The following is a 144,179-nucleotide window of genomic DNA, read 5'->3' as shown; positions in this document are numbered from 1 at the left end:
GTTTTGGTTGAACCAGTTTACATTATTTGTTAATGCCTCAGACAGTCTTGTTTGTAGTATCTCTGCAGTCTTCCCGCTGACTAATATGTTTGTGTCATCTGCAAACTGGATAGTGCTATGGTACTGGTTGGTTGATGTTAGGTCATTTATATATATCAAAAATAGGATGGGGCCCAGTACCGAGCCCTGCGGTACTGCATATTTTACTGCTTTATAATCAGAATAGTGTCTTGTTGATTTATTTTCTTTGTGAAAATGTATTTCTACTACTTGCTTGCGGTCAGTAAGATATGATCTAAGCCAGCTGTTAGGCATACCTCTGATACCAATTCTTTCAAGCTTCTGCAGCAATAGTGTGTGGTCTATGATGTCAAAAGCCTTAGACAGATCAAGGCATATGCCAGTTACTTTTTGTCCACTATCAATTTTTGTGAGTACTTCACCCAGAAATTCGTATATTGCTGTTTCTGTTGATCGGCCTTTCTGGAAGCCATGTTGGGTTGTGGATAATATTTTGCACTTTTCTAGAAAATCTAGCAACCTCTTATGAAAAATTTTTTCCTAGTATTTTCGAAAATGTAGATAGCAAGGCAATAGGTCTATAATTGGCTATGTCTTCTTTCTTACCCTTTTTGAACAGTGGTTTTGGTTTCACTGTCTTTAAGCAGGAAGGAAAGACTCCATTTGTTAATGAACTACTGAAAATGTGGGCTAATGGTATTGCAATGAGGTCCCCCACATTTTTAATGACATAATGTGGACTCTCATCCACACCTGTTGAAAATTTTGTTTTTAACTCTGTAATTGATAGTATAATTTCCTTAGGGTTGGTTGGAGTAAGAAATAGGGAGTTGCAGTTTCTATTTTGATTGAATGGTGTTGTAGCAGGATTTTTATTTGAAGATTTTATGTCAGATAGTAATTTTTTAGTAATATTTGCAAAGTATGTATTAAAAGCACTGGCTACTTCTTCTAGATTTGTAATTTTTTTTGCCATCTTGGATTACCTGGAGATTTACATTTTCGGAGGTCTCATTTCCTACTTGTTCTCTGACTATCTTCCACATGGCTTTCATTTTGTTCCTGGCCATTTTTATATGGTGATCATTTGTTGTTTTTTTAGATTTTTTTATGACTTTGTGAAGCACTCTCTTATAATTCTTGAAATGCACCTGAAATTCTTCTGTAACATTTTGTGTTTTTGAGATTTCATAAAGTCTCCTCTTTTCAGCACATGATATTTTAATGCCTTTAGTCAGCCATGTAACATTTCTTTTTTTAGTTTTTAATGTTTGGTTTTTAACTGGAAAAGAAATATTGAAATAATGGGAGAATATTTCCATGAACATGTCATTCTTTTTACATGTGTCCTCATAGTTGTCTATATCATTCCATGTTTCTTTTTTCAGTAAGTGCCTGAAGTGTTCTAGGTTGTGCTTGCTAAAATTTCTACGTTTTCTTGTCATTTGTTGTTCAGTATTTCCTGCAGTGTCTACTGGGAATTCAATAAACTGTGCATAATGATCACTGAATCCAGTATTCATATTTCCAGATTTGTATAAATATTTATCTGCGTTTATTAGTATCTGATCTATAGCACTGCTTGACGATTTGGTGACTCTGGTGGGGGATTTGATAGTTGTATGTATATTGTAGGTTTTTAATAAGGCCTCAAGGTTTAATCTGTCTTTTGAGTTCTTGTTGAAATCTATATTAAAGTCACCACATATGATGGTTGTTTTACTAACTATTTTTATACTGTTAAGTGCCTTCTCAAGATTTTCAATGAAAGTAGTTAAGTTTCCATCTGGGCTTCTATATATGCAAATAACAATTATATTTAAATTTGTCAGTTGTGTAGCAGAAATTTCAAAGTTTTGCTCTTCCCCTAGCTGGTTAGTGAACTTTAAATTTTCGTGTTTGACGTCCTCTCTAACATATATGCATGTTCCTCCATGCATGGAGGTTTTCCTACAAAAAAAAAGATGAAAGAGTAAAGCCCTCTATCCTTGTGTGATGAAACATATTTTCGGATAACCAGTGCTCACTAACACATATAACACACACTTCTTTTAGTTCATCTGATAACAATATTTCTATCTCACTAACTTTATTTGATAAGGATTGTACATTTTGGTGCAGGAGCATAAATTTCGACGATGACGTATTTACTAGGTTGTTTTGGCCTACCTTATGTTCGACAGCTGCACATGACATATCATTTTTAACACTTTTACAATTGAAGTTTTCTTTCCAGAGTGATGTTTTAGAAGATGAAATCAATATTTCTCTGGAATCACTTGCCATAAAAAACGTTGTGGTTCTTTCCTGTTTTGTGTTGGGCGAGTTGACTTGTAGTGTGATGGCGTTTCTGCTGTAATTTTTGGAGTTGTAATTTGAGGAACTGCAACTAGGCTAGATGGGGATCCTCTTCTTGCCGCTTCAACACTTCCTGAAGCCATTGGAGTAATATGCTCTTCATTTGAAATTGGTGATTCCATTGCTGCTGCTGCTGCTGCTGCTGCTGCTGCTGCTGCAATTGGAGGCTGCACTAAGCCTGGCTGATTTCGGTTCAATTGTTCCATGATTTCATCGCAGTGCTACTTTCCCTTTCATGTTTCTATGCAATTCATGGGTACTGAAATCTTCTCTTTTTTGACTGTCTGCATTAATATATGTCACATTGCTGAAGAGGTACATATTTTCTCGACCTTTCGGCTAGTTGCTTCGATTTCTGCATTCACACACGATATTATGATGAGATCATGTCTCATAGGGATGCTTATTACGAAAACTTTCATGTCCATAACTTTTGCCAATGTTTCCCTTAAAGATCGCAAAGCGAATTTTGCCTCGTTCTTGTAGACATCGTTTGCGCCAGCTAAAATAATGCAAGAGTTAAAACTTCCATGGTTACTGTGTGTGTCAATATGCTGAGTAACTTCTCGCAGTGGAGCACCTGGCTTCACAAATCCAATAACACTTTCATTTATTAGTTTTTCGTTCGTGATCTTTGCCAGTCCTTTTCCATGACTATCAGAAAATAAATAAATAATGCCAGCATCTTGTTTTTTACGTTGACTGTTTTCGGTTCCGAAACTTTCGTTTGTATATTTGCTACACTTTGTCTGTTCGTTTTTTCTGATAGCACACTGAATCTGTTTTTGCACACGATATTAGAATCAGTCAATAACTTTCTTTGAGAATTTGACAGTTTACTTTTCACTACCGGTATGTTTGGAAGTTCGTGATTTCGAGGAAAGTTTGATCTGTTTTCATGCTTTTCCGCTACCATGCTAGAGTTGTTTGTTTGCACACATTTTTGTTTACTTTCAGTTCCTTGCAACAGTTTTTCTTCAGATGGCTGTATTCCATGATTTACTACACTCGATTTTTACACACTATATTTTTGTATTAAAGTTACACTGCTTCTTTGAGATTTATCTTCCTGGATAGAGTTTTCGTTGGTCACTGATTCCCATTTTCCTGTGGAGGCCGTGTCGTCTTGCTTCCCATATTTTCCCAATTGAAGTTCTTTTATATCCTGTTTTAGAGTATCATTATGAATTGTAGACTTTTTATACGTTCATTTAGCTTTGATATCTCGTCCTTACAACTCATACACGATTTCTTTTTTCCATCGAATTTTACTTTTTTTGCGGAGATACACGATTTACTTTAACACTAGCCGCCATCTTGCTCTCACTCATTTAAGAGTACTCATGCTTCTTTCTATGCTTGCTATAATTGCAGGTAGGGTCAAAACCAAAAGCAGGAACTTTGTTGTTTCTTCATACACAGAGTTTAAATCATTGTTGACAATGTACTTTAAGAGGATTCTTGGAGATAAGTGTTTTTTCTCAGCAGCGTATATGTTACACAGTTCATGCTGAAGTTGCTCTTGTTCGTTAAAAGGATACTGTTCTAATAACTGAAGCAGTTTCAATTTTGGGAATTATTTTTGATAGTTTGGGAAACACTTTTCGTTCAGAAGTTCAACAAACTGAATTTGGGATAAAGTCTTTAAATCTTCTTTCCATTTGAACAATATGCAAATTCATTATCTCGTAATTTAATGTCCTGAGAGGTGTCTTTTGACTGTCACAGGATGATAAGATGCCATTCAAACACAAGCTGTATTTAATGCATTCATCAACAAATGTTTCTGTTCTTAATTGTCATAAGTTTCTGAAAACAGTTCTTATTTCATTGTGGCAAGCAATTATACTGACAGATTTTGACTGATGAACATTAGAGATGATCGACATAAACAAAGCACCCTCAGTAGAAGCAAAGCAAGTAGACAAGCGTAGGATCATATATTCGTCGTTTCTTTCCAGCAGCACAACTCAAAGATTCTGGGTCCCATTGAGTGCCTGTATCATCAAGTATATAATTAAAAGTACCATATAACTCTGAGAAATGACTAGATATTTTTGAAACTGCCCTGGAATGAAAGTTTCAGTGAGTGTTGCTCACGTATGACAGTTTAAATCCTTTCTCAGTTAGCAATACAGTTCATTTTGATGATTTGCTGAAAAACCGTGTGGAATGTAGTGCTATCACTTACAAACATGCGTACTTGTCATTTGATTTTGGAGGCATGTAACAGTACCAAGTTCAGGTGGTGTGTGTAACAATGAATAAACAGTGCATGGAGTCAGAACTACTTACCAATTGTTGTAGTCCTCTTTCTCCGCCCTCCATTACTGAAGCGCCATCACCTGTTTGACTAACCACTGTTCCTTCCACATTCCATTCTTTCAATACTGCATGAATAATGTTTGACACACCTTCAGCAGTTTTATCTCCAGAAACATTGTAAAATCCAACGAATCTTTCCTCAATTTTGTCTGCAATACGGTACCTGAATGTTATAATCATCTGACTCTTGCATGATGTGTCTAATGTTTCGTCACCCTGAATCAAAATGAAATTGCAGTTCTGAATTTCAGATTTTGTTTTCTCATTAACTGCCAAAGTTATCATTTCTATTACATCATTCTGTATATCTGGAGAAGTTCCTTTAAAGGATGTAGATGGTGAAAGATGGTCTCGGGTTAACTGCTCTCCTTAAGCTAGTAAATCCAACAATCCAGATAGTTACCATAGTTGCTAAAGGATTCATCTTCTCCATGGCTGCAGAAGCCTAGTTCTTGTTTACAAATAAATAAAATTGTCTGAATAAGACGAGCCAATACTCTCCTGTTGGATGCAAGCAGTTCATTTTATTTCATTGCCGGCAGATGAGCGGCTTCAGAAAGGGCGTGCTCTATTCTACTTTTGCCCAATAACTGAAATGATTCTTTGTTCTGCAGGTGACGTTTTGATATCTGATGCTTTTGTGCTCTCCTGTCAAAGTTCTTTTTTGTACAAATGCCCTCACTGCACCATTCCTTTTCACCACCGAGCAGAAGACATATTTAACAACATAATCTGTTACTAACTGCATTTGCAGTCAGCCAAGTATACTTTTCATACCAGGCTGTCTGAAAAGTACGTTTTTGTTTGGCTTCACTTAAAACTACACTGAGTATAGGAGGAGGTCGTTTGTCCTTCAATTCGCACTTTATTTCATACATTAATGTAGAAAAAGGCATTCTTAATAAAAATTCTGTAAGGTGTTCAGTTGCTGGCTCACTTATGTTGGTGACACAATGAAAATATGCACTAAAATCACACAAGAATGACTATGAACACAAACCGCGTGACTGTTCACTTCCATGTTAGAAGCCAGCATAGAAGCGGCAGAGACTAGTCTCAATACCTGCTAGCAAGTGCAGTGCACTTCTCTTCGTGGAAGAGGGGAAGAGGGGAAGTGGGGAAGTGGAGAAGTGGAGGGGAGCCGAGAATGCCACTACAGTGCGCAGGCGCACACAGCCAGGTAAGGGAAGGGATGTAGAGACTGGGAGCAGCCGAGTTTCAAGCAGGCAAATACACCAATACTCGGTGTGTGGCGCGGGCTACGAAACTGATGTCTTTGCACATTTAGAGCTCTTAGTAGAAAATTATTTATATTTTTGTTATGAATTACTATTGCATCTTTTTAAGCAGGAATACAGGGGAGACTAAGTCTCAGTCTCCCCTCACACTAAGCCACTGCACAGTTGTAAATGTTGTAAACCAGTTAAATATTCCTAAAACTGTCGTTTGATAGATGCTGACGGGAAGGAACCTATTGTAATGGAAAGGAGAGAAACTGTCATTGTACTAACATTTCATTTCACCAAAGAGCCAGAGATCTCAAAGAGACAAGACATGTTTATGAAGTTGGTCAATAATAAATTGTTGCCAAAATGTTGTAAGCTTTGTTACAATGGTTTGAGTTGTACGGATACAGTAATATCATTGAAAATTATTTTTTGTTCAATATTATTACAGTGATAGGGTCTTGTAATAACAACACTTTGTATAGTACCTACATTGAAACAGGTCTCATTGATTAAAAGATAGTCATACAAGCAATGGTCAGCAAACTACAAAGGGTGACAAAAACAGATAGAAAAAATTTTTAGACAGTGGAAATCCAGGACTGGGTAATGACTATATTATGAAAAATATAAATTGCTAGTCACCATACAGTTGTGATGTTGAGTCACAGTAATGCACAATAAAAAACTACAAAAGCCATATGCTTCTGGCCAGAAGGCCATCTTATGAAGTAGCGTGCGCACATGCATGCGTGCACGTGCACGCATACATGCATTAAAGTGTATGTGCTGTCTCTCTCACATGTAGCAGGGCTCCCTGAGAAAATACGGAAGTGACTGCCAGAGTCAATAATACCATGCTGGGATGGCTATGGCAAGAATTAGATTATTGTATTGACATCTGCTCAGTCACTTGTGGTTTGCGTATCGAATATCTGTAAAAAAATTAAAAAGAAAAATCATAGTTTCTCTTCAAAATGCAATATGTATGACAACTGTGCAATGTTTAGTTCTTCTGCAATAAATAATTGAAAGTGTTCCCGGATGTTACGTACACCTTGTAAGGTGGTTACATGGCCGCTGACACCACATGTTGTCAATAGTCACTCCGATGGCAACATTTTTGGCCTGGATACTTTGTTGCTGTTTGGATTCTCCATTGCAAATGAAGTTCAGATTTTCTCTGACATGACCACCATTTTTTCCAAATTTTCCCAAAGAGTAAGCCAATTGGAGAAGGGCGACTTATCTGGTGCATCGTGTTCATCATGCACGGGTGCTTTCATCATTCCTTATCATCACAGCTTTGCAGTTCTGCTCACACTACGTCTTTTGGGTGAGGATACCTTCCTGTGTGCGATTTCCTCCATCCACTATGCAATGTCGGTTTCTGTACTGACAACGACGGTGGACTTCTTGGCACCTCATAGAGCAAGGTAGCCAGTCCATTGTGGTGGGGCCGCCATGTACCCTGTTGGTTGTAGCCTCCTGACTACACAGGGATTGCTCTGCTGACACCTGTGCTGTTAACCCCCCATGTATACCAAGAAGTAGATGCACCTCTCCCTGGGGCATTATCGGGACTCCCGACAATGGCCATCCTGCAGCTGGGTGGAGCCCGTGGGGAGGGTCCTGGTCGGAATGGGTGGTGTCAGGGCAGATGACGTGCCGTGAAGTGTGCCACGTCATCGCTTCCTGGTGATGAAACACCAGCAATCTCTAAGCACTCCAGGTCCCAATTCAATGCGAGGAAGTGTGACCCAAAATTGTTCCCCTCCCTGGACACACCATGGGAGGAATGCCAGGCTAAGGATGGTAGTGAACCTAATTCACACTGGTTCCTCATATGTATGAGATCTGATGGGGAATCCTTCATGTTGACAAAGCTTGATTTTTGTAGAACATTTAGAGAACAATTTTAGGGAGGTAGAGGGATTGTCCAAAATGCGATCTGGGTCAGTCTCGATAAAACCAGCATCATCTTCCCAGGCACAAGCATTACTCACCTGTGACAAGCTGGGGATGTTTCTATTAACATTGGGCCCCATAAGAGCTTAAATATGGTGCAGGGTATTACATTGCTCAGGGACTTTCTTTCACAGTCTGATGTCGGGCTGTGCACCAATTTAGAGAAGTGAAGTGTCAGTTTCATGTGGCGTGTCCATCAGGGTCTGAGGGATAATCAGGTTGCCACCGGTGCCTTCACCTCGACCTTCGAGGGTGACACATTACCTGAGAAGGTAGAGGCGATGGTCTACCACTATGATGTCGAGCCACATACCTACCCCAATGCAGTGCTCTAAGTGCAGGAAGTTCGAGCATGTCTTCCCACTGTACTTTCCACATCACCTGTCGAGAATGTGGACATCCTTCACATCCCTACACTCTATGTTCCCCACCTTCGATTTGTGTCAGCTGAAGAGAGCACCGTGCTCCTAGCTCGCCAGACTGGTGAATTTTACAGAAAGAAAGGAAAATTGTGGAATATAAGGCACTGGACCAATTGACCTACACTGAGGCTAAGACAAAATTTGAATGCCTGCATTCTGTGCATATGACATCCCCTTACGCCACTGCTATGAGAACAGTTCTAGCCCCATTAGTTCTGCCAATTCCTGTTTGCTCCCAGAGCCATAAGGCTACACCTGCTCCCTTGCTGGTGGGGGGGCTTGGGGTCCCTGGCATTAACATGAATGGCGTGTTATCTACTGACGCAAATGTCATTGCCGAGCACCTTTCTGTGCACTATGCCTGAGCCTCTGCGACAGAGAACTACCCCCCAGCCTTTCGCACCCTCAAACGATAGATGGAGGGGAATGTCCTGTCATTCACTGAACATCACAGTGAACTCTATAATGCTCCATTTACAGAGTGGAAGCTTCTCAGTGCCCTTGCACATTGCCCTGACTCAGCTGCTGGGCCAGATTGGATCCACAGTCAGATGATTACACCTCTCTCGTTGGACTGCAAGGGACATTTCCTAGTCATTTTCAACCAGATCTGGTGCGATGGCGTCTTTCCATCACAATGGCGGGAGAGGACCATCATTCCGGTGCTCATATTGGGTAAAAACCCTTTAGACGTGTATAGCTATCTGCCTCACCAATGTTTTTTTGTATGCTGTTAGAATGTATGGTAAGTCGGCACTTGTTGGCTCCTGGAGTCACGGGGCCTACTGGCTCCATTCCAGGGCGGTTCTCACCAGGGTCACTCTACCACTGATAATCTTGTGTCGCTAGTCTGCCATCTGAACAGCCTTTTCCAGATGGCAACACCTGATTGCTGTCTTTTTTTTTTTTTTTTTTATTTACGAGAAGCATACGGCATGACCTGGCAACATCATATCTTTGCCACTTTACGCGAGTGGGGTCTCCAGGGCCCACTCCAGATTTTTATCCAAAACTTCCTGTCACTCCGTGCATTTACGTGTCCAAATCGGTGCCTTCAATAGATCCCCCCCCCTTCCCCCCACCCCTCCCCCTCCACGCATGTCGAGGAACAGGTCTTTGTATTGAGTGTGTTTCTATTTTTAGTGGTCACTAACAGTCTAGCAACAGCTTTAGGTTCATCAGTCTCACCTTCTCTGCATGCAGACCACTTCTGCATTTTGTACTGCTCCTCCAGTACTGGTGCTGCTGAGTAGCATCTACAGGGAGCCATCCAAAAGGCGCAGTCATGGGTTCTAGACCAAAGCTTGTAGTTTTGAGCCATGAAGTCGTATGTCCTGCACATCTGTTGGCATCGTACCATTCATCCGGAACCAGAACTTTTCCTAAATGATGATCCGCTCACAGTAGTGGAGGCATATCGATTCTTAGGACTGGTTTTCGACACCCAGTTGACTTGGCTTCCTCTTCTTCATCAACTCAAGTGGAAATGCTGGCAGCATCTCAATGCCCTCCACTGCCTGAGCAACACCAACTGAGGTGCAGATCGCTCTATGCTGCTGCAGCTCTATAGAGCCCTTGTTCAATCCCGCCTTGACTATGGGAGTGTGGTTTACACTTTGGCGGCACCCTTAGCATTGTGTTTACTTGACCCGGTGCAGCGCTGTGGAATTAGACTAGCGACAGTAGCTTTTAGGAGGAGTCCAGTGACCAGTGTACTGGTGGAGACTGGACTCCCTCCATTTCGGATCAGACATGCACAACTGCTCGCCATTTACATTTCACATATTTCTAGCTCTCGTGAGCATCGGAATTACCGTCTCCTTTTCCCAACCACATCTCCCACATCAGCAGCCCAGGTTGGGGCTTAAGATTGCTGTTCATGTCCAATCACTTCTCTCTGAATTGGAGTCCTTCCTCTCACTACCTCTACTCGCGGTCCATTCGTGTACATTTCCACGATGTAAACCTAGGCCAAAACTTCATCTGGACCTTCTGCATGGCCCTAAGGACTCAGTTAACCTCATGGCTCTCTGCTGTAACTTCCTTTTGATTCTTGACATGTCCTGGGGCTATGAAGTGGTTTACAGAGACAGCTTAATGGTGACGGTCATGTTGCCTTCGCCTGTGTTCACTGAGAACATATTGAACAGCACTCATTGCCAGATGGCTGCAGTGTTTTCACTGCAAAGCTGATGGCCATATCTCATCCTCTTGAGCACATCCGCTCTGGTCACAGTGAGTCATTTCCTCTTCATACTGACTCCCTGTACAGCCCACAAGCTATCAACCAGTGCTAGCCTTGCCATCGTTTGGTAGCAACCATCCAGGTGTCCACGTATGCCCTGGAAAAGTCCGGTCATTCAGCGGTGTGTGTCTGGACCCCGGGACATGACGGAATCCGAGGTGACAAACTTGTCGACAGGCTGGCCAAATGGGCTGGCCAAGCAGGCTATGTGGAAACTGCTTCTGGAGAAGGGCATCTGTGAAACTGACTTGTGTTCAGTATTACACCACGAGGTTGTTCGGCTTTCAGAGACGAAATGACACAACCTCAGTACACACGACAAACTGTGTGCCACTAAGTAGACTACAAACGTGGGGAAGTCCTCCGCGCGGTCCTCTTGCAGGGACTCCATGGTTCTCTGTGGCTCCTCATTGGCCATCATCGGGTGATCCACAGCTATATCCTGTGCCACACAGACCCACCTCAGTGTCAGTGTGGCGCCCAGTTAATAGTGACCCATATGCTGTTGAGCTATCCTGCTTTGGCTGCTTGCATCGTAATCTTTGTTTACCAGACTGGTTGTAGCTAATTTTAGCAGACAACGCCTCATCAGCTGATTTAGCTTTAAGTTTTATAAGTGAGGGGGGTTTTATTGTTCTAAGTTTCATCACATGTCCTTTGTCCCTCTGTGTCCTCCACCCTGGTGCTCTTAGGCCGGAGGTCTTTCTGTGGTTCTTTTGATTTTTCCTTCCTTGCGGTATTGTGCTGTACATCTCATTTGTTTTATTCTTTCCCTTGTGGGATTGTTTTAACAGGAACAAGGGACCAATGACCGAGCAGTTCCATCCCTTTCCCACTTTTAAACCAACCGACTAACCCTTCCAGGAACTTCATGACCTTTGTGCTTTCACACCTGTTTGAGCCTGGCTTGGGGTGTGCCACAGATTTCTTTACATCCAGACGTAGTGCCCCGGTCCTGTCGTGCACATCGTCTTCCAGTCTCCTAATGGATGGCCATCAACCTAGAACTCCATCACCTTAAAGATGATGGGATCCTAGAATTGGTCAAATCTAGTGCTTTGGCCACTCCTCTGGTTGTAGTCCAGAAGCCAAATGGTTCCCTCTGGCTGTGTGAAGATTTTACTCTGATAAACAATGCCTAAGATCTGATGGAAACCAACCCCATACTATGTCAAGTGGACCTCCTCTCAAAGCTTGTTGAAAGTAATTTTTTTTCTAAAATAGACCTTGCTGATCCTTGTTTACAGATTCTACTCGATGAGGAATCACAATACATTGTCATCAGTATGCCTTTTGGCTTATACGAATACAAGAGTTTGCCTATTGGTATCTCTTCTGCTCAAGTGATCTTTCAGAGATACCTGGTACAGTTTACTGTGTCTATCCCAGCTTGTTTCAGTTACCTGGATAACTTATTTTGTTATGGGTGCTATGCACCAAGACCACCTGCATAACCTGTTTTCTACATTGCATGATGCAGGGGTCAACTGATGTTTACACAAATGCCAGTTTTTCCAGGAACACTTTCTCAGCAAGGACAGGATTCAGCATGCTGATTCTAATGTTTCTGCTACTGATTCTGTCCTGTGTCCACAAAACTGCCAACAGTTGCAGGCTTTTTTTGGGAAAGTGAATTATTACTCAAAGTTCCTTCTGCAAGCAGCATACATCATTCATCCTCCCAACCAGTTGTGGAAGAAAAGGCATTCTGTTTCACTGTCAGCATCCTGTGGGCAGGCCTTAACACAGCTGAAGCATATGTTAAGTTGGGCACCCTCCATTACAGTCTTCTCTCTGTCATGCCCCCTACTTTTGGCTGTGGACATTTCTCACTATGGAATTGGTGCAGTGCAGGCACACCATAATGATGACGATACAGAGCAATCCATCCCTTATGTATCCAAAACACTGATGCCTGCATAACGTAATTATTCCCGTACCTTAGAAACAGATGTTGGCAATCATCTTTGCTATGAGGAAATTCCATTTTTATCTCTTTGGGTCCCAATTTGCACTCGTTACAGACCATAAACTGCTCGTAGCACTATTTGGGCCATGCTCTCGGCTTACCGAGTAGATGGCCCCGAGGCTTCAGTGCTGGGCTCTTTTCCTTAGCTCCTACAACTACACCATCAGCTAGAAGCATACTGAACAACACACAAATGCAGATGCCCTTCCCTGCTTGCCCTCAGGACGAGACCCAGTGTTTGACCAACTGGTGCTCTCATGTTTTCACATTGATATGGAATGACAACATACCTTGGGAGTGTTTCCACAATCCTATCTTGCAGCATGTCATACATTATGTCCTTCATAGGTAGCCAACTTATTTTTCCAAGTCTGCTGCTTACAAGCTCTGGGCCTGGGCTCACCTCTCTGTTTTCCCATAATCTCTGATGTGCTCCTGGAGAGGCTCGGTACCCCTCGTGTTGTCATCCCGACTACCTTACACACTTACGTCTGGGAACTCCTCCATCATGGACACTGAGGTATGTCCCGGATGAAAGCCTGTGCCGGGTGACGTGTCTGTTGGTCAGGTCTGACAGAGGATGTGGAGGTTGTGGTGCACTGCTGTTCTGCCTCTGCTAACCATCTGGCTGCTCTACTCCAGTCTTTCACCTCTGGCCGACTCTGTCACCTGTAGGATGGCATTCGTTTAGATTTTGCTGGCCCCTTCCTCAGCTTGATTCTGACTACCCCTACACGGCCAGCACGGTGTCCACCACCACTGCGGCCATGCCCAGTACCCTTCAACAGATTCTCTGCACCATTGTCACTGACAATGGGCCCCAATTTACTTCTACAGCATGGGAACAGTTCTGTACCACTAATTGCATCAAACACCTGTGTAACCCTCCATTTCACACTTCCTCCAATGGCAAAGCAGAGCAGATGGCATGCACACTTAAGCAGCAAATGTTGAAGGCAGTGGTTGCATCTAGGAAAATAGCATCTCTCACAATGTTCCTGAGCACCAGCAGGTCCACCCCTACGCGTGACCACAGCCTAGCAGAACTCCTTAACGATCGCCAGCTGTATACTCTCTTCCATCTCCTGGCACCCCAAACCAAAGAACCCCAGACCTTACACATTGGATGACACGCTCCTAGTTCAGCTTTTATGGCATGTTCCTATGGGACAAATCCCTCCTGGATGCCAGCTGTGGTGGTGGCAGCTCACGGGAGGCCCCTTAAAATGGTCAATACCCCAAGAGGTTTGGTATGTCAGTGCATTGACCGACTCCAGCCTCTCCTCCACCCTACACCTTCAGCAGAGGATCACACTGAGTTGGTGTCCCTGCCCTCACACTTCCCTCCTCCTCACATGTGCTATTTCCACTCGAGGACAGCAGCTGCCGTACGCCCAGGTACGGAGGTCGGAACATCACCATTGCTTCAGTCTGTGCCTCGGTCATCCATCATACTACCATTCCCCAGTGCAGTGCCCAATTTCCCACGTTCTTCCTCCCAGCTGGTGGCATCCACTGACAGCATAGAACCTGAGCACCTCACAAGGCATCGACCGGGGCCCTTTGGATCCCTGTGTGCCCATTTTGGGAGGGGGCATGTGGTGTCTGATTTGACAATTTGGATAGCCTGCCAGAAGGCAAGGACATGGATGGGAGCTACTACATGGCACCCCTGTAACTAGTGAGTGCTGCCGTTGGCACGACAGAACTGTGTGCTAGCCACACCTGCTGCACCAGTCTGTCGGTACTCGGTACTCGTAGGGACCCTCTAAAGCTGGCAGTGCAGGGGCTCTGTGTCAGTCGAGTTCTGACTGAGCACTTACATTGTATACATTACACATTATTGTCGGTTCAGGAGTCTTACCACGTATTGGCCTTCGATCCAGTTTACTCTGTGGACTTGTCTAGTGTCATATCCTTTCATAGTTTTTGTTACTATTGTCGTCATTTTCTGCATCTGCTTGTGGTTGCTGTTCTTGTCCTTGTTGTCCATAGCTGTGTTACTATGGGTTTGGGGGACTCACTGTCAGTGCCCTCAGCTAATCGGCCTCTGGCTACTGATCTGATTGCAGTTCCTAGAGTTGGTAGGAAGTATATGGCAAATGCTGTGATGAAGGACATAGTGTTGGGCAGCATGCTCAACAACTAAGTGATCCAGTCGTTTTTTCGGCATAGTTGGATGGTGACTATTCCTGCAGAAAGCTTTTCAGTTGTCATGCCCAAGTAGAGCACGGCACATTTATTGCAGCTTAGCTTGTATATCACATGACATGGTCCACAATTAGCCTTGCCTTCGGTTGTTTATGTGATGCTTCTGACAGGACTATAGTAGGTGGTGGTGGGAGTATGTACAGCACAGGTCTTGCATCCAGTTATATTACAGGTATATGGACCATTAGACAATGAGTTGGGAGCAGGGGTTGCCTAGGGATGGTTTGGTGGGAGGAAGAATGCCACTGTTTGAGGGGTGGGAAGGAGAGTGGGTAGGACATAGCTCATCTCAAGTCATGACGAGAGGTCCTGGTGGAGAATACGATTCAGTTGTTGCACGGTACTGAGTCACAAGTGGAATGCTCCTGGGACTTATGGAGGTGGTGGGCGACTGGAGGTATTTATTTATTTATTTATTGTTCTGTGGGACCACATTAAGGAGAAGTCTCCATGGTCATGGAACAAGTCAATACATGAAATTACAACACAATTGTAGGAACAGATAAAATGAAATATAAGAAACATATTCAGTTGTAGATTGTAGAAACAGATAAAATGAAATATAAGAAACATATTCAGGTGACACATAGTTAGTTTAAATAAAGAAAATCAAGAATGTAACACTGGAATTTGCTTAATTTTTTAGCTCTTCCAGGAGCTCCTTGACAGAGTAGAAGGAGTGAGCCATGAGGAAACTCTTCAGTTTGGACTTAAAAGCGTTTGGGCTACTGCTAAGATTTTTGAGTTCTTGTGGTAGCTTATTGAAAATGGATGCAGCAGAATACTGCAGTCCTTTCTGCACAAGAGTCACGGAAGTGCATTCCACATGCAGATTTGATTTCTGCCTAGTATTAACTGAGTGAAAGCTGATAACTCTTGGGAATAAGCTAATATTGCTAACAACAAATGACATTAAAGAAAATATATACTGTGAGGGCAATGTCAAAATTCCCAGACTATTGAATAGGGGTCGACAAGAGGTTTTCGAACTTACACCACACACAACTCGAACAGCCCATTTTTGAGCCAAAAATACCCTTTTTGAATCAGAAGAATTGCCCCAAAAATAATACCACATGACATAAGCATATGAAAATATGCGAAGCAGACTACTTTTCGTGTTGAAATGTCACTTATTTCAGATACTGTTCTAATGGTAAATAAAGTGGCATTTAGTTTCTGAACAAGATCCTGAACATGGGCTTTCCACAACAGCTTACTATCTATCCGTACGCCTAGGAACTTGAACTGTTCCGTCTCACTTATAACATGCCCATTCTGTCTGATTAAAATATCAGTTCTTGTTGAATTGTGAGTTAGAAACTGTAAAAACTGAGCCTTACTGTGATTTAGCATCAAATTATTTTCCACAAGCCACGAACTTATTTCATGAACTACATTATTTGATAATGTTTCAATATAACACACAAGATCCTTCACTACCAAACTGGTGTCATCAGCAAACAGAAATATTTTTGAATCACCTGTAATACTAGAAGGCATATCATTTATATAAATAAGAAACAGCAGTAGCCGCAGCACCAATCCTTAGGGAACGCTCCATTTAACAGTGCCCCATTGGGACTGAACATCATTACCACTCACAATATTGCGAAGAATTACCTTTCTGCTTTTTGTTCTTAAAGTAAGAGGTGAACCAATTGTAAGCTACTCCCCTTACTCCATAGTGTTCCAACTTCTGCAGTAATATTTTGTGGTCAACACAGTCAAAAGCCTTCGTTAAATCAAACAAAACGCCTAACGTTCGCAACCTTTTATTTAATCCATCCAAAACCTCACAGAGAAAAGAGACTATAGCATTTTCAGTTGTTAAGCCATTTCTAAAACCAAACTGTACATTTTACAGCAAATTACGTGAATCTAAATGCTGCAGTAACCTTGTATATACAACCCTCTCGATAACTTTAGTAAACACTGATGGCATAGAAATAGGTCTATAATTATTAACAGTATCCCTGTCTCTCTTTTTATAAAGTGGCTTCACTACCGAGTACTTTAATCGGTCAGGAAACCGACCACTCCTAAAGGAAAAGTTACAGATATGGCTAAGTACTGGGCTAACATACATGGAACAATACTTCAGTATTCTGCTAGATACCCCGTCATATCCATGAGAGTTCTTGGTCTTTAGTGATTTAATTATTAACTCAATCTCCCTCTTGTCAGTATCATGGAGGAGCATTTCAGGTAACAGTCTCGGAACACTTTTTTCTACGAGCGCTATATGATTCCCTGTTGGGACTAGGTTTCTATTTAGTTCACCTGCTATATTCAGAAAGTGATTATTAAATACTGTACATATATGCGACTTATCAGTAACACGGACATTCCCACTACGCACTGATTCTATATCATCGACCTGTCTCTGCAGACCAGCCACTTCCTTTACGACTGACCATGTGGTTTTAATTTTATCCTGAGACTTAGCTATTCTATCTGCATACCACATACTTTTTGCCTTCCTAATAACTTTTTTAAGTACCTTACAATACTGTTTGTAATGGGCTATTGCATTTAGATTGTGACTATTTCTAATATTTTGATATAATTGCCACTTTGTTCTACAAGATATTCTTATACCTTTATCCAGCCACCCAGGCTGCCTGTTTGTGCTAGTACCCTGTCTTGAACATTCTAACGGAAAGCAACTTTCAAAGAGCACAAGAAAAGTATTGAGGAAAGCATTATATTTGTCATCTACTGTATCAGCACTATAAACATCTTGCCACTCTTGTTCCTTGATAAGGTTTACAAAAGTCTCTACAGCAACTGGATCAGCTTTCCTAAAAAGTGGGTAACCTTATTTAACATGTGTTGCAGCACAAAAATCTTTTAGACTTAAAATTTGTGCATCATGATCTGAAAGGCCATTCACCACATTGCTAACAGAATGCCCTTCTCGTAATGACGAATGAACAAAAATATTGTCTATGGTTGTTCTTCTGTTCCCTTGCACTCTCGTTGGAAAGAATACAGTTTGCATAAGATTATATGAATTAAGGAGGTCTACCAGCATCCTTTTCCTTGCACAATCACTTACACAATTTATATTGAAGTCACCACATATAACTAACTTTTTGTATTTCCTATAAAGTGAACCAAGAACCTCCTCTAGCTTTAGCAAAAATGTTGTGAAATTGGAGTCTGGGGATCTATAAATAACAACGGTAAGAAGTTTAGCTCCACTAAATTTAACCACATCTGCACAACATTCAAACACCTTTTCAGTGCAGTACTTTGAAACATCAATTGACTCAAATGGGATACCGTTTTTCACATACATGACTACTCCGCCACACCGCGAAGAGCTCCTAAAAAAGCTGCCAGCCAACCTGTATCCTGGTAAAGGAAGTCTCTGAATTATCTCTTTATTTAAGAAGTGTTCAGATATACCAATAATTTCAGAGTCAACATCTATAAGCAGTTCACTAACTTTATCTCTAATGCCTTGTATGTTTTGATGAAATATACTAATTCCCTCATTAATAGGATACCTAAGCTTTGTCAAAAGTGGTTTCTTCGTTAGAGACACTTCCCTTAAGCAGGAATACCTGTCAGCTGACTTCAATCTAAAAAAGGTACAGCTGTAACACCCACAACTACCGGAATTTTCCCATGAGTGATCCCATCACCCCCGCCTATGCTGTCACCTATAAGCTTTGCCAACCTCCCCTTTCCATACCTGTTGAGGTGCAGGCCATGTCTAGTGAAACCCGTCCTGCTGATAGGCTCCACCAACACCACTGAAATGTGACTCGTGCCTTCTGTCATTAGCGCACCCCCAAGTCTCAGGTTATTATGCCTGACGGCTGTATTAAAATGAGGCCGATGATGACGCTGAAACAGTTCCACGAAATGCACATTCGTGTTGCTAGTCTGAGTGGCTATCTTTTCCAGGTCACCATCTATGTCATACTCCCCATCCCTACCAATACTATTACCAGCCCCACCCACAATCACTACCTGATCCTCTTTTGTAAAATCCCTACATAACCCCCCTATGTTAAGTCACCTGAGCCAATCCTGCATTAGGCTTCACAATGCTGGTGACCTGGTACTCACTCCCCAAAACTTCCTGCAACTGCTGGCCTACACCTCTACCATGAGAACTACCTAACAGCAGAACCTTCTTCTTTCTCTTAGACTTTGCAACTGTCCTAGCCACCGTAACTGCTGAGGTCTGCTGCATACTTCCTACATCTACAGCTACTAGAGATGTGGCACAGGAGAGGTCTCCAGTTGCTCACCATCTCCTTAAGTCCCACTGTACAGCCGCAGAGGCTCTGTACCATCCAGGACTGGAACAACTGAATCACATTCTCTGCTGTGGTTTCAACATCATCTCATTATGGCCTAAAATGAGGAATGTCCCAACCACTATCCTACAAACTCCTCAAACAGTGGTATTTTGACATTCACCAAATCCACACAATATCTTCATCCATCCCTACACAACCACTTCTCCCAACCCCTTGCTGATGGCTCATATGCCTGATGAAACACCTGTCCAATATATCCTACGACCACCACCATCACTGCCGCCACCACCGACACCGCCTACTCCATTCCGTTCAGGAGCACCACCTACCCCATCCAAATGCAGGGCTTCCTGTGAAAAAAGTCGTGTGATGAACAAAGTAAGCTGCACCCACTCGTTGCTTGTTTTGGGTAACACTTTTGGTTTCCTCTCTTGATATATTACATGTGATGCTCATATTTCTGGCTTCTGTGTTGTTTTGGTCAGTTCAATTCTTCAAATGTTAAAACTCTTGGTGTTGGCAACATGGTACAGCCTAGATAGAGAATGGTGTTTTCCCCCAGTCTGTGACTTAAAGCGTCTGAACCCTTACTCTGAAAATGAGTGTGTCCCACGCATGCATTGATTAAGTTGCATCACTGTGTACAGACAGTTTATGGAGTTACAGTGGTGGCGGTGGCGGCGGCAGCAGCAGCAGCAGCAGCAGCAGCAGCAGCAGCAGCAACTACAATAATGATGTAGTGAAATGTTGTCCTCCTGCAAGTGCTATCTTGAGAGCAACTGCAGAAACAGGTGTCACTGACAGCAGGCACCCTCCCTGTCTCAACATAGGTGTGGAGAGCTCAGACAAAAACATGAAATGTAAGAACAGTTAGTGACCCTGCAGATGTGAGTGCAGACCTTCTTCCTTCTTGTTCCTTTCTTTATAATTTGGTGCAAAAGTTTTGTCTGCACTCAGACCCTACTTCATTGAAATTTGGTGATTGGTATATGGCAGTGACTGCTAATTTTGAGTGTAAATTGAAAGGTCTGGCAGTGCGACTAAAGTTAAATTGGCAACAAAAGCATGTTAAAAAATTGTATGTGAGTCGATAAGACTTACGGGGTTTGCCCAGAGATTGAATATTTGAATATCATCAGTATGGTGTATGTTGTGCAGATTCCATTAGCTAGGATATATTTACAAGATACACTTTGGACCAGTTGTCGGAAGTGAAGTCTTCAGATTAGTTATCTATCTGTACGTGATGTGGCACAGTTAGTATGGTCATATGAACTGTCTGCACCATCCAGGAAGCCTTCATCAAAGGTGCCACATAGCATAAGAAGATTTTAGTTTCTCTCATAGTGCCTCATCAGACTACACAGCAGGGACTTATTCCCTAGGAGCTGACGTACGTACGTGCCACCATTAGTTGTCGGAAAGCAGTCTTGCTGCTGCTCTGTTAAGCAATCTAATAAGGTAGACAATAGGAATAAGCTTTCCCCATGAATGGATGTGCCTCCAAATGAAAGGTGCAGTGGTTATCACAATTTGTGGTCCAGTGCAGGAGAAGATAATCTGCCACCTCCATGTCAGTGGGAAGTTTGTTAGATTGTAGCACAGGCCGCAGTTGCCAAACCCAACATAAGTGATGGAAATGTCTGCATTTAAATAAAGTTGGTTTCAGTTGCAACCACAGGGGCCACATCATTGCTGTCAATGCTATGGAGTGTAATGTTCACAATGTTGACTACTTGTCAGTTAATGCATTTTCCACACCTAGCTCACAACTCGGGCAAACAGTGCATAATCCCGCAGCTCGTGGTCTTGCTGTCGCATTCTCGCTTCCCAAGCATGGGGTCCCGGGTTCAATTCCTGGCAAGTTCAGGGATTTTCACTTGCCTCGTTTGAGTTTTCATCATCATTTCATCATCATTCCCAAAAGTGGCAAGATTGGACTGAGCAAAGGTCAGGAATTTGTACGGGCGCCGTAATCGTGCAGTTGGGCACCCCACAAACCAAACATCATCATCCCAGTGCACAATCCTGTGATACAGTTGTATATTTTTTGATGCTCAGATGTTTCAGCTTGATACTGGAGCTTTGGCCTCATTGTTAAAAGTGGCATACGTATCGCGAGCTGTGTAACAGTTAACAGAAACTGTATTAGATTCTTGTTTTGTTAAGATGTCAACTGGTTGTGGCAGCAAAATATGAGAATTGGGAGCACCAAGTAACAATGTTAGTGGTTTATTCCTCTTTGGTGTCAAATATTATTGGATTGGATGCTTTTACAGCATTCTGATACCTAAGTTGTTGATCATGTTACTTCAGTGGCACCAGTCATTCCTTTTCTTAACATTGAGTCAGTTTTGCAGTCGCATAAACAGTTGTTTGAGCAAACACTGGGTGAAGAAAGGAATTTTCTGGCCCACATTCAGCTGAAGTCATCTGTGAACCATAAATATTCTTGTGCTTGTGCTTTGCCACTTGGTAGGAGAGGTGTATTTGACACTGAATTACCTAAATTACAGGAATTGATGGTTATTCTGCATCATAGTCAATGGGCAATGCCATTAGTAACTCAATTGTGGCTTTAAAACTGTCACAAAACCCAACTAATAGACATACTGAAGTGTAAGTTCATTCAACACTGGCAAGTGGGATGGTGGACATTATTTTTCAGACATTGATTTGAGAGGCCCATACCTGCAGTTACCCCTCAATGCTGAGTCATAACAGTTGCTTGTTATTAATATGTTGATTGACCTCTGTAAGTTTACCAGATTGCCTTTTGGTGTTTCATCAGCTCCAGAAATCTTTCAGTGTTTCATTGAGCAGAGTGTCTGTTGTACCCTGAAGTGTGAAAATTATATAGGTGCTTTAATTTTGAGAGTGTAACAGAACCTACTAAAGGCTTTACTTTACCGAAGTATGTGATACCCTCCAAATTCAAACAGTTTAATGAGTCTTCTATGATTATAGAAGAGTTATTGTGTATCATAACAATGATTGCATAACATGTCTCCATAAATAGTCAACCCATTAAATTATACTGAATAACTGACCCACACAAAAGTTTATATCACTTGATCACTGATACAGCAAATGTCATCATGTAAAAACACTAAGTTCATCTTAAATAATTAATATGAAGTACGAACAATAGTGGCAAACTCAAGTATTTTGGATCTCCTTAAATAAAAATCACCCAGTGAAACCTATTTGTTCACTAGGACCGTTTTCACTCAGTATTCATGTAAACACTCCTATTTTAGACAAAAACCAATGTAATTCTTAATAATTCATGTTATTTACTTATTTATGCAAATTAGAGAAGTCAGTGGACAAACTTCTGAAAAATAGCCTTTTTGTAACAAAGAATTATTCTGTCAAGTCAAAAAAATCTGCCTGTCATTTTAATTACCTGTTAAATTATGTCACTTGATATAAATTAATAACTTTTCTGCACAAATTACGATAACAGATGTACATGTGATTTATAAACTATATCTCTTTTTAGTAGTTCTTTGACAAGGTTATAAATACAAGCAGGAAGAAGTGTCGGGAGCGCAGTCGGAATGTCACTTTGGTAAAGTGTGTTTGTGTGTTATTGTTTGAGGTGGATAAACAATGCAAAGAACATGTATAAGAAGTACTACATTGTTGTCATTGTCTTTGGTGGACAGTGGAATTAAGATGGCCACCAGAGTAATAAATAATTGAAGTTTAAATGTTTGTTGGTTTCGCTCATTATTTATCATCAAAAGCACATCAAAACACGGGACCTCATCTTTTTACCCCTAGAAGAACCAGATTTAGAGCCAGCATCAGCATCAGAACACAGCAGTGATCCAGCAAGCAGCAATGATTACCACAATGCATTTTAATGGCGCAAACCTAACATCAAGTGCTAACAAGCTCCATAAATTGGAGTGAAATAGTGTGATTATAGCAATATCTATGACCAGGCAACCATTACAAGAGGCACCAACAGGAAAGAACATTTGCAGATCTTACACATGGTGTTGCGGGAGTGGAGGACAGTGGTCTGCATTGTAGTTGGAAAATTTTAGGTTTCCTGCACCCAGTGTCCAGTACTAAGGGCACACCTCAAGTAAAGAGAGCATTAAACCACTTTGTATCTCAGAACATGAAGGGGCTGTTGTCATTCCTTGCTGATGGAAACTATTACAACAAATTCAAACCAGATGCATCTGTCATCTTGCACCCTCTCAGTGAGCTCCATAAGTGCAAAATTTATTTGGTCAGGCACATATTGGAATGATTTTTTGTGGTTAAAACATTATTTATGCTCTGCCCCTCACCTCACTACCATTCTTCTGAAGGAAACCTTAATACTGCCCACGGATGCATTGCAGCAGCCAATTTCTTTTGCGATTGATACCCTTTCACCCAGCCAAAAGAATTACTCCCAGATAGAGAAGGTGTCAAAAAGTTTCAAGTTTGGCTCCAAATTTCAGTTGGTCACAGATCATAAACTGTTGGTATAATTGTTGAAACATAAGGCCAGACTTCCTGACCGTATGGACCACATGACAGTGTTCAGAATATTTGTCAACAATTATTTTGATGATACCTGTTTTTGGCCCACCACCCAGCACGCTAAGGCCAATACATTGTCCTAGTTGCTCGTGGGTCCTGATATGGAGATCGATAGGGAAGAAATATTGGTTTTGTCATTGACAATACTTTAGAAACAACATTGAAATACTTATCACCAAAGAAGTATCAGTAGACACAAGTCATAGCTCAGTGTTGTGCAGTACCCTTGTAGCAGATCAATTGTGATGACCTGCTGACCTTCCTAAGGAAGCCCATTGCAGTTTCTTACCTTGTTGCAATATGAAACAGGGAATCAGTCTGTCAGGCAATATTGTTGCTTGCAATGGATGATGAATGTCACATTGCAGTTCCACCTTCACCTTGTCCACACGTCCTCCAGTTGCTGCACACTTATCACTGGAGTGTGACACGCATGAAAGCATTAGCTTACTGGCACATATATTTGCCCGAGATAAGCTGCCATATTGAATGTCGGGTTCGGCTGTGTCATACTTGTTCGTGGTACTCAGTGACCACTCCGAGGAAGTTTTCACCTTGCACTCAACTGGCTCACACACAAATTTTCTGGTCCCTTTCCTGGGAAAATGTGGTTGATACTGGTGGACCTCCAGTCCTACTTCCCCTATATAGCATGGATGTTCACAAGAACAGCACAAAACAGTGATACCCACCAGCAAGGAGAGGGTGCACCAGCCATGCTGCTCTGACATCTGAGGTTTGATGCATTCAGTCACTGCAGTGGTATATAGCCCCTGACCACCACTACCTTCCAACAAATATTGAACTCGGAGGTCGAGTGGAACGTCAGGATATTTGAGATGTAAATGTGGAATGATGTGCAAACATTGACAGTAAATGATGATTTTCCACAGTTCTTAGCCATGAACTGTGCCTATCGAGTAAACGAGTATAGTCAGATGGAATTTCTACACAGATGACGTGTGTGTGTGTGTGTGTGTGTGTGTGTGTGTGTGTGTGTGTGTGTGTGTGTGTGTATGTGTGTCTCTCTCTCTCTCTCTCTCTCTCTCTCTCTCTCTCTCTCTCTCTCTCTCTCTCTCTGCGGGTACCGGGCGCAGTTGGGCCACCCTCTCCCCAAGGTGAATGGTGGGTTCAGCAGCGTTCACGGCCCAAGAGGCGAAGGGTCAATGTGGAGGCTGGCCATGTGGCATTGCCCGCTCTGCCTGTGAGTGGACATGTGGCTGCTCATTCAGCAAGGTCCGAGCAGGCACACGGGGGGAGGGGTTTATTAGTTATTGGGAGCTCCAACGTTAGGCGGGTGATGGAGGCCCTTAGGGAAATAGCGGAAATGTCGGGGAAGAAGGCCAGTGTTCACTCTGTCTGCTTGCCGGAGGGGTCTCATCTGAGATGTGGAGAAGGCCATGCCGGGCGCGATAGAGAGCCCTGGGTGCACCCGACTGCAAATAGTTGCTCATGTCGGCACCAATGACTTCTGCCATCTGGGTTCAGAGGTCATCCTCAGTTTGTACAGGGGTTGGCGGAGTTGGTGAAGGTGGAAAGCCTTGCTCGCAGGGTGGAATCTAAGCTAACTATTTGTAGTATTGTTCCCAGAACTGATCGCAGTCCTCTGGTTTCGAGCCGAGTAGAAGGCTTAAACCAGAGGCTCAGACGATTCTGGGGACATCTGGGGATGCAAATTTCTCGACCTCCGCTACCGGGTGGAGAAATGTAGGGTCCCCCTGAATAGGTCAGGCATGCACTACACACCGAAAGTGGCTACAAGGGTAGTGGAGTACGTGTGGAGTGCACATGTGGGTTTTTTAGGTTAGAGAATTCTTTCCCTAGGCCCGACAAGATGACTCCTGAGATGTGGCAGGGTAGGAGTAAGCAAAATGCAACAGGAAATAACTACATTAATGTGCTAATAGTAAACTGCAGGAGCATCTATAGAAAGGTCCCAGAACTGCTCCATTAATAAACGGTCACAATGATCAAATAGTAGTAGGGACAGAATGTTGGCTGAAACCAGATGTAAACAGTAATGAAATTCTAAGCTCAGATTGGAATGTATACCACAGAGACAAGCTGGACAGTGAAGGGGGAGGCGTGTTTATAGCAATAAGAAGTGCAATAGTATCGAAGGAAATTGACAGAGATTCGAAATGTGTAATAATATGGGTGAAGTTCATGGTTAAAGCGGTCTCAGACATGGTAATTGGATGTCTCTATGGGCCCCCTGGCTCAGCAGCTGTTGTGGCTGAGCACCTGAAGGATAATTTGGAAAATATTTCGAGTAGATTTCCCCGCCTGGGTGGAGATTTTAATTAGCCAGATACAGACTGGGAGACTCAAATATTCATAATGGGTGGCAGGGCCAAAGAATCCAGTGAAATTTTATTTAAGTGCTTTATCTGAAAACTACCTTGAGCAGTTAAACAGAGAATCGACTCGTGGCGATAACATATTAGACCTTCTGGTGACAAACAGACCCAAACTATTTGAAACAGTAAACGCAGAACAGGGAATCAGCGATGATAAAGCGGTTACTGTATCAATGATTTCAGCTGTAAATAGAAATATTAAAAAAGGTAGGAAGATTTTTCTGTTTAGCAAAAGTGACAAAATGCAGATTTCAGAGTACCTGATGGCTCAACACAAAAGTTTTAAGTACAGATAGCATTGAGGATCAGTGGACAAAGTTCAAAACCATCGTACAATATATGTTAGATGAGTATGTGCCAAGCAAAATCGTAAGAGATGGGGAAAAGAGCCACCATGGTGCAACAACCATGTTAGAAAAGTGCTGCGGAAACAAAGGGAACTTCACAGCAAACATAAACATAGCCAGTGCCTTGCAGACAAACAAAAATTATGCGTAGCGAAATCTAATGTGAGGAGGGCCATGTTCAATGAATTTGAAAGTAAACTTCTATGTACTGACTTGGCAGAAAATCATAAGAAATTTTGTTCTTATGTCAAAACGGTAGGTGGATCAAAACAAAATGTCCAGACAATCTTACCAAAATGGTACTGAAACAGAGGATGACAGACTAAAGGCCGAAATACTAAGTCTTTTTCCAAAGCTGTTTCACAGAGGAAGACTGCACTGTAGTTCCTTATCTACATTGTCGCACAGATGACAAAATGGTAGATATCGAAATAGATGACAGAGGGATAGAGAAACGATTAAAATAGCTCAAAAGAGGAAAGGCCACTGGACCTGATGGAATACCAGTTTGATTTTATACAGAGTACACGAAGGAATTTGCTCCCCTACTTGCAGCGGTGTACCGTAGGTCTCTAGAAGAGCGTAGCATTCCAAAGGATTGGAAAAGGGCACAGGTCATCCCTGTTTTCAAGAAGGGAGGTCGAACAGATGTGCAGAACTATAGACCTATATCTCTTACGTCGATCAGTTGTACAATTTTGGAACACGTATTATGTTCGAGTATAATGACTTTTACAGAGTCTAGAAACTACTCTGTAGGAATCAGCATGGGATTCGAAAAAGGCAGTCGTGTGAAACCCAGCTCGTGCTATTCATCCACGAGACTCAGAGGGCCATAGACACGGGTTCCCAGGTAGATGCCATGTTTCTTGACTTCCGCAAGGTGTTAGATACAGTTCCCCACAGTCGTTTAATGAAAAAAAGTAAGAGCATATGGACTATTAGACCAACTGTGTGATTGGATTGAAGAGTTCCTAGGTAACAGAACGCAGCATGTCATTTTCAATGGAGAGAAGTCTTCTAAAGTAAGAGTGATTTCAGGTGTGCCACAGGGGAGTGTCGTAGGACCGTTGCTATTCACAATGTACATAAATGACCTCGTGGATGACATCAGATTCACTGAGGCTTTTTGCGGATGATGCTGTGGCGTACAATGGAAAACTGTACTGATATGCAGGAGGATCTGCAGAGAATTGACGCATGGTGCAGGGAATGGCAATTGAATCTCAATGTAGACAAGTGTAATGTGCTGCGAATACATAGAATGATAGATCCCTTATCATTTAGCTACAATATAGCAGGTCAGCAACTGGAAGTAGTTAATTCCATATATTATCTGGTAGTATGCGTTAGGAGTGATTTAAAATGGAATGATCATATAAAGTTGATCGTCGGTAAAGCAGATGCCAGACAGATTCATTGGAAAAATCCTAAGGAAATGCAATCCGGAAACAAATAAAGTAGGTTACAGTACACTTGTTCACCCACTGCTTGAATACTGCCCAGCAGTGTGGGATCCATACCAGCTAGGGTTAATAGATGAGATAGAAAAGATCCAATGGAGAGCAGCGCGCTTCATTACAGGATCATTCAGTAAACGTGAAAGCATTACGGACATGATAGATGAACTCCAGTGGAAGACCATGCAGGAGAGACGCTCAGTATTTCGGTATGGGCTTTTGTTGAAGTTTCGAGAACATACCTTCACCGAGGAGTCAAGCAGTATATTGCTCCCTCCTACGTATATCTTGCGATGACATCATGAGGATAAAATCAGAGAGATTAGAGTCAACACAGAGGCATACCGACAATCCTCCTGCCCACGAACAATACAAGACTGGAATAGAAGGGAGAACCAAAAGAGGTACTCAAGGTACCTCCCACCACACACTGTCGGGTGGCTTGCGGAGTATGGATGTGGATGTAGATGCAGATGTGGATGTAGATGAGCCTTCCCTTACCAACCGGAAAGGCTCCAATAAATCAAAGAAAGGCAAATGTTCTGCTTCTTTATCAGCTCCTTGATGGTGTCGGCACATGATATCCATTGCTGGCTGACCTCCTTGTTGCCGGTATGCACCTCCAGCCATTTCTCTGCTCTGGATTCCAAGGACGGACAGAATGGTAATGCTGACACCTCTGTAGATCTCATGGAGGCGGAATCTCGAGCCTATTTGCCCTTTAGCGGTGAGTTGCCACTCGATAGCCACTGAGGTGACACCCCTCCATTATTTCTCTTTTCCTCTTTCCTAATCATTGACTGATCTGGCCTTGTAACGTTAACCAAAACGGCCTTGCTGTGCTGGTACTGCGAACGGCTGAAAGCAAGGGGAAACTACAGGCGTAATTTTTCCCGAGGACATGCAGTTTTACTGTATGATTAAATGATGATGGCGTCCTATTGGGTAAAATATTCCGGAGGTAAAATAGTCCCCCATTAGGATCTCCGGGCAGGAACTACTCATGAGGACGTCGTTATCAGGAGAAAGAAAACTGGCATTCTATGGATCGGAGCGTGGAATGTCAGATTCCTTAATCAGGCACGTAGGTTAGAAAATTTAAAAAGGGAAATGGATAGGTTAAATTAGATATGGTGGGAATTAGGGAAGTTCAGTGGCGGGAGGGACAAGACTTTTGGCCAGGTGAATACAGGGTTATAAATACAAAATCAAATAGGGGTAATGCAGGAGTAGGTTTGATAATGAATAAAAAGATGGGAGTGTTGGTAAGCTACTACAAACAGCATAGTGAACGCATTATTGTGGCCAAGATAGACACAAAGCCCATGCCTACTGCAGTAGTACAAGTTTATATGCCAACTAGCTCTGCAGATGATGAAGAAATTGATGAAATGTATGAGGAGATAAAAGAAATTATCAGGTAGTGAAGGGAGAAAAAAATTTAATAGTCATGGGTGACTGGAATTCGTCAGTAGGGAAGGGGAGAGAAGGAAACATAGTAGGTGAATTTGGATTGGAGGGAAGAAATGAAAGAGGAAGCCGCCTTGTAGAATTTTGCACAGAGCATAACTTAATCATAGCTAACACTTGGCTCAAGAATCATAAAAGAAGGTTGTATACCTGGAAGAATCCTGGGGATACTAAAAGGTATCAGATTATATAATGGTAAGACAGAGATTTAGGAACCAGGTTTTAAATTGTAAGACATTTCCAGGGGCAGATGTGGATTCTGACCATAATCTATTGGTTATGAACTGCAGATTGAAACTGAAGAAACTGCAAAAATGTGGGAAATTAAGGAGATGGGACCTGGATAAACTGAAAGAACAAGAGGTTGTAGAGTGTTTCAGGGAGAGCGTAAGGGAACAATTGACAGGAATGTGGGAAAGAAATACAGTAGAAGAAGAATGGGTAGCTCTGAGGGATGAAGTAGTGAAGGCAGCAGAGGATCAAGTAGGTAAAAAGACGAGGGCTAATAGAAATCCTTGGGTAACAGAAGAAATATTGAATTTAATTGATGAAAGGATAAAATATAAAAATGCAGTAAATGAAGCAGGCAAAAAGGAATACAAACGTCTCAAAAATGAGATCGACAGGAAGTGCAAAATGGCTAAGCAGGGATGGCTAGAGGACAAATGTAAGGATGTAGAGGCTTGTCTCACTAGGGGTAAGGTAGATACTGCCTACAGGAAAATTAAAGAGACCTTTGGAGAGAAGAGAACCACTTGTACGAATATCAAGAGCTCAGATGGCAACCCAGTTCAACGCAAAGAAGGGAAGGCAGAAAGGTGGAAGGAGCATATAGAGGGTTTATACAAGGGCGATGTACTTGAGGACAACATTATGGAAATGGAAGAGGATGTAGATGAAGATGAAATGGGAGATAAGATACTGCGTGAAGAGTTTGACAGAGCACTGAAAGACCTGAGTCGAAACAAGGCCCTGGGAGTAGACAACATTCCATTAGAACTACTGATGGCCTTTGGAGAGCCAGTCATGACAAAACTCTACCATCTGGTGAGCAAGATGTATGAGACAGGCGAAATACCCACAGACTTCAAGAAGAATATAATAATTCCAATCCCAAAGAAAGCAGGTGTTGACAGATGTGAAAATTACCGAACTATCAGTTTAATAAGTTACAGCTGCAAAATTCTAACACGAATTCTCTACAGACGAATGGAAAAACTGGTAGAGGTGGACCTCGGGGAAGATCAGTTTGGATTCCGTAGAAATGTTGGAACACGTGAGGCAATACTTACCTTACGACTTATCTTAGAAGAAAGATTAAGAAAAGGCAAACCTACGTTTCTTGCATTTGTAGACTTGGAGAAAGCTTTTGACAACGTTAACTGGAATACTCTCTTTCAAATTCTGAAGGTGGCAGGGGTAAAATACAAGGAGCGAAAGGCTATTTACAATTTGTACAGAAACCAGATGGCAGTTATAAGAGTCGAGGGGCATGAAAGGGAAGCAGTAGTTGGGAAAGGAGTGAGACAGGGTTGTAGCCTCTCCCCGATGTCATTCAATCTGTATATTGAGCAAGCAGTAAAGGAAACAAAAGAAAAATTCGGAGTAGGTATTAAAATTCATAGAGAAGAAGTAAAAACTTTGAGGTTCGTCGATGACATTGTAATTCTGTCAGAGACAGCAAAGGACTTGGAAGAGCTGTTGAACGGAATGGACAGTGTCTTGAAAGGAGGATATAAGATGAACATCAACAAAAGCAAAACGAGGATAATGGAATGTAGTCAAATTAAATTGGGTGATGCTGAGGGAATTAGATTCGGAAATGAGACACTTAAAGTAGTAAAGGAGTTTTGCTATTTAGGGAGTAAAATAACTGATGATGGTCAAAGTAGAGAGGATATAAAATGTAGACTGGCAATGGCAAGGAAATCGTTTCTGAAGAACAGAAATTTTTTAACATCTAGTATAGATTTAAGTGTCAGGAGGTCGTGTCTGAAAGTATTTGTATGGAGTGTAGCCATGTATGGAAGTGAAACATGGACGATAACCAGTTTGGACAAGAAGACAATAGAAGCTTTTGAAATGTGGTGCTACAGAAAAATGCTGAAGATAAGGTGGGTAGATCACATAACTAATGAGGAGGTATTGAATAGGATTGGGGAGAAGAGAAGTTTGTGGCACAACTTGACTAGAAGAAGGGTTCGGTTGGCAGGACCTGTTTTGAGGCATCAAGGGATCACAAATTTAGCATTGGAGGGCAGCGTGGAGGGTAAAAATCGTAGAGGGAGACCAAGAGATGAATACACTAAGCAGATTCAGAAGGATGTAGGTTACAGCAGGTACTAAGAGATGAAGAAGCTTGCACAGGATAGAGTAGCAGGGAGAGCTGCTTCAAACCAGTCTCAGGACTGAAGACCACAACAACAACAACAACAATCATTGCACTCTTCCAGTGGAATGTTTGTGGCCTTTGATCCAACAAATAGGATTTATTGCTGCTCTTCGAATCACAGCCTCTACTTGTTTTCTGCTTTCAGGAAACAAAATTGCATGCTCACGACCTGGTTTGTACTTTCTCATTTATTTCCAGTCTGCTTTGACATGCCCCCAACCTCACACCATCACCAATTTTCAGATTCCACGTCATGCATTGGAGTTGTGCTGCTCATTAAGGATGACGTTCATAGTCTTCCTGACAACCCAGCTTTAAGCTATTCCTGCCTGCCTTTTACTTCCTCTCCTGTACTTTTTCATTTGTACTGTCTACATCCCTAAGTCACTGGACAGTCTACATCCATTTGCTATCCATTTACTGTCTCAACCCCACCTACATGCATACCCAAATGACAGCTTTCTAAGGATGACTAGAGATTTTATGCTCTGTGGCACCCTTCAAGAAACATTACTTCCCCAGTTAGAAATGTAATCATTACTGCCAACAATGTATCATTCTTTCACTTCACCTTTACCGTACCATGTCACAGTCACTCGATTGACTGAGACATGTTGTGACTCAAGTCACATGCAGAGATGTGCTCTCCATTGTTTTTAACCATAATTCTATGACAGCAAACAACATTCATTACAAACAGTTGCACACACAGTGTCGTTGCACCCTTCAGGATATCGAAGAACTGATCTGTGATTTTATAATTGTCTGTTATTCATTTCCCCTTCCGTGATCCTTTGGACTACTACACCAGCTTGTAGCTGAGGGGTGTTTGATCCAGCAAACTATGCTGTACTTTTATTTTGGTTACTGGCAGTATCCATATACCAGCCTTCAAACATCCAGCAGCTATGGTTGGCATTCCCACCCTGCTGACTTGCATTTTGCGGGCACCTTTGTCCTACTCTGAGACAGTGGCTGTATGTGGCAGCTGGCAGCTCTAGTGAATTCATACCGTTAAGCTCAATTAAATTTCAAATATTTTGTGATTCTTAACTTTTATCATTATGCTGTTTTCATCAGTCTCACATTAGTAAAATTCCATAACTCTCTACTTGTCTCTGCACATGATTCCTAATCGCTATCAATATTTAATTTACTAACTTATTAACACTTAGATGAGCATGTGCAGTGAGATGACATACCACTGCCACATTTCGAGGTGTTTGATTCACACTTAAATGAATTGACGCAAAATTATTCAGTTTTTTTAATTTTTTTGCAGGAGCCACAAAAGGTGCAGAGAGAGGAGGTAGCAGCAGGTGAGATTTTCACTTTCTTCAGTAGCTTAATTACGTGTTAAAGTTATCACTTTAATGTTGTCTTGTGTGGCACACATTTTTGCATCTTTTTCTTTGACATTAATTCTTCATTGGTGGTGTGCTAAAGTATATCAGTGAAACAGTTGTTCAGAATTTTTTTGCTTGAACCTGACACTGGATATTAATTACGTAGTACATAATTCACACTGAAAATTGGCAGTGCCTTTGTTACTACAAGAGATTGGTCACAAATGTGCAGTTGTGATTCAAATGTGTACTGTGGTAGATTGTGAGGGAAATGTGATAAAAAAGAAAGAAGACAAATTTTTAAGTACCAAATTAACATTTAAAAGTGAGTCATTGTAAAGGTTAGCTAACATTACAAATTGGAACACTGAAATCAGTACTAATGTTTAGATCAGTCACCGTATTTCATAGTCGTGGCTCATATTAAAAGCATCATCCTTCGATGAATATTGTAGTAACATGGTTCACGTTTTCCATCGCACTTCACATAGAGTAGACCGGGAACCGTCTCCTAGGCATGCCCAATGTGAACTGACTGGGCACGTCCCGTGCTGCCTGAGTTGTTGTTCTGCTGGCAGAGGTCGCTGACAAATTCTTGCATGCCCTCTGGTGGACGGGACTCTACTTATGGCAACTACCGTCCGTGACACGCTGTGCCGAAGTGCGCCTCCCGCGATCTTTCTGGTGGCTACTGCACTCCTTGTTTGGAGGGTGAAGCCACTGTGATCCACTGTGTCGGAAGGTGGAGTGTCGTGCAGGAGCGATGACCTCCACGTCCATTAGAATGCTGGAGTTGAGGGGATCTGCCAACCCTCGAGCCGGAACCTTCGAATACGGTTGGAAGTGACCCACACAAAGAGGCCCCCATTGTCCCACCACCAGAGCCCAGGACAGAACCGGAGACAAGCCATCGAAATCCGGATCCTGGTCCACCTCAGGAGGGGCAAGACACAGTGGTGGCAACGATGGGGAATGGACGACCACAGGTGATCAATCGTCCTGAGAAACCAGGCCTGTGACGGGGGCCGGCTCTCACTGGGGATCTCAAATGATGGCGATGCCGGTGCTGGAGCTACTGGAGGCTGCCAAGGCTGAGAACCATCAAAGTGCGGCAGAGTCGCAGGGGGGAGAGGCGGTAGCGTCCACTGAGAAACCAACACGGGTGCTGGCAATGGGGAAGCCAGTGCCCAAGGTGTTGGAGGGTGGGTGCCCAAACGTGGACCTAGCTGTTTTTTGTGACGACGTACCTCCCAGTCCCCTGCCTGCAAGGTATAGAGCTGGCGGCTATTTCGGCGCAGGACCATCCCCGGTATCCAATGTGGATTGCGAGCAAACCCACGTGCCCAGGCCAACATACCCGGTGGAAAGCCGGGTACTCCGGTTTGTGAAGACTGGTGAGGACCAGGCCAGAGGAGGTGCAGCAGAGACCTAGGTTTGCGCCCACGGAGGAGCTCTGCTGGGATGCATTCTCCCTTTCGTAGAACAAAATAATTACGAAGAGGGTCCGAGGCCCAGCCTGGAGGTTGGGATGACCAACCCCGCTGAATGAGGTGAACTACTTGCTGGAGAACTGGGTCAGCTGCCGTTTCCCTGGCAACTCTAGAACTAGCGATCTGGAAGCCATCAACCGCTTGGCGGGACACCACATCCAAATGAAAACACCTAATCTCCTCTCGATAGAACTTAGGATCCGGGCACACCGGAAGATGAGAAAGAGCGTCTGCGATGGCATGCTGCCCGGTAGGGCAAAAATGAATGTCCTAATGGTACTTAGAGAGGAACAAGGCCCAGTGCTGTAGTCCTTGGGCTGCCCCATCCGGAATCTGAGAGGCGGGGCCAAATAATGATATTAATGGCTTATGGTCAGTGATTCACTGAAACTTCGTGCCATACAAGAAAGGCTGAGACTTGGTAACAGCATAGACAGTGGCCAAAACATCTTTTTCCACCTGGGAGTAATTGGCCTGCATGGGACTAAGAGTTTTAGACACAAACGCCAGTGGCTGCTTGGAACCATCCGCATTGCGATGGGACAGGACCACCCTCACCCCATACTGCGAAGCATATGTAGCCAGGACCAAAGGTTTATGGGGGACAAATGTAGCCAAACACGGCGCTGACATGAGGAGGCCCTTCAATGACGTAAACGCTCACTCACATGCAGTCTACCGATCAAAATGAACACCTTTGCACAGAAGGCAGTACAGGCAGTGGGCTATGGTGGAGGCTCTGGGAATGAACCAGTGGTAATAGGCAATCTTGTCTAAAAATCTTGTAACTCCTTCAGCGAAGCACGCCCCCGAAGGTCAACGATATCTTGGACTAAAACTTCCTAGCAGCTAGACACCATGCCAAGAGATGGTGTAGACCACATACTCAATGGATGGTTGGAAGAAGTTTGACTTACGAAGGTTGAAACGCAAGCCCACGGACCGGAATTTGAGAAATAGGGTGGGGAGGTCGTGCAAGTGTTCCGTCGTGCTGCGGCCTGTGATAATTACATCGTCCAGGTAATTAATACAATGAGGGATTGTCGATGTGACTTGCTCAAGATAACGTTTGAATATCGCTGGGGCACTGGATATTCTGAAGGCCAACTGCTGGTATTGGTAAAGGCCAAACGGGGTGTTGACGATCGCCAGCCGTTTGGAGTCCTCATAAAGTGGTATCTGATGATAAGCCCGAAAGATTGATTTTCGAAAAATATTGGCCTCCGGCAATGGCGGAGAACAATTCATCAGCACAAGGTAAAGGATAGGTGTCCACCACCAATTGGGAATTAATGGTGGCCTTGAAATCGCCACAAAGGCGTAATTTTCTCGAGGGTTTCCTGACAATAACTAGGGGTGAAGCCCACTCACTAGAAGAAATGGGAAGAACAACCGCAAGGCTGTCAGCCGGTGTAGCTCTTCTTTTATCTGAGTGCGGAGAGCCAAGGGGATCTGCCTCGCGCCTAGAAAACGCAGGTGAGCCTACGCCTTCAATGTTAAGTGAGGTTCAAAGTCTGAAACACAACCCAGGCCCTCCTCAAAGATATCCTGAAAGTCCGAGATCAAAGATTCCAATGATTGATAGGGAAAGTCTTCGGAGACCAACTGTATGGTGTCAGCGATAGAGAAACCGAAAGCTTGAAAGGCATCCAAGCCAGAAAGGTTAGCGGAGCTCGCAACACTGACAAAATAAAAGTAAATGAATTGTAAGTCGGTAGTGAATTGACCCAGTAGGGGAATGAACTGTTTACCATAACCGCGTGGACGCCGGTAAACTGGCGCCAACGGGGGTGACCGAAGGTCAGAGAAAGTCTGTGCATTCAACAAAGAAACTGCCGCCCCCGTATCTACTTGCAGTTATAGTCGGCGAGATCGAACTGACACCTCGGTAAAGAGTTTGTGTTCCGATGCGTCCAGAGCCTGACCCAATGAAACTTCCTGAATGTCAACGTCCATGTCCGCTGTACCCGCTTCCTTTGATTCTTTTGAGGCTGAGCGGCAAACTTTAGCACTGTGTCCTTTTTTATTACATGTGTGACAAACGGCCCGACGCTGGGGGCACTCTGACCGATCATGATGTATATAGCACAACGCACAGGACGGTAACAGGGGCCGGCGGCCGGTTGTTGTTGTTGTTGTTGTTGTTGTTGTTGTTGATGGTGGTTGTTGTTGTTGTCAGTGTGGTTGTTGTCAGTGGCTGAAAAGGAGAAAAATGAAGACTGGGTGTGATGGTGGAATGGAGGCTGATCAGTGCTGGAAGAAGAAGGTATGGATGTATGAGAAAAGTGAAAAACTGAGGTGCAGGTCAGGAGGGTCTTACGAACATAGAATATGTTGCAGGGAGGGTTCCCACCTTCATATTTAGAAAAAGCTGGTGTTTGTGGGCATGATCTGTATGTCTCAGGCAGTGAAGATGTCATTGGAATGAAGGATGTCCTGTTGGGCAGCCTGCCCAGCAGCAGGGTATAAAAATTTTTTTTTTGCCCTGTTGGTAGGATGCCGATTATGTGGACAGCCAGCTTGTTTGTTGTCATGCCAACATAGAATGCAGCACAATGGTTGCATCTTAGCTTATATATCACATGACTGGTATCGCAGGTAGCCATGCCTTTGTTGGGATAGCTGGTGAATGGGACCGGACTGGAGCAGTTGGTGGTGGTGGTGGTGGTGGTGGTGGTGGTGGTGGTGGTGGTAGGATGTATGGGACAGGTCTTGCATCTAGGTCTGTTACATGGATATGAATGATGGGGTAATGGGTTGAGAATACTTCCTAAACACTCATCTCGTTCAGGTTCACTGAAGACATCTTTGTGATCCGTATCAAGATTGAAGACACCCTATTCACATCCCACCGAACCTCAACAGCTTCTCCCCCTTTGCTTCACCTGGATCTTCTCAAGCCAACAAGCCACCTTCATAGAAGTTGACATCCACCTCAAAGATGGCTTCTTCACTGCTTCTGCCCATATCAACCTACTAACCACAAGTGATGCCTCCATTTTGACTACTGCCATCCATTCCATACCAAGAAGTTCCTTCCATACAGCCTATCCACCCACAGTTCTCACATCTACAGTGATTAGCATTACGCTACGAAATATACTGCGGGTCTCAATAAAGCTTACAAAAACAAATCTCCTGTGCCTTGTATTTGCAGTCTCCCACAACCCCCAAGTCTCTCTGTCTGGCCACAGGGGAGCATTCCTTTCGTAACTCAGTACCACCCAGAACTGGAACAGCTGAATTAGTCGCCACCAAGGTTTTGGCTACCCATCATTGTGTTCTGAAATTTGACATGCCATGCCTGCTATCCTTCCCACCCCTCCCACAGTGGTTTTGCTCCATCCACCAAACCTACACTATATAATTGGCCATCTGAAAACAACTCCTGCTCCCAACACCTTACATCATGGTTCATATCCCTATAACAGAACTAAATGCAAGACCTGTCCCATACATTCTTCCACTGTCACCTACTCCAATCAGGTCACATACATCACCTACCCACCAAAGACAGGGGTTCCTGTGAAACCAGTCATGTGATTTACAAAGTAAACCGCAACCACTGTGCAGCTTTCTGCATGGGACTGACAAGCAACAAGCTGTCTGTCTGCAGGATTGACCACTGACAAACTGTGGCCAGTAAACAATGGGACCACCCTGTTGCTGAGCATGCTGCCCAACATGACATCATTCATTTCAATGACTGCTTGACAGCCTGTACCATTATGGATTCTTCTCACCAACACCAGATTTTCTGAACTGCACAAGTGGGAACCCGGCCTGCAGTATATTCTTTGTTCCCATAACCCTCCCGGCCTCAACCTTGCTTAGTCAGTTTCCTCATGCATTCTGAAACTTCCCTGTCTCCATAGAAGAAATGTTTTCACACATGTGGAGATAATGGCTGGTAATGAGTATCCAATGATAATGTATGTACAGTATCACTGTCCCTTTGTTCATAAAATATTTCCCATTAAGATTTTTGCTACAGTTTGTTCCCAGACCAATATCACTGTCCCTTTGTTCATAAAATATTTCCCATTAAGATTTTTGCTACAGTTTGTTCCCAGACCAATATGTTTTTGTTTTATTTATTTATTTATTCATTCTGTGTGATCTGATGGTACGCAGTGTGTTGCAGGTGTCAGAAAATGACAGTTAACATTGTTAAAATATATTAACATGACCCATAGTATCCTAATGTATTATATTGCTCAATGTTTTCAATTTAATTGAAATGGCAAGATTACTGTTCTAAGTATTCATATACAGAGTAAAAACAGTGACACAATAAATATGACTTCACAGCTTTGCTAAATTTTATGTTGTCCCCAATGGACTTAATATTTGTGGGAAGATTGTTGAACAGTTGGAGGCCCATGTGGAAGGCTCCCTTTTTACACAGTTGGGTGTTTGTACGTATAACATGCAGATTTGCATTTTTCCTGGTGTTGTGTTCATGAATTTCTTTATTTTTTATGACTCTGGGGTCAGCTGGCACTATGTGGTTTCTGAAAAATTTTAGAGGCTCGAGAATGTAGAGGCAAGGCAGTGTAAGGATGTCCACCTTTCTGAAGATGGGTCTGCAGGAGTCTCTGGGTTTGCTCCCAGTAATAATCCTCATTGCTCTCTTCGGGATTCTGAATGTGCTCAGAGCAGTTGGAGAATTTCCCCAGAATATTACACCATATTTTAGGTGGGCTTGTATGTAATTGTAGTACATGCTGGTTAATGTTTTCAGGCTTGCACGTTTTCAGTACACTCAATGCATAACAGCCAGTAATAATCCTGGCATTTACCTCTCCTGTATGTGTATTCCATTTCAGGTTATCTTCAACCCACAGACCCAGGAATTTGAAAGCATTGTTGGTATCTTTTGGCTGATTATTTACAGTGACAAATGACTGAGAGGAATTTGCATTTTGTGTTGTGTGAAAGTTCATGGAATCTGTCTTTTTGGTGTTAATAGTTAATATGTTGATTTTAGCCCATATGCTGAGGTGTTTAGTGGCCAAGTTCACAGCTTTTTGCACAGCCTCTGTATTCTCCCCTTTGAGAAGTACAGTTGTGTCCTCAGCAAATATTATTATTTTGTGTGCATCAACATTCAGGCTCAAGTCATTAATACACAGGAGGAAAAGTAAAGGTCCCTATACTGAGCCCTGTGGAACACCTTGCTTTACAGTTTTATTACTTGATAGTATTTCGGTTATTAAGTTGCTTTGTCTGTTAGTGTATTTCATGCTGACTCTCTGCATCCGATTGGTTAGGAATGTAGCAGTCGAGTTGTTTGCAATTCCTCTGATACCACAGTGATCTACTTTTTCCAGTAATATTTTGTGGTCAACAGTGTCAAAAGCCTTTGACAGATCCAGAAATATGCCTGTTATGGGTTGTTTTCTATCTAACAGTTCTAATAGCGTATTTATGCAATCATATACTGCAGTGTAAGTAGATTTGTTGCTTCAGAACCCATGTTGAGCCAAACGTAATGAATATAGATATTTTGTTCAATAAAGTTCGTTTCTTTGCACATTATTTTTTCAAAAACTTTAGAAAAGCAGGATGAGATTGAGATAGGCCTGCAGTTATTCATATCTTTATCATCACCTTTTTTGAAGACAGGAATTACTTTAGAAAGTTTCAGAGCTTTAGGGAAGATACGTGCCTGTAAAGAACAGTCACAGAGGCGAGTTAATGGTTCAGCAATTGTGTGTTCACAATTTTTGATTACAGCTGCTGGGATACCATCAATTCCACCTGAATATGAAGTTTTCAACTCTCTGAGGGCTTTTGCAACATCATTTTCAGTGACTTTGGTAATGAAAATTGACTCTGCGCATGTGTGATATTTTTGGTTTGCTGGTTGGTAATTTGTGTTAGGATTATTTTCGACCAATTTTTCAGCTATGCTCGTAAAGAAATTGTTGAAAGAGTTCACTACAACTTCGGGATTAGATATAGATTCATTGTTGAGTTTGATTTCTATGTTTGTGTGTGAAGCTTTCATTTCCCCTCTTTCCCATTTTATGATATTCCACATTGCTTTTACTTTATTGCTGGATTTGTCAATGTACTCATCATTTTGCATCTCTTTAGCTTGTCTTATCACTCTATTTAGGATACATGTGTAGTTTTTATAATATTCTGTTAGTTGGGGGAGTCGCTACTTCGTTTACATAACATATGGAGTATTCTTTTATGTTTGCAAGAGATTTTTATAGCTGGTGTAATCCAACTCTTATTTCTATTATTATTATCTTCACTTCCTCAGACGTTAAGTCCGGTTGAAAATGGAGTGACGCGGACCTTGATCAAGCGTCACTTCCTTTTAACTGTACGGTATGTGTTATATTGCATTAGGGAACTTTCGGGTAATTGAACATGTATCAATAATTACGGATTTCTGTAGTTGTATATATAAGTTTGGATGTAGCTGTATTGCATTGATGTACTGGTGGATATTGTGTGGTATGACTCCTGTAGTTGATGGTATAATTGGTATGATGTCAACTTTATCCTGATGCCACATGTCTTTGACTTCCTCAGCCAGTTGGATGTATTTTTCAATTTTTTCTCCTGTTTTCTTTTGTATATTTGTTGTATTGGGTATGGATATTTCGATTAGTTGTGTTAATTCCTTCTTTTTATTGGTGAGTATGATGTCAGGTTTGTTATGTGGCGTTGTTTTATCTGTTTTAATGGTTCTGTTCCAGTATAATTTGTATTCATCATTCTCCAGTATATTTTGTTGTGTCTACTTGTATGTAGGAACGTGTTGTTTTAAAAGTTTATGTTGTAGGGCAAGCTGTTGATGTATTATTTTTGCGGCATTGTCATGTCTTCTGGGGTATTCTGTATTTGCTAGTATTGTACATTCGCTTGTGATGTGATCAACTGTTTCTATTTGTTGTTTACAAAGTCTGCATTTATCCGTTGTGGTATTGGGATCTTTAATAATATGCTTGCTGTAATACCTGGTGTTTATTGTTTGATCCTGTATTGCAATCATGAATCCTTCCGTCTCACTGTATATATTGCCTTTTCTTAGCCATGTGTTGGATGCGTCTTGATCGATGTGTGGCTGTGTTAGATGATACGGGTGCTTGCCATGAAGTGTTTTCTTTTTCCAATTTACTTTCTTCGTATCTGTTGATGTTACGTGGTCTAATGGGTTGTAGAAGTGGTTATGAAATTGCAGTGGTGTAGCCGATGTATTTATATGAGTGATTGCCTTGTGTATTTTGCTAGTTTCTGCTCGTTCTAGAAAGAATTTTCTTAAATTGTCTACCTGTCCATAATGTAGGTTTTTTATGTCGATAAATCCCCTTCCTCCTTCCTTTCTGCTTAATGTGAATCTTTCTGTTGCTGAATGTATGTGATGTATTCTATATTTGTGGCATTGTGATCGTGTAAGTGTATTGAGTGCTTCTAGGTCTGTGTTACTCCATTTCACTACTCCAAATGAGTAGGTCAATATTGGTATGGCATAAGTATTTATAGCTTTTGTCTTGTTTCTTGCTGTCAATTCTGTTTTCAGTATTTTTGTTAGTCTTTGTCTATATTTTTCTTTTAGTTCTTCTTTAATATTTGTATTATCTATTCCTATTTTTTGTCTGTATCCTAGATATTTATAGGCATCCGTTTTTTCCATCGCTTCTATGCAGTCGCTGTGGTTATCCAATATGTAATCTTCTTGTTTAGTGTGTTTTCCCTTGACTATGCTATTTTTCTTACATTTGTCTGTTCCAAAAGCCATACTTATATCATTGCTGAATCCTTCTGTTATCTTTAGTAATTGGTTGAGTTGTTGATTTGTTGCTGCCAGTAGTTTTAGATCATCCATGTATAGCAAATGTGTGATTTTGTGTGGGTATGTTCCAGTAATATTGTATCCATAATTTTTATTATTTAGCATGTTGGATAGTGGGTTCAGAGCAAGGCAGAACCAGAAAGGACTTAATGAGTGTCCTTGGTATATTCCATGCTTAATCTGTATTGGCTGTGATGTGATATTATTTGAATTTGTTTGGATGTTAAATGTGGTTTTCCAATTTTTCTTTACTATGTTTAGGAACTGTATCAATTTACGATCTACTTTGTATATTTCCAATATCTGTAGTAACCATGAGTGGGGTACACTATCAAAGGCTTTTTGGTAATCAATGTATGCGTAGTGTAGTGACCTTTGTTTAGTTTTAGCTTGATATGTCACCTCTGTATCTATTATCAGTTGCTCTTTACATCCTCGTGCTCCTTTGCAACAGCCTTTTTGTTCTTCATTTATAATTTTGTTCTGTGTTGTATGTGTCATTAATTTCTGTTTAATGACTAAAGTTAATATTTTACATATTGTTGGTAGGCATGTTATGGGGCGATATTTAGCTGGGTTCGCTGTGTCTGCTTGATCTTTAGGTTTCAGATATGTTATTCCGTGTGTAAGTGTATCAGGGAATGTGTATGGGTCTGCAATGTAACTGTTAAATAATTTAGTTAGATGTGAATGTGTTGAGGTGAACTTCTTTAACCAGAAATTTGCTATTTTATCATTTCCAGGGGCTTTCCAATTGTGAGTAGAATTAATTGCTTGGGTGACTTCATGTTGCAAAATTATCACTCCAGGCATTTGTGGTATCATCTTGTATGTGTCTGTTTCTGCTTGCATCCATCGTGCATGCCTGTTATGTTGTACCGGGTTTGACCATATGTTGCTCCAGAAGTGTTCCATGTCTGTTATGTTTGGTGGATTGTCTATTTTAATGTGTGTGTTATCTATTGTCTGGTAAAATTTCTTTTGGTTTGTGTTGAATGTTTGGTTTTGTTTCCCTCTATTTTCACTTTTTCTGTATCTTCTGAGTCGTTTGGCTAATGCTTGTAATTTCTGCTTCTTTTCGTCTAATTGCTCTGTCGCTTCTTGTTGTGAGATTTTACCTAACCTTTTTCGTTTTTTTTCCGAGATTTCATTTCTTATAAATTGTGTTAGCTGTCCGATGTCTTTTCTCCGTTTTTCTATTTTGATCTGTAGCCTGTGTTGCCATGCTGGTTTTGTGGGTTTCTTCAGTGTGTTGGTTGGTTCTGATCTCTGCCTAGTGTGTATATTTAGTGTAGTGAGTGCTCCTATATAAACCAGTAGTTGTAACTCTTCCATAGTTGTGTTTTCATTTATTTTGTTGTGTATGATTGTGTTGATAGTTTTTATTGTTGTTTCGACTTGTGGGTTATTTGGTTTTCTATGCAAGAATGGTCTAATGTCTGTATTTGTGTCTTTGTATTCTATATATGTTAGCTGAAATTTTTCTTCTATATCTAACATCTGTGTCACTTAGTGTTCTATTTGTGCTTGTTCTGGTGGCTGTCTTAAGATTTCGTTTTCCTCTGATTGTTTAATTTGTGCGTGGTGTTCTTTGTTTGTTTGCTCTGGGATGTTTGAGTCCATTACTGTATTTTCTTCTTCTTCTGATTGCACATTATTTTGTTCCAGTATTTGTTGCACTTGTTGTTTGATGTTTTCTAATTCTGACTGGGGTATCCTGTTATTTTTTATTATTACACGGATCTGATCAGCTAGTCGTCGTTCTGTTAAAAATTTTAATTCTGGGTATCTGGTAATAAATGTTGTGTATACTTGTGATCTGTATCCAGTTGTGTTGGTTCCTAGGTTTGTTGCTTGGTAATAACAGAACATGAGGTGTCAATTAACTTCATCTGACCATCTCATCCTCTGTCTTTGTTTTCCTTCTAGGGTGGTTGCAGGAAGCATATCCTGCAAAACACCTCTATTTGGATTTAAATCATTTTCCAGTTGGCTAGCAGTGTCGTTACTATTGTGGGCGGGCATAAGGTTCAAGCGTCGTCCCCGACCATGACGGCGCTTGTCCGAGGCTTCTTTAGTTCTGTCCTGAACCAACTAATCACACTAAAAGGGGGGTTAGCCCTATTAGTGGTTTGTTCTTTTCATCGCCTTTTACGACTGGCAGAACATACCGGAGGCCTATTCTTTTATTATTGTTATTATCATTATTATTATTATTATTATTATTATTATTATTATTTATTCTTACTGGTTTTTGTGGAAAGACCTCTTCAAAGTGGTGGATCATTTTGTCAAGAAACATGTTGAAATTCATGTTGACATCATGACATCATTGGCTGTGTACATATCTGTCCACTTTTCTTTACTAAGTAGGGCATTTAGCTTGTTAAAGTTCTCTTGGGTGAAAAACCTTAAAGTTTTAGGTGCGATTGGGTTTGAGGTATCTTTGCTAACATCGACCTTTAGAATGACAGCTTGGTGGTTGCTGAATCGTGCATTGTATACTCGTAGTGTTGGGTTAAGTTTATTTCTATTAGCAAAAATTTAATCTAGAGCTGTCTTGGATGTGGGTGTTATTCTAGTGGGCTCATTTACAAGGTCATGCAGATTAAAAGTTTTTGCACAGTTAATCAATGTTTCCCTGTGTCTGTTGTGGGTGAGAAAGTCTATACCAAAGTCACCACACATAATCACAACTTGTTTCCACTGACTTATTTTGGATAGAAACAAATCCATTTGTAACAGAAAATGATTATTACTACTGGAAGGGGGATGGTAAATAGTAGCTACAATTAGATTTAGATCTGTAAGCTTTATGGCTGCACATTCAAAGATCTTGTCTGTTCCTATTTCCTTTAGGGTAGGAAGTGGGTTATATTCAATGTGTTGTTTGATGAAGATGGCAAACACACCATGTCCATCATCCGATCTGGAGTGGTGTTAACCCAATTTGAATTTGGTAGTGAGATTAATTTAACTACATCAGTGCAGAGCCAGTGCTCTGCTAGGCATACTACTGAGATATCACTGAGTTCACTGGTCAGCAAAATGCTTATGTCATCAGTTTTGTTGCTCAAGGATTAGACATTGTGATAACAGATATTCAGGTCTGAGTGGGGTTTACTCAGGGGGGCTTGAAGTCATATTTACTGTGTCACTGACCTTTAGTTTGAATTGTGCAGTATTCTAGGTATGTTGCCTTCCGAGCAGCTGTGCTGGTTCTGTTGTTTGTCCTTGGCAGCCGACTCATCTTCCAGGTGGGCCTGAAAAGTGTCCACATGCACTTCACACTGCTGAGGCATCACATTGACATTTTGGAGGGATGTCTTCATAATGTTCACCATCACATTATTGATCCTTTCCTGTTCCTGACCTTTTGAGTAGTCAGGGGGTTTGTGTTTCATCTCTGTGACTTTGTGACCCATTTGTCTAGTGTAGTTTGCACAGTATGACCACTATTAATCTTTTTATTTCCCATCTTGTTTGTCTTTATCCAATTGCTTATTAGCATCTGTTTATGGTTTCTGAATTTTGGTTTCTTATTGTCCCCCATAGTTGTCAGGAAGGCCAGTCTAATGCAGATAATCTCCTTGCCACATTTGTTGAGGTGTAAACCATGTGTTGTGAAGTGGTTTTTGGCTAGTCTCTCTATTTCAAAGTTCATAGCAATTCTTTTTTTGAATGCATGTTTTGCTAAATTCCGTGCCTGTATCAGGTGGAGGTTTGCAGTATTAATTTTACTATTTAAATTTTGAACATCATATCTCCTGGGTATAGGCTGGATAATGATATTCATTTTGTGACTTACAGCGAGTTTTGGTGCCAATGGTTCTACCACATGCTTCAACATTAGATTGAGAAGTTTGTGTATGTCGTTAGAACCTGTAACATGCGCGTGGGGCACACAATACTCATTAAAGCCTGTACTATGGTAAGTGAGCGGGCTTCACCTTACGAGACAGGATTTTCGTATAGATATTGACCGCGTGTACCTGAATGGTGGCAAATCAGACTTACACCCACTCTGTAATATCAATGATCCGTCAAGTAAGTTCAAAATGGAATTACGCGTCAGTATGGAAGAAAAGTAATACTGAAGATGCTACCAATTTGATGATAATACGGTCGCCAGCCTAATTAGGCATTAACTGAGCTTCTTCCCTGTAGAAGTTGCTGTATATTCATGCAAAACAACACACAGTAACACTGCATAATATAGTAAAATTTTAGAACCAGAAAATCTATTGAACTGATAGTTTCACATTCTGTACTGACATGGAAAGACCATAAATACATAACACCACACTATAATGTATACTACAAGACTTTATACTGTCTATTAAACTGATTAAAATCGGGCATAGATTACCCTAGAAATAGCACTTTCGAGCCACACACAAAATGTCAATTTTAATAAATATAAAACACTGATAAATTTAGGCTTTTATATTGACTTTAACTTTTGCTGGTCAAACCAATTTAGTAGACTTCAAAATTCAAATGAATAAAAAGTGGGGGAGGGGGGAGTGGGGGGGGGGGGGGGGCATGAAACTGTTTTGATCACTATATTAAAATATTGATTACTGAAATTATCATGCGTTCAAGATTTTCAGTGTATGAGTTAGTACACTTTTTATCTTATTTGCTTCTCATTTAAATACCTTTATATCTGTCTCAAAATAATTAAACTTCATTACTATTTCAATATTAAAGTTATCTTTCAACTTCGTTAGACCTTTGTTATTCTTTTACTGGTTCATTAACAAAACAGTTCTTTAAACACCATTCTAACATAACTAGGTCTGCAAGTAATTATTATTAACACAAAATTTAATTTTTCATTTTGGGACACTCGGATTCCACATTTGGAAAGGACCCTGTCTAGGTTAGTTGTGAGGATAATTAAATGAGGAGAAAGTTCTGGTAAAATTTAGATTATTATTGAATAGGTCCATACAAATACACTACTAAAAGTTTCAGCCTGCTTGTATCAATGCGTCGGTTGGCGGGCAGCGAGATGGCGAGCCACAGAGCACACATACAACCACAGCTATGGCTCTTGACGTATCGGCACTGTAATTCTTCTTAGCGTCACAATACTTTTCCATTTAGTGCCTATGGAATTTTTTCATGCTGTGTGGGCTTTGGAACAGTATACCCGAGGCTCAGTGAAACTATGTCTTCCAGGAGAGCCTCCTTGCTCCAGAAGGTGTTGCTCAGGCCAATGCCAAACTCCAACTACTACTGAGCCCGTTGTGCCGTGCAGTGCCCGCGTGCATTTTCCCGCGCTTGCCTGCCATTCACCTTTTACCGCTCCCTTACAGACGTAGTATTCACCCGAGGTTTTTCATTCTACAAATACTAACACATTGCTTACGTATGGACCAGACACACAGTTACCATTTTAAACATCTTACAACAGTCTCAATATTTGTTACACTTCAATTCAGTCACAATATTGCTTCACATTTGACATAAACATTAATATTCACATTGAAACTCGTTTACAGTTTTCCTAACACAATGACATGAAACAAAAAAGAAATGAAATCAGAACATCAATTACACTAGTTTATTGAAAAATCAGAAGAAAAAAATTACTTATGTACAATAGTACAGCGTCGTTGTTGTTACAATCCCCCTATTACAATCAAAGTATCACGTGTACTGAAGTTTCTTATCAAATTTTCTGTGTTTTTTATCACCTCTTTTAGTGGGGCGCCAGGTTTTACTATGCCTTTCACCTTATATGAGGGCCCTAGTTTGTCTTGCAGTATTTGAGCACAGGCCCCTCCATCACTGTCACTTAATATTAGTACTTTCATTTTTTCCGAGATTTTCTTGCTATGTAACGTTCTGGAATTTTTCGTTTTTGTCCAGCCACAGATTGAGAAATTCTGTTTGTCGGTGGGTTACTCATACACTTTGTGGCAGATTGTTCACTTTGGGTTAATTTCTGTGTAAGATAGAGTGCAATATAAATTGACATTGCTAGCATCTTGCACCAGGTGGTTATCAGAAGTTACACTTTTAAAATCACTTTCTGGATCCATTTCACATAGGTCAACCCCCACATTAGCTTTGTTTTCCATTGCAGTTTGTTTACATGCAGATTTTATAGAGCTATTATCACACGTGGTGCTAGACAACACACGATTTCTGAGCATTGCATTCTGAAAATGATTTACAGCTTGATTATTGCTTGTAGTATGCTGTCCTGTCAAATGCCAGTTTTTCTTACCGATATGTACATTTGGGGTGCGGATAACGAGTTCATTGTTTGTGGTTTTATTGGTTACTGCCACTTCAAGTTCATTACACTTCACAAATAGTTCATGATACTTCACCAGTAGGCTTTTATCCTTGAGGTTGAGGTCCATTGTTTCTTGTTTCAATGATGTAATTATGTGGTCCTGCATTTTTAGACTATTGTTTACTTTGGATTCAGTTGCTAGTATGATGCACTGGTTGCATGTCCACTGTTTTTCTCTGTTAAAGTATTTCAGATTAACTTTGACACATTTTTTGTGGTACCAGTAATTACTGCCGAAATATGTTGGAACAGTTTGTATTCCTGCTTCACGCCCCTACAAGAAGTCTGGCAGGTAACTGCCATTGGCCACCTACACTCATGGTCATATGTCCCACCTCTTGTGGATGATCCATGCACAAGGAGAGAAATGTTGCTCAGGTAGCCATAACGTTGGTACTTCGTTGCAACACAGAAGGCACATGATAATGTTGTGCAAGTGAAGCAGCTTCCTAGTGCAAGCAACATAAAAATAGTTCTTATATGCTCTAAGGTTGTTACTAATATGAGAATCATTCTTTAAGGTGTCAGGTGAGCACTGCAAGTTGGACTGGTGAAGTCCTCGATTCCAATGTTGATGTTGTGCTCAGAGGAAAATTTGTCTATACAGCAGCAAAAAATATGACAACTGTCATCCTCATGGAGGTGATGGCAGTGCCATCCAGGAGGCACAGACCTGGAAGAATAATACAGGAATCAGGCCACATCATCATTGAAGGAGGATGGTGAGATGGAATGACACAGAGATAAGGGCTACCCAATGGAACACAAGACACTGGTAATACGTTTCCAGAGACAAAGAAGTAATGAAAATAGCACAAGAAGAGAGATGTTCCTGAGTAGTCAAGGGGAACAGAGAGTCATTGCAACACATTTTGTGTGTAACAACATGAAACAGGTTTCTAGTGAAGACAAGGCAGCCGGCCGAAGTGGCCGTGCGGTTAAAGGCGCTGCAGTCTGGAACCGCAAGACTGCTACGGTCGCAGGTTCGAATCCTGCCTCGGGCATGGATGTTTGTGCTGTCCTTATGTTAGTTAGGTTTAACTAGTTCTAAGTTCTAGGGGACTAATGACCTCAGCAGTTGAGTCCCATAGTGCTCAGAGCCATTTGAACCATTTGAAGACAAGGTAGAGAATGCCCTGATCCAGTGAAAGATATTTGCTACTATGATAACTATTCTTGAATCTCCAGTACAGCCCTCAGTCTGTAACAACTGAGAAGCACTGCTGTAGGCACCTAAAGTGTAGGTTGCACTGGTGACACCAATATTGAGGGCTGCATTCTTATTAAAATAGCCATGGCACTCCGAAGTAGATAGTTGATGTAGAGTTTGTGACTTGGGTTGGCTGGTAAGCCACTGTGCTGTGATCAATGAAGGCTGTGCAGTGCAGGAGTACTGGAAAATTGTCCAGTGTTATGGGCCCCTGTACACAAACTATGCAGTCATGGGCAAGATGAGCAGCTCTGAGTTTGTTCCAAGCCTCTTAAAATGACAGCAACAGAGCCCTTTGTTGAATTTCACAATATGGCATTGTAAGGTACCATCCAGAAGGTACACCACTCACTTCCACCTCATTCCTATTATGTCTCCTACTCCATCCTGTTGCCATACCCATCAAAGTTCTTCCTGCCTCACCTCTACGAAGAAAGCACCTGAGAAATACCCCACATCATCCGCCATGCATGTACCCATCTCTAAGTGAAGAAAGGAGGGTTGCATTGTATTTGTTTGATGTAGCACTTTGACTGCATGAACAGCAAAAATGTGGTAAGTGACAACCATTTGTGCTATTACTCTGTGTGGGGTATCCCTGAGAAAAATTGATGATAATTTTAAATTTGGGGATGAAGTTTTCTGCATGTAACTAAGTGCTCTCATTGTAAAATACTGGACGAATATAATGTTTGCAAATGCCTGCAGTGAGTGAGGCTTTGTATACAGTCATACACACAGTTCCTAACTGTTACACATGCCACAGTGAGTTAATCCTGTAACATAAAGTTGTATGTTTCAATAAGCACGTTACTACAGGATTGTAAAATTAGGTCAACAATTATGTGAAATTTTGACAGTAAAAATTTATTTGCCCCTGGCAGTCTTCAGAGAGCAGCCACCAACTGGAATAAAGTTTTGGATTTCTGCAACTCGGTTAGTAATGTTCTCTGTTGTACATATTTGAGTAGATAAGATGCTCAGTTATTCACTGATCAATAGGCACTCTAAAAGAATGAAATAATTCTGTTCTTTATCATGTCACATTGTAACATTCTTAGTTAATCACATGTTTGTTTTACCTTTGCAGATAAAGTAGTTTTTATATTAACACGCAATTTCTTTTCTTGTCAATCAGGCCTCGTTGAGGAGCAAGGCCCACCTCCTATTGCTCAGGTGAGTGAAAGTAGAGGGTAGCACCCGTGAGAATGGCAGAGTTCAGGTGAGTTTCACCAGTAGCAAAACAAGTATGGTTTTGATGCATGTAATAAACACCACACTGTTTCCTGGCTCTCCTCATCAGCCCAGGATTTTCAGCCCTTCTGTGAGCTGCCCTTCACAACCCCATTTTAATTAATAAACTTCTTTCTGTGTATCCTATTCGTCTCCACTTCATCCTCATTGTTTTTTGCACTCCACTCCACTCCTTCCTGGCCCCCATAACCTTTGCAACTTCATTTACACTGTTAACCAAAATGTTATCTCAAGTCCATTATCACAATAAAATTGTCTACTGAACAGTCCAGAAAATTTCTCAAACAATATTTACATACTAGTGACAGCTCAACTTCATGTTTGTGTCCTGATGTAATGGCAGTTGTCACTGTGCTAGCAGATGTTGAGGCTAGGTACATCAATGACCCAGAATGAGGTAGCATGGAATAAACAACTCAAATCAGCAGGTACGGTGAAGCCTCATAAAGCAACTATTGTTGTCCCAGTCTGTGGAAATTCTTCATACATCTGCAACAGAGTTCATCCACAAGAGAAAAAATTCCTGAAGTGAGTAAAAGTGTAAACCCATTATATGAACTATAAGATGACATTATTGCTGCAGCCATCATTCATCGGTACTATAGACATTGCGAAATATGTAGCTGTAACCAAGTGATAGGTTACACCACAGTAGGTATGATATCTACAGTTGTCTAAAATATTTAGATGTTGCAATTACACATCAAGTACCTTTCTAAAATGATAGTAGAGTAACTCTTCTTGCTGTTATCATAGCCAGACAAAGTTAAAAAAATCTTCATAGAATATTTTTGTGGCTGTTAAATAGATAACTTGTGCACTTCATAGAGAGGTCTTCTTGTCTCTGGGTGTCAAGACTTTAACATATGTAGCTTAGTAATTTAATAAAACTAACTTCATGTTTGGTATCTCATGTACCACAGATTGTGCTGAGTGAAGTAAAAGTAATTGTGTATCTACTTTTGCTTTTTGGGATTTGCTTCCAGTAATATTCAGATAGGTCTCTGACACATGAAATAGAATCAAATGAAAATCTTTTGATAGTCATCCAAATCTTGTACTGACTTCTGTATGCTGATAGGTGTCCGTCGTGCAATGACTATACAATCAACGTGCGTGCTGTCTGTCATAAGAATTTGACTGTACAGTGTCTGCCACAAGGAGTGAAACTCTGAGGGCAAGGGCTCATTCCACATTAACTTATGCTGCCGTAGACATTGCAAAAATATCTTAAATGTGATCACAGTGGAACTAATTCATCCAAAAGGACCAATAATGTTTGATGTGTCACACAGTAGTGTGTGTTTTGTGAAGCTGTAGATATTAGGTGCTGGTTTGACATTGTTTACAATTTTAAAATGATCATCAGCTGGTTGCTAGAATAAACCTGGAGTTCTAATATCCTCATCATTATCAAGCAGAAAAAGTAGTCGTGTTTCTTGCACCACTCAGGGTGCATTTTTGAATAGTTTGGCACTGTTGCTGTATCATTTCCTTAGTGAACATCCACTTGTGATCAGTATCTTCAGGAGATATTGTTGGAGCTCAGTTTCAGCACTTACTGTATCACAACCTTAGATACAGTGGTCCATGTAGAAATGATTATTGAGAATGTTTGCTGCTTCACTCTGCTCACTCTCTTTGCGAGCTAACCGTAACAGACACTGTGCTGCAACGAAGGGTTCACAAGTCATTGTGTATTCCTGAAATGTAGCAGATCTATCACTCCCTCACAATATTCATTGGAAAGTGTGATCTTTAATTGCTACCAGAGCTTGTCGATACATAATTTCCATGTCCACTGTGAAGGCAATGCATTGCATGTGGAAGTATAATCTTAAAGAGTACAAATTATATTTCATGTTTGGTCCTACCATTGGGAGACTGTTTAGTGACAAATTAGTATTCCATTTGGCAAGTCAATCAAACATTAGTCTTGCTTTAGTAGTTGAGCTTGTTTTTTAAAGATAGCTGATGTGGCGTGTTATCTGTCATGACTACTATTACCATATGTCTTAAATATTCATACTTCCTGAAACTTCCTGGCAGATTAAAACTGTGTGCTCGACCGAGACCCGAACTCGGGACCTTTGCCTTTCGCAGGCAAGTGCTCTACCAACTGAGCTACCGAAGCACGACTCGCGCCCGGTACTCACAGCTTTACTTCTGCCAGTACCTCGTCTCCTACCTTCCAAACTTTACAGAAGCTCTTCTGCGAACCTTGCAGAACTAGCACTCCTGAAAGAAAGGATACTGCAGACACATGGCTTATCCACAGCCTGGGGGATGTTTCCAGAATGAGATTTTCACTCTGCTGCAGAGTGAAAATCTCATTCTGGTAACATCCCCCAGGCTGTGGCTAAGCCATGTCCCCGCAGTATCCTTTCTTTCAGGAGTGCTAGTTCTGCAAGGTTCGCAGAAGAGCTTCTGTAAAGTTTGGAAGGTAGGAGACGAGGTACTGGCAGAAGTAAAGCTGTGAGTACCGGGCGTGAGTCGTGCTTCGGTAGCTCAGTTGGTAGAGCACTTGCCCGCAAAAGGCAAAGGTCCCGAGTTCGAGTCTCGGTCGGGCACACAGTTTTAATCTGCCAGGAAGTTTCATATCAGTGCAGACTCCGCTGCAGAGTGAAAATCTCATTCTTCATACTTCCTCATAAACTCTGTGTAGCTTTCCACAATCTTTGATTATCTTGCTAGTGTCTGTTCAGTTTAAGAGAATCATTTTGATTCATTGTGGAAAGAATGGCATAACAAACTCAGCTCTTCCTGAAATGGGAGACGAACAATGAATCTATCTTTTGAATCTTCAGTTGTGTGTTCCAGGAAGTGTGAGTTACATCGCTGCTCTTCTTCTGTAATAAAGACATTGATACCTCACAACTAGGTTTGGAGCAGCTTTAAGGAAAAGAAATGGAATGTGGACTCGCATATTTTGTCCCTTGTTATTTTATGTAATAAACTTAATTACTCAATAAATTCACCAAAAAGAGCAGACTAACGGTTCCTGCCCAGAAGTCACGCTCTACCACAGCATGTGTCAAATGAGCAACTTCACTTCCCTAGAGCCACCATAGTGCGACTAGTGGGGGCAGCAGACAGCCAGTTAATCTGTGCGCCACATGACGATGGAAGCGCCACCATGGCAAAATGCAAACATACCTCTGCTCTAGGCCCAGGGAAGTAGAACACATCATTTTCTGCTGACACATATCAATGGAAACAGTAATCTACACAAATAAAGCTTCACACAATAAGGGCCAAAAAGTAGAAAATATGAATGACTGGCACAACTGACTAGCGATACAAATTAACACTCCTTAAAATTTGTATTATTCAGAGGCAAAGATTTCAGCAAGTGCTGATACATTAGCTCAAGCAAACACATGTACCGAGATTGATTTTCCTCCAACACAGATTGTGTTAGAGTAGGTTCCTTTCATGAGACAAACAATCAGTTTGCACACAATGTCCGTATGTCTTCACGCAGGTTGCCACTATTGGTCCTCATGTGATTCAGCTCAGTTTGCCCTCACCGATTCGAACTTCAGCGGCATCTCAGGACACACATGCACAATTACGCGTGTGCATCAATCAAAGATCTTAGCTTGCGACACCCGATCGAATCAATATCGTCAACCTAAGTAGTTAGTGATACCAGTAGAATGCTGTGCCACTGAGATTAGAGATACTGTGGTTCAGACATGATTTGATCCTTCTGTCATTCACAGTTTCTTCAAGAAAGTCAGTGTAAGTTTTCACAGAGCACAACACGAATGGCTACCTTGACAAAATTCTGTGCTCTACCATTTGATACTGCTTTGACATACATAACCCAACACAGTTCTTTCTTGAAACACAGGATGATCGGTTCCTATGGAGATAGTCCTTGCCTTCTGAATGTACAAAGAAAGTTCTGGTCCCAGCAATATGTCGATCTTGCAAGGTGACCAAAATTCTGGATCAACAATTTTTATACTCATCAAATTCGACACATTGGGATCGAGATGAGATCTCAGTTATCTTCAGGAACATTAAACAGACAGAAGGTATAATGAAGACGTCGACTTGAACAGAGATGCGCTGTTTTGTTTCTGGTATGTTTCCATCTGTTCCTTGAATGGGTGCTCTACTTAGCCATTTGTGAAGTCAGGCACTATGCGCATGCATCAGATATAAATTGTGTCTGCAAGTCAGAAGCTGAGAGAGCATATGTTTTTCATGTGCCACTGCTATCTTATAACCATATTGTCATTGTTATAAGCAGCACTTCTATGCCAGGGATGACTTAAGTGAGCAATAACACAATGTACTTGATGGATAAACACCATTGTGTTTGCGTTTTATGTCACTAGGACAATCCTACCTTGTTCCATTTTGTGTGTTTTATTTCTGTGTGGTGTCATTTTTGACAAGCATGACAGCATACAGATGTTCAACTAGAAGTGCTACGAACACCCTTAAAGCAATTGGGGAAACAATTTGTTGTGCATCACATTAGGTTTTTTGTTCACTACACACACCTTGCCTGAATTTTCTGCACTTCTGCAAAGTATGAAGCAAGTGGCACATGAAAAATGCAGCACTAGCAGGGACTAGATTCATCTCAAATGCCCCATGTGCTTGGCGTTGCAGGCAGTCTGCTGTTTATTTACATATGTGCAGTGCCATATTGGTCTGTAGCCTTCACGATTTCAGATTTTCTTTTACTGTAGAGAAAAGCCTATCTCTTTCCTAATTTCGGAAAGCTTTTGAAACTCCGGTGGGATTTAAATTCTGTTCTTACAGACTGGTCAACATTTTCTACAGATAAATGAGATATAATTATGTCTTGCAAGGATACAATTAGTTGTAATGCCATCAGCTCATGAACATTGCTTGAAGTAGTCCATGAAGTTTACTTGCACCTTTCCAGTCACTAAAGGGAGCACCAATAGGTTTTTCAGATGTGCTGACAGAATCAATCTAGGATTATTCTATGTATTGCATACCGTATCAACAGCTGCATTAAAATTAGTGCTAGTCACCGGAAGATGGGTGATCATATTGTGAGCAGCACATATTACTGAACTAAGCAAATGGTTATTTAGTAGTGTCCTATAATTCCTCATTATTAACCAGAAGACTCATAAATGTACAAAAATGCCTGAACTGCTTTACATAACGTTTGAATGATGGCAGTTTTATGATGGGCAACTTGATGGTACATTCTGATGCAGTAAAGTCAGATCCCTCACTGGGGTCTCACAGTTGTTTATTGACTTCACACGTGGTGCACATGGGGCAATACAGCCAGTTCTTCTTTACTGGCTGAATTTGTCACCCTGCTCTCCTATCCTTGTTTATTCCCTGTTGCCCCCTCCTTACCCTTTCTCAGTGTTCCGATTCAAATTGACATGGCTATGCACCTGCTTTCTTGTATTGTTTACAATTTTGTTCCTTCTTCCTGTTCATTCATCTTTTTGGTGTTTAGGTCCCCACTTGAGGTTTGACCTCCACTTCAAAATTTCCTGTTTTTTAGTGTGAGCCACTTGGGGAACAACTCCCTCCCTGGCATCTGTGGTGTGGATTCCTCCCCCCTCCCCCCCTTCTCCGTCATTCCCTCGCCCATCCACCCTCTAGCCTCCTTCCACCCTCTAGCCCCCTTCCACCCTCCTAAGTCACCAGAGGGTTGAGGCTATTACGTACCCATATGGCTGAGCCCCCTGAAAACACAGGGATCGCACTCCTGATTCCTGACTCTCCATGTATGGCAAGTTGTGTTTGCTTGCCTTCTCGGAGCATTGGAACCCCCGGCAGTGGCTGCCATACCAAATGGCCCTCGCTGTGGCTCAGTGGCACCCTTGTGGAGAGCCCCTGGTCAGAGTGGCTGGTATTGGTGGGATGCTTGACACATGAAGTGTATTTAGATGCAAAGTTCTTTCTGATCTCAGAAGGAAATTTCTATGAATTGTGAACAATTATTGAATGCAACTTCATATTACACAGCAACTTTTCCTTCCCTGACTACACCATTGGAGTAGGGCCAGGCTTCCCTACCTTTTTTTCACATTTGATAGAGTGATGCTTCTGTCAACGACCAGTAAGACAACACATTCTGAACACAATGCATTGTTACCAATGTGATCATTATGACCACACTCGTATGTCCTGGTGACACGCAGCCAACTGTGTAACCTGGCTGTCACCTCCTCCCTGCTGCAAAAGATGTAATGGTGACCATGCCAACTCCTCCTGAGTTGGTCTCGTGTACCTCGATGATCGGGTGTCCAGGAAATCTGGGTCAAGGAAGTAAGCCTGTGTTCTACCATCAGGCAGTTACAGTACTGTTCTTGCTACATCTCAGTTCATGAAGGACATAGACATCCAGACACGTGATGAGAAATACAGCACTGTGGTTGTAAAATCACCCAGTGACGTAGTAGCAGCCCCGTCTTCTTCTACTCCTCCAACTCCCCCTCCCCCTCATCCGACCCATTTTCCTCCTCCCCCTCCTCCTCCTCCCCCTCCTCCTCTACGTCACCCTCCTCCTCCTCTACGTCACCCTCCTCCTCCTCTTCGTCACCCTCCTCCTCCTCTTCGTCACCCTCCTCCTCCTCTTCGTCACCCTCCTCCTCCTCTTCGTCACCCTCCTCCTCCTCCTCCTCCTCGTCACCCTCCTCCTCCTCCTCCTCCTCGTCACCCTCCTCCTCCTCCTCCTCGTCACCCTCCTCCTCCTCCTCCTCCTCCTCCTCCTCCTCCTCCTCCTCGTCACCCTCCTCCACCTCCTCCTCCTCGTCACCCTCCTCCTCCTCCTCCTCCTCCTCCTCGTCACCCTCCTCCTCCTCCTCCTCCTCGTCACCCTCCTCCTCCTCCTCCTCCTCGTCACCCTCCTCCTCCTCCTCCTCCTCCTCGTCACCCTCCTCCTCCTCCTCCTCCTCCTCGTCGTCACCCTCCTCCTCCTCCTCCTCCTCCTCGTCACCCTCCTCCTCCTCCTCCTCCTCGTCACCCTCCTCCTCCTCCTCCTCCTCGTCACCCTCCTCCTCCTCCTCCTCCTCGTCACCCTCCTCCTCCTCCTCCTCCTCGTCACCCTCCTCCTCCTCCTCCTCGTCACCCTCCTCCTCCTCCTCCTCGTCACCCTCCTCCTCCTCCTCCTCCTCGTCACCCTCCTCCTCCTCCTCCTCCTCGTCACCCTCCTCCTCCTCCTCCTCCTCGTCACCCTCCTCCTCCTCCTCCTCCTCGTCACCCTCCTCCTCCTCCTCCTCCTCGTCACCCTCCTCCTCGTCACCCTCCTCCTCCTCCTCCTCGTCACCCTCCTCCTCCTCCTCCTCCTCCTCCTCCTCCTCCTCGTCACCCTCCTCCTCCTCCTCCTCCTCCTCCTCCTCCTCCTCCTCCTCCTCCTCCTCCTCCTCGTCACCCTCCTCCTCCTCCTCCTCCTCCTCCTCCTCCTCGTCACCCTCCTCCTCCTCCTCCTCCTCCTCGTCACCCTCCTCCTCCTCCTCCTCCTCCTCGTCACCCTCCTCCTCCTCCTCCTCCTCCTCGTCACCCTCCTCCTCCTCCTCCTCCTCCTCCTCGTCACCCTCCTCCTCCTCCTCCTCCTCCTCCTCCTCGTCACCCTCCTCCTCCTCCTCCTCCTCGTCACCCTCCTCCTCCTCCTCCTCCTCCTCGTCACCCTCCTCCTCCTCCTCCTCCTCCTCGTCACCCTCCTCCTCCTCCTCCTCCTCCTCGTCACCCTCCTCCTCCTCCTCGTCACCCTCCTCCTCCTCCTCCTCGTCACCCTCCTCCTCCTCCTCCTCATCACCCTCCTCCTCCTCCTCCTCCTCCTCCTCGTCACCCTCCTCCTCCTCCTCCTCCTCGTCACCCTCCTCCTCCTCCTCCTCCTCCTCGTCACCCTCCTCCTCCTCCTCCTCCTCCTCGTCACCCTCCTCCTCCTCCTCCTCCTCCTCGTCACCCTCCTCCTCCTCCTCCTCCTCGTCACCCTCCTCCTCCTCGTCACCCTCCTCCTCCTCCTCCTCCTCGTCACCCTCCTCCTCCTCCTCGTCACCCTCCTCCTCCTCCTCGTCACCCTCCTCCTCCTCCTCCTCGTCACCCTCCTCCTCCTCCTCGTCACCCTCCTCCTCCTCCTCGTCACCCTCCTCCTCCTCCTCGTCACCCTCCTCCTCCTCCTCCTCCTCGTCACCCTCCTCCTCCTCCTCCTCCTCGTCACCCTCCTCCTCCTCCTCCTCGTCACCCTCCTCCTCCTCCTCCTCGTCACCCTCCTCCTCCTCCTCCTCCGCCTCCTTCTCCCCCTCCGCCTCCTCGTCACCCACCTCCTCCTCCGCCTCCTTCTCCCCCTCCGCCTCCTCGTCACCCTCCCCCTCCGCCTCCTCGTCACCCTCCCCCTCCGCCTCCTCGTCACCCTCCCCCTCCTCCTCCCCCTCCGCCTCCGCCTCCTCCTCCCACTCCTCCACGTCCCCCTCCACGTCCGCCTCCCCGCCCGCCGGCCCCCATCGCCGCCCCCCCCCCCCTCGCCGTCCCCCTCCCCCCTAGCCGTCCACACCCTTCCTCTACAGCTGTGCAAACAAGGCACAAACTTTTGACTCACAGGTGAAAGTCATTTGCTCGGAGATCCTCCTTGGTGGTGTCATTACATGATATCCTTGGCTGACTGACCTCCTTGTTGCCGGTATGCACCTCCAGCAATTTTTCTGCTCTGGATTCCAAGGACGGACAGAATAGACAGAATGAGAATGCCGACATAGAGGCAGAATCTCCAGCCTCTGTGACCTGCGCCAGTGAGCCTTCGAAAGCTGCTACTCAATAGCCACTGAGGTGATACCCCTCCATTTTGTCCCTTTTCCACTTTCCTAATCGTGGCACTCTTCCAGTGGAATTTTTGTGGCCTTTGATCCAACAAAGAGGAATTATGGCTGCTCTTGGAATCATAGTCTCTACTTGTTCTCTGCTTCCAGGAAACAAAATTGCATGCTCACGACCTGCTTTGAACTCTCTCGTTTATTTCCAGTCTGCTTTGACATCTGCCCAATCTCACACCATCACCCAGGGACAGATTCTATGTCATGCAGTGGAGTCATGCTGTTTATTAAGGATGAAGTTCATAGTCTTCCTGACTACCTAACTTCAAGCTAATCCTGTCTGCCTTTTACTTCCTCACCTCGACTTTTCCATTTCTACTGTTTACATCCCTAAGTCACTGGACAGTCAGCTTCCAGCTTACTGGCCAACTCCCTCACCCGTTTCTGCTGCTCCCCTTGGGACTCTCCCAGAATCTATCAGAAAGGTGCCCTCTTCATTGTCCTCCTGTCACCCTAACCTCATTTGGCTTACTGTGGGAGTACCCACATTTCTTTCACACTCCATGCACTCCTACCCCCATCTGGACCTCTCCTGCACTGCCGAATTTGCCCTGATGATGATCTCATCATTATGTATGGTACAAAATCAAGCGACCATTTCCCATTTGCTATCCATTTTCGGTCTCCCACCTCACCTACATGCACACCCAAATGACATCTTTCTAAGGATGATGAGAGATTTAATGCTCCCTGGCACCCTTGGAGAAACAGTATTTCCCCAGTTATAAATGTAATCATTACTGCCAACAATGTTCCATTCTTGCACTTCAACTTTACCGTGCAATGTAACAGTCCCTCAGTTGACTGAGCCATGTTGGGACTCAACTCACATGCAGAGATGTGCTCTCCATGTTTTTAACCAACATTCTATGATGACAAACAATGTTCATTATAAACAATTGCACACACAGTGTCGTCGCACCCTTCAGGATAGCAAAAAAACTGGCTGGATTTAATTTACTAGTTCTTTTAACAGTTCCACTCCCTCTTCTGTTGTTGTGGCTCAACCTCAGATAGCTCTCTGGCACCAAGACCCATTCACAAATTCCTGTCTTGATAGCAGCAGATGCAGCCATGACAGAGCCAATCACTATCTCTATGATCTGTGATTTTATAATTGTCTGTTATTCATTTCCCTTTCCGTGATCCTTTTGATTACTACACCAGGTCATAGTTGAAGGGTGTTTGATCCAGCAAACTATGTTGTACCTCTGTGTTGGTCTCTGGCAGTATCCTTACAGCAGCCTTCAAACATCCAGCAGCTATGGTCTGCATTCCCACCCTGTCGACTTGCATTTTGTGGTCATCTTTGTCCTACTCTGTGACCGTGGCTGTCTGTGGCAGCTGGCAGCTCTAGTGAATTTATAGTGTTAAGTTCAATTAAAATTCAATTATTTTGTGGTTCTTAACTTGGATCATTATGCTGTTTTCATCACTCTAACATTAATAAAATTCCATATATATCTACTTGTCACTGCAACTTATTCGTAATCTCTATCAATATTTAATTTACCAACTTACTAACACTTAGATGAGCATGTGCAGTGAGATGACATACCACTGCCACATGTCAGGGTGTTTGATTTACACTTAAATTAAGCTGATGTAATGTTATTCAGGCTTTTAATTTTTTTCCAGGAGCCACAAGAGGTGCAGGCAGAGGAGGTAGCAGCAGGTGAGATTTTCACTTTCTTCAGTAGCTTAATTACGTGTTAAAGTTATCACTTTAATGTTGTCTTGTGTGGCACACATTTTTCCATCTTTTTCTTTGACATTAATTCTTCATTGGTGGTGTGCTAAAGTACATCAGTGAAACAGTTGTTCAGAATTTTATGCTTGAACCTGACACTGGATATTAATTACGTAGTACATAATTCATACTGAAAATTGGCTGTGCCTTTGTAACTACAAGAGATTGGTCACAAATGTGCAGTTGTGTTTCAAATGTGTACTGTGGTAGATTGTGTGGAAAATGTGATAAAAAAGAAAGAAGACAAAGTTTTAAGTACCAAATTTACATTTAATAATAAGTCATTGTAAAAGTGAGAAAAGTGAGTAACCAAAGTGAGGGTTGTAGGAACATAGAGTATAATGCCTGGAGGGTTGTCACCTTCACAATTTGGAAAAACTGGTGTTTGTTGGCATGATCTGTATGTCTCGGGCAGTGAAGCAGTCATTGAAATGAATGATGTCGTGTTGGGCAGCCTGCAAACTTGTTTCTTGCCCTGCTTGTAGGTGGCCCTTTATGTGGACAGACAGCTTGTTTGTTGTCATGCCATCATAGAATGCAGCACAATGGCTGCAACTTAGCTTATATATCATGTGAGTGGTTTCACAGGTAGTCCTGCCCTTGATGGGATAGCTGGTGAATGGGACCGGACTGGAGCAGTACGTGGTGGTGGTGGTGGTGGTGGTGGTGGTGGTGGTAGGATGTATGGGACAGGTCTTGCATCTAGGTCTGTTACATGGATATGAGTGATGGGGTAATGGGTTGAAAATCCTTCCTAAACACTCATATCATTCAGGTTCACTGAAGACATCTTTGTGATCTGCATCGAGATTGAAGCCACCCTATTCACATCCCACCCAACCTCAACAGCTTCTCCCCCATTGCTTCACCTGGACTTTCTCAAGCCAACAAGCCACCTCCATAGATGTTGACATCTACTTCAAAGATGGCTTCTTCACTGCTTCTGTCCATATCAAACCTACTAACCACAAGTGATGAGTCCATTTTGACAACTGCCACCCATTCCATACCAAGAAGTTCCTTCCATACATCCTATCCACCCACAGTTCTCACATCTACAGGGATGAACATTGCTCCTTGAAATAAACTGGGGGTCTCAATAAAGTATACAAAAAGAAATCTCCTGTGCCTTATATTTGCAGTCTCCAACAACCCTCCAAGTCTCTCTGTCTGACTACAGGGGAGCATTCCCCTCATAATTAAGTACCAACCACAACTGAATTACATTCTCCACTAAGGTTTGACTACCCGTCATTGTGTTCCGAAATTTGAAATGCCATGCCTACTATCCATCCCGCCTCACCCACAGTGGTATTGCTCTGTCCACCAAACTTATATATAATTGGCAATTTGAACACAATGCCTGCTCCCAACCCATTACATCATGGCTCATATCCCTATAACAGAACTAAATGCAAGACCTGTCCCATAATTCCTTCCACCGTCACCTACTCCAATCATGTAACATACATCACCTACCCACCAAAGACATGGTTTCCTGTGAAACCAGTCAAGTGATTTACAAAGTAAACTGCAACCACTGTACAGCTTTCTGCATGGGACTGACAAGTAACAAGCTGTCCATCTTCAGGAATTACCACTGACAAACTGTGGCCAGTAAACAAGTGGACCACCCTGTTGCTGAACATACTGCCGAACATGACATCATTCATTTCAATGACTGCTTGACAGCATGTGCCATAATGGATCCTTCTCACCAACCCCAGCTTTTCTGAACTGCAGAAGTAGGAACCCTGCCGGCAGTATATCCTTTGTTCCCATAACCCTCCCAGCCTCAACCTTGCGTAGTCAGTTTCCTCACCCATTCAGGCCCTTCCCTGTCTCCATAGAAGAAATGTTTTCACACATGTGGAGAGAATGGCTGATAATAAGTATCCAAAGATAATGTATGTACAGTATCGCTGTCCCTTTGCTCATAAAATATTTCCCATTAAGAAATTCACTACAGTCTTTTCCCCAGAACAATCTGTTTGTATTCCTGCCTCACCTCTCTACAGGGAGTCTCGCAGGGAACTGCCATCTACCACCACACTCATGGTCATATGTCCCACCTATTGTTGATGATCCATGCACAAGGAGAGAAATGTTTCTCAGTTAGGCATAATGTTAGAACTTTGTTGCGACACAGAAGGCACATGATAAAGTTGTGCAAATGAAGCAGCTTCCTGGTGCAAGCAACATAAAAATAGTTCTTATATGCTCTAAGGATGTCACTAATATGAGAATCATTCTTTAAGGTGTTAGGTGAGCACTGCAAAGTTGCACTGTTGATATCCTAGATTCCTATGTTGTTGTTGTGCTCAGAGGAAAAGTTTTCTATACAGCAGCAAAAAATATAACAACTGACATTCTCATGGAGGCAATGGCAGTGTTAAGGAGGCACAGACCAGGCAGAATAATACAGGAATCGGGCCACATCATCATTGAAGAAGAATGGTGAGGTGCAATGACACAGAGATAAAGGCTACCCAACGGAACACAAGACACTGGTAATAAGTTTCCGGAGACAAAGAAGTAACAAAAATAGCACAAGAAGAGAGATGTCCCTCAGTAGCCAAGTGGAATAGAGCTTCATTGCAACACAGTTTGTGTGTAACAACATGCAGCTAATGAAACAGATTTCTAGTGAAGGCAAGGTAGAGAATGCCCTGTTCCACTGAAAGATATTTGCTACTATGATAACTATTCTTGAATCTCCAGTTCAGCCCTCAGTCTGTAACAACTGAGAAGCACTGCTGTAGGCACCTAAAGTGTAGGTTGCGCTGGTGACACCAATATTGAGGGCTGCATTGTTATTAAAATAGCCATGGCACTCCGAAGTAGATAGTTGATGTAGAGTTTGTGACTTGGGTTGGCTGGTAAGCCACTGTGCTGTGATCAATGAAGGCTGTGCAGTGCAGGAGTACTGGAAAATTGTCCAGTGTTATGGGCCCCTGTACAAAAACTATGCAGTGGCTGACATGGGTAAGATGAGCTGCACTGAGTTTGTTTTAGGCCTCTTAACATGCCAGCAACAGAGAGCCCTCTGTTGAATTTCACAAGATGGCATTGTAAGGTACCATCCAGATGGTACACCACCCACTTCCACCTCAATGCTATCATGTCTCCTACTCCATCCTGTTGCCATACCCATCAAAGTTCTTCCCCCCTCAGCTCTATGAAGAAAGCACCTGAGAAATACCCCACATCATCTGCCGTGCCTTCTTGTGGCTGTATATACCCATCTGTAAGTAAATAAAGAAGGGTTGCATTGTATTTGTTTGATGTGGCTGTTTGACTGCACGAACAGGTAACTGTGGTAAGTGATAAACAAATTTTTCTATTACCTTGTGTGGGGTATCCCTGAGAAAAAATTCATGAAATTTCAAATTTGGGGGTGAAATTTTCTGCAAGTAACTAAGTGCTCTCATTGTAAAATACTGGACGAATGTAATGTTTGCATATGCCTGCAGTGAGTGAGGCTTCGTATACAGTCATACACACAGTTCCAAACTGTTACACTTGCCACAGTGACTTAATCCTGTAAAATAAAGTTGTATGTTTCAATAAGCACGTTACTACAGGATTGTAAAATTTGGTCAATAATTATGTGAAATATTGACAGTAAAAATGTATTTGCCCCTGGCAGTCTTCAGATAGCAGCCACCAATTGGAATAAAGTTTTGGATTTCTGGAACTCAGTTAGTAATGTTCTCTGTTGTACATATTTGAGTAGATAAGATGCTCAGTTATTCACTGATTAGAAGCACTGTAAAAGATTGAAATAATTCTGTTCTTTATCATGTCACATTGTAACATTCTTAGTTAATCACATGTTTGTTTTACCTTGGCAGATAAAGTAGTTTTTATATTAACACGCAATTTCATTTCTTGTCAATCAGGCCTCGTTGAGGAGCAAGGCCCGCCTCCCATTGCTCAGGTGAGTGAAAGTAGAGGGTAGCACCCGTGAGAATGGCAGAGTTCAGGTGAGTATCACCAGTAGCAAAACAAGGTGCTCACAAATTTCATCAGTCCAGGGTTTTCAGCCCTTCTGTGAGCTGCCCTTCACAACACCATTTTAATTAATCAACTTCTTTCTGTGTATCCTATTCATCTCCACTTCATTCTCATTGTTTTTTGCACTCCACTCCACACCTTCCTGGCCCCCATAACCTTTGCAACTTCATTTACACTGTTACCCGAAATGTTATCTCAAGTCCACTATCACAATAAAATTGTCTACTGAACAATCCAGAAAATTTCTTAAACAATATTTACATACTAATGACAGCTCAACTTCATGTTTGTGTCCTGATGTAATGGCAGTTGTCACTGTGCTAGCAGATGTAGAGGATAGGTACATCAGTGAACCACAATGAGGTAGCATGGAATAAACAACTCATATCAGCAGGTACGATGAAGCCTCATAAAGCAACTATTGTTGTCCCAGTCTGTGGAAATTCTTCATACATCTGCAACAGAGTTCATCCACAAGAGAAAAAATTCCTGAAGTGAGTAAAAGTGTAAACCCATTATATGAACTATAAGATGACATTATTGCTGCAGCCATCATTCATCGGTACTACAGACATTGCGAAATATGTAACTGTACCCAAGTGATAGGTTACACCACAGTAGGTATGATATCTACAGTTGTCTAAAATATTTAGATATTGCAATTACACATCAAGTACCTTTCTAAAATGATAGTAGAGTAACTCTTCTTGCTGTTACCATAGCCAGACAAAGTTAAAAAAATCTTCATAGAATATTTTTCTGGCTGTTAAATAGCTATCTTGTGCACTTCATAGAGAGGTCTTCTTGTCTCTGGGTGTCAAGACTTTAACACATGTAGCTTAGTAATTCAATAAAACTAACTTCGTGTTTGGTATCTCATGTACCACAGATTGTGCTGAGTGAAGTAAAAGTGAGTGTGTAGCTACTCTTGCTTTTTGGGATTTGCTTCCAGTAATATTCAGGTAGGTCTCTGACACAAGAAATAGAATCAAATGAAAATCTTTCGATAGTCATCCAAATCTTGTACTGACTTCTGTATGCTGATAGGTGTCCCTCGTGCAATGACTATACAATCAACGTGCATGCTGTCTGTCAGTAGAATTTGACTGTACAGTGTCTGCCACAAGGAGTGGAACTCTGAGGGCAAGGGCTCATTCCACATTAACTTATGCTGCCATAGACATTGCAAAAATATCTTAAATGTGATCACAGTGGAACTAATTCATCCAAAAGGACCAAAAATGTTTGATGTGTCACACAGTAGTGTGTGTTTTGTGAAGCTGTAGATATTAGGTGCTGGTTTGACATTGTTTACAATTTTAAAATGATCATCAGCCGGTTGCTAGAGTAAACCTGAAGTTGTAATATCCTCATCATTATCAAGCAGTAAAAGTAGTTGTGTTTCTTGCACCACTGAGGGGATATTTTTGAACAGTTTGGCACTGTTGTTGTACCATTTTCATAGTGAACATCCACTTCTGATCAATATCTTCAATAGATATTGTTGGAACTCAGTTTCAGCCCTTACTGTATCGCAACCTGAGATACAGTGGTCCATATAGAAATGATTAGTGAGAATGTTTGCTGCTTCACTCTGCTCACTCTCTTCGCAAGCTGATCGTAATATACACTGTGCCGCAAGGGAGGGGGCACAAATCATTGTATATGTGATTTTCTTTCATTGGTATTCCTGAGGTGGTGCAGATCTATCAATCATTCACAATATTCATTGAAATGTGGGATCTTCAATTACTACCAGAACCTGTCTATACATATTCTCCATGTCTACTGTGAAGGCAATGTGTTGCATGTGGAAGCATAATCTTATGGAGTGCAATTAATATTTCATGGTTGGTCCTACCATTGTAAGACTGTTGTGTGACAAATTCGTATTCCATTTGGCAACACAATCAAACACTACTCTTGCTTTGGTAGTTGAGTTGGCTTTTTTAAGAACAGCTGATGTGGCATGTAATATTAAATGGCATGTGTCATGACTACTATTACCATATGTCTTAAATATTCATACTTCCTCATAAACTTGGTGTAGCTTTCCACAAACTTTGATTATCTTGCTAGTTTCTGTTCAGTTTAAGAAAAGAATTTTACTGCATTGTGGAAGGAATTGCATAACAAACTCGGCTGTTCCTGAAATGGAAGACGAACATTTAATATATCTGTTGAATCTTTAATTGCGTGTTCCAGGAATTGTGAATCACATTGCTGCTCTTCTTCTGTCATAAAGACATTGATACCTCATAACTTGGGTTGGAACAGCTTTAAGGAAAAGAAATGGAATGTGGACTCACATATTTTGTCACTTGTTATTTTATGTAATACACTTCATTACTTACAAACATTATTATTATTATTATTATTACTATTATTACTACAAATTAATAAATTTCTTACAGTCATGATACTCACAGTCATAACTTGAACAGGCTTAATTAATTAGAAGCCATATTTTGTCAATTGTACCATTGCAAACGGGGCAGGAAATTGGAAGTGCACAGGTCACAAAACAAAGAAAGGTCACACCAATTGGGCAGGTTCAACAAAAATATTATCAGTCAAATGAATTACATTGAAAGCATTAAATGTGCTGATAACTTGCATCTTTTGTAACTGTTAGACTCCTGAATAACATTCATCCAAATTCAGGAAGATTCGCAAGTCACACCACTGATTGTAGCTGTTGGAAGGCCTCTTAGCAATGTTTAACACTTTACAAAAAGGAAGAACAACCCTTAAGCAGTAACCCATGCATTGCAAACAAACATTAAAAATGACCTTTAATAAATATACAACTGTCCAAATTTCAGAACAAACAGAGAGCTACAGCAGAGAGCTATCAGAGTCAACAAGAAACAAGCAGCCAAATTTCCCAAGTGGAGTTAATTAATGACTATGCACCAGGGTAACGATCGACAGTTTATACTTTTAACTAGCATGGTTTAAACTTAACGTGTTGTTTACCGAGTAAGGTGGCGCAGTGGTTAGACACTGGACTCGCATTCGGGAGGACGACGGTTCAATCCCGCATCCGGCCATCCTGATTTAGGTTTTCCGTGATTTCCCTAAATCACTCCAGGCAAATGCCAGGATGGTTCCTCTGAAAGGGCATGGCTGACTTCCTTCCTCATCTTTCCCTAATCCGATGAGACCGATGACCACGCTGTCTGGTCTCCATCCCCAAGCAACCAACGAACGAACCAGCTTAATGTGTTGAGATTTAGTAGTAAGAGACAAAGGTTTAAGCGAGTAGTTAAAGGTATAATGAGGAGGAACCTCAGGCTTGGAAAATGTGCCTTAATCTCCCGATCTCAATAAATTCACCAAAACAAGCAGACTACTGGTTCCTGCCCATAGCTGACACTCCACCATGTCACATGTTAAATGAGCAAAGTCACTTCCCTCGTCCCACAAAGGTGCGACTGGCAGGGGCATCAGACTGCCAGTCTATATGGGTGCCATGTGATGATGGAAGTGCCGCCATGGAAAAATGCAAACATACCTCTACTCTGGGCCCAGGGCACTGAAACACATCATTTTCTGCTGACACACATCAATGGGAACAGTAATCTGCACAAATACAGCTTCATACAATAAAGGCCAGAAAGTAGAAAATGTGAACGTATGGCACAACTGACTAGAGATACAATTTAATACTCCTTAAAATTTGTATTATTCAGAAGCAAAAATATCAGCACTTGTTGATACATTAGCTGAAGCGTACACATGTACCAAGATTGCTTTGCCTCCGACACAGTATACTCTTACACTTTCATGATGCATGACCCCGAACACAAATTATAATTAATAACATTGACGGATGGTCATGCACTGAAACACTCATAGGTGCATTAATATTACAGATGCAATTCCAGATAATACAGACATGACCTAACTAAAAAATATAACATATCAACTCGAAACTTGACTCAGTTGCGAAGGAGCAGTGCCTTGCAGGATTCCAGCCAGGGTATTATTGCATCTTACCCCCACATCCCATGAGTAATGGACCTTGACATTGCTGGGGAGGCTTGCGTGCCTCAATGATACAGATAGCCATACCGTAGGAGCAACCAAAACGGAGGGATATCTGTTGAGAGGCCAGTCAAACGTGTGGTTCCTGAAGAGGGGCAGCTGCCTTATCAGTAGTTGCAGGGGCAACAGTCTGGATGATTGACTGACCTGGCCTTGTAACACTAACCAAAATGCCCTTACTGTGCTGGTGCTGGTGCTGTTATTGCGCATGACTGAAAGCAAGGGGAAATTACAGCCGTAAATTTTCCCGAGGGCATGCAGCTTTACTGTATGATTAAATGATGATGGCGTCCTCTTGGGCAAAATATTCCAGAGGTAAAATAGTCCCCCATTTCTATCTCAGGTCAGGGACTACTCAAGATGATATTGTTATCAGGAGAAAGAAAACTGGCGTTCTATGGATCGGAGCATGGAATGTCAGATCCCTTAATCGGGCAGGTAGGTTAGAAAATTTATAAAGGGAAATGGATAGGTTAGACTTAGATATAGTGGGAATTAGTGAAGTTCAGTGGCAGGAGGGACAAGACTTTTGGCCAGGTTAATACAGGGTTATAAATACAAAATGAAATATAGGTAATGCAGGAGTAAGTTTAATAATGAATAAAAAGATGGGAGTGTGGTTAAGCTACTACAAACAGCATAGTGAATGCATTATTGTGGCCAAGATAAACACACAGTCCATGCCTACTACAGTAGTTAAAGTTTGTAAGACAACTAGCTCTGCAGATGAAGAAATTGATGAAATGTATGATGAGATAAAAGAAATTATTCATGTAGTGAAGGGAGACGAAAATTTGATAGTGATGGGTGACTGGAATTTGATAGTAGGAAAAGGGAGAGAAGGAAATATAATAGGTGAATATGGGTTGGGGGTAAGAAATGCAAGAGGAAGCCGCCTGGTAGAATTTTGCACAGAGCATAACTTAATTATAGCTATCACTTTGTTCAAGAATCATAAAAGAAGGTGGTATACTTGGAAGAATCCTGGAGATACTAGAAGGTATCAGATAGATTATATAATGGCAAGACAGAGATTTAGGAACCAGATCTTAAATTGTAAGACATTTCCAGGGGCAGATGTGGATTCTGACCACGATCTATTGGTTATGAACTGTAGATTAAAACTGAAGAAAATGCAAAAAGGTGGGAATTTAAGGAGGTGGGACCTGGATAAACTAAGAGAACAAGATGCTGTACAGAATTTAAGGGAGAATATAACGGAACAACTGACAGGAATGTGGGAAAGAAATACAGTAGAAGAAGAATGGTTAGCTTTGAGGGATGAAGTAGTGAAGGCAGCAGAGGATCAAGTAGGTAAAAAGATGAGGGCTAGTAGAAATCCTTGGGTGACAGAAGAAGTATTGAATTTAATTGATGAAAGGTAAAAATATGAAAATGCAGTAAATGAAGCAGGCAAAAAGGAATACAAACGTCTCAAAAATGAGATTGACTGGAAGTGCAAAATGTCTAAGCAGGCAATCCATAGAGGACAAATGTAAGGATATAGAGGCTTATCTCACTAGGGGTAAGATAGATACTGCCTACAGGTAAATTAAAGAGACCTTTGGAGAAAAGAGAACCACTTGTATGAATATCAAGAGCTCAGATGGAAACCCAGTTCTAAGCAAAGAAGTGAAAGCGGAAAGCTGGAAGGAGTATATCGAGGGTCTATACTAGGGCGACGTACTTGAGGACCAATATTATGGAAATGGTAGAGGATGCAGATGAAGATGAAATGGAAGATACGATACTGCGTGAAGAGTTTGACAGAGGACTGAAAGACCTTAGTTGAAACAAGGCCCTGGGAGTAGACAACATTCCATTAGAACTACTGACAGCCTTGGGAGAGCCAGTCCTGACAAAACTCTACCATCTGGTGAGCAAGATGCACGAGACAAGCAAAATACCCTCAGACATCAAGAAGAATATAATAATTCCAATCCCAAAGAAAGCAGGTGCTGACAGATGTGAAAATTACCAAACAATCAGTTTAATAAGTCACGGATGCAAAATACTAACATGAATTCTTTACAGATGAATGGAAAAACGTAGAAGCTGACCTCGGGGAAGATCAGTTTGGATTCCTTAGAAATGTTTGAACATGTGAGGAAATACTGACCCTACGACTTTTCTTAGAAACTAGATTAAGGAAAGGCAAACCTACATTTCTAGCATTTGTAGCTTTTGACAATGTTTACTGGAACAGTCTTTCAAATTATGAAGGTGGCAGGGGTAAAATACAGTGCGCGAAAGGCTATTTACAATTTGTACAGAAACCAGATGGCAGTTATGAGAGTTGGTGGACATGAAAGGGAAACAGTGGTGGCGAAGGGAGTGAGACATGGTTATAGCCTCTCTCAGATGCTATTCGATCTGTATATTGACCAAGCAGTAAAGGAAACAAAAGAAAAGTTTGGAGTAGGTATTAAAATGCATGAAGAAGAAATAAAACCTTTGAGGTTCACCGATGACATTGTAATTGTGTCAGACAGCAAAGAACGTGGAAGAGCAGTTGAATGAAATGGACAGTGTCTTAAAAGGAGGGTATAACATGACCATCAAATAACCAAAACGAGGATAATGGAATGTAGTCGAATTAAGTCAGGTGATGCTCAGGGAATTAGGTTAGGAAATGACACTTAAAGCAGTAAAGGAGTTATGCTATTTGGGTAGCAAAATAACTGATGATGGCCTAAGTAGAGAGGATATAAAATGTAGACTGGCAATGGCAAGGAAAGCGTTTCTGAAGAACAGAAATTTGTTAACATCGAGTATAGATTTAAGTGTCAGGAAGTCGTCTCTGAAAGTATTTGTATGGAGTGTAGCCATGTATGGAAGTGAAACATGGACAATAAATAGTTCAGTCATAAAGAGAATAGAAGCTTTTGAAATGTGGTGCTACAGAAGAATGCTGAAGATTAGATGGGTAGATCAAATAACTAATGAAGTGGTATTGAATAGAATTGGGGAGAAGAAGAGTTTGTGGTACAACTTGACTAGAAGAAGGGATCAGTTGGTAGGACATGTTCTGAGGCATCAAGGGATCACAAATTTAGCATTTGAGGGCAGTGTGGAGGGTAAAAATCGTAGAGGGAGACCAAGAGATGAATACACGAAGCAGATTCAGAAGGATGTAGGTTGCAGTAGGTACTGGGGGATGAAGGAGCTTGCACAGGATAGTGGCATGAAGAGCTGCATCAAATCAGTCTCAGGACTGAAGACCACAACAACAACAACACCCACATTTGATCATCGAGGAGCCATGATTTAAGCTTGTAGAGTAAGCCAGTAACTTGCCAATCAGGTTGCAAGCAATGTCTGTATGTCTTCACACAAGTGATGGCTATCAGTCCTCATGTGATCCGGCCCAGTTTGCCCTCACCGATTCAACCTTCAGCGGCATCTCAGGACCTGCATCAGACAGAGAGAGTCCCCCAAAAGCAACAACTTGCCCACTACTTACCCTCCTGCCAAATTTTCTCCAGGCTCTACTTAACTGACACACATGCATAAATGCACAATTGCAGGTGTGCATTGATCAAAGATCTCAGTTAGTAACACAAAATTGAATCCATATCAGCAACCTAAGTATTTAGTGATGCCAGTGGAATGCTGTGCAACCGACGTTAGAGATACTGACGCTCAGACATGATTTGATCCTTCTGTCCTCCACAAGTTTTTCAAGAAAGTCAGTGTAAGTTTTCACAGAGCACAACACGAATGGCTACCTTGACAAAATTTTGTGTTCTCCCATTTGATACTGCTTTGACATACATAACCCAACACAGTTCTGTCTCTTGAACTGCATAATGATCAGATCCTATGTAGAGAGTCCTTGCCTTCTGAATGTACAGACAAACTTCTGCTCCCAACATCATGTCGACCTTGCAAAGGTGACCAAAATTCTGGATCGACAAGTTTTATACTCATCAAATCCAACATATTGGGATCGAGACGAAATGTGGGTTATCTTCAGCAACATTAAACAGACAGAAGGTAACATGAAGACATTTCTACAGGAGTTGATTTGAACAGAGATGCACTGTTTTGTTTCTGGTATGTTTCCATCTGTTCCTTGAATGGGTGCTCTACTGTGCACATGGTTGAAATATAAATCGTCCCTGCGTGTCAGAAACTGGGAGAGCATAAGTTTTTCATGTGCCACTGCTATCTTTTAACCATATTGTCACTGTTGTAAGCAGCACTTGTTTGCCAGGGATGACTTAAGTGAGCAGTAACTCAATCTACTTGATTGATGTATACCATTGTGTTTGTGTTTTATGTTACTAGGACAGTCATACCTTGTTCCATTTCGTGTGTTTCATTTAGTGTGCTGTCATTTTTGACAAGCATGACAGCATACAGATGTGCAACTAGAATCCCTATGAACAACCTTCAGGCAATTGTGCAAACAATATGTTGGGCATCACATTAGGTTTGTGTTCACTACACGTGGCTTGCTTGAATTTTCTGCACTTCTGCAAAGTATGAGGCAAGCGGCACATGACAAATGCAGTACTAGCAGGGACTAGCTTCATCTCAAATGACCTATGTGCTTGGCGTTGCAGGTGGTCTGCTGTTTGTTCCCATATGTGCTGTGCCATGTTGGTCTGTAGCCTTCATGATTTCAGAATTGCATTTGTTTTAGAGAAAATAATATCTCTCTGTTAATGTTAAAATACTGGTCGACATTTTTTACAAAGAGATGAGGTGTAGTTATGTCTTGCAAGGATACATTTGCTAGTAATGTCATCAGCACAGGAACATTGCTTGAAGTAGTCCATGAAATTCATTTGCACCTTACCCAGTCACGAAAGGGAGCACCAACAGCTTTTTCAGATGTGATAACAAAATCAATCTAGGGTTATTGTATGTGTTGCAAACATTATCAGAAGCTGCATTAAAATTAGTGCTAGTCACCGGAAGATGGGCGATTATATTGTGAGCAGCGCATAGTACTGAACTAAGCAAATGGTTATTAAGCAGTGTCCTATAAATCCTCATTATTTACCACAAAAATGCCTGAACTGCATTACACCACTTTTGAATGTTGGCAGTTTAATGATGGGCAACTTGATGGTACATTCTGATGCACTCAAGTCAGATCCGTCACTGGGGTCTCACAGTTGTTTAGTGACTTCACACGTGGTGTACATGTGGCATTGCATCCAGTTCTTCTTTACTGGCTGCATTTGTCACCCTGCTCTCCCTCTTCATCCTTGCTCATTCTCCGTTGCCCCCTCCTTCCCCTTTCTCAGTGTTCTGATTCAAATCGACATGGCTAGCCACCTGCTTTCCTGTATTGTTTCCAATTTTGTTCCTTCTGCCTGTTCAGTCATCCGTTTTGGTGTTAGATCCCCACTTGAGGTTTGACCTCCACTTCAATATTTCCTGTATTTTAGTGTGAGCCACTTGGGGAACCACTCCCTCCCTGGCATCTGTGGTGTGGATTCCTCCCCCCCTCCCCCCCCCCCCCCCCCCCCCCCCCCCCCCCCCCCGCCATTGGTTCCAGCGCCCTTCCCCCCTGTAGCCCCCTTCCACCCCGCTAAGTCACCAGAGTGATGGGGCTGTTACGAATCCGTATGGCTGAGCCCCATGACAACACAGGGATCACACTCCTGATTACTCAGTTGTTCCCTCCACATGTATGGCTAATAGTGTTTGCTTGCTTTCTTGGAGCATCAGAACTCGCAGCAATGGCTGCTGTGCCAGACGGCCCTTGCTGTGTCTGGATGGCACCCTGGAGGGGAGCCCCTGGTCAGAGTGGCTGGTATTGGGGGGATGCTTGACACATGAAGCGTATTGAGCTGCAAAATTCTGGCCGATCTCCAGTGCCGTTTCTGTGAATGGTAAACAATCATTGAATGCTACTTCATATTACACAGCAACTTTTCCTTCCCTGGCTACACTGTTGGAGAGGGCCAGTCTTGGCTTCTTTTTTTCACTTTTGATACAGTGATGCTTCAGTCAAAGATCAGTAAGACAACACATTCTGAACACAATGCACTGCTACCAGTGTCATCATTATGACCACACTCGAAATTCCTGGTGACACCCAGCCAACTGTGTATCCTGGCTGCCTCCTCCTCCCTGCTGCAAAAGTTGTAATGGTGACCATGCCACCTCCTCTTCTCATGTACGTTGATGATGATTGGGCAGCCATGAAATCTGGGTCAAGGATAAAGATGCCTTACCAGGTCACTTGCAAATTGTCGGCTTGATAGTAACCCTGTGTTCTACCATCAGGCAGTTCCAGTACTGTTCTCGCTATATGTCAGTTCATGAAGGACATTGACATTGAGACATGTGATGAGAAATACAGCACTGTGGTTGTAAAATCACCCAGTGTCATAATAGCAGCCCCGTCTCCTCCTCCTCCTCTCCAGCTGTGCAAACAAGCCGCAAAGTTTTGCCTCACAGGAGAAAGTCACCTGCTACACAACTGACAGGCCAGGAAGGATAGAACGAACACTCCCATGAAAACTTTCCATGTTCCTCCAGCCATCAAACCTTGCAGGTACCGGTCGGGGTTGGCCCATGCTCATCCCAAGGGAAGTGGCGGGTTCAGCAACGTTCGCGGCGGATATGGCGGAGGGTCAATGTGGAGGCTGGCCATGTGGCATCACCCGCTCTGCCTGAGAGTCGACTTGTGGCCGCTTCTTCAGCAAGGCCCAAGCTGGCACATGGGGGAGCGGTTTATTAGTTATTGGGAGCTCCAACATTAGGTGCGTGATGGAGCCCCTTACGGAAATAGTGGGAAGGTCGGGGAAGAAGGGCAGTGTTCACTCTGTCTGCTTGCCGAGTGGTCTCATCCGAGATGTGGAGGAGGCCCTGCCTGCAGCGATAGAGAGCACTGGGTGCACCCGACTGCAAATAGTTGCTCATGTCGGCACCAATGACTCCTGCCGTCTGGGTTCAGAGGTCATCCTCAATTCGTACAGGCGGTTGGCAGAATTGGTGAAGGCCGAAAGCCTCGCTCGTGGGGTAGAATCTGAGCTAACTATTTGTAGTATTGTTCCCATAACTGATCGCGGTCCTCTGGTTTGGAGCCAAATAGAAGGCTTAAACCAGAGGCTCAGACGATTCTGTGGAGATCTGCGGGTGCAAATTTCTTGACCTCCGCTATCGGGTGGAGAAATGTAGGGTCCCTCTGAATAGGTCAGGTGTGAACTGCACGCAGGAAGCGGCTACAAGTGTAGTGGAGTATGTGTGGAGTGCTCATGTCGGTTTTTTAGGTTAGACAATTCCCTCTCTAGGCCCGAGAAGATGCCTACTGAGATGCGGCAAGGTAGGAGTAGGTAAAATGCAACAGGGAATAACTACATTAATGTGCTAATAGTAAACTGCAGGAGCATCTATAGAACAGTCGTAGAACTGCTCTCATTAATAAATGGTCACAATGCCCACATATTACTAGGGACAGAATGTTGGCTGAAACCAGATGTAAACAGTAATGAAATTCTAAACTGAGATTGGAATGTATACCACAGAGACAGGCTGGAGAGTGATGGGGGAGGCGTGTTTATAGTGATAAGAAGTGCAATAGTATCGAAAAAATTAACGGAGATCCGAAATGTGAAATAAAATGGGTGAAGTTCACAGTTAAAGCAGGTTCAGACATGGTAATTGGATGTCTCTATAGCCCCCCTGGCTCAGCAGCTGTTGTGGCTGAGCACCTGAAGGATAATTTAGAAAATATTTCGAGTAGATTTCCCCACCATGTTATAGTTCTGGGTGGCGATTTTAATTTGCCAGATATAGACTGGGAGACTCAAACGTTCATAACGGGTGGCAGGGACAAAGAATCCAGTGAAATTTTTTAAGTCCTGTATCTGAAAACTGCCTTGGGCAGCTAAACAAAGAACCAACTCGTGGCAATAATATACTACACCTTCTGGTGACAAACAGATACGAACTATTTGAAACAGTTAACGCAGAACAGGGAATCAGCGATCATAAAGTGGTTACTGCATCAATGATTTCAGCTGTAAATAGAAATATTAAAAAAGGTAAGAAGATTTTTCTGTTTAACAAAAGTGACAAAATGCAGATTTCAGAGTACCTGATGGCTCAACACAAAAGTTTTCATTTAAGTACTGATAGTGTTGAGGATCAGTGGACAAAGTTCAAAACCATTGTACAATATACGTTAGATGGCTATGTGCCAAGCAACATCACAAGAGATTGAAAAGAGCCACCATGGTACAACAACCATGTTAGATAAGTGCTGTGGAAGCAAAGGGAACTTCACAGCAAACGTAAAGATAACCAATACCTTGCAGAAAAACAAAAATTACGTGAAGCGAAATGTAACATGAGGAGGACCATGCGAGAGCCGTTCAATGAATTCAAAAGTAAAGTTCTATGTACTAACTTGGCAGAAAATCATAAGAAATTTTGGTCTTATGTGAAAGCGGTAGGTGGATCAAAACAAAATGTCCAGACACTCTGTGACCAAAATGGTACTGAAACAGAGGATGACAGATTAAATCCCAAAATACTAAATGTCTTTTTCTAAAGCTGTTTCACAGAGGAAGACTGCACTGTAGTTCCTTATCTACATTGTCGCACAGGTGACAAAATGGTAGATATCGAAATAGATGACAGAGGGATAGAGAAACAATTAAAATAGCTCAAAAGTGGAAAGGCCACTGGACCTGATGGAATACCTTTTCGATTTTACACAGAGTACGCGAAGGAACTTGCTCCCCTACTTGCAGCGGTGTACCGTAGGTCTCTAGAAGAGCGTAGCATTCCAAAGGATTGGAAAAGGGCACAGGTCATCCCTGTTTTCAAGAAGGGAGGTCGAACAGATGTGCAGAACTATAGACCTATATCTCTTACGTCGATCAGTTGTACAATTTTGGAACACGTATTATGTTCGAGTATAATGACTTTTCTGGAGTCTAGAAACTACTCTGTAGAAATCAGCATGGGTTTCGAAAAAGGCAATCATGTGAAACCCAGCTTGTGCTATTCATCCACGAGACTCAGAGGGCCATAGACACGGGTTCCCAGGTAGATGCCATGTTTCTTGACTACCGCAAGGTGTTAGATACAGTTCCCCACAGTCGTTTAATGAAAAAAAGTAAGAGCATATGGTCTATCAGACCAATTGTGTGGTTGGATTGAAGAGTTCCTAGATAACAGAACACAGCATGTTATTCTCAATGGAGAGAAGTCTTCTAAAGTAAGAGTGATTTCAGGTGTGCGGAAGGCAAGTGTCGTAGGACCATTGCTATTCACAATATACATAAATGAACTTGTGGATGACATCAGATTCACTGAGGCTTTTTGCGGATGATACTGTGGTATATCGAGAGGTTTTAACAATGGAAAATTGTACTGAAATGCAGGAGGATCTACAATGAATTGATGCATGGTGCAAAGAATGGCAATTGAATCTCAATGTAGACAAGTGTATAGTGCTGCGAATACATAGAAAGTAAGATCCTGTATCACTTAAGTGCTATATACCAGATCAGCAACTGGAAGCAGTTAATTCCATAAATTATCTGGGAGTACACATAAGGACTGATTTAAAATGGAATGATCATATAAAGATGATCGTCGGTAAAGCAGATGCCAGACTGAGATTCACTGGAAGAATCCTAAGGAAATGCAATCCGGAAACAAAGGAAATATGTTACAGTATGCTTGTTCACCAACTGCTTGAATACTGCCCAGCAGTGTGGGATCCATACCAGATAGGGTTGATAAAAGAGATAGAAAAGATCCAACGGAGAGCAGTGCGCTTTGTTACAGGATCATTTAGTAAACGTGAAAGTGTTACAAACATGATAGATGAACTCCAGTGGAAGAATCTGCAGGAGAGATGCTCAGTAGCGTGGTATGGGCTTTTGTTGAAGTTTCAAGAACATACCTTCACCAAGGAGTCAAGCAGTATATTGCTCCCTCCTACGTATATCTCGCGAAGAGACCATGAGGATAAAATCAGAGAGGTGAGATCCCACACAGAGGCATACCGACAATCCTTTTTTCCACTAACAATACGAGACTGGAATAGAAGGGAGAACCGATAGAGGTACTCAAGGTACCCTCCGCCACACACTGTCAGGTGGCTTGCGGAGTATGGATGTAGATGTAGATGTACAAGAGTCTTCCTCTGCCAACCAGAAAAGCTCCAAGAAATCAAAGAAAGGCAAATGATCTGCTTCTTTATCAGCTCAGGGGTCCTCCCTGATGGTGTCGGCACATGATATCCATTGCTGGCTGACCTCCTTGATGCCGGTATGCACCTCCAGCCATTTTTCTGCTCTGGATTCCAAGGACGGACAGAATGGTAATGCTGACACCTCTGTAGATCTCCTAGAGGCGGAATCTCCAGCCTCTTTGCCCTGTAGCAGTGAGCTGCCACTCGATATCCACTGAGGCAACACCCCTCCATTATTTCCCTTTTCCCATTTCCTAATTGTTGCACTCTTCCAGTGGAATGTTTGTGGCCTATGATCCAACAAAGAGGATTTATTGCTGCTCTTGGAATCACAGCCTCTACTTGTTTTCTGCTTTCAGGAAACAAAATTGCATGCTCACGACCTGCTCTGAACTCTCTCATTTATTTCCAGTTTGCTTTGACATGCCCCCAACCTCACACCATCACCCATTGACAGATTCTACATCATGCAGTGGAGTTGTGCTGCTCATTGAGGATGACGTTCATAGTCTTCCTGACAACCCACCTTCAAGCTATTCCTGTCTGCCTTTTACTTCCTCTCCTGGACTTAACCATTTGCACTGTTTACATCCCTCAGTCACTGGACAGTCTACATCCATTTGCTATCCATTTTCTGTCTCAACCCCACCTAAATGCAAACCCAAATGACAGTTTACTAAGGATGACTAGAGATTTTATGCTCCGTGGCACCCTTCGAGAAACATAATTACTGCCAACAATGTTCCATTCTTTCTCTTCATCTTTACCATGCCATGTCACAGTCACTCGATTGACTGAGACATGTTGTGGCTCAACTCACATGCAGAGATGTGCTCTCCATCATTCTACACTCCTGGAAATGGAAAAAAGAACACATTGACACCGGTGTGTCAGACCCACCATACTTGCTCCGGACACTGCGAGAGGGCTGTACAAGCAATGCTCACACGCACGGCACAGCGGACACACCTGGAACCGCGGTGGTGGCCGTCGAATGGCGCTAGCTGCGCAGCATTTGTGCACCGCCGCCGTCAGTGTCAGCCAGTTTGCCGTGGCATACGGAGCTCCATCGCAGTCTTCAACACTGGTAGCATGCTGCGACAGCGTGGACATGAACCGTATGTGCAGTTGACCGACTTTGAACGAGGGCGTATAGTGGGCATGCGGGAGGCCGGGTGGACGTACCGCCAAATTGCTCAACACATGGGGCGTGAGGTCTCCACAGTACATCGATGTTGTCGCCAGTGGTCGGCGGAAGGTGCACGTGCCCGTCGACCTGGGACCGGACCACAGCGATGCACGGATGCACGCCAAGACCGTAGGATCCTACGCAGTGCCGTAGGGGACCGCACCGCCACTTCCCAGCAAATTAGGGACACTGTTGCTCCTGGGGTATCGGCGAGGACAATTCGCAACCGTCTCCATGAAGCTGGGCTACGGTCCCGCACACCGTTAGGTCGTCTTCCGCTCACGCCCCAACATCGTGCAGCCCGCCTCCAGTGGTGTCGCGACAGGCGTGAATGGAGGGACGAATGGAGACGTGTCGTCTTCAGCGATGAGAGTCGCTTCTGCCTTGGTGCCAATGATGGTCGTATGCGTGTTTGGTGCCGTGCAGGTGAGCGCCACAATCAGGACTGCATACAACCGAGGCACACAGGGCCAACACCCGGCATCATGGTGTGGAGAGCGATCTCCTACACTGGCCGTACACCACTGGTGATCGTCGAGGGGACACTGAATAGTGCACGGTACATCCAAACCGTCATCGAACCCATCGTTCTACCATTCCTAGACCGGCAAGGGAACTTGCTGTTCCAACAGGACAATGCACGTCCGCATGTATCCTGTGCCACTCAACGTGCTCTAGAAGGTGTAAGTCAACTACCCTGGCCAGCAAGATCTCCAGATCTGTCCCCCATTAAGCATGTTTGGGACTGGATGAAGCGTCGTCTCACGCGGTCTGCACGTCCAGCACGAACGCTGGTCCAACTGAGGCGCCAGGTGGAAATGGCATGGCAAGCCGTTCCACAGGACTATATCCAGCATCTCTACGATCGTCTCCATGGGAGAATAGCAGCCTGCATTGCTGCGAAAGGTGGATATACACTGTACTAGTGCCGACATTGTACATGCTCTGTTGCCTGTGTCTATGTGCCAGTGGTTCTGTCAGTGTGATCATGTGATGTATCTGACCCCAGGAATGTGTCAATAAAGTTTCCCCTTCCTGGGACAATGAATTCACGGTGTTCTTATTCAATTTCCAGGAGTGTATGATGGCAAACAACATTCATTATAAACAGTTGCACACACACAGTGTCTTCGCACCCTTCAGGATAGCAAAAAACTGGCTGGATTTAATTTACTAGTTCTTTTAACAGTTCTACACCATTTTCTGTTGTGTGGTCCAATATCATATTTAATTTACCAACTTACTAACACTTAGATGAGCATGTGCAGTGAGATGACATACCACTGCCACATTTCGAGGTGTTTGATTCACACTTAAATGAAGTGATGAAAATTATTCAGTTTTTTTAATTATTTTGCAGGCGCCACAAGAGGTGCAGGCAGAGGAGGTAGCAGCAGGTGAGATTTTCACTTTCTTCAGTAGCTTAATTACATGTTAAAGTTATCACTTTAATGTTGTCTTGTGTGGCATACATTTTTTCATCTTTTTCTTTGACATTAATTCTTCACTGGTGGTGTGCTAAAGTATATCAGTGAAACAGTTGTTCAGAATTTTATGCTTGAACCTGACACTGGATATTAATTACGTAGTACATAATTCATACTGAAAATTGGCACTGCCTTTGTAACGACAAGAGATTGGTCACAAATGTGCAGTTGTGTTTCAAATGTGTGCTGTGGTAGATTGTGAGGGAAATGTGATAAAAAAGAACGAAGACAAATTTTTAAGTACCAAATTTACATTTAAAAGTGAGTCATTGTAAAGGTTAGCTAACATTACAAATTGGGACACTGCAATAAGTACTAATGTTTAGATCAGTCCCCTTATTTCATTGTCGTGGCTCATATTAAAAGCATCATCCTTCAATGAATATTGTAGTAACATGGTTCACGTTTTCCATTGCACTTCACATAGAGTCGACCGGGAACTGTCTCCTAGGCATGCCCGATGTGAACTGACTGGGCACGTCCCATGCTGCCTGAGTTGTTGTTGTTGTTCTGCTGGCAGAGGTCGCTGCCAAATTCTTGCATGCCCTCTGGTGGACAGGACTCTACTTGCGGCAACTACTGTCCGTGACATGCTGTGCTGATGTGCGCCTCCCGCGATCTTTCTGGTGTTTACTGCACTCCACCTCCTTCGGGGGGGTGAAGCCACTGTGTTCCACTGTGTTGGAAGGTGGAGCATTGTGCAGGAGCGATGACCTCCACATCCATCAGACTGCTGGAGTCGAGGGGATCTGCCAACCCTTGAGCCGGAACCTTCGAATACGGCTGGAAGTGATCCACACAAAGAGGCCCCCGTCATCCCACCACCGGAGCCCAGGGCAGAACGGGAGACAAGCCGTCGAATTCCGGATCCTGGCCCACCTTGGGAGGGGCAAGACCCAGTGGCAGGGACAATGGGGAATGGACGTCAACAGGTGAACCAGCATCCTGAAAAACCGGGCCTGCAAGGGGGGCCAGCTCTCGCTGGGGATCTCGAACGATGGTGATGCCAGTGCTGGAGCTACTGGAGGCTGCCAGGCTGAGAACCATCACAGTGTGACTGAGTCACAGGGGGGAGTGGCGGTAGCGTCCCCTGAGAACCCAACACGGGTATCGGCAAAGGGGAAGCCGGTGCCTGAGGGGTTGGAGGGTGAATGCCCAAATGTGGACGTAGCTGATTTTGGTGCCAACGTACCTCCCAGTTACCCGCCTGCAACGTATAGTGCCGGCAGTCATTTCGGCTCAGGACCATCACTGGTATCCAATGTGGATTGCGACCAAACTCACGTGCCCAGATCAACATACCCGGTGGAAAGCCAGGTACTCTGGTTTGCAAACACTGGCAAGGACCAGGCCGGAGGAGGTGCAGCAGAGTCTGAGGTTGTCGCCCGTGGGGGAGCTCTGCAGGGCTGTGTTCCCCCTTTGGTGTGGTCTGGTATGCCGTCAGGAAAAATGTCAATGCTTCCTCCACAGGAAATTCGTGCACATACTTTTTCATCTGCATCTTAAATGTGCACACCATGCACTTGACTTCCCCATTTGATTGTGGATGAAAGGGGGGAAAGCAAATGTGCCGAATACTGAAGCGCCTACAAAAATCCTGGAAGGTCTGCGAAATAAACTGAGGTCCATTGTCCGAGACTAGGGTTACTGGTAGACCTTCCACAGAAAAGATTTTTGTCAGTGCCTGGATTGCAACTTCTGAAGTGGTTGAGGAGCAGCAAACCACATATGGGAATCGGGAATAAGCATCAATGACAATGAGCCAAAAGCCATTGAGAAACTGGCCCACAAAGTCGATGTGAACACATTCCCATGCCTGGGTTACAGGTGGCCATGAAGGGAACGCTGACCAGGGAGATGCCGGTTGGCTTGCACACAGGGAACAGGTGGCCACCAAGTGCTCAATTTCTCTGTCAATACTGGGCCAGTACACATGACTGCAAGTCAAAGTTTTAGTACGGAAACACCCCAGTGCCCCTCATGTAATAACGTGAAGACTTCCCTTTGCAAACTTGCAGGAGAAACCATGCAACGGGCTGTATCATCAGTAGCCAGAAGGAGAACTCCTTCTAAGACAGAGAGGTGGTCTTGCTAAACAAAATAATTACGAAGATGGTCCGAGGCCCGGCCTGGAGGTCAGGATGAGCACCTCTGCTGAATGAGGTAAACTACTTGCCGTAAAACTGGGTCAGCTGCCGTTACCCCGGTGACTCTAGAACTAGTAATTGGGAAGCCATCAACCGCTTGGCGGGACGCCACATCCAAATGAAAACACATTATCTCCTCTTGATTGAACTTAGGATCTGGGCCCACCGGAAGATGGGAAAGTTCGTCTGCATTGGCGTGCTGTCCAGTAGGGCAAGAATGAATGTCATCATTGTACTTCAAGAGGAACTAGGCCCAGATCTGTAGTCTGTGGGCTGCCCTATCCAGAATCTGAGAGGCGGGGACAAATAATGATACTAATGGCTTATGGTCAGTGATTAACTGAAACTTCGTGCCTTGCAAAAAAGGGTGAAACTTGGTAACAGCATAGGCAATGGCCAAAGCCTCTTTTTCCACCTGGGAGTAATTGGCCTGCACAGGACTAAGAGTTTTAGACGCAAACGCCAGTGGCTGCCAGGACCACCCCCACCCCATATTGCAAAGCATATGTAGCCAAGACCAATGGCTTATGTGGGTAAGAAGTATCCAAACACGGCACTGACATGAGGAGGCCCTTCAACAAGGTGAACGCTTACTTGCATGCAGGTGACCAATCAAAAGCAATACCCTAGCACAGAATGCAGTACAGGGGGCGGGCTATGGTGGAAGCCCTGGAAATGAACCGGTGGTAATAGGCAATCTTGCCTAAAAAAGCTTGTAACTCCTTCAGCGATGCGGGCCGCAGAAGGTTGACAATACCTTGGACTAAACTTCCTAGCGGCTGGAAGCTATGCCGAGAGATGTAGCCCACATACTCAATGGACAGTTGGAAGAAGTTTGACTTGCGCAAGCCCACGGACCTGAATTTGAGGAATAGGGTGTGAAGGTTGTGCAAGTGTTCTGATAGTTTCCTGACAATAACGAGGGCAAAGCCCACTCACAAGAAGAAATGGGAAGAACAACCACGAGGGCTGTCAGCCGGTCGACCTTTTTATAACCTGAGTGCGGAGAGCCAAGGGGATCTGCCTCGGGCGTAGAAAATGCAGGCGAGCCTACGCCTTCAATGTTAAGTGAGCTTCAAAGTCTGAAACACAACCCAGGCCCTCCTCAAAGATATCCGGAAAGTCCGAGATCAAAGATTCCAATGATTTATAGGGAACATCTACGGGGACCAACTGTATGGTGTCAGCGATAGAAAAACCGAAAGCTTGAAAGGCATCCAAGCCAAAAAGTTTAGCGGAGCTCGCAACACTGACAAAACAAAAGTAACTGAATTGTAAGTCGGTAGTGAATTGAACCAGTAGGGGAATGAGCTGTTTACCATAACCGCTTGGACGCCGGTAAACTGGCGCCAATGGGGGTGACCCAAGGTTGGAGTAAGTCTGTGCGTTCAACAAAGAAACTGCCGCCCCCGTATCTACTTGCAATTATAGTCGGCGAGATCGAACCGACACCTCGATAAAGAGTTTGTGTGCCGATGCGTCCAGAGCCTGTCCCAATTAAACTTCCTGAATGTCAACGTCCATGTCCGCTGTACCCACTTCCTTTGATTCTTTTGAGGCTTAGCGGCAAACTGTAGCAATGTGTCCTTTTTTATTACATCTGCGACAAACGGCCCAACGCTGGGGGCACTCTGACCGATCATGATGTATATAGCACAACGCACAGGATGGTAATGGGCCGGCGGCCAGTTGTTGTGGTTGTTGCTGTTGTTGCTGCTGCTGCTGTTGTTGTTGGTGTTGGTGGTGGTGGTGGTGGTGGTGGTGGCGGCTGAAAAGAAGAAAAATGAAGACTGGGTGTGATGGTGGAATGGGGGCTGAGCAGTGCTGGAATAAGAAGGTATGGATGTATGAGAAAAGTGAATAACTGAGGTGGAGGTCAGGAGGGTCTAAGGAACATAGAATATTTTGCAGGGAGGGTTCCCACCTTCACATTTAGAAAAATCTGGTGTTTGTGGGCATGATCTGTATGTCTCAGGCAGTGAAGATGTCATTGGAATGAAGGATGTCCTGTTAGGCAGCCTGCCCAGCAGCAGGGTATAAAATTTTTTTTTTGCCCTGTTTGTAGGATGCCGTTTATGTGGACAGACAGCTTGTTTGTTGTAATGCCAACGTAGAATGCAGCACAATGGTTGCATCTTAGCTTATATATCACATGACTGGTATCGCAGGTTGTCCTGCCCTTGATGGGATAGCTGGTGAATGGGACCGGACTGGAGCCGTAGGTGGTGGTGGTGGTGGTGGTGGTGGTGGTGGTGGTGGTGGTGGTGGTGGTGGTGGTGTTGGTGGGGGGATGTATGGGACAGGTCTTGCATCTAGGTCTGTTACATGGATATGAATGATGGGGTAATGGGTTGAGAATACTTCCTAAACACTCATCTCGTTCAGGTTCACTGAAGACATCTTTGTGACCCGTATCAAGATTAAAGACGCCCTATTCACATCCCACCGAACCTCAACAGCTTCTCCCACTTTGCTTCACCTGGATCTTCTCAAGCCAACAAGCCACCTTCATAGAAGTTGACATCCACTTCAAAGATGGCTTCTTCACTGCTTCTGTCCATATCAACCTACTAACCACAAGTGATGCCTCCATTTTGACTACTGCTATCCATTCCATACCAAGATGTTCCTTCCAAACAGCCCATCCACCCACAGTTCTCACATCTACAGTGATTAGCATTACGCCACGAAATATACTGCGGATCTCAATAAAGCTTACAAAAACAAATCTCCTGTGCCTTACATTTGCAGTCTCCCACAACCCCCAAGTCTCTCTGTCTGGCCACAGGGGAGCATTCCCCTCGCAACTCAGTACCACCCAGAACTGGAACAACTGAATTAATCGCCACCAAGGTTTTGGCTACCCGTCATTGTGTTCTGAAATTTGACATGCCATGCCTGCTATCCTTCCCACCCCTCCCACAGTGGTTTTGCTCCATCCACCAAACCTACACTATATAATTGGCTATCTGAACACAACTCCTTCTCTCAACACCTTACATCATGGTTCATATCCCTATAACAGAACTAAATGCAAGACCTGTCCCATACATTCTTTCACTGTCACCTACTCCAATCAGGTCACATACATCACCTACCCACCAAAGACAGGGGTTCCTGTGAAATCAGTCATGTGATTTACAAAGTAAACTGCAACCACTGTGCAGCTTTCTGCATGGGACTGACAAGCAACAAGCTGTCTGTCTGCAAGATTGACCACTGACAAACTGTGGCCAGTAAACAATTGGACCACCCTGTTGCTGAGCATGCTGCCCAACATGACATCATTCATTTCAATGACTGCTTGACAGCCTGTGCCATTATGGATTCCTCTCACCAACACCAGATTTTCTGAACTGCACAAGTGGGAACCCGGCCTGCAGTATATCCTTTGTTCCAATAACCCTCCCGGCCTCAACCTTGCTTAGTCAGTTTCCTCATGCATTCTGAAACTTCCCTGTCTCCATAGAAGAAATGTTTTCACACATGTGGAGATAATGGCTGGTAATGAGTATCCAACGACAATGTATGTACAGTATCACTGTCCCTTTGTTCATAAAATATTTCCCATTAAGATTTTTGCTACAGTTTGTTCCCAGACCAATCTGTTTTTGTTTTATTTATTTATTTGTTCTGTGTGATATGATGGTACGCAGTGTGTTGCAGGTGTCAGAGAGTGTCAGTTAACATTGTTAAGATATATTGACATGGGCCCATAGTATCCTAATGTATTATATTGCTCATTGTTTTCAATTTAATAGAAATGGTAAGATTACTGTTCTAAGTATTCATTTACAGAGTAAAAACAGTGACACAATAAGTATGACTTCACAGCTTTGCTAAATTTTATGTTGTCCCCAATGGACTTAATATTTGTGGGAAGATTGTTGAACAGTTGGAGGCCCATGTGGAAGGCTCCCTTTTTACACAGTTGGGTGTTTGTACGTACTCCAATCAGGTCACATACATCACCTACCCACCAAAGACAGGGGTTCCTGTGAAATCAGTCATGTGATTTACAAAGTAAACTGCAACCACTGTGCAGCTTTCTGCGTGGGACTGACAAGCAACAAGCTGTCTGTCTGCAAGATTGACCACTGACAAACTGTGGCCAGTAAACAATTGGACCACCCTGTTGCTGAGCATGCTGCCCAACATGACATCATTCATTTCAATGACTGCTTGACAGCCTGTGCCATTATGGATTCCTCTCACCAACACCTGATTTTCTGAACTGCACAAGTGGGAACCTGGCCTGCAGTATATCCTTTGTTCCAATAACCCTCCCGGCCTCAACCTTGCTTAGTCAGTTTCCTCATGCATTCTGAAACTTCCCTGTCTCCATAGAAGAAATGTTTTCACACATGTGGAGATAATGGCTGGTAATGAGTATCCAACGACAATGTATGTACAGTATCACTGTCCCTTTGTTCATAAAATATTTCCCATTAAGATTTTTGCTACAGTTTGTTCCCAGACCAATCTGTTTTTGTTTTATTTATTTATTTGTTCTGTGTGATATGATGGTACGCAGTGTGTTGCAGGTGTCAGAGAGTGTCAGTTAACATTGTTAAGATATATTGACATGGGCCCATAGTATCCTAATGTATTATATTGCTCATTGTTTTCAATTTAATAGAAATGGTAAGATTACTGTTCTAAGTATTCATTTACAGAGTAAAAACAGTGACACAATAAGTATGACTTCACAGCTTTGCTAAATTTTATGTTGTCCCCAATGGACTTAATATTTGTGGGAAGATTGTTGAACAGTTGGAGGCCCATGTGGAAGGCTCCCTTTTTACACAGTTGGGTGTTTGTACGTACTCCAATCAGGTCACATACATCACCTACCCACCAAAGACAGGGGTTCCTGTGAAATCAGTCATGTGATTTACAAAGTAAACTGCAACCACTGTGCAGTTTTCTGCATGGGACTGACAAGCAACAAGCTGTCTGTCTGCAAGATTGACCACTGACAAACTGTGGCCAGTAAACAATTGGACCACCCTGTTGCTGAGCATGCTGCCCAACATGACATCATTCATTTCAATGACTGCTTGACAGCCTGTGCCATTATGGATTCCTCTCACCAACACCAGATTTTCTGAACTGCACAAGTGGGAACCCGGCCTGCAGTATATCCTTTGTTCCAATAACCCTCCCGGCCTCAACCTTGCTTAGTCAGTTTCCTCATGCATTCTGAAACTTCCCTGTCTCCATAGAAGAAATGTTTTCACACATGTGGAGATAATGGCTGGTAATGAGTATCCAACGACAATGTATGTACAGTATCACTGTCCCTTTGTTCATAAAATATTTCCCATTAAGATTTTTGCTACAGTTTGTTCCCAGACCAATCTGTTTTTGTTTTATTTATTTATTTGTTCTGTGTGATATGATGGTACGCAGTGTGTTGCAGGTGTCAGAGAGTGTCAGTTAACATTGTTAAGATATATTGACATGGGCCCATAGTATCCTAATGTATTATATTGCTCATTGTTTTCAATTTAATAGAAATGGTAAGATTACTGTTCTAAGTATTCATTTACAGAGTAAAAACAGTGACACAATAAGTATGACTTCACAGCTTTGCTAAATTTTATGTTGTCCCCAATGGACTTAATATTTGTGGGAAGATTGTTGAACAGTTGGAGGCCCATGTGGAAGGCTCCCTTTTTACACAGTTGGGTGTTTGTACGTATAACATGCAGATTTGCATATTTCCCGGTGTTGTGTTCATGAATTTCTTTATTTTTTATGACTCTGGGGTCAGTTGGCACTATGTGGTTTCTGAAAAATTTTAGAGGCTCGAGAATGTAGAGGCAAGGCAGTGTAAGGATGTCCACCTTTCTGAAGATGGGTCTGCAGGAGTCTCTGCGTTTGCTCCCAGTAATAATCCTCATTGCTCTCTTCGGGATTCTGAATGTGCTCAGAGCAGTTGGAGAATTTCCCCAGAATATTACACCATATTTTAGGTGGGCTTGTATGTAATCGTAGTACATGCTGGTTAATGTTTTCTGGCTTGCACGATTTCAGTACACTCAATGCATAACAGCCAGTAATAATCCTGGCATTTACCTCTCCTGTATGTGTATTCCATTTCAGGTTATCTTGAACCCACAGACCCAGGAATTTGAAAACAGTGTTGGTATCTTTTGGCTGATTATTTACAGTGACAAATGACTGAGAGGAATTTGCATTTTGTGTTGTGTGAAATTTCATGGAATCTATCTTTTTGGTGTTAATAGTTAATATGTTGATTTTAGCCCATATGCTGAGGTGTTTAGTGGCCAAGTTCACAGCTTTTTGCACAGCGTCTGTATTCTCCCCTTTGAGAAGTACAGTTGTGTCCTCAGCAAATATTATTATTTTGTGTGCATCAACATTCAGGCTCAAGTCATTAATACACAGGAGGAAAAGTAAAGGTCCCAATACTGAGCCCTGTGGAACACCTTGCTTTACAGTTTCATTACTTGATAGTATTTCGGTTATTAAGTTGCTTTGTCTGTTACTGTATTTCATGCTGACTCTCTGCATCCGATTGGTTAGGAATGTAGCAGTCGAGTTGTTTGCAATTCCTCTGATACCACAGTGTTCTACTTTTTCCAGTAATATTTTGTGGTCAACAGTGTCAAAAACCTTTGACAGATCCAGAAATATGCCTGTTATGGGTTGTTTTCTATCTAACAGTTCTAATAGCGTATTTATGCAATCATATACTGCAGTGTAAGTAGATTTGTTGCTTCAGAACCCATGTTGAGCCAAACGTAATGAATATAGATATTTTGTTCAATAAAGTTCGTTTTTTTGCACATTATTTTTTCAAAAACTTTAGAAAACCAGGATGAGATTGAGATAGGCCTGCAGTTATTCATATCTTTATCATCACCTTTTTTGAAGACCGGAATTACTTTAGAAAGTTTCAGAGCTTCAGGGAAGATACGTGCCTGTAAAGAACAGTCACAGAGGCGAGTTAATGGTTCAGCAATTGTGTGTTCACAATTTTTGATTACAGCTGCTGGGATACCATCAATTCCAGCTGAATATGAAGTTTTCAACTCTCTGAGGGCTTTTGCAACATCATTTTCAGTGACTTTGGTAATGAAAGTTGACTCTGCGCATGTGTGATATTTTTGGTTTGCTGGTTGGTAATTTGTGTTAGGATTATTTTCGACCAATTTTTCAGCTATGCTCGTAAAGAAATTGTTGAAAGAGTTCACTACAACTTCGGGATTAGATATAGATTCATTGTTGAGTTTGATTTCTATGTTTGTGTGTGAAGCTTTCATTTCCCCTCTTTCCCATTTTATGATATTCTACATTGCTTTTACTTTATTGCTGGATTTGTCAATGTACTCATCATTTTGCATCTTTTTAGCTTGTCTTATCACTCTATTTAGGATACATGTGTAGTTTTTATAATATTCTGTTAGTTGGGGGAGTCGCTACTTCGTTTACATAACATATGGAGTATTCTTTTATGTTTGCAAGAGATTTTTATAGCTGGTGTAATCCAACTCTTGTTTCTATTATAATTATTAATTCTTTACTTTCTCAGACGTTAAGTCTGGTTAAAATTGGGACATGACGTGGACCTTGATCTAGCGTCACTTCCTTTTAACCGTACGGTATATGTTATATTGCCTTTAGGAACTTTCGGGTAATTGAACATGTATCAATAATTACGGATTTCTGTAATTGTATATATAAGTTTGGATGTAGCTGTATTGTATTGATGTACTGGTGGATATTGTGTGGTATGACTCCTGTAGTTGATAGTATAATTGATGTAATGTCAACCTTATTCTGATGCCACATGGCCTTGACTTCCTCAGCCAGTTGGATGTATTTTTCAATTTTTTCTCCTGTTTTCTTTTGTATATTTGTTGTATTGCGTATGGATATTTCAATTAGTTGTGTTAATTTCTTCTTTTTATTGGTGAGTATGATGTCAGGTTTGTTACGTGGTGTTGTTTTATCTGTTATAATGGTTCTGTTCCAGTATAATTTGTATTCATCATTCTCCGGTACATTTTGTGGTGCGTACTTGTTTGTGGGAATGTGTTGTTTTATAAGTTTATGTTGTAAGGCAAGCTGTTGATGTATTATTTTTGCTACATTGTCATGTCTTCTGGGGTATTCTGTATTTGCTAGTAATGTACATCCACTTGTGATGTCATCTACTGTTTCTATTTGTTAATTGCAAAGTCTGCATTTATCTGTTGTGGTATTGGGATCTTTCATAATATGCTTGCTGTAATATCTGGTGTTTATTGTTTGATCCTGTATTGCAATCATGAATCCTTCTGTCTCACTGTATATATTGCCTTTTCTTAGCCATGTGTTGGATGCGTCTTGATCGATGTGTGGCTGTGTTAGATGATACGGGTGCTTGCCATGTAGGGTTTTCTTTTTCCAATTTACTTTCTTCGTATCTGTTGATGTTACGTGGTCTAAAGGGTTGTAAAGGTGGTTATGAAATTGCAGTGGTGTAGCCGATGTATTTATATGAGTGATTGCTTTGTGTATTTTGCTAGTTTCTGCTTGTTCTAGAAAAAATTTTCTTAAATTGTCTACCTGTCCATAATGTTGGTTTTTTATGTCCCCTTCCTCCATCCTTTCTGCTTAATGTGAATCTTTCTGTTGCTGAATGTATGTGATGTATTCTATATTTGTGGCATTGTGAACGTGTAAGTGTATTGAGTGCCTCTAGGTCTGTGATACTTCATTTCACTACTCCAAATGAGTAGGTCAATATTGGTATAGCATAAGTATTTATAGCTTTTGTCTTGTTTCTTGCTGTCAATTCTGTTTTCAGTACTTTTGTTAGCCTTTGTCTATATTTTTCTTTTAGTTCTTCTTTAATATTTGTATTATCTATTCCTATTTTTTGTCTGTATCCTAGATATTTATAGGCATCCGTTTTTTCCATCGCTTCTATGCAGTCGCTGTGGTTATCCAATATGTAATCTTCTTGTTTAGTGTGTTTTCCCTTGACTATGCTATTTTTCTTACATTTGTCTGTTCCAAAAGCCATACTTATATCATTGCTGAATCCTTCTGTTATCTTTAGTAATTGGTTGAGTTGTTGATTTGTTGCTGCCAGTAGTTTTAGATCATCCATGCATAGCAAATATGTGATTTTGTGTGGGTATGTTCCAGTAATATTGTATCCATAATTTGTATTATTTAGCATGTTGGATAGTGGGTTCAGAGCAAGGCAGAACCAGAAAGGACTTAATGAGTCTCCTTGGTATATTCCACGCTTAATCTGTATTGGCTGTGATGTGATGTTATCTGAATTTGTTTGAATATTAAGTGTGGTTTTCCAGTTTTTCATTACTATGTTTAGAAACTGTATCAATTTACGATCTACTTTGTATATTTCCAATATATGTAGTAACCATGAGTGGGGTACACTATCAAAGGCTTTTTGGTAATCAATGTATGCGTAGTGTAGTGACCTTTGTTTAGTTTTAGCTTGATATGTCACCTCTGTATCTATTATCAGTTGCTCTTTACATCCTCGTGCTCCTTTGCAACAGCCTTTTTGTTCTTCATTTATAATTTTGTTCTGTGTTGTATGTGTCATTAATTTCTGTTTAATGACTGAATTTAATATTTTGTATATTGTTGGTAGGCATGTTATGGGGCGATATTTAGCTGGGTTCGCTGTGTCTGCTTGATCTTTAGGTTTCAGATATGTTATTCCGTGTGTAAGTGTATCAGGGAATGTGTATGGGTCTGCAATGTAACTGTTAAATAATTTAGTTAGATGTGAATGTGTTGAGGTGAACTTCTTTAACCAGAAATTTGCTATTTTATCATTTCCAGGGGCTTTCCAATTGTGAGTAGAATTAATTGCTTGGGTGACTTCATGTTGCAAAATTATCACTCCAGGCATTTGTGGTATCATCTTGTATGTGTCTGTTTCTGCTTGCATCCATCGTGCATGCCTGTTATGTTGTACCGGGTTTGACCATATGTTGCTCCAGAAGTGTTCCATGTCTGTTATGTTTGGTGGATTGTCTATTTTAATGTGTGTGTTATCTATTGTCTGGTAAAATTTCTTTTGGTTTGTGTTGAATGTTTGGTTTTGTTTCCCTCTATTTTCACTTTTTCTGTATCTTCTGAGTCGTTTGGCTAATGCTTGTAATTTCTGCTTCTTTTCGTCTAATTGCTCTGTCGCTTCTTGTTGTGAGATTTTACCTAACCTTTTTCGTTTTTTTTCCGAGATTTCATTTCTTATAAATTGTGTTAGCTGTCCGATGTCTTTTCTCCGTTTTTCTATTTTGATCTGTAGCCTGTGTTGCCATGCTGGTTTTGTGGGTTTCTTCAGTGTGTTGGTTGGTTCTGATCTCTGCCTAGTGTGTATATTTAGTGTAGTGAGTGCTCCTATATAAACCAGTAGTTGTAACTCTTCCATAGTTGTGTTCACATTTATTTTGTTGTGTATGATTGTGTTGATAGTTTTTATTGTTGTTTCGACTTGTGGGTTATTTGGTGGTCTATGCAAGAATGGTCTAATGTCTGTATTTGTGTCTTTGTATTCTATATATGTTAGCTGAAATTTTTCTTCTATATCTAACATCTGTGTCACTTAGTGTTCTATTTGTGCTTGTTCTGGTGGCTGTCTTAAGATTTCGTTTTCCTCTGATTGTTTAATTTGTGCGTGGTGTTCTTTGTTTGTTTGCTCTGGGATGTTTGAGTCCATTACTGTATTTTCTTCTTCTTCTGATTGCACATTATTTTGTTCCAGTATTTGTTGCACTTGTTGTTTGATGTTTTCTAATTCTGACTGGGGTATCCTGTTATTTTTTATTATTACACGGATCTGATCAGCTAGTCGTCGTTCTGTTAAAAATTTTAATTCTGGGTATCTGGTAATAAATGTTGTGTATACTTGTGATCTGTATCCAGTTGTGTTGGTTCCTAGGTTTGTTGCTTGGTAATAACAGAACATGAGGTGTCAATTAACTTCATCTGACCATCTCATCCTCTATCTTTGTTTACCTTCTAGGGTGGTTGCAGGAAGCATATCCTGCAAAACACCTCTATTTGGATTTAAATCATTTTCCAGTTGGCTAGCAGTGTCGTTACCATTGTGGGTGGGCATAAGGTTCAAGCGTCGTCCCCGACCATGACGACGCTTGTCCGAGGCTTCTTTAGTTCTGTCCTGAACCAACTAATCACACTAAAAGGGGGGTTAGCCCTATTAGTGGTTTGTTCTTTTCGTCGCCTTTTACGACTGGCAGAACATACCGGAGGCCTATTCTTTTATTATTATTATTATTATTATTATTATTATTATTATTATTATTTATTCTTACTGGTTTTTGTGGAAAGGCCTCTTCAAAGTGGTGGATCATTTTGTCAAGAAACATGTTGAAATTCATGTTGACATCATTGGCTGTGTACATATCTGTCCACTTTTCTTTACTAAGGAGGGCATTTAGCTTGTTGAAGTTCTCTTGGGTGAAAAACCTTAAAGTTTTAGGTGCGATTGGGTTTGAGGTATCTTTGCTAACATCGACCTTTAGAATGACAGCTTGGTGGTTGCTGAATCATGCATTGTATACTCGTAGAGTTGGGTTAAGTTTATTTCTATTAGCAAAAATTTAATCTAGAGCTGTCTTGGATGTGGGTGTTATTCTAGTGGGCTCATTTACAAGGTCATGCAGATTAAAAGTTTTTGCACAGTTAATCAATGTTTCCCTGTGTCTGTTGTGGGTGAGAAAGTCTATACCAAAGTCACCACACATAATCACAACTTGTTTCCACTGACTTATTTTGGATAGAAACAAATCCATTTGTAACAGAAAATCATTATTACTACTGGAAGGGGGATGGTAAATAGTAGCTACAATTAGATTTAGATCTGTAAGCTTTATGGCTGCACATTCAAAGATCTTGTCTGTTCCTATTTCCTTTAGGGTAGGAAGTGGGCTATATTCAATGTGTTGTTTGATGAAGATGGCAAACCCACCATGTCCATCATTTGATCTGGAGTGGTGTTAACCCAATTTGAATTTGGTAGTGAGATTAACTTAACTACATCAGTGTAGAGCCAGTGCTCTGCTAGGCATACTACTGAGATATCACTGAGTTCACTGGTCAGCAAAATGCTTATGTCATCAGTTTTGTTGCTCAAGGATTAGACATTGTGATAACAGATTTTCAGGTCTGAGTGGGGTTTACTCAGGGAGGCTTGAAGTCATATTTACTGTGTCACTGACCTTTAGTTTAAATTGTGCTGTATTCTAGGTATGTTGACTTCCGAGCAGCTGTGCTGGTTCTGTTGTTTGTCCTTGGCAGCCGACTCATCTTCCAGGTGGGCCTGAAAAGTGTCCACATGCACTTCACACTGCTGAGGCATCACATTGACATTTTGGAGGGATGTCTTCATAATGTTCACCATCACATTATTGATCCTTTCCGGTTCCTGACATTTTTGAGGAGTCAGGGGGTTTGTGTTTCATCTCTGTGACTTTGTGACCCATTTGTCTAGTGTAGTTTGCACAGTATGACCACTATTACTCTTTTTATTTCCCATCTTGTTTGTCTTTATCCAATTGCTTATTAGCATCTGTTTATGGTTTCTGACTTTTGGTTTCTTATTGTCCCCCATAGTTGTCAGGAAGGCCAGTCTATTGCAGATAATCTCCTTGCCACATTTGTTTAGGTGTAAACCATGTGTTGTGAAGTGGTTTCTGGCTAGTCTCTCTATTTCAAAGTTCATAGCAATTCTTTTTTTGAATGCATGTTTTGCTAAATTCCGTGCCTGTATCAGGTGGAGGTTTGCAGTATTAATTTTACTATTTAAATTTTGAACATCATATCTCCTGGGTATAGGCTGGATAATGATATTCATTTTGTGGCTTACAGCAAGTTTTGGTGCCAATGGTTCTACCACATGCTTCAACATTAGATTGAGAAGTTTGTGTATGTCGTTAGAACCTGTAACGTGCGCGTGGGGCACACAATACTCATTAAAGCCTGTTCTATGGTAAGTGAGCGGGGTTCACCTTACGAGACAGGATTTTTGTATAGATATTGACCGCGTGTGCCTGAATGGTGGCAAATCAGACTTACACCCACTCTGTAAAATCAATGATCCATCAAGTAAGTTCAAAATGGAATTACACGTCAGTATGGAAGAAAAGTAATACTGAAGATGCTACCAATTTGATGGTAATATGGTCGCCAGCCTAATTAGGCATTAACTGAGCTTCTTCCCTGTAGAAGTTGCTGTATATTCATGCAAAACAACACACAGTAACACTGCATAATATAGTAAAACTTTAGAACAAGAAAATCTATTGAACTGATAGTTTCACGTTCTGTACTGACATGGAAAAACCATAAATACATAACACCACACTATAATGTATACTACAAGACTTTATACTGTCTATTAATCTGATTAAAATCGGGCATAGGTTACCCTAGAAATAGCACTTTCGAGCCACACACAAAATGTCAATTTTAATAAATATAAAACACTGTTAAATTTAGGCTTTTATATTGACTTTAACTTTTGCTGGTCAAACCAATTTAGAACACTTCAAAATTCAAATGAATAAATAGGGTGGTGGGGTGGAGGGGGGGAAAGGGGGGGGGGCATGAAACTGTTTTGATCACTATATTAAAATATTGATTACTGAAATTATCATGGGTTCATGATTTCCAGTATATGAGTTGCTACCCTTTTTATCTTATTTGCTTCTCTTTTAAATACGTTTATATCTGTCTCGAAATAATTAAACTTGATTACTATTTCAATATTAAAGTTATGTTTCAACTTTGTTAGACCTTTGTTATTCTTTTACTGGTTCATTAACAAAACAGTTCTTTAAACACCATTCTAACATAACTAGGTCTGCAAGTAATTATTATTAACACAAAATTTAATTTTTCATTTCTGGACACTCGGATTCCACATTTGGAAAGGACCCCGTCTAGGTTAGTTGTGAGGATAATTAAATGAGGAGAAAGTTGTGGTAAAATTTAGGTTATTATTGAATAGTTCACTCTCGGGTCCATACAAATAGAGTACTAAAAGTTTCAACCTGCTTGTATCGATGCGTCGGTTGGCGGGCGGCGAGATGGCGAGGCACAGAGCACACATACGACCACAGCTACGGCTCTTGACGTATCGGCACTTTAATTCTTCTTAGCGTCACAATACTTTTCCATTTAGTGCCTGTGGAATTTTTCCATGCTGTGTGGGCATTGGAACAGTATACCCGAGGCTCAGTGAAACTATGTCTTCCAGGGGAGCCTCCTCGCTACAGAAGGTGTTGCTCAGACAAATGTCAAACTCCAACTACTACTGAGCCCATTGTGCCGTGCAGTGCCCACGTGCATTTTCCCGCGCTTGCCTGCCATCCACCTTTTACCGCTCCCTTACAGACATAGTATTCACCCGAGGTTTTTCATTCTACATATACTAACACATTGCCTACGTATGGACCAGACACAAAGTTACCATTTTAAACATCTTACAACAGTCTCAACATTTGTTACACTTCAATTCTGTCACAATATTGCTTCACATTTGACATAAACATTAATATTCACATTGAAACTCGTTTACAGTTTTCCTAACTCAATGACATGAAACAAAAAAGAAATGAAATCAGAACATCAATTACACTAGTTTATTGAAAAATCAGAAGAAAAAAATTACTTATGTACAATAGTACAGCGTCGTTGTTGTTACAATCCCCCTATTACAATCAAAGTATCACGTGTACTGAAGTTTCTTATCAAATTTTCTGTGTTTTTTATCACCTCTTTTAGTGGGGCGCCAGGTTTTACTATGCCTTTCACCTTATATGAGGGCCCTAGTTTGTCTTGCAGTATTTGAGCACAGGCCCCTCCATCACTGTCACTTTAATATTAGTACTTTCATTTTTTCCGAGATTTTCTTGCTATGTAACGTTCTGGAATTTTTCGTTTTTGTCCAGCCACAGATTGAGAAATTCTGTTTGTCGGTGGGTTACTCATACACTTTGTGGCAGATTGTTCACTTTGGGTTAATTTCTGTGTAAGATAGAGTGCAATATAAATTTACATTGCTAGCATCTGGCACCAGGTGGTTATCAGAAGTTACACTTTTAAAATCACTTTCTGGATCCATTTCACATAGGTCTACCACCACATTAGCTTTGTTTTCCGTTGCTGTTTGTTTACATACAGATTTTACAGAGCTATGATCACACGTGGTGCTAGACAACACACGATTTCTGAGCATTGCATTCTGAGCATGATTTACAGCTTAATTATTTCTTGTAGTATGCTGTCCTGTCAAACGCCAGTTTTTCCTACCGATATGTACATTTGGGGTGCGGATAACGAGTTCATTGTTTGTGGTTTTATTGGTTACTGCCACTTCAAGTTCATTACACTTCACAAATAGTTCATGATACTTCACCAGTAGGCTTTTATCCTTGAGGTTGAGGTCCATTGTTTCTTGTTTCAATGATGTAATTATGTGGTCCTGCATTTTTAGACTATTGTTTACTTTGGAATCAGTTGCTAGTATGATGCACTGGTTGCATGTACACTGTTTTTCTCTGTTAAAGTATTTCAGATTAACTTTGACACATTTTTTGTGGTACCAGTAATTACTGCCGAAATATGTTGGAACAGTTTGTATTCCTGCTTCACGCCCCTACAAGAAGTCTGGCAGGTAAATGCCATTGGCCACCTACACTCATGGTCATATGTCCCACCTCTTGTGGATGATCCATGCACAAGGAGAGAAATGTTGCTCAGGTAGCCATAACGTTGGTACTTCGTTGCAACACAGAAGGCACATGATAATGTTGTGCAAGTGAAGCAGCTTCCTAGTGCAAGCAACATAAAAATAGTTCTTATATGCTCTAAGGTTGTTACTAATATGAGAATCATTCTTTAAGGTGTCAGGTGAGCACTGCAAGTTGGAATGGTGATGTCCTCGATTCCAATGTTGATGTGCTCAGAGGAAAAGTTGTCTATACAGCAGCAAAAAATATGACAACTGTCATCCTCATGGAGGTGATGGCAGTGCCATCCAGGAGGCACAGACCTGGAAGAATAATACAGGAATCAGGCCACATCATCATTGAAGGAGGATGGTGAGATGGAATGACACAGAGATAAGGGCTACCCAATGGAACACAAGACACTGGTAATACGTTTCCAGAGACAAAGAAGTAATGGAAATAGCACAAGAAGAGAGATGTTCCTGAGTAGCCAAGGGGAATAGAGTCATTGCAACACATTTTGTGTGTAACAACATGAAACAGGTTTCTAGTGAAGACAAGGTAGAGAATGCCCTGATCCAGTGAAAGATATTTGCTACTATGATAACTATTCTTGAATCTCCAGTTCAGCCCTCAGTCTGTAACAACTGAGAAGCACTGCTGTAGGCACCTAAAGTGTAGGTTGCACTGGTGACACAAATATTTAGGGCTGCTTTCTTATTAAAATAGCCATGGCACTCCGAAGTAGATAGTTAATGTAGAGTTTGTGACTTGGGTTGGCTGGTAAGCCACTGTGCTGTGATCAATGAAGTCTGTGCAGTGCAGGAGTACTGGAAAATTGCAGCGTCTGTCATGGGCAAGATGAGCTGCACTGAGTTTGTTCCAAGCCTCTTAACATGACAGCAACAGAGAGCCCTCTGTTGAATTTCACAAGACGGCATTGTAAGGTACCATCCAGATGGTACACCACCCACTTCCACCTCATTCCTATTATGTCTCCTGCTCCATCCTGTTGCCATACCCATCAAAGTTCTTCCTGCCTCACCTCTACGAAGAAAGCACCTGAGAAATACCCCACATCGTCCGCCATGCATGTGCCCATGTCTAAGTGAAGAAAGAAGGGTTGCAAATTATTTGTTTGATGTAGCACTTTGACTGCATGAACAGCAAAAATGTGGTAAGTGACAACCATTTGTGCTATTACTCTGTGTGGGGTATCCCTGAGAAAAATTGATGATAATTTTAAATTTGGGGATGAAGTTTTCTGCATGTAACTAAGTGCTCTCATTGTAAAATACTTGACGAATATAATGTTTGCATATGCCTGCAGTGAGTGAGGCTTCGTATACAGTCATACACATAGTTCCTAACTGTTACACTTGCCACAGTGAGTTAATCCTGTAACATAAAGTTGTATGTTTCAATAAGTACGTTATTACAGGATTGTAAAATTTGGTCAGCAATTATGTGAAATGTTGACTGTAAAAATTTATTTTCCGCTGGCAGTCTTCAGATAGCAGCCACCAACTGGAATAAAGTTTTGCCTTTCTGGAACTTGGTTAGTAATGTTCTCTGTTGTACATAATTGAGTAGATAAGATGCTCAGTTATTCACTGATCAATAGGCACTCTAAAAGAATGAAATAATTCTGTTCTTTATCATGTCACATTGTAACATTCTTAGTTAATCACATGTTTGTTTTACTTTTGCAGATAAAGTAGTTTTTATATTAACACACAATTTCTTTTCTTGTCAATCAGGCCTCGTTGAGGAGCAAGGCCCGCCTCCTATTGCTCAGGTGAGTGAAAGTAGAGGGTAGCACCCGTGAGAATGGCAGGGTTCAGGTGAGTTTCACCAGTAGCAAAACAAGGTGTCCACAAATTTCATCAGCCCAGGGTTTTCAGCCCTTCTGTGAGCTGCCCTTCACAACCCCATTTTAATTAATAATCTTCTTTCTGTGTATCCTATTCATCTCCACTTCATTCTCATTGTTCTTTGCACTGCACTCCACTCCTTCCTGGCCCCCACAACCTTTGCAACTTCATTTACACTGTTAACCAAAATGTTATCTCAAGTCCATTATGACAATATGATTGTCTACTGAAATATCCAGAAAATTTCTCAAACAATATTTATATACTAATGACAGCTCAACTTCATGTTTGTGTACTGATGTAATGGCAGTTGTCACTGTGCTAGCAGATGTAGAGGATAGGTACATCAATGAACCAGAATGAGGTAGCATGGAATAAACACCTCAAATCAGCAGGTACGGTGAAGCCTCATAAAGGAACTATTGTTGTCCCAGTCTGTGGAAATTCTTCATACTTCTGCAACAGAGTTCATCCACAAGAGAAAAAATTCCTGAAGTGAATAAAAGTGTAAACCCATTATATGAACTATAAGATGACATTATTGCTGCAGCCATCATTCATCGGTACTATAGACATTGCGAAATATGTAACTGTAACCAAGTGATAGGTTACACCACAGTAGGTATGATATATACAGTTGTCTAAAATATTTAGATATTGCAATTACACATCAAGTACCTTTCTAAAATGATAGCAGAGTCACTCTTCTTGCTGTTATCATAGCCAGACGAAGTTCAAAAAATCTTCATAGAATATTTTTGTGGCTGTTAAATAGATATCTTGTGCACTTCATAGAGAGGTCTTCTTGTCTCTGGGTGTCAAGACTTTAACACATGTAGCTTAGTAATTCAATAAAACTAACTTCGTGTTTGGTATCTCATGTACCACAGATTGTGCTGAGTGAAGCAAAAGTAAGTGTGTAGCTACTTTTGCTAATGGGGTTCGCTTCCAGTAATATTCAGATAGGTCTCTGACACATGAAATAGAATCAAATGAAAATCTTTCAATAGTCATCCAAATCTTGTACTGACTTCTGTATGTTGATAGGTGTCCCTCGTGCAATGACTATACAATCAACGTGCATGCTGTCTGTCATAAGAATTTGACTGTACAGTGTCTGCCACAAGGAGTGAAACTCTGAGGGCGAGGGCTCATTCCACATTAACTTATGCTGCCATAGACATTGCAAAAATATCTTAAATGTGATCACAGTGGAACTAATTCATCCAAAAGGACCAAAAATGTATGATGTGTCACACAGTAGTGCGGTTTTGTGAAGCTGTAGATATTAGGTGCTGGTTTGACATTGTTTACAATTTTAAAAGTGATCATCAGCTGGTTGCTAGAATAAACCTGAAGTTGTAATATCCTCATCATTATCAAGCAGAAAAAGTAGTTGTGTTTCTTGCACCACTCAGGGGGAATTTTTGAATAGTTTGGCACTGTTGCTGTATCATTTCCTTAGTGAACATCCACTTCTGATCAGTATCTTCAGGAGATATTGTTGGAGCTCAATTTCAGCCCTTACTGTATCACAACCTGAGATACAGTGGTCCATGTCGAAATGATTATTGAGAATGTTTGCTGCTTCACTCTGCTCACTCTCTTTGCGAGCTAATCATAATAGACACTGTGCTGCAACGAAGGGTTCACAAGTCATTGTGTATTCCTGAAATGAAGCAGATCTATCACTCCCCCACAATATTCATTGGAAAGTGTGATATTTAATTGCTACCAGAGCATGTCAATACATATTTTCCATGTCCACTGTGAAGGCAATGCATTGCATGTGGAAGTATAATCTTAAAGAGTACAAATTATATTTCATGTTTGGTCCTACCATTGGAAGACTGTTTAGTGACAAATTCGTGTTCAATTTGGCAAGTCAAACAAACATTAGTCTTGCTTTAGTAGTTGAGCTTGTTTTTTAAAGATAGCTGATGTGGCGTGTTATCTGTCATGCCTACTATTACCATATGTCTTAAATATTCATACTTCCTCGTAAACCCTGTGTAGCTTTTCACAAACTTGGATTATCTTGCTAGTGTCTGTTCAGTTTAAGAGAATCATTTTGATTCATTGTGGAAAGAATGGCATAACAAACTCAGCTCTTCCTGAAATGGAAGACGAACAATGAATCTATCTTTTGAATCTTCAGTTGTGTGTTCCAGGAAGTGAGAGTCACATCGCTGCTCTTCTTCTGTAATAAAGACATTGATACCTCACAACTAGGTTTGGAGCAGCTTTAAGGAAAAGAAATGGAATGTGGACTAGCATATTTTCTCCCTTGTTATTTTATGTAATAAACTTAATTACTCAATAAATTCACCAAAAAGAGCAGACTAATGGTTCCTGCCCAGAGGTCACGCTCTACCACAGCATGTGTCAAATGAGCAACTTCACTTCCCTAGAGCCACCACAGTGCGACTAGTGGGGGCAGCAGACAGCCAGTCAATCTGTGCGCCACATGATGATGGTGCGCCACCATGGCAAAATGCAAACATACCTCTGCTCTAGGCTCAGGGAAGTAGAACACATCATTTTCTGCTGACACATATCAATGGAAACAGTAATCTGCACAAATAAAGCTTCACACAATAAGGGCCAGGAAGTAGAAAATATGAATGACCGGCACAACTGACTAGCGATACAAATTAACACTCCTTAAAATTTGTATTATTCAGAGGCAAAGATTTCAGCAAGTGCTGATACATTAGCTCAAGCAAACACATGTACCGAGATTGATTTTCCTCCAACACAGATTGTGTTAGAGTAGGTTCCTTTCATGAGACAAACAATCAGTTTGCACACAATGTCCATATGTCTTCACGCAGGTTGCCACTATTGATCCTCATGTGATCCGGCTCAGTTTGCCCTCACCGATTCAAACTTCAGCGGCATCTCAGGACACACATGCACAATTACGCGTGTGCATCAATCAAAGATCTTAGCTTGCGAAACCCGGTCGAATCAATATTGTCAACCTAAGTAGTTAGTGATACCAGTAGAATGCTGTGCCACTGAGATTAGAGATACTGTGGTTCAGACATGATTTGATCCTTCTGTCATTCACAGTTTCTTCAAGAAAGTCAGTGTAAGTTTTCACAGAGCACAACACGAATGGCTACCTTGACAAAATTCTGTGCTCTACCATTTGGTACTGCTTTGACATACATAACCCAACACAGTTCTTTCTTGAAACACAGGATGATCAGTTCCTATGGAGATAGTCCTTACCTTCTGAATGTACAAACAAACTTCTGGTCCCAGCAATATGTCGATCTTGCAAGGTGACCAAAATTCTGAATCAACAATTTTTATACTCATCAAATTCAACACATTGGGATCGAGATGAGATGTCAGTTATCTTCAGGAACATCAAACAGACAGAAGGTATAATGAAGACGTCGACTTGAACAGAGATGCGCTGTTTTGTTTCTGGTATGTTTCCGTCTGTTCCTTGAATGGGTGCTCTACTTAGCCATTTGTGAAGTCAGAGGCACTATGCGCATGCATCAGATATAAATTGTGTCTGCAAGTCAGAAGCTGAGAGAGCATATGTTTTTCATGTGCCACTGCTATCTTATAACCATATTGTCATTGTTATAAGCAGCACTTCTATGCCAGGGATGACTTAAGTGAGCAATAACACAATGTACTTGATGGATAAACACCATTGTGTTTGTGTTTTATGTCACTAGGACAATCGTACCTTGTTCCATTTTGTGTGTTTTATTTCTGTGTGGTGTCATTTTTGACAAGCATGACAGCATACAGATGTGCAACTAGAAGTGCTACGAACACCCTTAAAGCAATTGGGGAAACAATTTGTTGTGCATCACATTAGGTTTTTTGTTCACTACACACACCTTGCCTGAATTTTCTGAACTTCTGCAAAATATGAAGCAAGTGGCACATGAAAAATGCAGCACTAGCAGGGATTAGATTCATCTCAGATGCCCCATGTGCTTGGCGTTGAAGGCGGTCTGCTGTTCATTCCCATATGTGCTGTGCCATATTGGTCTGTAGCCTTCACGATTTCAGATTTGCTTTTATTGTAGAGAAAAACCTATCTCTTTCCTAATGTCGGAAAGCTTTTGAAACTCCGGTGGGATTTAAAATCTGTTCTTACAGACTGGTCAACATTTTCTACAGATAAATGAGATATAATTATGTCTTGCAAGGATACAAATAGTTGTAATGCCATCAGCTCATGAACTTTGCTCGAAGTAGTCCCTGAAGTTTACTTGCACCTTTCCAGTCACTAAAGGGAGCACCAATAGGTTTTTCAGATGTGCTGACAGAATCAATCTAGTATTATTCTATGTATTGCATACCGTATCAAAAGCTGCATTAAAATTAGTGCTAGTCACCGGAAGATGGGTGATCATATTGTGAGCAGCACATATTACTGAACTAAGCAAATGGTTATTTAGCAGTGTCCTATAATTCCTCATTATTAACCAGAAGACTCATAAATGTACAAAAATGCCTGAACTGCTTTACATAACGTTTGAATGATGGCAGTTTTATGATGGGCAACTTGATGGTACATTCTGATGCAGTAAAGTCAGATCCCTCACTGGGGTCTCACAGTTGTTTATTGACTTCACACGTGGTGCACATGGGGCAATACAGCCAGTTCTTCTTTACTGGCTGAATTTGTCACCCTGCTCTCCTATCCTTGTTTATTCCCTGTTGCCCCCTCCTTACCCTTTCTCAGTGTTCTGATTCAAATTGACATGGCTATCCACCTGCTTTCTTGTACTGTTTACAATTTTGTTCCTTCTTCCTGTTCATTCATCTTTTTGGTGTTTAGGTCCCCACTTGAGGTTTGACCTCCACTTCAAAATTTCCTGTTTTTTACTGTGAGCCACATGGGGAACAGCTCCCTCCCTGGCATCTGTGGTGTGGATTCCTCCCCCCTCCCCCCCTTCTCCGTCATTCCCTCGCCCTTCCACACTCTAGCCTCCTTCCACCCTCTAGTCCCCTTCCACCCTCCTAAGTCACCAGAGGGATGAGGCTATTATGTACCGATATGGATGAGCCCCCTGAAAACACAGGGATCACACTCCTGATACCTGACCTCTTGACTCTCCATGTATGGCAAGTTGTGTTTGCTTGCCTTCTCGGAGCATTGGAACCCCCGGCAGTGGCTGCCATACCAAATGGCCCTCGCTGTGGCTCAGTGGCACCCTTGTGGAGAGACCCTGGTCAGAGTGGGTGGTATTCGTGGGATGCTAGACACATGAAGTGTATTTAGATGCAAAGTTCTTTCTGATCTCAGAAGGAAATTTCTATGAATTGTGAACAATTATTGAATGCAACTTCATATTACACAGCAACTTTTCCTTCCCTGACTACACCATTGGAGTAGGGCCAGGCTTCCCTACCTTTTTTTCACATTTGATAGAGTGATGCTTCTGTCAACGACCAGTAAGACAACACATTCTGAACACAATGCACTGTTACCAATGTGATCATTATGACCACACACGCAGCCAACTGTGTAACCTGGCTGTCACCTCTTCCCTGCTGCAAAAGTTGTAATGGTGACCATGCCACCTCCTCCTGAGATTGTCTCGTGTACCTCGATGATCGGGTGTCCAGGAAATATGGGACTAGGAAGTAAGCCTGTGTTCCACCATCAGGCAGTTACAGTACTGTTCTTGCTACATCTCAGTTCATGAAGGACATGGACATCCAGACACGTGATGAGAAATACAGCACTGTGGTTGTAAAATCACCCAGTGTCGTAGTAGCAGCCCCGTCTCCCCCCCGTCTCCCCCCCGTCTCCCCCCCCCCCCCGTCTACCTTCCCGTCTCCCCCCCGTCTCCCCCCCGTCTCCCCCCCGTCTCCCCCCCCGTCTCCCCCCCGTCTCCCCCCCGTCTCCCCCCCGTCTCCCCCCCGTCTCCCCCCCGTCTCCCCCCCGTCTCCCCCCCGTCTCCCCCCCGTCTCCCCCCCGTCTCCCCCCCGTCTCCCCCCCGTCTCCCCCCCGTCTCCCCCCCGTCTCCCCCCCGTCTCCCCCCCGTCTCCCCCCCGTCTCCCCCCCGTCTCCCCCCCGTCTCCCCCCCGTCTCCCCCCCGTCTCCCCCCCGTCTCCCCCCCGTCTCCCCCCCGTCTCCCCCCCGTCTCCCCCCCGTCTCCCCCCCGTCTCCCCCCCGTCTCCCCCCCGTCCCCCAAACAAGCCACAAACTTTTGCCTCGCAGGAGAAAGTCATCTGCTACACAACTGACAGGCCAGGAAGGATAAAAGGAACACTCCCATGAAAACTTTCCATGTTCCTCCAAACATCAAACATCTGAGTCTTCCTCTACCAACAAGAAAGGCAAACGATCTGCTTCTTTATCAGCTCGGAGATCCTCCTTGGTGGTGTCATGACATGATATCCTTGGCTGACTCACCTCCTTGTTGCCGGTATGCACCTCCAGCAATTTTTCTGCTCTGGATTCCAAGGACAGACAGAATAGACAGAATGAGCATGCTGACACCTCTGTAGACCTCATAGAGGCAGATTCACCAGCCTCTGTGACCTGCACCAGTGAGCCTTCGAAAGCTGCCACTCAATAGCCACTGAGGTGATACCCCTCCATTTTGTCCCTTTTCCACTTTCCTAATCGTGGCACTCTTCCAGTGGAATTTTTGTGGCCTTTGATCCAACAAAGAGGAATTATGGCTGCTCTTGGAATCATAGTCTCTACTTGTTCTCTGCTTCCAGGAAACAAAATTGCATACTCACGACCTGCGTTGAACTCTCTCGTTTATTTCCAGTCTGCTTTGACATCTGCCCAATCTCACACCATCACCGAGGGACAGATTCTATGTCATGCAGTGGAGTCATGCTGATTATTAAGGATGAAGTTCATAGTCTTCCTGACTACCCAACTTCAAGCTAATCCTGTGTGCCTTTTACTTCCTCACCTCGACTTTTCCATTTCTACTGTTTACATCCCTAAGTCACTGGACAGTCAGCTTCCAGCTTACTGGCCAACTCCCTCACCCGTTTCTGCTGCTCCCCTTGGGACTCTCCCAGAATCTATCAGAAAGGTGCCCTCTTCATTGTCCTCCTGTCACCCTAACCTCATTTGGCCTACTGTGGGAGTACCCACATTCCTTTCACACTCCATGCACTCCTACCCCCATCTGGACCTCTCCTGCACTGCCGAATTTGCCCTGATGATGATCTCATCATTATGTATGGTACAAAATCAAGCGACCATTTCCCATTTGTATCCATTTTCGGTCTCCCACCTCACCTACATGCACACCCAAATGACATCTTTCTAAGGATGATGAGAGATTTAATGCTCCCTGGCACCCTTGGAGAAACAGTATTTCCCCAGTTATAAATGTAATCATTACTGCCAACAATGTTCCATTCTTGCACCTCAACTTTACCGTGCAATGTAACAGTCCCTCAGTTGACTGAGCCATGTTGGGACTCAACTCACATGCAGAGATGTGCTCTCCATGTTTTTAACCATCATTCTATGATGACAAACAATGTTCATTATAAACAATTGCACACACAGTGTCGTCGCACCCTTCAGGATAGCAAAAAAACTGGCTGGATTTAATTTACTAGTTCTTTTAACAGTTCCACTCCCCTTCTGTTGTTGTGGACCAACCTTAGATAGCTCTCTGGCACCAAGACCCTTCCACAAATTCCTGTCCTGATAGCAGCAGATGCAGCCTTGACAGACCCAATCACTATCTCCATGATCTGTGATTTTATAATTGTCTGTTATTCATTTCCCTTTCCGTGATCCTTTTGACTACTACACCAGGTCATAGTTGAAGGGTGTTTGATCCAGCAAACTATGTTGTACCTCTGTGTTGGTCTCTGGCAGTATCCTTACAGCAGCCTTTAAACATCCAGCAGTTATGGTCTGCATTCCCACCCTGTCGACTTGCATTTTGTGGTCATCTTTGTCCTACTCTGTGACCGTGGCTGTCTGTGGCAGCTAGCAGCTCTAGTGAATTCATAGTGTTAAGTTCAATTAAAATTCAATTATTTTGTCATTCTTAACTTGGATCATTATGCTGTTTTCATCACTCTCACATTAATAAAATTCCACATATATCCACTTGTCACTGCAACTTATTCGTAATTTCTATCAATATTTAATTTACCAACTTACTAACACTTAGATGAGCAAGTGCAGTGAGATGACATACCACTGCCACATTTCAAGGTGTTTGATTTACACTTTAATTAAGTTGATGTAATGTTATTCAGGCTTTTAATTTTTTTTCCAGGAGCCACAAGAGGTGCAGGCAGAGGAGGTAGCAGCAGGTGAGATTTTCCCTTTCTTCAGTAGCTTAATTACACATTAAAGTTATCACTTTAATGTTGTCTTGTGTGGCACACATTTTTTCATCTTTTTCTTTCACATTAATTCTTCATTGGTGGTGTGCTAGAGTACATCAGTGAAACAGTTGTTCAGAATTTTATGCTTGAACCTGACACTGGATATTAATTACGTAGTACATAATTCATACTGAAAATTGACAGTGCCTTTGTAACTACAAGAGATTAATCACAAATGTGCAGTTGTGTTTCAAATGTGTACTGTGGTAGATTGTGTGGAAAATGTGATTAAAAAGAAAGAAAACAAAGTTTTAAGTACCAAATTTACATTTAAAAATAAGTCATTGTAAAGGTTAGAAAAGTGAATAACCAAAGTGAGGGTTGTAGGAACATAGAGTATAATGCCTGGAGGGTTGTCACCTTCACAATTTGGAAAAACTGGTGTTTGTTGGCATGATCTGTATGTCTCAGGCAGTGAAGCAGTCATTGAAATGAATGATGTCGTGTTGGGCAGCCTGCAAACTTGTTTCTTGCCCTGTTTGTAGGTGGCCCCTACGTGGACAGACAGCTTGTTTGTTGTCATGCCATCATAGAATGCAGCACAATGGTTGCAACTTAGCTTATATATCATGTGAGTGGTTTCACAGGTAGTCCTGCCCTTGATGGGATAGCTGGTGAATGGGACCGGACTGGAGCAGTACGTGGTGGTGCTGGTGGTGGTGGTGGTGGTAGGATGTATGGGACAGGTCTTGCATCTAGGTCTGTTACATGGATATGAGTGATGGGGTAATGGGTTGAAAATCCTTCCTAAACACTCATATCATTCAGGTTCACTGAAGACATCTTTGTGATCTGCATCGAGATTGAAGACACCCTATTCACATCCCACCCAACCTCAACAGCTTCTCCCCCTTTGCGTCACCCGGACTTTCTCAAGCCAACAAGCCACCTTCATAGAAGTTGACATCTACTTCAAAGATGGCTTCTTCACTGCTTCTGTCCATATCAAACCTACTAACCACAAGTGATGAGTCCATTTTGACAACTGCCACCTATTCCATACCAAGAAGTTCCTTCCATACAGCCTATCCACCCACAGTTCTCACATCTACAGGGATGAACATTGCTCCTTGAAATAAACTGGGGGTCTCAATAAAGTATACCAAAAGAAATCTCCTGTGCCTTATATTTGCAGTCTCCAACAACCCTCCAAGTCTCTCTGCCTGACTACAGGGTAGCATTCCCCTCATAATTATGTACCAACCACAACTGAATTACATTCTCCACTAAGGTTTGACTACCCGTCATTGTGTTCCGAAATTTGAAATGCCATGCCTACTATCCATCCCACCTCACCCACAGTGGTATTGCTCTGTCCACCAAACTTATATATAATTGGCAATTTGAACACAATGCCTGCTCCCAACCCATTACATCATGGCTCATATCCCTATAACAGAACTAAATGCAAGACCTGTCCCATAATTCCTTCCACCGTCACCTACTCCAATCATGTAACATACATCACCTACCCACCAAAGGCATGGTTTCCTGTGAAACCAGTCAAGTGATTTACAAAGTAAACTGCAACCACTGTACAGCTTTCTGCATGGGACTGACAAGTAATAAGCTGTCCGTCTTCAGGAATGACCACTGACAAACTGTGGCCAGTAAACAAGTGGACCACCCTGTTGCTGAACATACTGTCGAACTTGAAATCATTCATTTCAATGACTGCTTGACTGCCTGTGCCATTATGGATCCTTCTCACCAACCCCAGCTTTTCTGAACTGCAGAAGTAGGAACCCTGCCTGCAGTATATCCTTTGTTCCCATAACCCTCCCAGCCTCAACCTTGCGTAGTCAGTTTCCTCACCCATTCAGGCCCTTCCCTGTCTCCATAGAAGAAATGTTTTCACACATGTGGAGAGAATGGCTGATAATAAGTATCCAAAGATAATGTATGTACAGTATCCCTGTCCCTTTGCTCATAAAATATTTCCCATTAAGAAATTCACTACAGTCTTTTCCCCAGAACAATCTGTTTGTATTCCTGCCTCACCTCTCTACAGGGAGTCTCGCAGGGAACTGCCGTCTACCACCACACTCATGGTCATATGTCCCACCTATTGTTGATGATCCATGCACAAGGAAAGAAATGTTGCTCAGTTAGGCATAATATTAGAACTTTGTTGCGACACAGAAGGCACATGATAAAGTTGTGCAAGTGAAGCAGCTTCCTAGTGCAAGCAACATAAAAATAGTTCTTATATTCTCTAAGGTTGTCACTAATATGAGAATCATTCTTTAAGGTGTTAGGTGAGCACTGCAAAGTTGCACTGTTGATATCCTAGATTCCTATGTTGTTGTTGCGCTCAGAGGAAAAGTTTTCTATACAGCAGCAAAAAATATAACAACTGACATTCTCATGGAGGCAATGGCAGTGTTATCAAGGAGGCACAGACCAGGCAGAATAATACAGGAATCGGGCCACATCATCATTGAAGAAGAATGGTGAGGTGGAATGACACAGAGATAAAGGCTACCCAACGGAACACAAGACACTGGTAATAAGTTTCCAGAGACAAAGAAGTAACAAAAATAGCACAGGAAGAGAGATGTCCCTCAGTAGCCAAGTGGAATAGAGCTTCATTGCAACACAGTTTGTGTGTAACAACATGAAGCTAATGAAACAGATTTCTAGTAAAAGCAAGGTAGAGAATGCACTGTTCCACTGAAAGATATTTGCTCCTATGATAACTATTCTTGAATCTCCAGTTCAGCCCTCAGTGTGTAACAATTGAGAAGCACTGCTGTAGGCACCTAAAGTGTAGGTTGCACTGGTGATACCAATATTGAGGGCTGCATTCTTATTAAAATAGCCATGGCACTCCAAAGTAGATAGTTGATGTAGAGTTTGTGACTTGGGTTGGCTGGTAAGCCACTGTGCTGTGATCAATGAAGGCTCTGCAGTGCAGGAGTACTGGAAAATTGTCCAGTGTTATGGGCCCCTGTACACAAACTATGCAGTGGCTGACATGGGTAAGATGAGCTGCACTGAGTTTGTTTTAGACCTCTTAACATGCCAGCAACAGAAGCCCTCTGTTGAATTTCACAAGACGGCATTGTAAGGTACCATCCAGATGGTACACCACCCACTTCCACCTCATTCCTATTATGTCTCCTACTCCATCCTGTTGCCATACCCATCAAAGTTCTTCCCTCCTCAGCTCTATGAAGAAAGCACCTGAGAAATACCCCACATCATCTGCCGTGCCTTCTTGTGGCTGTATGTACCCATCTGTAAGTAAATAAAGAAGGGTTGCATTGTATTTGTTTGATGTGGCTGTTTGACTGCACTAACAGGAAACTGTGGTAAGTGATAAACAAATTTTTCTATTACTTTGTGTGGGGTACCCCTGAGAAAAATTCATGGTAATTTGAAATTTGGGGGTGAAATTTTCTGCAAGTAACTAAGTGCTCTCATTGTAAAATACTTGATGAATATAATGTTTGCATATGCCTGCAGTGAGTGAGGCTTCGTATACAGTCATACACACAGTTCCAAACTGTTACACATGCCACAGTGAATTAATCCTGTAAAATAAAGTTGTATGTTTCAATAAGCACGTTACTACAGGAATGTAAAATGTGGTCAATGATTATGTGAAATATTGACAGTAAAAATGTATTTGCCCCTGGCAGTCTTCATATAGCAGCCACCAACTGGAATAAAGTTTTGACTTTCTGGGACTCGGTTAGTAATGTTCTCTGTTGTACATAATTGAGTAGACAAGATGCTCAGTTATTCACTGATCAATAGGCACTCTAAAAGATTGAAATAATTCTGTTCTTTATCATGTCACATTGTAACATTCTTAGTTAATCACATGTTTGTTTTACCTTGGCAGATAAAGTAGTTTTTATATTAACACACAATTTCTTTTCTTGTCAATCAGGCCTCGTTGAGGAGCAAGGCCCGCCTCCTATTGCTCAGGTGAGTGAAAGTAGAGGGTAGCACCCGTGAGAATGGCAGGGTTCAGGTGAGTTTCACCAGTAGCAAAACAAGGTGTCCACAAATTTCATCAGCCCAGGGTTTTCAGCCCTTCTGTGAGCTGCCCTTCACAACACCATTTTAATTAATCAACTTCTTTCTGTGTATCCCATTCATCTCCACTTCATTCTCATTGTTTTTTGCACTCCACTCCTTCCTGGCCCCACAACCTTTGCAACTTCATTTACACTGTTAACTGAAATGTTATCTCAAGTCCATTATCACAATAAAATTGTCTACTAAACAATCCAGAAAATTTCTCAAACAATATTTACATAATAATGACAGCTCAACTTCATGTTTGTGTCCTGATGTAATGGCAGTTGTCACTGTGCTAGCAGATGTAGAGGATAGGTACATCAGTGAACCACAATGAGGTAGCATGGAATAAACAACTCAAATCAGCAGGTACGGTGAAGCCTCATAAAGCAACTATTGTTGTCCCAGTCTGTGGAAATTCTTCATACTTCTGCAACAGAGTTCATCCACAAGAGAAAAAATTCCTGAAGTGAATAAAAGTGTAAACCCATTATATGAACTATAAGATGACATTATTGCTGCAGCCATCATTCATCGGTACTATAGACATTGCGAAATATGTAACTGTACCCAAGTGATAGGTTACACCACAGTAGGTATGATATCTACAGTTGTCTAAAATATTTAGATATTGCAATTACACATCAAGTACCTTTCTAAAATGATAGCAGAGTCACTCTTCTTGCTGTTATCATAGCCAGACGAAGTTCAAAAAATCTTCATAGAATATTTTTGTGGCTGTTAAATAGATAACTTGTGCACTTCATAGAGAGGTCTTCTTGTCTCTGGGTGTCAAGACTTTAACACATGTAGCTTAGTAATTCAATAAAACTAACTTCGTGTTTGGTATCTCATGTACCACAGATTGTGCTGAGTGAAGTAAAAGTAAGTGTGTATCTACTTTTGCTTTTTGGGATTTGCTTCCAGTAATATTCAGATAGGTCTCTAACACATGAAATAGAATCAAATGAAAATCTTTCAATAGTCATCCAAATCTTGTACTGACTTCTGTATGCTGATAGGTGTCCCTCGTGCAATGACTATACAATAAACGTGCCTGCTGTCTGTCATAAGAATTTGACTGTACAGTGTCTGCCACAAGGAGTGGAACTCTGAGGGCAAAGGCTCATTCCACATTAACTTATGCTGCCATAGACATGCAAAAATATCTTAAATGTGATCACAGTGGAACTAATTCATCCAAAAGGACCAAAAATGTTTGATGTGTCACACAGTAGTGTGTGTTTTGTGAAGCTGTGGATATTAGGTGCTGGTTTGACATTGTTTACAATTTTAAAATGGTCATCAGCTGGTTGCTAGAATAAACCTGAAGTTGTAATATCCTCATCACTATCAAGCAGTAAAAGTAGTTGTGTTTCTTGCACCACTGAGGGGATATTTTTGAATAGTTTGGCACTGTTGTTGTACCATTTTCATAGTGAACATCCACTTCTGACCAATATCTTCAAGAGATATTGTTGGAGCTCAGTTTCAGCCCTTACTGTATCACAACCTGAGATACAGTGGTCCATATAGAAATGATTAGTGAGAATGTTTGCTGCTTCACTCTGCTCACTCTCTTCACAAGCTAATTGTAATAGACACTGTGCTGCAAGGGAGGGGGCACAAATCATTGTGTATGTGATTTTCTTTCATTGGTATTCCTGAGGTGGTGCAGATCTATCAATCATTCACAATATTCATTGGAATGTGGGATCTTCAATTACTACCAGAACCTGTCTATACATATTCTCCATGTCTACTGTGAAGGCAATGTGTTGCATGTGGGAGCATAATCTTATGGAGTGCAAATAATATTTCATGGCTGGTCCTACCATTGTAAGACTATTGTGTGACAAATTCGTATTCCATTTGGCAACACAATCAAACACTACTCTTGCTTTGGTAGTTGAGTTGGCTTTTTTAAGAACAGCTGATGTGGCATGTAATATTAAATGGCATGTGTCATGACTAATATTACCATATGTCTTAAATATTCATACTTCCTCATAAACTCGGTGTAGCTTTCCACAAACTTTGATTATCTTGCTAGTTTCTGTTCAGTTTAAGAAAAGAATTTTACTGCATTGTGGAAGGAATTGCATAACAAACTCGGCTGTTCCTGAAATGGAAGACGAACATTTAATATATCTGTTGAATCTTTAATTGTGTGTTCCAGGAATTGTGAACCACATTGCTGCTCTTCTTCTGTCATAAAGACATTGATACCTCATAACTTGGGTTGGAACAGCTTTAAGGAAAAGAAATGGAATGTGGACTCACATATTTTGTCACTTGTTATTTTATGTAATACACTTCATTACTTACAAACATTATTATTATTATTATTATTATTATTATTATTATTATTACCTTCACTTTCTCAGACGTTAAGTCCGGTTAAAAATGGAGTGACGCAGACCTTGATCAAGCGTCACTTCCTTTTAACTGTACGGTATGTGTTATGTTGTATTTAGGAACTTTCGGGTAATTGAACATGTATCAATAATTACGGATTTCTGTAGTTGTATATATATGTTTGGATGTAGCTGTATTGCATTGATGTACTGGTGTATATTGTGTGGTATGACTCTTGTAGTTGATAGTATAATTGGTATGATGTCAACTTTATCCTGATGCCACATGTCTTTGACTTCCTCAGCCAGTTGGATGTATTTTTCAATTTTTTCTCCTGTTTTCTTTTGTATATTTGTTGGATTAGGTATGGATATTTCGATTAGTTGTGTTAATTCCTTCTTTTTATTGGTGTGTATGATGTCAGGTTTGTTATGTGGCGTTGTTTTATCTGTTATAATGGTTCTGTTCCAGTATAATTTGTATTCATCATTCTCCAGTATATTTGGTGGTGTATACTTGTATGTAGGAACGTGTTGTTTTAAAGGTTTATGTTGTAAGGCAAGCTGTTGATGTATTATTTTTGCGACATTGTCATGTCTTCTGGGGTATTCTGTATTTGCTAGTATTGTACATCCGCTTGTGATGTGATCTACTGTTTCTATTTGTTGTTTACAAAGTCTGCATTTATCCGTTGTGGTATTGGGATCTTTAATAATATGCTTGCTGTAATACCTGGTGTTTATTGTTTGATCCTGTATTGCAATCATGAATCCTTCTGTCTCACTGTATATATTGCCTTTTCTTAGCCATATGTTGGATGCGTCTTGATCGATGTGTGGCTGTGTTAGATGATACGGGTGCTTGCCATGAAGTGTTTTCTTTTTCCAATTTACTTTCTTCGTATCTGTTGATGTTATGTGATCTAAAGGGTTGTAGAAGTGGTTATGAAATTGCAGTGGTGTAGCCGATGTATTTATATGAGTGATTGCCTTGCGTATTTTGCTTGTTTCTGCTCGTTCTAGAAAGAATTTTCTTAAATTGTCTACCTGTCCATAATGTAGGTTTTTTGTTGATAAATCCCCTTCCTCCTTCCTTTCTGCTTAATGTGAATCTTTCTGTTGCTGAATGTATGTGATGTATTCTATATTTGTGGCATTGTGATCGTGTAAGTGTATTGAGTGCTTCTAGGTCTGTGTTACTCCATTTCACTACTCCAAATGTGTAGGTCAATATTGGTATGGCATAAGTATTTATAGCTTTTGTCTTGTTTCTTACTGTCAATTCTGTTTTCAGTATTTTTGTTAGTCTTTGTCTATATTTTTCTTTTAGTTCTTCTTTAATATTTGTATTATCTATTCCTATTTTTTGTCTGTATCCTAGATATTTATAGGCATCCGTTTTTTCCATCACTTCTATGGAGTCACTGTGGTTATTCAATATGTAATCTTCTTGTTTAGTGTGTTTTCCCTTGACTATGCTACTTTTCTTACATTTGTCTGTTCCAAAAGCCATACTTATATCATTGCTGAATCCTTCTGTTATCTTTAGTAATTGGTTGAGTTGTTGATTTGTTACTGCCAGTAGTTTTAGATCATCCATGTATAGCAAATGTGTGATTTTGTGTGGGTATGTTCCAGTAATATTGTATCCATAATTAGTATTATTTAGCATGTTGGATAGTGGGTTCAGAGCAAGGCAGAACCAGAAAGGACATAATGATTCTCCTTGGTATATTCCACGCTTAAACTGTATTGGCTGTGATGTGATATTATTTGAATTTGTTTGGATATTAAGTGTGGTTTTCCAATTTTTCATTACTATGTTTAGGAACTGTATCAATTTACGATCTACTTTGTATATTTCCAATATTTGTAGTAACCATGAGTGGGGTACACTATCAAAAGCTTTTTGGTAATCAATGTATGCGTAGTGTAGCGACCTTTGTTTAGTTTTAGCTTGATATGTCACCTCTGTATCTATTATCAGTTGCTCTTTACATCCTCGTGCTCCTTTGCAACAGCCTTTTTGTTCTTCATTTATAATTTTGTTCTGTGTTGTATGTGTCATTAATTTCTGTTTAATGACTGAATTTAATATTTTGTATATTGTTGGTAGGCATGTTATGGGGCGATATTTAGCTGGGTTCGCTGTGTCTGCTTGATCTTTAGGTTTCAGATATGTTATTCCGTGTGTAAGTGTATCAGGGAATGTGTATGGGTCTGCAATGTAACTGTTAAATAATTTATATATAAAAACAAAGATGAGGTGACTTACCGAACAAAAGTGCTGGCAGGTCGATAGACACACAAACAAACACAAACATACACACAAAATTCAAGCTTTCGCAACAAACTGTTGCCTCATCAGGAAAGAGGGAAGGAGAGGGGAAGACGAAAGGAAGTGGGTTTTAAGGGAGAGGGTAAGGAGTCATTCCAATCCCGGGAGCGGAAAGACTTACCTTAGGGGGAAAAAAGGACAGGTATACACTCGCACACACGCACATATCCATCCACACATACAGACACAAGCAGACATATTGTCTTTAAATATGTCTGCTTGTGTCTGTATGTGTGGATGGATATGTGCGTGTGTGCGAGTGTATACCTGTCCTTTTTTCCCCCTAAGGTAAGTCTTTCCACTCCCGGGATTGGAATGACTCCTTATCCTCTCCCTTAAAACCCACTTCCTTTCGTCTTCCCCTCTCCTTCCCTCTTTCCTGATGAGGCAACAGTTTGTTGCGAAAGCTTGAATTTTGTGTGTATGTTTGTGTTTGTTTGTGTGTCTATCGACCTGCCAGCGCTTTTGTTCGGTAAGTCACCTCATCTTTGTTTTTATATATAATTTTTCCCACGTGGGATGTTTCCTTCCATTATATTGATATTGTTAAATAATTTAGTTAGATGTGAATGTGTTGAGGTGAACTTCTTTAACCAGAAATTTGCTATTTTATCATTTCCAGGGGCTTTCCAATTGTGAGTAGAATTAATTGCTTGGGTGACTTCATGTTGCAAAATTATCACTTCAGGCATTTGTGGTATCATCTTGTGTGTGTCTGTTTCTGCTTGTATCCATCGTGCATGCCTGTTATGTTGTACCGGGTTTGACCATATGTTGCTCCAGAAGTGTTCCATGTCTGTTATGTTTGGTGGATTGTCTATTTTAATGTGTGTGTTATCTATTGTCTGGTAAAATTTCTTTTGGTTTGTGTTGAATGTTTGGTTTTGTTTCCTTCTATTTTCACTTTTTTTTTATCTTCTGAGTCGTTTGGCTAATGCTTGTAATTTCTGCTTCTTTTCGTCTAATTGCTCTGTCGCTTCTTGTTGTGAGATTTTACCTAACCTTTTTCGTTTTTTTTCCGAGATTTCATTTCTTATAAATTGTGTTAGCTGTCCGATGTCTTTTCTCAGATTTTCTATTTTGATCTGTAGCCTGTGTTGCCATGCTGGTTTTGTGGGTTTCTTCTGTGTGTTGGTTGGTTCTGATCTCTGCCTAGTGTGTATATTTAGTGTCATGAGTGCTCCTATATAAACCAGTAGTTGTAACTCTTCCATAGTTGTGTTCACATTTATTTTGTTGTGTATGATTGTGTTGATACTTCTTATTGTTGTTTCGACTTGTGGGTTATTTGGTGGTCTATGCAAGAATGGTCTAATGATGCATTATTATTATTATTATTATTATTATTATTATTATTACTACTATTATTACTACAAATTAATAAATTTCTTACAGTCACGATACTCACAGTCAAAACTTGAACAGGCTTAATTAATTAGAACCCATATTTTGTCAAATGTGCCATTGCAAACGGGGCAGGAAATTGGAAGTACACAGGTCACAAAACAAAGAAAGGTCACACCAATTGGGCAGGTTCAACAAAAATATTATCAGTCAAATGAATTACATTGAAAGACATTAAATGTGCTGATAACGTGCAGCTTTTGTAACTGTTAGACTCCTGAATAACATTCATCCAAATTCAGGAAGATTCGCAAGTCACACCACTGATTGTAGCTGTTGGAAGGCCTCTTAGCAATGTTTAACACTTTACAAAAAGGAAGAACAACCCTTAAGCAGTAACCCATGCATTGCAAACAAACATTAAAAATGACCTTTAATAAATATACAACTGTTCAAATTTCAGAACAAACAGAGAGCTACAGCAGAGAGCTATCAGAGTCAACAAGAAACAAGCAGCCAAATTTCCCAAGTGGAGTTAATTAATGACTATGCACCAGGGTAACGATTGACAGTTTATACTTTTAACTAGCATGGTTTAAACTTAACGTGTAGTTTACCGAGTAAGGTGGCGCAGTGGTTAGACACTGGACTCGCATTCGGGAGGACGACGGTTCAATTCCGCATCCGGCCATCCTGATTTAGGTTTTCCGCGATTTCCCTATATCACTCCAGGCAAATGCCAGGATGGTTCCTCTGAAAGGGCATGGCTGACTTCCTTCCTCATCTTTCCCTAATCCGATGAGACCGATGACCACACTGTCTGGTCTCCATCCCCAAGCAACCAATGAACGAACCAACTTAATGTGTTCAGATTTAGTAGTAAGAGATAAAGGTTTAAGCGAGTAGTTAAAGGTGTAATGAGGAGGAACCTCAGGCTTGGAAAATGTGCCTTAATCTCCCGATCTCAATAAATTCACCAAAACAAGCAGACTACTGGTTCCTGCCCAGAGGTGACACTCCACCATGTCACATGTTAAATGAGCAACGTCACTTCCCTCGTCCCACAAAGGTGCGACTGGCAGGGGCATCAGACTGCCAGTCTATATGGGTGCCATGTGATGATGGAAGTGCCGCCATGGAAATATGCAAACACACCTCTACTCTGGGCCCAGGGCACTGAAACACATCATTTTCTGCTGACACACATCAATGGGAACAGTAATCTGCACAAATACAGCTTCATACAATAAAGGCCAGAAAGTAGAAAATGTGAACGTATGGCACAACTGACTAGAGATACAATTTAATACTCCTTAAAATTTGTATTATTCAGAAGCAAAAATATCAGCACTTGTTGATACATTAGCTGAAGCGTACACATGTACCGAGATTGCTTTGCCTCCGACACAGTATACTCTTACACTTTCATGATGCATGACCCGGAACACAAATTACAATTAATAACATTGACGGATGGTCATGCACTGAAACACTCATAGGTGCATTAATATTACAGATGCAATTCCAGATAATACAGACATGACCTAACTCAAATATAACATAGCAACTCGAAACTTGACTCAGTTGCGAAGGAGCAGTGCCTTGCAGGATTCCAGCCAGGGTATTATTGCATCTTACCCCCACATCCCATGAGTCATGGACCTTGACATTGCTGGGGAGGCTTGCGTGCCTCAATGATACAGATAGCCATACCGTAGGAGCAACCAAAATGGAGGGATATCTGTTGAGAGGCCAGTCAAACGTGTGGTTCCTGAAGAGGGGCAACTGCCTTATCAGTAGTTGCAGGGGCAACAGTCTGGATGATTGACTGACCTGGCCTTGTAACACTAACCAAAGTGGCCTTACTGTGCTGGTGCTGGTTTTGCACATGACTGAAAGCAAGGGGAAATTACAGCCGTAATTTTTCCCGAGGGCATGCAGCTTTACTGTATGATTAAATGATGATGGCGTACTCTTGGGTAAAATATTCCAGAGGTAAAATAGTCCCCCATTTCTATCTCAGGTCAGGGACTACTCAAGAAGATGTTGTTATCAGTAGAAAGAAAACTGGCATTCTATGGATCGGAGCATGGAATGTCAGATCCCTTAGTCGGGCGTGTAAGTTAGAAAATTTATAAAGGGAAATGGATAGGTTAGACTTAGATATAGTGGGAATTAGTGAAGTTCAGTGGCAGGAGGGACAAGACTTTTGGCCAGGTGAATACAGGGTTATAAATACAAAATCAAATATAGGTAATGCAGGAGTAAGTTTAATAATGAATAAAAAGATGGGAGTGTGGTTAAGCTACTACAAACAGCATAGTGAATGCATTATTGTGGCCAAGATAAACACACAGCCCATGCCTACTACAGTAGTAAACGTTTGTAAGCCAACTAGCTCTGCAGATGATGAAGAAATTGATGAAATGTATGATGAGATAAAAGAAATTATTCATGTAGTGAAGGGAGCCGAAAATTTGATAGTGATGGGTGACTGGAATTTGATAGTAGGAAAAGGGAGAGAAGGAAATATAGTAGGTGAATATGGATTGGGGGTAAGAAATGCAAGAGGAAGCCGCCTTGTAGAATTTTGCACAGAGCATAACTTAATTATAGCTATCACTTGGTTCAAGAATCATAAAAGAAGGTTGTATACTTGGAAGAATCCTGGAGATACTAGAAGGTATCAGATGGATTATATAATGATAGGCCGGAGATTTAGGAACCAGGTTTTAAATTGTAACATTTCCAGGGGCAGATGTGGATTCTGACCACGATCTATTGGTTATGAACTGTAGATTAAAACTGAAGAAAATGCAAAAAGGTGGGAATTTAGGTGGTTGGACCTGGATAAACTAAAAGAACAAGACGTTGTACAGAGTTTCAGGGAGAATATAACGGAACAATTGACAGGAATGGGGGAAAGAAATACAGTAGAAGAAGAATGGGTAGCTTTGAGACATGAAGTAGTGAAGGCAGCAGAGGATCATGTAGGTAAAAAGACGAGGGCTAGTAGAAATCCTTGGGTGACAGAAGAAGTATTGAATTTAATTGATGAAAGGTAAAAATATAAAAATGCAGTAAATGAAGCAGGCAAAAAGGAGTACAAACGTCTCAAAAATGAGATTGACAGGAAGTGCAAAATGTCTAAGCAGGCAATCCATAGAGGACAAATGTAAGGATATAGAGGCTTATCTCATTAGGGGTAAGATAGATACTGCCTACAGGTAAATTAAAGAGACCTTTGGAGAAAAGAGAACCACTTGTATGAATATCAAGAGCTCAGATGGAAACCCAGTTCTAAGCAAAGAAGGGAAAGCAGAAAGGTGGAAGGAGTATATAGAGGGTCTATACAAGGGCGACATACTTGAGGACCAATATTATGGAAATAGTAGAGGATGCAGATGAAGATGAAATGGAAGATATGATACTGCGTGAAGAGTTTGACAGAGCACTGAAAGACCTTAGTTGAAACAAGGCCCTGGAGTAGACAACATTCCATTAGAACTAATGACAGCCTTGGGAGAGCCAGTCCTGACAAAACTATACCATCTGGTGAGCAGGATGCACGAGACAGGCAAAATACCCTCAGGCTTCAAAAGAATATAATAATTCCAATCCCAAAGAAAGCAGGTGCTGACAGATTTGAAAATTACCGAACAATCAGTTTAATAAGTCACGGATGCAAATTACTAACATGAATTCCTTACAGATGAATGGAAAAACGTAGAAGCCGACCTCGGGGAAGATCAGTTTGGATTCCTTAGAAATGTTTGAACATGTGAGGAAATACTGACCCTACGACTTTTTTAAGAAACTAGATTAAGGAAAGCCAAACCTACATTTCTAGCATTTGTAGCTTTTGACAATGTTTACTGGAACACTCTTTCAAATTATGAAGGTGGCAGGGGTAAAATACAGTGCGCGAAAGGCTATTTACAATTTGTACAGAAACCAGATGGCAGTTATGAGAGTTGGTGGACATGAAAGGGAAGCAGTGGTTGGGAAGGGAGTGAGACATGGTTATAGCCTCTCTCAGATGCTATTTGATCTGTATATTGAGCAAGCAGTAAAGGAAACAAAAGAAAAGTTGGGAGTAGGTATTAAAATGCATGAAGAAGAAATAAAACTTTTGAGGTTCACCGATGACATTGTAATTGTGTCAGACAGCAAAGAACTTGGAAGAGCAGTTGAATGGAATGGACAGTGTCTTAAAAGGACGGTATGACATGACCATCAAATAACCAAAACGAGGATAATGGAATGTAGTCGAATTAAGTCAGGTGATGCTCAGGAAATTAGGTTAGGAAATGACACTTAAAGCAGTAAAGGAGTTAAGCTATTTGGGTAGCAAAATAACTGATGATGGTCTAAGTAGAGAGGATATAAAATGTAGACTGGCAATGGCAAGGAAAGCGTTTCTGAAGAACAGAAATTTGTTAACATCGAGTATAGATTTAAGTGTCAGGAAGTCGTTTCTGAAAGTATTTGTATGTAGCATAGCCATGTATGGAAGTGAAACATGGACAATAAATAGTTTAGATATAAAGAGAATAGAAGCTTTTGAAATGTGGTGCTACAGAAGAATGCTGAAGATTAGATGGGTAGATCAAATAACTAATGAAGCGGTATTGAATAGAATTGGGGAGAAGAAGAGTTTGTGGTACAACTTGACTAGAAGAAGGGACTGGTTGGTAGGACATGTTCTGAGGCATCAAGAGATCACAAATTTAGCATTTGAGGGCAGTATGGAGGGTAAAAATCGTAGAGGGAGACCAAGAGATGAATACACGAAGCAGATTCAGAAGGATGTAGGTAGCAGTAGGTACTGGGGGATGAAGGAGCTTGCACAGGATAGAGTGGCATGGAGAGCTGCATCAAACCAGTCTCAGGACTGAAGACCACAACAACAACAACAACAACAACAACAACAACACCCACATTTGATCATCGAGGAGCCATGATTTAAGCTTGTAGAGTAAGCCAGTAACTTGCCAATCAGGTTGCAAGCAATGTCCGTATGTCTTCACACAGGTGACGGCTATCAGTCCTCATGCCTCATGTGATCCAGCCCAGTTTGCCCTCACCGATTCAACCTTCAGCGGCATCTCAGGACCTGCATCAGACAGAGTGAGTCCCCCAAAAGCAACAACTTGCCCACTATGTACCCTCCAGCCAAATTTTCTCCAGGCTCTACTTAACTGACACACATGCATAAATGCACAATTGCAGGTGTGCATTGATCAAAGATCTCAGTTAGTAACACAAAATTGAATCCATATCGGCAACCTAAGTATTTAGTGATGCCAGTGGAATACTGTGCAACTGACGTTAGAGATACTGAGGCTCAGACATGATTTGATCCTTCGGTGCTCCACAATTTTTTCAAGATAGTCAGTGTAAGTTTTCACAGAGCATAACACGAATGGCTACCTTGACAAAATTTTGTGTTCTCCCATTTGATACTGCTTTGACATACATAACCCAACACAGTTCTGTCTCTTGAACTGCATAATGATCAGATCCTATGGAGAGAGTCCTTGCCTTCTGAATCTACACACAAACTTCTGCTCCCAACATCATGTCGATCTTCCAAAGGTGACCAAAATTCTGGATCAACAAGTTTTATACTCATCAAATCCAACATATTGGGATCGAGACGAAATGTGGGTTATCTTCAGCAACATTAAACAGATGGAAGGTAAGATGAAGACATTTCTACAGGAGTTGATTTGAACAGAGATGCACTGTTTTGTTTCTGGTATGTTTCCATCTGTTCCTTGAATGGGTGCTCTACTGTGCACATGGTTGAGATATAAATCGTCCCTGCGAGTCAGAAACTGAGAGAGCATAAGTTTTTCATGTGCCACTGCTATCTTTTAACCATATTGTCACTGTTGTAAGCAGCACTTGTTTGCCAGGGGTGACTTAAGTGAGCAGTAACTCAATCTACTTGATTGATGTATACCATTGTGTTTGTGTTTTATGTTACTAGGACAGTCATACCTTGTTCCATTTCGTGTGTTTCATTTAGTGTGCTGTCATTTTTGACAAGCATGACAGCATACAGATGTGCAACTAGAATCCCTATGAACAACCTTCAGGCAATTGTGCAAACAATATGTTGGGCATCACATTAGGTTTGTGTTCACTACACGTGGCTTGCTTGAATTTTCTGCACTTCTGCAAAGTATGAGGCAAGCGGCACATGACAAATGCAGTACTAGCAGGGACTAGCTTCATCTCAAATGACCTATGTGCTTGGCGTTGCAGGTGGTCTGCTGTTTGTTCCCATATGTGCTGTGCCATGTTGGTCTGTAGCCTTCATGATTTCAGAATTGCATTTGTTTTAGAGAAAATAATATCTCTCTGCTAATGTTAGAATACTGGTCAACATTTTTTACAAAGAGATGAGGTATAGTTATGTCTTGCAAGGATACATTTGCTAGTAATGTCATCAGCACATGAACATTGCTTGAAGTAGTCCATGAAATTCATTTGCACCTTACCCAGTCACGAAAGGGAGCACCAACAGCTTTTTCAGATGTGATAACAGAATCAATCTAGGGTTATTGTATGTGTTGCAAACATTATCAGAAGCTACATTAAAATTAGTGCTAGTCACCGGAAGATGGGCGATTATATTGTGAGCAGCACATATTACTAAACTAAGCAAATGGTTATTAAGCAGTGTCCTATAAATCCTCATTATTTACCACAAAAATGCCTGAACTGCATTACACCACTTTTGAATGTTGGCAGTTTAATGATGGGCAACTTGATGGAACATTATGATGCACTCAAGTCAAATCCGTCACTGGGGTCTCTCAGTTGTTTAGTGACTTTACACGTGGTGTACATGTGGCATTGCATCCAGTTCTTCTTTGCTGGCTGCATTTGTCACCCTGCTCTCCCTCTTCATCCTTGCTCATTCTCCATTGCCCCCTCCTTCCCCTTTCTCTGTGTTCTGATTCAAATCGACATGGCTAGCCACCTGCTTTCCTGTATTGTTTCCAATTTTGTTCCTTCTGCCTGTTCAGTCATCCGTTTTGGTGTTAGATCCCCACTTGAGGTTTGACCTCCACTTCAATATTTCCTGTATTTTAGTGTGAGCCACTTGGGGAACCACTCCCTCCCTGGCATCTGTGGTGTGGATTCCTCATCCCCCTCCCCCCCCCCCCCCCCCCCCCCCCGCCATTGGTTCCAGCGCCCTTCCCCCCTGTAGCCCCCTTCCACCCCGCTAAGTCACCAGAGTGATGGGGCTGTTACGAATCCGTATGGCTGAGCCCCATGACAACACAGGGATCACACTCCTGATTACTCAGTTGTTCCCTCCACATGTATGGCTAATAGTGTTTGCTTGCTTTCTTGGAGCATCAGAACTCGCGGCAATGGCTGCTGTGCAAGACGGCCCTTGCTGTGTCTGGATGGCACCCTGGAGGGGAGCCCCTGGTCAGAGTGGCTGGTATTGGGGGGATGCTTGACACATGAAGCATATTGAGCTGCAAAATTCTGGCCGATCTCCAATGGCCGTTTCTGTGAATGGTAAACAATCATTGAATGCTACTTCATATTACACAGCAACTTTACCTTCCCTGGCTACACGGTTGGAGAGGGCCAGTCTTGGCTTCTTTTTTTCACTTTTGATACAGTGATGCTTCAGTCAAAGATCAGTAAGACAACACATTCTGAACACAATGCACTGCTACCAGTGTCATCATTATAACCGCACTCGAAATTCCTGGTGACACCCAGCCATTTGTGTAACGTGGCTGCCTCCTCCTCCCTGCTGCAAAAGTTGTAATGGTGACCATGCCACCTCCTCTTCTCATGTACGTTGATGATGATTGGGCAGCCATGAAATCTGGGTCAAGGAAAAAGATGCCTTACCAGGTCACTTGCAAATTGTCGGCTTGATAGTAACCCTGCGTTCTACCATCAGGCAGTTCCAGTACTGTTCTCGCTATATGTCAGTTCATGAAGGACATTGACATCGAGACATGTGATGAGAAATACAGCACTGTGGTTGTAAAATCACCCAGTGTCATAATAGCAGCCCCGTCTCCTCCTCCTCCTCTCCAGCTGTGCAAACAAGCCGCAAAGTTTTGCCTCACAGGAGAAAGTCACCTGCTACACAACTGACAGGCCAGGAAGGATAGAACGAACACTCCCATGAAAACTTTCCATGTTCCTCCAGCCATCAAACCTCGCAGGTACCGGGCGGGGTTGGCCCACGCTCTTCCCAAGGGAAGAGGCGGGTTCAGCAGCGTTCGCGGCGGACGTGGCGGAGGGTCAATGTGGAGGCTGGCCATGTGGCATCACCCGCTCTGCCTGAGAGTGGACTTGTGGCCGCTTCTTCAGCAAGGCCCAAGCTGGCACATGGGGGAGTGGTTTATTAGTTATTGGGAGCTCCAACATTAGGTGCGTGATGGAGCCTCTTACGGAAATAGTGGAAAGGTCGGGGAAGAAGGCCAGTGTTCACTCTGTCTGCTTGCCGAGGGGTCTCATCCGAGATGTGGAGGAGGCCCTGCCTGCAGCGATAGAGAGCACTGGGTGCACCCGACTGCAAATAGTTGCTCATGTCGGCACCAATGACTCCTGCCGTCTGGGTTCAGAGGTCATCCTCGATTCGTACAGGCGGTTGGCAGAATTGGTGAAGGCCAAAAGCCTCGCTCGTGGGGTGGAGTCTGAGCTAACTATTTGTAGTATTGTTCCCAGAACTGATCGCGGTCCTCTGGTTTGGAGCCAAATAGAAGGCTCAAGCCAGAGGCTCAGACGATTCTGTGGAGATCTGCGGGTGCAAATTTCTCGACCTCCGCTATCGGGTGGAGAAATGTAGGGTCCCTCTGAATACGTCAGGTGTGAACTACATGCAGGAAGCGGCTACAAGTGTAGCGGGGTATGTGTGGAGTGCTCATGTCGGTTTTTTAGGTTAGACAATTCCCTCTCTAGGCCCGAGAAGATGCCTACTGAGATGCGGCAAGGTAGGAGTATGTAAAATGCAACAGGGAATAACTACATTAATGTGCTAATAGTAAACTGCAGGAGCATCTATAGAACAGTCGTAGAACTGCTCTCATTAATAAATGGTCACAATGCCCACATATTACTAGGGACAGAATGTTGGCTGAAACCAGATGTAAACAGTAATGAAATTCTAAACTGAGATTGGAATGTATACCACAGAGACAGGCTGGAGAGTGATGGGGGAGGCGTGTTTATAGTGATAAGAAGTGCAATAGTATCGAAAAAATTAACGGAGATCCGAAATGTGAAATAAAATGGGTGAAGTTCACAGTTAAAGCAGGTTCAGACATGGTAATTGGATGTCTCTATAGCCCCCCTGGCTCAGCAGCTGTTGTGGCTGAGCACCTGAAGGATAATTTAGAAAATATTTCGAGTAGATTTCCCCACCATGTTATAGTTCTGGGTGGCGATTTTAATTTGCCAGATATAGACTGGGAGACTCAAACGTTCATAACGGGTGGCAGGGACAAAGAATCCAGTGAAATTTTTTAAGTCCTGTATCTGAAAACTGCCTTGGGCAGCTAAACAAAGAACCAACTCGTGGCAATAACATACTACACCTTCTGGTGACAAACAGATACGAACTATTTGAAACAGTTAATGCAGAACAGGGAATCAGCGATCATAAAGCGGTTACTGAATCAATGATTTCAGCTGTAAATAGGAATATTAAAAAAGGTAAGAAGATTTTTCTGTTTAGCAAAAGTGACAAAATGCAGATTTCAGAGTACCTGATGGCTCAACACAAAAGTTTTCTTTTAAGTACTGAAAGCGTTGAGGATCAGTGGACAAAGTTCAAAACCATCGTACAATATACGTTAGATGACTATGTGCCAAGCAACATCACAAGAGATTGAAAAGAGCCACCATGGTACAACAACCATGTTAGATAAGTGCTGTGGAAGCAAAGGGAACTTCACAGCAAACATAAAGATAACCAATGCCTTGCAGAAAAACAAAAATTACGCGAAGTGAAATGTAACGTGAGGAGGACCATGCGAGAGGCGTTCAATGAATTCAAAAGTAAAGTTCTATGTACTGACTTGGCAGAAAATCATAAGAAGTTTTGGTCTTGTGTCAAAGCGGTAGGTGGATCAAAACAAAATGTCCAAACAATCTTACCAAAATGGTACTGAAACAGAGGATGACAGACTAATGGCCGAAATACTAAATGTCTTTTCCCAAGGCTGTTTCACAGAGGAAGACTGCACTGTAGTTCCTTATCTAAATTGTCGCACAGATGACAAAATGGTAGGTATCGAAATAGATGACAGAGGGATAGAGAAACAATTAAAATAGCTCAAAAGAGGAAAGGCCACTGGACCTGATGGAATACCAGTTTGATTTTATACAGAGTACACGAAAGAATTTGCTCCCCTACTTGCAGCGGTGTACCGTAGGTCTCTAGAAGAGCGTAGCATTCCAAAGGATTGGAAAAGGGCACAGGTCATCCCTGTTTTCAAGAAGGGAGGTCAAACAGATGTGCAGAACTATAGACCTATATCTCTTACGTCGATCAGTTGTACAATTTTGGAACACGTATTATGTTCGAGTATAATGACTTTTACAGAGTCTAGAAACTACTCTGTAGGAATCAGCATGGGTTTCGAAAAAGGCAATCGTGTGAAACCCAGCTCATGCTATTCATCCACGAGACTCAGAGGGCCATAGACACGGGTTCCCAGATAGATGCCATGTTTCTTGACTTCCGCAAGGTGTTAGATACAGTTCCCCACAGTCGTTTAATGAAAAAAAGTAAGAGCATATGGACTATCAGACCAATTGTGTGTTTGGATTGAAGAGTTCCTAGATAACAGAACACAGCATGTCATTCTCAATGTAGAGAAGTCTTCTAAAGTAAGAGTGATTTCAGGTGTGCGGAAGGCAAGTGTCGTAGGACCGTTGCTATTCACAATATACATAAATGAACTTGTGAATGACATCAGATTCACTGAGGCTTTTTGCGGATGATACTGTGGTATATCGAGAGGTTTTAACAATGGAAAATTGTACTGAAATGCAGGAGGATCTACAGCGAATTGATGCATGGTGCAAAGAATGGCAATTGAATCTCAATGTAGACAAGTGTATCGTGCTGCGAATACATAGAAAGAAAGATCCTGTATCATTTAGGTGCTATATACCAGATCAGCAACTGGAAGCAGTTAATTCCATAAATTATCTGGGAGTACACATAAGGACTGATCTAAAATGGAATGATCATATAAAGATGATCGTTGGTAAAGCAGATGCCAGACTGAGATTCACTGGAAGAATCCTAAGGAAATGCAATCCGGAAACAAAGGAAATAGGTTACAGTATGCTTGTTCACCCACTGCTTGAATACTGCGTAGCAGTGTGGGATCCATACCAGATAGGGTTGATAAAAGAGATAGAGAAGATCCAACGGAGAGCAGTGCGCTTTGCTACAGGATCATTTAGTAAATGTGAAAGTGTTACGAACATGATAGATGAACTCCAGTGGAAGAATCTGCAGAAGAGATGCTCAGTAGCTTGGTATGGGCTTTTGTTGAAGTTTCAAGAACATACCTTCACCGAGGAGTCAAGCAGTATATTGCTCCCTCCTACGTATATCTTGTGAAGAGACCATGAGGATAAAATCAGAGGGGTGAGAGCCCACACAGAGGCATACCGACAATCCTTTTTTCCACTAACAATACGAGACTGGAATAGAAGGGAGAACCGATAGAGGTACTCAAGGTACCCTCCGCCACACGCTGTCAGGTGGCTTGCGGAGTATGGATGTAGATGTAGATGTAGATGTAGAAGAGTCTTCCTCTGCCAACCAGAAAGGCTCCAAGAAATCAAAGAAAGGCAAATGATCTGCTTCTTTATCAGCTCGGGGGTCCTCCCTGATGGTGTCGGCACATGATATCCATTGCTGGCTGACCTCCTTGATGCCGGTATGCACCTCCAGCCATTTTTCTGCTCTGGATTCCAAGGACGGACAGAATGGTAATGCTGAAACCTCTGTAGATCTCCTAGAGGCGGAATCTCCAGCCTCTTTGCCCTGTAGCAGTGAGCTGCCACTCGATATCCACTGAGGGGACACCCCTCCATTATTTCCCTTTTCCCATTTCCTAATTGTTGCACTCTGCCAGTGGAATGTTTGTGGCCTTTGATCCAACAAAGAGGATTTATTGCTGGTCTTGGAATCACAGCCTCTACTTGTTTTCTGCTTCCAGGAAACAAAATTGCACGCTCACGACCTGCTCTGAACTCTCTCATTTATTTCCAGTTTGCTTTGACATGCCCCCAACCTCACACCATCACCCATCGACAGATTCCACATCATGCAGTGGAGTTGTGCTGCTCATTAAGGATGACGTTCATAGTCTTCCTGACAACCCACCTTCAAGCTATTCCTGTCTGCCTTTTACTTCCTCTCCTGGACTTAACCCTTTGTACTGTTTACATCCCTCAGTCACTGGACAGTCTACATCCATTTGCTATCCATTTTCTGTCTCAACCCCACCTAAATGCAAACCCAAATGACAGCTTTCTAAGGATGACTAGAGATTTTATGCTCCGTGGCACCCTTCGAGAAACATAATTTTCCCAGTTAGAAATGTAATCATTACTGCCAACATTGTTTCATTCTTTCTCTTCATCTTTACCATGCCATGTCACAGTCACTCGATTGACTGAGACATGTTGTGACTCAACTCACATGCACAGATGTGCTCTCCATCATTCTATGATGGCAAACAACATTCATTATAAACAGTTGCACACACACAGTGTCTTCGCACCCTTCAGGATAGCAAAAAACTGGCCGGATTTAATTTACTGGTTCTTTTAACAGTTCTACACCATTTTCTGTTGTGTGGTCCAATATCATATTTAATTTACCAACTTACTAACACTTAGATGAGCATGTGCAGTGAGATGACATACCACTGCCACATTTCGAGGTGTTTGATTCACACTTAAATGAATTGATGAAAAATTATTCATTTTTTTTAATTTTTTTGCAGGAGCCACAAGAGATGCAGGCAGAGGAGGTAGCAGCAGGTGAGATTTTCACTTTCTTCAGTAGCTTAATTACATGTTAAAGTTATCACTTTAATGTTGTCTTGTGTGGCATACATTTTTTCATCTTTTTCTTTGACATTAATTCTTCACTGGTGGTGTGCTAAAGTATATCAGTGAAACAGTTGTTCAGAATTTTATGCTTGAATCTGACACTGGATATTAATTACATAGTACATAATTCATACTGAAAATTGGCACTGCCTTTGTAACTACAAGAGATTGGTCACAAACGTGCAGTTGTGTTTCAAATGTGTGCTGTGGTAGATTGTGAGGGAAATGTGATAAAAAAGAACGAAGACAAATTTTTAAGTACCAAATTTACATTTAAAAGTGAGTCATTGTAAAGGTTAGCTAACATTACAAATTGGGACACTGCAATAAGTACTAATGTTTAGATCAGTCCCCTTATTTCATTGTCACGGCTCATATTCAAAGCATCATCCTTCAATGAATATTGTAGTAACATGGTTCATGTTTTCCATCGCACTTCACATAGAGTCGACCGGGAACTGTCTCCTAGGCATGCCCGATGTGAACTGACTGGGCACGTCCCGTGCTGCCTGAGTTGTTGTTGTTGTTCTGCTGGCAGAGGTCGCTGCCAAATTCTTGCATGCCCTCTGGTGGACAGGACTCTACTTGCGGCAACTACTGTCCGTGACATGCTGTGCTGATGTGCGCCTCCCGCGATCTTTCTGGTGTTTACTGCACTCCACCTCCTTCGGGGGGGTGAAGCCACTGTGTTCCACTGTGTTGGAAGGTGGAGCATTGTGCAGGAGCGATGACCTCCACATCCATCAGACTGCTGGAGTCGAGGGGATCTGCCAACCCTTGAGCCGGAACCTTCGAATACGGCTGGAAGTGATCCACACAAAGAGGCCCCCGTCATCCCACCACCAGAGCCCAGGGCAGAACGGGAGACAAGCCGTCGAATTCCGGATCCTGGCCCACCTTGGGAGGGGCAAGACCCAGTGGCAGGGACAATGGGGAATGGACGTCGACAGGTGAACCAGCATCCTGAGAAACCGGGCCTGCAAGGGGGGCCAGCTCTCGCTGGGGATCTCGAACGATGGCGATGCCAGTGCTGGAGCTACTGGAGGCTGCCAAGGCTGAGAACCATCGCAGTGTGGCTGAGTCACAGGGGGGAGTGGCGGTAGCGTCCCCTGAGAAACCAACACGGGTACCGGCAGAGGGGAAGCCGGTGCCTGAGGGGTTGGAGGGTGGGTGCCCAAATGTGGACGTAGCTGATTTTGGTGCCAACGTACCTCCCGGTTCCCTGCCTGCAAGGTATAGTGCCGGCAGTCATTTTGGCTCAGGACCATCACTGGTATCCAATGTGGATTGCAACCAAACCCACGTGCCCAGATCAACATACCCGGTGGAAAGCCGGGTACTCCGGTTTGCGAACACTGGCGAGGACCAGGATGGAGGAGGTGCAGCAGAGTCTTAGGTTGTCGCCCGTGGGGGAGCTCTGTAGGGCTGTGTTCCCCCTTTGGTGTGGTCTGGTATGCCGTCGGGAAAAATGTCAATGCTTCCTCCACAGGAAATTCGTGCACCTACTTTTTCATCTGCGTCTTAAATGTGCACACCATGTGCTTGACTTCCCCATTTGATTGTGGATGAAAGGGGTGAAAGCAAATGTGCCGAATACTGAAGTGCCTACAAAAATCCTGGAAGGTCTGCGAAATAAACTGAGGTCCATTGTCTGAGACTAGGGTGACTGGTGGACCTTCCACAGATAAGATTTTTGCCAGTGCCTGGATTGCAACTTCTGAAGTGGTTAAGGAGCAGCGAACCACATATGGGAATCGGGAATAAGCATCAATGGCAATGAGCCAAAAGCCATTGAGAAACGGGCCACAAAATCGATGTGAACACGTTCCCATGCCTGGGTTACAGGTGGCCATGAAGGGAACGCTGACCAGGGAGATGCCGGTTGGCTCGCACACTGGGAACAGGTGGCCACCAAGTGCTCAATTTCTCTGACAATACTGGGCCAGTACATAAGACTGCGAGCCCAAGTTTTAGTACGGGAAACACCCCAGTGCCCCTCATGTAATAACGTGAAGACTTCCCTTTGCAAACTTGCAGGAACAACCACGCAACGAGCTGTATCATCGGTAGCCAGAAGGAGAACTCCTTCCAAGACAGAGAGGCAGTCTTGCTGAACAAAATAATTGCAAAGAGGGTTCGAGGCCCGGCCTGGAGTTAGGGATGAGCACCTCTGCTGAATGAGGTGAAGTACTTGCCGGACAACTGCGTCAGCTGCCGTTACCCCGGCGACTCTAGAACTAGTAATTGGGAAGCCATCAACCGCTTGGCGGGACGCCACATCCAAATGAAAACACATAATCTCCTCTCGATTGAACTTAGGATCCGGGCCATCCGGAAGATGGGAAAGTTCGTCTGCATTGGCGTGCTGTCCAGTAGGGCAAAAATGAATGTCATTATTGTACTTCAAGAGGAACTAGGCCCAGATCTGTAGTCTGTGGGCTGCCCTATCCAGAATCTGAGAGGCGGGGACAAATAACGATACTAATGGCTTATGGTCAGTGATTAACTGAAACTTCGTGCCTTGCAAAAAAGGGTGAAACTTGGTAACAGCATAGGCAATGGCCAAAGCCTCTTTTTCCACCTGGGAGTAATTGGCCTGCACAGGACTAAGAGTTTTAGACGCAAACGCCAGTGGCTGCCAGGACCACCCCCACCCCATATTGCAAAGCATCTGTAGCCAGGACCAATGGCTTATGTGGGTAAGAAGTATCCAAACACGGCACTGACATGAGGAGGCCCTTCAACAAGGTGAACGCTCACTTGCATGCAGGTGACCAATCAAAAGGAACACCCTAGCACAGAATGCAGTACAGGGGGCGGGCTATGGTGGAAGCCCTGGAAATGAACCGGTGGTAATAGGCAATCTTGCCTAAAAAAGCTTGTAACTCCTTCAGCGATGCGGGCCGCAGAAGGTTGACAATACCTTGGACTAAACTTCCTAGCGGCTGGAAGCTGTGCCGAGAGATGTAGCCCACATAATCAATGGACAGTTGGAAGAAGTTTGACTTGTGCAAGCCCACGGACCTGAATTTGAGGAATAGGGTGTGAAGGTTGTGCAAGTGTTCTGATGGTTTCCTGACAATAACGAGGGGCAAAGCCCACTCACAAGAAGAAATGGGAAGAACAACCACGAGGGCTGTCAGCCGTTTGAGCTTTTTTTTAACCTGAGTGCGGAGAGCCAAGGGGATCTGCCTCGTGCGTAGAAAATGCAGGCGAGCCTATGCCTTCAATGTTAAGTGAGCTTCAAAGTCTGAAACACAACCCAGGCCCTCCTCAAAGATATCCGGAAAGTCCGAGATCAAAGATACCAATGATTGATAGAGAACATCTTCGGGGACCAACTGTATGGTGTCAGCGATAGAAAAACCGAAAGCTTGAAAGGCATCCAAGCCAAAAAGGTTAGTGGAGCTCGCAACACTGACAAAATAAAAGTAACTGAATTGTAAGTCGGTAGTGAATTGACCCAGTAGGGGAATGAGTTGTTTACCATAACCACGTGGACGCCGGTAAACTGGCGCCAACGGGGTGACCCAAGGTCGGAGTAAGTCTGTGCATTCAACAAAGAAACTGCCGCCCCCGTATCTACTTGCAATTATAGTCGGTGAGATCGAACCGACACCTCGATAAAGAGTTTGTGTGCCGATGCGTCCAGAGCCTGTCCCAATGAAACTTCCTGAATGTCAACGTCCATGTCCGCTGTACCTGCTTCCTTTGATTCTTTTGAGGCTGAGCGGCAAACTTTAGCAATGTGTCCTTTTTTATTACATGTGCGACAAACGGCCCAACGCTGGGGGCACTCTGACCGATCATGATGTATATACCACAACGCACAGGACGGTAATGGGCCGGCGGCCGATTGTTGTGGTTGTTGCTGGTGGTGGTGGTGGTGGTGGTGGTGGTGGTGGTGGTGGTGGTGGTGGTGGTGGCTGAAAAGGAGAAAAATGAAGACTTGGTGTGATGGTGGAATGGAGACTGAGCAGTGCTGGAATAAGAAGGTATGGATGTATGAGAAAAGTGAATAACTGAGGTGCAGGCTGGGAGGGTCTTAGGAACATAGAATATGTTGCAGGGAGGGTACCCACCGCCACATTTAGAAAAAGCTGGTGTTTGTGGGCATGATCTGTATGTCTCGGGCAGTGAAGCAGTCATTGGAATGAAGGATGTCCTGTTGGGCAGCCTGCCCAGAAGCAGGGTATAAAATTTTTTTCTTGCCCTGTTTGTAGGATGCCGATTATGTGGGCAGAGAGCTTGTTTGTTGTCATGCCAACATAGAATGCAGCACAATGGTTGCATCTTAGCTTATATATCACATGACTGGTATCGCAGGTAGCCATGCCTTTGATGGGATAGCTGGTGAATGGGACCGGACTGGAGCCGTAGGTGGTGGTGGTGGTGGTGGTGGTGGTGGTGGTGGGATGTATGTGACAGGTCTTGCATCTAGGTCTGTTACATGGATATGAGTGATGGGGTAACTGGTTGAGAATCCTTCCTAAACACTCATCTCGTTCAGGTTCACTGAAGACATCTTTGTGATCTGTATCGAGATTGAAGACACCCTATTCACATCCCACCCAACCTCAACAGCTTCTCCCCCGTTGCTTCACCTGGACCTTCTCAAGCCAACAAGCCATCTTCATAGAAGTTGACATCCACTTCAAAGATGGCTTCTTCACTGCTTCTGTCCATATCAACCTACTAACCACAAGTGATGCCTCCATTTTGACTACTGCCATCCATTCCATACCAAGAAGTTCCTTCCATACAGCCTTCCACCCACAGTTCTCCAATCTACAGTGATTAGCATTACGCCACGAAATATACTGCGGGTCTCAATAAAGCTTACAAAAACAAATCTCCTGTGCCTTATATTTGCAGTCTCCCACAACCCCCAAGTCTCTCTGTCTGGCCACAGGGGAGCATTCCCCTCGTAACTCAGTAACACCCAGAACTGGAACAACTGAATTAGTCGCCACCAAGGTTTTGGCTACCCGTCATTGTGTTCTGAAATTTGAAATGCCATGCCTGCTATCCTTCCCACCCCTCCCACAGTGGTTTTGCTCCATCCACCAAACCTACACTATATAATTGGCCATCTGAACACAACTCCTTCTCTCAACACCTTACATCATGGTTCATATCCCTACAACAGAACTGAATGCAAGACCTGTCCCATACATTCTTCCACTGTCACCTACTCCAATCAGGTCACATACATCACCTACCCACCAAAGACAGGGGTTCCTGTGAAACCAGTCATGTGATTTACAAAGTAAACTGCAACCACTGTGCAGCTTTCTGCATGGGACTGACAAGCAACAAGCTGTCTGTCTGCAGGATTGACCACTGACAAACTGTGGCCAGTAAACAATTGGACCACCCTGTTGCTGAGCATGCTGCCCAACATGACATCATTCATTTCAATGACTACTTGACAGCCTGTGCCATTATGGATTATTCTCACCAACACCAGATTTTCTGAACTGCACAAGTGGGAACCCGGCCTGCAGTATATCCTTTGTTCCCATAACCCTCCCGGCCTCAACCTTGCTTAGTCAGTTTCCTCACGCATTCTGAAACATCTCTGTCTCCATAGAAGAAATGTTTTCTCACATGTGGAGATGATGGCTGGTAATAAGTATCCAACGATAATGTATGTACAGCATCACTGTCCCTTTGTTCATAAAATATTTCCCATTAAGATTTTTGCTACAGTTTGTTCCCAAACCAATACCACTGTCCCTTTGTTCATAAAATATTTCCCATTAAGATTTTTGCTACAGTTTGTTCCCAGACCAATCTGTTTTTGTTTTATTTATTTATTCATTCTGTGTGATCTGATGGTATGCAGTGTGTTGCAGGTGTCAGAAAATGTCAGTTAACATTGTTGAAATATATTAACATGGGCCCATAGTATCCTAATGTATTATATTGCTCAATGTTTTCAATTTAATAGAAATGGTAAGATTACTGTTCTTAGTATTCATTTACAGAGTAAAAACAGTGACACAATAAATATGACTTCACAGCTTTGCTAAATTTTATGTTATCCCCAATGGACTTAATATTTGTGGGAAGATTGTTGAACAGTTGGAGGCCCATGTGGAAGGCTCCCTTTTTACACAGTTGGGTGTTTGTACGTATAACATGCAGATTTACATTTTTCCTGGTGTTGTAATCATGAATTTCTTTATTTTTTATGACTCTGGGGTCAGTTGGCACTATGTGGTTTCTGAAAAAGTTTAGAGGCTTGAGAATGTAGAGGCAAGGCAGTGTAAGGATGTCCACCTTTCTGAAGATGGGTCTGCAGGAGTCTCTGGGTTTTCTCCCAGTAATAATCCTCATTGCTCTCTTCGGGATTCTGAATGTGCTCAGAGCAGTTGGAGAATTTCCCCAGAATATTACACCATATTTTAGGTGGGCTTGTATGTAATCGTAGTACATGCTGGTTAATGTTTTCTGGCTTGCACGATTTCAGTACACTCAATGCATAACAGCCAGTAATAATCCTGGCATTTACCTCTCCTGTATGTGTATTCCATTTCAGGTTATCTTGAACCCACAGACCCAGGAATTTGAAAACAGTGTTGGTATCTTTTGGCTGATTATTTACAGTGACAAATGACTGAGAGGAATTTGCATTTTGTGTTGTGTGAAAGTTCATGAAATCTGTCTTTTTGGTGTTAATAGTTAATATGTTGATTTTAGCCCATATGCTGAGGTGTTTAGTGGGCAAGTTCACAGCTTTTTGCACAGCCTCTGCATTCTCCCCTTTGAGAAGTACAGTTGTGTCCTCAGCAAATATTATTATTTTGTGTGCATCAACATTCAGGCTCAAGTCATTAATACACATGAGGAAAAGTAAAGGTCCCAATACTGAGCCCTGTGGAACACCTTGCTTTACTGTTTTATTACTTGATACTATTTCGGTTATTAAGTTGCTTTGTCTGTTAGTGTATTTCATGCTGACTCTCTGCATCCGATTGGTTAGGAATGTAGCAGTCGAGTTGTTTGCAATTCCTCTGATACCACAGTGTTCTATTTTTTCCAGTAATATTTTGTGGTCAACAGTGTCAAAAACCTTTGACAGATCCAGAAATATGCCTGTTATGGGTTGTTTTCTATCTAACAGTTCTAATAGCGTATTTATGCAATCATATACTGCAGTGTAAGTAGATTTGTTGCTTCAGAACCCTTGTTGAGCCAAACGTAATAAATATATATATTTTTTTCAATGAAGTTCGTTTTTTGGCACATTATTTTTTCAAAAACTTTAGAAAACCAGGATGAGATTGAGATAAGCCTGCAGTTATTCATATCTTTATCATTACCTTTTTTGAAGACAGGAATTACTTTAGAAAGTTTCAGAGCTTCAGGGAAGATACGTGCCTGTAAAGAACAGTCACAGAGGCGAGTTAATGGTTCAGCAATTGTGTGTTCACAATTTTTGATTACAGCTGCTGGGATACCATCAATTCCAGCTGAATATGAAGTTTTTAACTCTCTGAGGGCTTTTGCAACATCATTTTCAGTGACTTTTGTAATGAAAGTTGACTCTGCGCATGTGTGATATTTTTGGTTTGCTGATTGATAATTTGTGTTAGGATTATTTTCGACCAATTTTTCAGCCATGCTCGTAAAGAAATTGTTGAAAGAGTTCACCACAATTTGGGATTAGATATAGATTCATTGTTGAGTTTGAGTTCTATGTGTGTGTGTGTGTATGTGTGTGTGTGTGTGTGTGTGTGTGTGTGTGTGTGTGTGTGTGTGTGAAGCTTTCATATCCCCTCTTTCCCTTTTTATGATATTCCACATTGCTTTTACTTTATTGCTGGATTTGACAATGTACTCATCATTTTGCATCTTTCTAGCTTGTCTTATCACTCTATTTAGGATACATGTGTAGTTTTTATAATATTCTGTTAGTTGGAGGAGTCGCTACTTCGTTTACATAACTTATAGAGTATTCTTTTATGTTTGCAAGAGAGTTTTATAGCTGGTGTAATCCAACTCTTGTTTCTATTATTATTATTATTATTTATTCTTACTGGTTGTTGTGGAAAGGCCTCTTCAAAGTGGTTGATCATTTTGTCAAGAAACGTGTTGAAATTCATGTTGACATCATTGGCTGTGTACATATCTATCCACTTTTCTTTACTAAGGAGGGCATTTAGCTTGTTAAATTTCTCTTGGGTGAAAAACCTTAAAGTTTTAGGTGCAATTGGGTTTGAGGTATCTTTGCTAACATCGACCTTTAGAATGACAGCTTGGTGGTTGCTGAATCGTGCATTGTATACTCGTAGAGTTGGGTTAAGTTTATTTCTATTAGCAAAAATTTAATCTAGAGCTGTCTTGGATGTGGGTGTTATTCTAGTGGGCTCATTTACAAGGTCATGCAGATTAAAAGTTTTTGCACAGTTAATCAATGTTTCCCTGTGTCTGTTGTGGGTGAGAAAGTCTATACCAAAGTCACCACACATAATCACAACTTGTTTCCACTGACTTATTTTGGATAGAAACAAATCCATTTGTAACAGAAAATGATTATTACTACTGGAAGGGGGATGGTAAATAGTAGCTACAATTAGATTTAGATCTGTAAGCTTTATGGCTGCACATTCAAAGATCTTGTCTGTTCCTATTTCCTTTAGGGTAGGAAGTGGGCTATATTCAATGTGTTGTTTGATGAAGATGGCAAACCCACCATGTCCATGCTAGGCATACTACTGAGATATCACTGAGTTCACTGGTCAGCAAAATGCTTATGTCATCAGTTTTGTTGCTCAAGGATTAGATATTGTGATAACAGATTTTCAGGTCTGAGTGGGGTTTACTCAGGGAGGCTTGAAGTCATATTTACTGTGTCACTGACCTTTAGTTTAAATTGTGCTGTATTCTAGGTATGTTGACTTCCGAGCAGCTGTGCTGGTTCTGTTGTTTGTCCTTGACAGCCGACTCATCTTCCAGGTGGGCCTGAAAAGTGTCCACATGCACTTCACACTGCTGAGGCATCACATTGACATTTTGGAGGGATGTCTTCATAATGTTCACCATCACATTATTGATCCTTTCCGGTTCCTGACATTTTTGAGGAGTCAGGGGGTTTGTGTTTCATCTCTGTGACTTTGTGACCCATTTGTCTAGTGTAGTTTGCACAGTATGACCACTATTACTCTTTTTATTTCCCATCTTGTTTGTCTTTATCCAATTGCTTATTAGCATCTGTTTATGGTTTCTGACTTTTGGTTTCTTATTGTCCCCCATAGTTGTCAGGAAGGCCAGTCTATTGCAGATAATCTCCTTGCCACATTTGTTTAGGTGTAAACCATGTGTTGTGAAGTGGTTTCTGGCTAGTCTCTCTATTTCAAAGTTCATAGCAATTCTTTTTTTGAATGCATGTTTTGCTAAATTCCATGCCTGTATCAGGTGGAGGTTTGCAGTATTAATTTTAATATTTAAATTTTGAACATCATATCTCCTGGGTATAGGCTGGATAATGATATTCATTTTGTGGCTTACAGCAAGTTTTGGTGCCAATGGTTCTACCACATGGTTCAACATTAGATTGAGAAGTTTGTGTATGTCGTTAGAACCTGTAACGTGCGCGTGGGGCACACAATACTCACTAAAGCCTGTTCTATGGTAAGTGAGCGGGGTTCACCTTACGAGACAGGATTTTTGTATAGATATTGACCGCGTGTACCTGAATGGTGGCAAATCAGACTTACACGCACTCTGTAATATCAATGATCCGTCAAGTAAGTTCAAAATGGAATTACACGTCAGTATGGAACAAAAGTAATACTGGAGATGCTACCAATTTGATGATAATACGGTCGCTAGCCTAATTAGGCATTAACTGAGCTTCTTCCCTGTAGAAGTTGCTGTATATTCATGCAAAACAACACACAGTAACACTGCATAATATAGTAAAATTTTAGAACAAGAAAATCTATCGAACTGATAGTTTCACGTTCTGTACGGACATGGAAAGACCATAAATACATAACACCACACTATAATGTATACTACAAGACTTTATACTGTCTATTAATCTGATTAAAATCAGTCATAGGTTACCCTAGAAATAGCACTTTCAAGCCACACACAAAATGTCAATTTTAATAAATATAAAACACTGATAAATTTAGGCTTTTATATTGACTTTAACTTTTGCTGGTCAAACCAATTTAGAACACTTAAAAATTCAAATGAATAAATGTGGATGGGGGGGGGTGGGAGTGGGGGGAGGGGGGGGGGGCATGAAACTGTTCTGATCACTGTATTAAAATATTGATTACTGAAATT

At 42.2% G+C, this 144,179-nt stretch overlaps 1 protein-coding gene and 1 non-coding gene across 2 annotated transcripts; both read left to right on the top strand.

Annotated features, from left to right (window-relative positions):
* Positions 1-53,527: 53,527 nt before the first annotated feature.
* On the top strand, positions 53,528-53,602 carry Trnal-caa. Its single transcript has one exon. It is a non-coding gene; the product is annotated as a tRNA-Leu (tRNA).
* Positions 53,603-57,934: 4,332 nt separating this feature from the next.
* Positions 57,935-142,994, top strand: LOC124620334 (uncharacterized serine-rich protein C215.13-like; the record flags this gene model as incomplete). Its single annotated transcript, XM_047147009.1, has 7 exons — positions 57,935-59,482; positions 61,498-61,534; positions 82,400-82,436; positions 96,941-97,142; positions 110,558-110,594; positions 133,766-133,802; positions 142,772-142,994. Coding segments are annotated over 7 exons (2,121 nt in total), but the record flags the coding sequence as incomplete, so codon positions are not given.
* Positions 142,995-144,179: the final 1,185 nt, after the last annotated feature.

Source organism: Schistocerca americana, chromosome 6 (assembly GCF_021461395.2).
Source record: "Schistocerca americana isolate TAMUIC-IGC-003095 chromosome 6, iqSchAmer2.1, whole genome shotgun sequence".
NCBI classification, from domain to species: domain Eukaryota; kingdom Metazoa; phylum Arthropoda; class Insecta; order Orthoptera; family Acrididae; genus Schistocerca; species Schistocerca americana.
This window is presented reverse-complemented; position numbering and strand designations above follow the sequence as displayed.